The 144,179-nt window shown below is 39.3% G+C and overlaps 1 protein-coding gene across 1 annotated transcript; it reads right to left on the reverse strand.

The window, feature by feature from the left end:
• Positions 1-22,336: 22,336 nt before the first annotated feature.
• LOC148027471 (uncharacterized) lies at positions 22,337-114,732 on the reverse strand. Its single transcript, XM_087689184.1, has 9 exons — positions 114,250-114,732; positions 113,627-113,831; positions 113,458-113,548; positions 113,090-113,226; positions 112,744-112,987; positions 112,548-112,652; positions 112,077-112,259; positions 68,900-69,107; positions 22,337-22,974 (listed from the first exon to the last, which is right to left on the reverse strand). The coding sequence occupies exons 1-9, from the start codon at positions 114,320-114,322 to the stop codon at positions 22,496-22,498; spliced, it is 1,725 nt and encodes a 574-aa protein (XP_087545310.1). The 5' UTR covers positions 114,323-114,732; the 3' UTR covers positions 22,337-22,495.
• Between the last annotated feature and the right edge of the window lie 29,447 nt (positions 114,733-144,179).

A 144,179-nucleotide genomic window follows, 5' to 3' on the forward strand; every position in this document is an offset into this window, starting at 1 on the left:
GTTATTCAATGTCTGGGAGTCTCCTCCTACTAGTGGGTTTGTTCAGCTTATCTTATCTTGGTGGGTGAGTTCCTAGTTATTTAAAACAATCCTCAATGTTATGGGCACTCAAATGCTAGTGGTGTGCTCCTCAAAGTGCACTGTGTGAAATCAAGCTATCAACTTATCTATGCACATCAAGTGTTTAATTGATGTAGTATGTGAATCCAATGAAAACAATACAATGCAACATACACTTTTCTTAATTCTTTTGTGTGCTTAATGACCACTCTAGCTGGTAGATTTTGGTCTCTACAACATCTTAGACGTGTGGTCTGAGGAGTACTATATTTGGTCAATGAGTTAAGTCTAAACACAGGGTTGAGGATCAATGCCGCAATCATTTTCAGGGCTGTTAGATTGTGATTTGTGAGTCTAGTGGTCCTATGAGCCATTCTACACATTTAGAGGCCTACGGGGGTGTCGTCTAGATTAGGCTTAGCCTTTGCATGCCCTGGGGTGGGTCTAATTTGCTAGAATCAGGGTTCTACACAACTCATCTAAGTGATACTGTGTCTGAGTTGGAGCATTGAAGTTTTAGAATCGGACATTTGAGCGAGGTATCCGTCTAAGTTTGAGTGGTCCTATCAGAGTCCAAATGGACTATCTGAGTGTCTATGTTCAAGTTTCCTAGCTCAGACTATTTGAGTCCAAGTGGTCCTAATGAATGGGCACTCGGCCATCCGAGATCGAATTAGGTCCAGGGTCTGAGTCCAAGTCTGGGACTTGGATGATTTTTGGTTGTCCAAGTGGACTTGTGATTCAGAATTTTCGAGTGGTAATGGGACTCGGATGACTATGGAATCCATCTAAGTGTGGTGGTCGGGGTCCAGAATGATGAAAAATCACTTCAATACTCCTAATACCTGCTTGGGGATGCAAGAATGTGAATTGATGAACGAATCTATGCTCTTGCCTTGTAGCTCTCTATAGGGGCGAGATCATGCTCAACCGCTAAGACCCACAGACCGCTTATTGTTCAAGCATTTCAAGGGAGCACTAATGGCTACCTCTCATATAGCTGATGCACTATCCCTCTCTAAGAGTGTAGTGAGCTTACCTTGATGCCCGATTGAGTTTCTTCCTCTCTCAAGTGTTGAGAAATGTGCAATCACATCCACCATACTCTTTGTTTGGAACAAACAAGGTAAAGAAACAGATTGCAAATAAAGCCTTAGACTAGGTCATGAATGCATGGTTTATTAAAACCATGGTTGGTGATTACCATGGTCCCTTTCCACTTTTCTCCACCTACCAATACCACCTACTATAAGCCTATAAAAGGCACTCCTCCCTACACTCATTCAGTCAGTCATTCTCGTCAATTGCACTTGCACTATGCTTGAATAATATCAGTTGTTCTTCTTTGTCAATGCTTATGATTCATTATGATTGTCTATCTGCTCTTCAGTGATCCTCCATAGCATGCATTCTCAATATTTTAACATCAAGCACTCTAATAGCTCCACGATTCATGATGCAAGCTCAAGCATCTTCAAGCCTCTTCCTCCAAGCTCCGTCCTCCATAGCCATGAGCAAGACGAGAGAAGAGAAGAGAAGAAGAAGAAGAGGATGGTGGAGACCTTCACCTCTAAGATTCCTCACTCTCACAATCTCACTCCCTCACACTCCCTCCGTCAAGCACTCACAAGCAAGCAAGAGAAGAGAAGAAGAGAAGAATAAGAAGAATCCACTTTGCCACACACCAAATAATGAGATCTCATTCACCTTTTGAACTTTATATACAAAGCCCTTAATACCTTTTTGGGCGGTCATCCCCTTATCCCCTTTCTTTTGGCTCCTGCCCCTAGCACCATTTCTTGTACTTTTGTGACTAGAAACTGCATCATGGACATGAGTTGAGTAGTGTCCATGGAAGATGCTGGCTCCTGCATGGTGCAGGGTGGTGGTGGTAGTCTGAGGTGTGAGACTCAGAGGGAGGGGATGAAACGGGGCCTTGCCCTTCCCTGTGACAATTGGGGCTACTTCAGCGATGTTGCTTGGTTTTCCTTCATGTTGTGGGCTCAAGGTGGCCATTTCTCTAGAGCCATGTGTCCCCTCTATAGACCTATGCATGGCCTCTGCCATGTCTTCATCTTCCTTTATCCTTAGCTCTTCTACCTCTTTCTAGGCTCTTCTCTTTCTCTCATCTTCAACCTTCTTGGACTTTTTTTGGGCCTTCCTCAACTTGGCCCATTCCTCCCTTGTCATTGTTTCTTTTGTCTCCTTTTGTAGCTTTGATGGGGTTCTCTTCGTTTGCACCTTTGGCTCTCCTTGGCTAGACTGTGTCTGTTGCTCTTCCTTATAACTTATAGTCCTTTCACTTGACCGCACGTATTCGTGGTGAGGCAATCGGTCAAGGGTTTCCCCTACTCCCTCTCCACCTTCCTTTGTGTCCTTCAAGGCCTCCTGGATGATGGCCGTTAGGATCACCGGATGGTGGATGCCTTGGAGGAGGACTTCTTTACAGTTGATCTTGTTGTGGAGGCTGGGGATTCCCCTCCTGCCATTGCTCTACCGGTAGTCAAAGCTTTTGCTGAGATTTCAATAGTTTTTCACACGAAGGTGTTCCAATCTATTTCATCTGGGGATCTTGCTATGATGTTCTCCAACAACGGCACCCCGATTTTGTTCATAAGGGGATTATACCTTTGACTAGAAAAGAGAGCATGGACCATCTTTGCATGTAGCTTGATCTCAGGATTTGGGATATTTGCTAAGCTTATCCCATCCACTGTGCATATGGCAAACTTGTGCATCCCTCTTTGGGCGTCACTCTGTTCTACTAGTCAAACCTAGGGCCTTCTCCACCATTGCAGGGTTCAATTCCACCTCCACTTGGTGGGCTTCTTCCCCTTTCTTGATTGTCACCATGCCACAATTCCTTTTGGCATTGAAGCTCCTCAAAAATTTTGCGCAGTTTTCATAGTTGATCGCCTGCCTACGACCTTTTCTACGTACTTCTATAGGCTGCACTAGTCCATGATTTGTTTTATGGGCAACTCTTCCATGATGGCATCTTCTAGGTTTATTGCATGCTTGAATGTGAACTGCTATTGCCATTTTAGGTTCCTGTCATATATCATGGTTCACCACCGTTAGTATTCTTAAGACATTTTCTTGCTAGAAGATAAACAGGGATTGATCATGCTTTTATGGAAAGAAGAACATGCTTTAAGCATTAAAAGAGAATTTTTCTTCAAGCATTTCTATTCATTTCTAGGATTTTATGACATTTTTCCTTGATTTCACCTTTCTTGCTTCACCTTACCCCCTTCCCCCTTCCCCCTTGGGAATGAGAAGAATCCTTCCTAGGATTAGACATTTGAGCACAATATGGTGCTATCTACTTTGGCAGAAGCCAATGGTAGAAATCAGGGTTGTATTCCAAGTGGGCATGATGATCGAGATTACAAGGACTAATGCATACTTGGGTAATGTAAGCTAGGATATCGGTTAGAAAATCACCCGAGTTGATGTGGCTAGCCACATGTAGCTCCTCTTCCATAAGGATGCAATCAATGTACGGATGGGCCAAGACCTGGTCGTCTAGGTGTTTGTGTCGAGTGATGGCCAAGACCCTAAACGACGTTGGTGCTACGTAAGTCAGGTGTCATACTTGGTTGTTTTGATGGCATGTCATTGCTCAAAATTAGTCATTATTTGGCAACCCCATTTCTCCCATTGGAGACATAAGTCATACCATTTTTTTAGGAACAAGGAGTCAGAGTCAGTGAGGTGAGTGAGCTCCTCAAGCTCAACAGTTGATGCAAGTCGTTGGGGCTTGTGGTATGATGTTATTAGTTGTCTAATGAACGTGTGCTCTTTGGATATTTCACCATTATCGATCAACTCCCTTGAGACTTTGGGGGATGTTACGATCATAAACTTCTTAGCAAGTTCACAATTAGTGAGCACGTGTACATACAATTTGGTACTTTCATATTAGTCTTTTATCATATTGTAGACTTAATTCTTGTGCAACCAAGAAAAAGAAAGAATAAGAAGAAGAAGATATTAGCCTTCTCTCTCTATATGCTCGAGTCTTCATTGTTGTGTATGTGCTCTTGGTTTCTTCACCTCTCTCCTCTCTTGTCTATTTTTAGAACTAATGTCTAACCACTTCTTGCCAAGCCAAATTTTCACTAGGCCATCCTACCTTCACCTTTGAGTTGCACCATGCACTGTGCCCTAAATGCCTTACAAGAGTCTGTTTTGAGACTTGAATCTCCATTTTAAGTCACAAATCTTGAAAAATTACTCTCACATCCCACAAAATTTATCTTTATATTCCCCTCTCATTGGCTACTAGGAATAGGGTGACTTAGCTTGTTAAATCCACACACTTATCCTACCAAAAAAAGATTGCACATGAAAGCATACAATAGAAATAGAAACCAATCACTATAACTATAAAAGATGAAACACTTAGCCCCATATACATGGATCCAAACTAAAACCAATACTAAGAATAAGAGTCACCCAAGTGAATAGCACTCAATAACTATCTTCATTGTCATCTAAAGTTAAGTCAACCTAGAGGACATTTGGAACTATTCGAGTACCTAGGAGTCATCCTACCCCCACATAAGGCATAGTAATACCAAGAGGAACCCCAAGCTAGCTCCCTATATCACCACTGAGGATCCTCTAGTGTAAAAGCTGATTTTTTTTTTAAACTTTGATTTTTCTTTTTTTTTCTATCATCATTTATTTTCTCTTTTATTTGGTAGGGGTGGCTCATCAGCCATTTTATTTTCTACCATACCCCAAAAGATACCAAGGCATCAGCCCCAAGCTTATCTTGCTCCCAATAACGTACTAGAATCTCCCAAAGGGACATATATATAAATATATTTTCTTCTTTTTTCCCATTTCTAGGTCTCTTACCAAAGAGGACAAGGTGTAGGCACTCAAACCCAGAAAGCTACCAAGCCCTTGCAAGGAGACAAGGATCTTCTAGCTTTATACTTGCTTCTTTTTATTTTCTTCATTATGGAGCTTATAAGTAATTTAGGACATAGAAATTCACTCAAAAACCAGCCCCTCACCTACCATGGGACTTTATCATGACATGGACCTTACATGAGAAATTCATACCTATTGACCATAAAGACTAGCTAAAATGAATCTCATCGTTAACTTACAAACACCCTCTAGAAAGGGGAAAGAAATAGATGCGTCTGTCTCAAGGAGACCACTCAATCCCTAATCTAAATCTTGGTAATAGATCCATGTAATACAACACAAAAAGTCCCTATCACTTACCTTAAATTACCAAAACAATAAATACAAGGGAAGGTGATAGAGACACTTGATATCCAAAAGAATCCACATCATAGCAATTGGATCCCTCCTTAACTGTGACCCAAAAACCTTGCAAAAGTGCACCCAAGAAGGGAAATGGAACAGACCTCTTGGCCCAATGAGATATATCTAAAATGCACAACATGAAGCAACACAATGTAAAAAACATTTTCTCAATCCCTATAAATCTACACATTTCTTAGACCAAGGGATGGGGCCACTTAGGCCCCTATGATAAATGCATAAAATTATTAGCCAATTCCCCTGCATAAATAGCAAAGTGTATCCAATGAATATAACATTATGAATGATTCTATGCGTCCACGATAGAATCAAAGCATGGTCTACAACCACCTGACTCACCATCCACACTAACCATTGGTGAGTAAAGAAGGATATTTCAATGAGTAATACCTAAAGAATACTTGGGCTAATATCATTAAATAATTGCAAAAGATCCTTTGGGACCACAATTAGAGGGTACATATTCAATGTAACCATAATTTTCCAAGGAATTTGAAAAATGATACCACTAACATAAAATTAACTCATAGGTTACCAACTCAAATGTCATGAGTATATCTAGAGAAACATGATAGTACATACATAAAATGAAATCACATACACTATAAGTCCCGTTCAACTAATTGATTACTAACTACAAGTCACCTTTCACTACCAAATGATAGATGCCTTTATTCTTCCCAAGATTTAGTCCCATCACTAAGGCCTTGTATTCTTACTTATTGTTAGTAAAATTGACACCTAGATAAACACCCATCTTCATAATGACTCAACAATGGGGCTCTTTTATGAAAACTCCAACATTTACATGTCTAGCTAGCCCTCAAGAAGCTCCATCAAAGTATAGAGTGTAAAGCCTCATCAATATGTCATGCCATGTAGATCAAGCTACTCATACTTATGGTAGTGAAAATCTAAATAGGAAAGGGGAGTCATTGTGAAATCAAGCTACTTATACTTATAGTAATGAAAATATAAATAGGAAAGGGGATACATCATTAACAAAATGCCTCCTTCCTCAATGAACTCAATAGGGATGCTAAGATGAACCCTTTGACCATGGTGACAATAGACCTTGATATCCTATATGACAAAACCATATAGTGACTTTATGACATAATAACCTTTGCTCCCCTAGATGACTCTTTCTTGGTGGTGACATCACTATAAGTATAGATGCTCAAGATACAAACCTTGGTTCTCTTTGGAATTAGGTCATAACATTAGATATCTATAAGCATAGATGCTTAAGATAGAGATCTTGGTACTCTTTGCAAGTTTAAGTTCTAACATTAGATCCCTATAAAGGTAGTATCACTCTAAGTATAGATGCTCAAGATACAAACCTTGGTATTGTTCACAAGTTTAGGTTATAACATTAGATATGTATAAAAGGTACCAAGTTTCAATTCCATCCCCTTGTCATGAATCATTTGGTTGAGGGACTTGCTTGAGCTATGACATTGAACACATGCAACACACACAAGAGGAGCTCACTCAAGGACCCAAGGAGTGAGATGGAGGAAAAAAATTATTCTTACTAGTTTTTCTTCCTTTTTCCTCTCACATTAGAACACACACAAAGTATATGTAAAATAAAGCATAAAGGAAAATGGCCTACTAAGTCAAACAATGCATAACTGACTATACTAATTGATTAGTATCAAAATTATGCTAGCAGATATTGTAGGTAGGTGTAATTAACCAAAATTAATAAGTGGTAAGTTGGTATCCAACCACCAATGTGCTAAGTGTAGATGTGTGGACCCATCTAACCATGCATTCTATCATCAATGTCTATATATATTGAGCTTACTATCTCAACACTCCCCCTCAAGCTCAACTACATCTTTGTAATTCCAAGTAAGCTTCAAAATCCTTGAAGCTTCTCTACACCCAATGCCTTTGTGAAAATGTTACCTATATGATCCCATGTGCTAACATATACCAAGGCAATCTCACCTACAAGTACCTTCTCTCTTGCAAAATAGCAATGCGCCTCAATGTGTTTTGTCTTAGCATAGAACACTAGGCTCCTACCAACTATATGCCACTCATGTTGTCATAGTGAATGGAAATTAGACAATCTTCCTACACATTTGAATCACCCAATAACTTTTACAGCCATACCAGCTCACATATTGCCATAGTAGCGCCTTTGCACTTAACCTCTATAATCCATAAAGCAACCACTGGTTATTGTTTATTGCTCCAAGTAACTATTGTACTCCAAGAGAGAACAAGAATCCATTGGTAGATCTTCTATCTTATATCCTACTAGGCCAATCTACATCTATGTATCCAAACACCTATACATTCTTACTTACCTCATAAAAAAGTCCATAACGCAAGGTGGACTTCATATATCTCAATATACATTTGATTGTATCCAAATGAGGCTTAATATTTGCATAAAGTAACTCACAAGTCCAACAACATAGCTCATCTAGGCTTATCATTTTCATATAGATTAAACTCCTTACTATCCTCCTAAACTTAGTAGGGTCTTTTATCTCATCCCCAACATCAGTACCCAATTTTACATTTTGTACCAATGGAACTAAAAGAGGCTTACATATTGTCATACCATACTAGGATAATACACACAAGCCATAATGACTTTGGGATAGCCACATACCATAAAGCACATCTGATTACCTCAATACTAAGAAAGCATATCAACTACACATATGATTACCTCAATACCATAAAGCAAATTTGATTACTTCAATACCAAGAAAATATCTCAAATCACACAGATCCATCAACTCAAACTTTTGTTTCAAAAGGCCCTTGATAAAAGGTAGAGTCCGAGTGGAAGCACACAAGCGGAAGCAAGATAAGGTAAGAGCTATGGTGGATGGAGCAAGAGAGCAAAGATAGAGATACACCATATGTGGAAGCTCCAATAGTCACAATGTGTGCTTCTCTTATTCAATAGTCATAGAAATAATAACGAATAAAGTAACAATGATGAGCATCCACTACCTAGAGTATATAGGTGTGTGGATATAGTATAGGTGAGTAAATGTGGGCAGCTAGGTATAGGTGCCTTTACCTCCAACAACCTTCCAATTAAAGGCAAATGTTTCTCAAGTGAGGAGTGAAAGAAAAAGAAAATAGTAAAAATGTACATAAAGTACAGCAAGATGAGGATAGATGTCATCTCATATTACACCTATCAACCTCTTTTAGGAAGGAAAAATGTTCCATTAAGAGACTTTTAGTGAGTAGATCTATAGGATTCTCATTAGTCAAAATAAGATCTTGACAAGCTCAACAGACTTGTCATCTATGACCTCTCTAATGAAGTGATAGCAAATGCACATATTTGCATTGTCTTTAAGATATACCATGATATTATTTAGGACATCCCAATATTGCATGCCAAGTGTAGCCATATAACTACCACAACTCCCACTGCAAATACTATGTTAGGGTGAGTGGCTATTGTGGCATACATCCCACTCTCGATGCAAATGGAACCTTGGCCATCTTGGCCCTCTCATTATCTAACCAGATAAAATGAACTTGACTAACCTTTACATAAGAAGGTAAAGGAAAACCAATAGTCTTATCATCTTGCATATGGAATCTCTCAAGTACTCTATGAATATACTCCTTCTGGCACAAGTAGAGAAGTCCCTTATAGTGATTTTGTGTAATGTGTATACTAATTATTGTGTGAGACATATCCCATGTCCTTTATCTCAAAGCTCTTCTTGAGTTGAGTCTTTAAAGCATCCATCTTAATATGAGCACTCTTAGCTTAAGTATATCATCTCAAATAAAGCACTAAGATAATAAGGCTATTATCGTGGGCCTTCTTCTTGTATAAAGCATCCATCTTATTATGAGCACTCTTAGCTATAAGTATATCATCTCAATATAAAGCACTAAGATAATAAGGCTATTATTGTGGGCCTTCTTCTTGTATAAACACAAATACATATCACTATGAGAATATCCCTATGAATACATAAAAGCATCAAACTCATCGTACCACTCCCTAGGTGTATGCTTAAGCCCATAAAGGCCCTTCTTGAATTTGCATAGTAGATGTTCCCTACCTTGCTCTCCAAAGCCCTTAGGCTACTGCATATAAATCTCATCATGCATGTCCTCATGTAAGAAATCCATCTTAAAATCCATTTAATAAATATCCAAATCTAGCTAAGCAACTAAGGCCAATGCCAAGTGTAGGGTAGTTATCTTGATGAGAGGAGAAAAGACTTCATTATTAAAATCAACACTATGCTCCTAATTAAAATCCTTTGCAATCAATCTAGCCTTATATGCTAGCTTAGGTCCAAAAAGGCTACTCTTTAGCTTACTTCAAAGTAATACACATTTTCCATTAAGCAAGGAAACTAAGTCCCATGTGCAGTTCTTCTACAATGAACATTCATCATATGCTGCATGACAAACAAATGCTCATTTTTATCATCATTATATCTTGATGACTATGTATAATTTCATTGTTGCAATTTTTCACTACTAATGTTATCCTTCTTATCAAAACAATAGCCTATAATATGACTTGTTCTTTTACAATAATGGCAGATAACACCAAAATTGCTAGGACCTCTATCCTACCATCTAGTGCTTCCTCTAGAATCACCATGATCTTTTGAAATATGTATATCACCAAACCATTGATTTAACCTATTTTATTAATTACCACTAGGATGACCCATACCATGGTCTCTTAAGGAGAATCTAACATATCTTCTTCTTGAACTTGGGTAAAATTATTGGACCTATGATATTATTTAGGACATCCCAATATTGCATGCCAAGTGTAGCCATATAACTACCACAATTCCCACTGCAAATACTATGCTAGGGTGAGTGGCTATTGTGGCATACATCAAATTATCCACTCTCGATGCAAATGGAACCTTGGCCATCTTGGCCCTTTCATTATCTAACTATATAAAATGAACTTGACTAACATTTACATAAGAAGGTAAAGGAAAACCAATAGTTGTATTATCTTGCATATGGAATCTCTCAAGTACTCTATGAATATACTCCTTCTGGCACAAGTAGAGAAGTCCCTTATAGTGATTATGTGTAATGTATATACTAAGTATTGTGTGAGACCTATCCCATGTCCTTTATCTCAAATCTCTTCTTGAGTTGAGTCTTTAAAGCATCCATCTTAATATGAGCACTCATAGCTATAAGTATATCATCTCAATATAAAGCACCAAGATAATAATGCTACCATCATGGGCCTTCTTCTTATATAAACACAAATCCATATCACTATGAGAATATCCCTATGAATAGATAAAAGCATCAAACTCATGGTACCACTCCCTAGGTACATGCTTAAGCCCATAAAGACTCTTCTTGAATTTGCACACTAGGTATTCCCTACCTTGCTCTACAAGGCCCTTAGGCTACTGCATATAAATCTCATCATGCAGGTCCTCATGTAAGAAATCCATCTTAACATCCATTTAATAAATATCCAAATCTAGCTAAGCAAATAAGGCCAATACCAAGTGTAGGGTAGTCATCTTAACGAGAGGAGAAAAGACTTCATTATTAAAATCAACACCATGCTCCTAATTAAAATCTTTTGCAATCAATCTAGCCTTATGTGCTAGCTTAGGTCCAAAAAGGCTACTCTTTAGCTTACTTCATACCAATACACGTTTTCCATTAAGCAAGGAAACTAAGTCCCATGTATAGTTCTTCTACAACGAACATTCATCATATGCTACATGACAAACAAATACTCATTTTATCATCATTATAAATTGATGACTATGTATAATTTTATTGCCGCAATTTTCAGAACAATGGGTCTGTGCTACATCAAAAAACAAGCTTCTCGTCTTTTAGTTTTTCTGTAAAGAAAAGGTTTTTCCATGCTACAGGTACACGGTTGCATGTGAGTGGGGCCAACTATCCTCGTGTTAGAAATATCTTGTCAATACTTTTGAGTTATATGGAGCATCCAAGCATAAAAACTCTTTCTTTATGTAAGGTATAAATGGCATGGGAAAAAGGGGCTAGGACCTCTATCCTACCATCCAATGCTTCCTCTAGAGCTCCCCCTTCCTCTAGAATCACCATGATCTTTTGAAATAGGTATATCACCAAACTATTGATTTAACCTATTTTATTAATTACCACTAGGATGACCCATACCATGGTCTCTTAAGGAGAGTCTAACATATCTCCTTCTTGAACTTGGGTAAAATTATTGGACCTTTTCACCACTTTTTTCATATGCTTCACCCTACAAGATCTCTTCAGTAATCATATGATGCCAGGAGGCATATTCCACGGTGGATTCCGTGAGGTTTTATGGTGGATTCCGTAAACTTAGATGACCGGGGCTCATACGCAAAGAGGATTCTTTGTGCGAGAAGTTGATGGGGACGCCTGTCCTTTTCGGGCGTTTCATTAATTTAGTGTGTACATGGGTGATTCCATAGCGGGTGATTCCGCAAAATGCATATTAAATTAATAAACGTTTATGAGTTTCGAGTGCGCACTCGTAATAAATTAAGGTTAGGATTTATTTCTAACCAGTTGATTTATTTATGTAGCTGAAGATTGCTAGGTATTCACTTTTGTCGGTTTAATTGTATTATTTTACTAATGATTGTGAATTCTTCAGTTGATGTGTAGAGATAGCAGCAGTGGCGGAGGAAAGCATTGGAGTCTAGCGGGTTTTCGACTTTTGGACTATATTTTGATAGGCGCCACGCCTATATTTTGTTATGTCTATTGAGACATCGATTATTTATTATTATTTTGTATGCGCTTATGCGCCCGGATATGTTATTTCTATTTGGACATTGAGATTGGGCGTGCCAGATACTATGGGCACCGTCCACTAGCTTTATTTTTCTATTTTTGTTGAAAGCAAACTCAAAAGCTAAAAGCTTGTCATATTTTTTTAATTGGGCTATTATTGAGCATGAAGATTGGAAATATACATTAAATACATGCTTTGTGAAGCGCTCACACAAGGCATGGGGGAGATTGAACCCAATTTGTCTCTTGCCTCTTGTCGTGCATGCTTTTACATGGTTTTTTGTGCAAAAAGGTAGAGTTCTTTGTTCTTGGGGACCTTCCGGGATTCACCACGTGAGCTATCTGCGACCGATCTGCGCACCAGTGGTATCAGAGCGGAGCAGAGATCAAGAGCTTCCAATCACTACCAATCTTGGGCGAAGGTGGAGCTCCAGGAACAAACGGGCTCTACAGTCAATCTTATCGCGAACCGTCGATACAGGCAGACTTCTGGCGATCAAGAACCCCTGTTTCCACTGTCAGATCGCGAAGGACCAAGCTCTGCAGGCGAAGGACCACGCAATCACCTCCTTCATCAAGTCGTTGAAAACCAGTGAGAAAGCTCTTAATCCTCTTCATTAAAAGCTTAATTACAAAGCTTTAAAAGCTTAAAAGAAGCTTAAGCTTCTTCAAAATCACCTCGGCGTCTCAGTAGATGGATCCGAAATTTCCGCGTCATCAAAAAACGGCCCCCTCCCCACGAAAAAAAACGGCGGCCTGTTTAGTCCACCATTAAGCTACTAAGCTTAATTACCAAGTCAAATTAAGCTAAGTCACACAACTCTCTACAAGTTACACTGGGCAGACAAGTTCAATAACTCCAGGTCCTGCGCTGTCAAAGTCAAGTTCCGTAAGTCGACAGTAATCAAGTTCTGCAAGTTCTGCAAGTCGGCCTAAGTCCAGCAAGTCAACAACTCTGCAAGTCTGCTAAGTCTGCAACTCTGCAAGTCAGACTAAATCAGAACTGACTAGTGCTCAAAACTCCTAGAAGACTTGTTCGTATGCAAAAACTCTGAACTGGAAAGTTGTTCGCAGCAAGCTGTTCTACCTATCTGCAAGTTCATTGAAGTACTTTCAGCAAACGGAGACAGAAATATTGTAGAATTTCTGAAAATTGAAGAAGAAAATACCCAAAAATACATAGCCTTGTAACCCCAAATTTGAGCTACGCTCATCCCGCTAACTGATTTTGAGTGAGAAAGGTTTGTTGAGTTTTACAGGATGACTACCCCACATATGGATGAACCTATGGCTGAAGACGACCTACCCGAGCCTACTATGGAACAAAAGTTGGATCTAATCATGCTACAATTGGAAGAAGAGCGAAGAGCTAGGCAAGCCTTGTAAGCGCAATTGACAAAGCTACAAGGAGCGTCCACTGATAAAGAAGAACCTCAAGCTGAAGATTTGATTCGCCATACCATCGACGCCACTCTTGAAGCACAGACCATTCGCAAGGAATCCAAGATAAGTAAACGAAGTTTCAAGTTTCGCACTTTCAATGGCATAAGAGAAGGAAAGACTGTTTTATCATTCATTAGCCAGTTTGATGACTATTTCCATGAGGAAACTTATCCTGAAAAAGATAAAATCAAGTGTGTTACTAATCATCTGATAGACAGAGTATCACTTTGGTGGACTGTAGTCCGCAAGAGCATAGAATGTCCTGCTACATGGGAAGATTTCAAGAAGAAGTTCATGCAAAATTTCCTTCCACCGCAATTTCATGAGAAGGCTATCAAGCAATGGGATTTACTTCAACAGCGCGATCATGAGCCTATTCCACAGTATACAGAGCGTTTTTGGAATGCACTCCTACAGCTATGCATGCTTGAAGACGTACCAGAGACGACACATAAGCGGAAGTATATGTCTGGACTTCTTGGACATTACTACGCTGAAGTGAACATGTTCAAGCCTGCTACCCTTGAAGACGCCATCTCCTTAGCTCACGACACTGAAGATAAGTTACGCGGAAGAGATCGACGACCACAGCAATTCCAAGCAAACGGTAATTATGGATCTAAACAATTCAATTCCAATTTCAGAAGGTTTAATCCAGGTCGTTTCTCATCACCATCTTTTCGCAAGAATTGGCCTAAACCACCTGCATTACCATCCACTGCCAATCCAAATCCAAAGCCTATTCCACAAGCAACTCCAAATATACCCAGACTCCCAGCCATTGCAAATAATGTGACCAAAGCCAAGCCCATCGTATGCTACAAGTGTCACCAGCCAGGGCATCTCACAGCAAATTGTCATTCAAAGAAGCCATCAGCACATATCAACTACCTTGGAGCTATGGACGAAGACGAGCATGAGGATATGCCGGATTTCACTGAAGAAGAAGATGATATTACTACTACTTCCGACACTCTACCAGGTATGCCTACTCCACATTCATTGTTGACTATGAAATGTATGGTGCATGGAAAAGAAAGAACTATATTGCATGATGACGGTAGTACCCATGACTTTATTTCAGCAAAATTGGTAAAGGAATTGAAATTGCATACAGTACCTACGCACTATCGCATAAAAGCTGCATTTTTAGGCACTAGGTACAATGGCACACAAGAAGTTCAAGATTTAGAAATTCAAATTGGTCCATATATTGAAAGAAGAAATTTCTTAGTTGTCCCATTATAGTCAAGCGACATTATCCTAGGAATGCCATGGAGACACCAACATAATCCCAATATAGATTATTCCACACACACAATGAATATTAATTTTCAAGGAAAATCTATTACACTATTTGGTATGCATGCATCTCATATTTTTCCACTGCTTTCGCATACTCAAGCAAAACGTGCACTACGCAAGAATACTAAATCATATCTCATTTGGGTGAATGAATTGCACGCAAAGGAAAATCATATGCACCCTAGGCATAAGGAATTTCTTGCATATTTTAAGGACTGTTTTGCAGAAGACCTACCACCAGGTTTACCTCCATCACGTCCAGAAGACCATAAGGTTGATCTAATACCTGGCACACAACCCCCTTGCAAAGCCCCATATAGGCACAATCAAATAGAGCAAAAAGAAATCCAGAATCAAGTTGAAGAATTACTAAATAGAGGCCTAATTCGACCTAGCAGTTCTCCATTCGGTGCACCTGTGCTCTTAGTCAAGAAAAAGAATAATACTTATCGTATGTGTATTGACTACCGAGCATTAAATAAGATCACTGTAAAGAATAGGTATCCTATACCTAGAGTTGATGACCTTATGGACAAACTGCAAGGATCTTCTATATTTAGTAAAATTGACCTTAAGTCTGGATATCATCAGGTGAGGTTAGATAAATCCGACATATTTAAGACTGCATTCAGGACACAGTTTGGCCATTACGAATTCTTAGTCATGCCATTCGGATTAACTAATGCACCTGCTACTTTCAGTAGAATGATGAACCGTATTTTTCTGAAATATCAATATTGTGTGATTGTTTTCTTTGATGATATTTTAGTGTTCAGTCAAAGTGAAAAAGAGCATTATGAGCATTTATCATTAGTTTTTCAATTACTGAAAGAAAATCAATTGTTTGCAAATCCTGAAAAGAGTGAATTCTTTAAGACAGAAATAGAATATCTAGGTCATATTGTATCAAAAGAAGGAATAAAAGTTGATCCTAAGAAAATTGACGCAATATTGCATTGGCCTGTTCCTAAAAATATACATGAAATACGCTCATTCCTTGGTCTTGCTAGTTTCTATAGGAAGTTTGTACGTAATTTCTCATTACTTGCTTTACCATTGACCAAACTTCTTAAGAAAGGAATTGTTTATCAATGGACTGAAAATCAGCAGAAATCCTTTGACTTACTCAAACGTGCATTAACCAATGCCCCTGTTCTCCAATTGCCTGACTTTAATAGACCATTCTTTCTAGTTGTGACCGATGCTAGCGGATCAGGAATAGGAGCCGTATTAATGCAAGACAACCATCCAATAGCATATTCTAGTTCTAAGCTGAAACCCTCTGAGCTCAAATATTCCACTTATGACAAGGAACTCTTAGCAGTTGTACAAGCATTAAAACAATGGAAGCATTATTTAATGGGTTCAGAATTCATGATAAAGACTGACCAGCAAAGCATTAGACATCTACTTAGCCAACCCCAAATTTCTGATCGTCATATCAAATGGGCATCATTCATTCAAAGTTTCCATCCTATCATTCAATACCAACCTGGAAAAGAAAAATGTAGTTGCTGATGCATTGAGTAGAAGACCTACAATTCATAATATTTCTATCATATCTTTTGATTCTTTGATTGCTATGAAAGACACATATCACCAGGATATTACTTTTCATTCTGATTGGCAAAAATTAGTTCAAAATAATTTCATTCCTCTTGATTCATTGTCATATAATGATGGATTTATGTTTTTTGAAAAGAGACTGTGTGTTACTATTCCATTCCGATCTTTTGTTTTGAATGAAATTCATTGTCCCCCATATCAAGGTCATAGAGGTATCATTTCTACATTACGCATGTTAACTGAAGATTTTTATTGGCCGCATATGGATGCAGATGTATCTAATTTCGTTTCTGAATGTTTGATTTGTCAAAGAATAAAGAGACATCATGGTAAACAGTATGGGTTATTAATGCCTTTATCTATTCCATCTAAACCTTGGGAACATATATATATCTATGGATTTCATTACTGGTTTACCAAATACTAAATCTAATCATGACATGATTTGGACAATTGTAGATAGATTTAGTAAGCAAGCATATTTCATTGCATGTAAGAAAACTTTAACAGCATCACAAGCAGCACGGTTATTTTTTAAAACTGTTTTTACTAACCATGGATTGCCGAAAGTGATTATTTCAGATAGAGATTCTAGATTTTGTAATAATTTTTGGATTACACTGTTTGCAAATCTAGGCACAAAGATTGATTTCTCATCTGCATTTCATCCAGAAACAAATGGACAAACAGAAGCCACAAATAGCACTATTTTAGATTTTTTACGTGCATACACTATCTCTAAACCTCAGACATGGGATACTCATTTACATTTATTACAGTTTGCATACAACAATACACCGCACACATCTACAAAGAAAGCACCTTTTGAAGTTATTTATGGATATAGATTATCTACACCTGTTGCATCTTTTTCTAATAGAATACAAAGTGCCGATGATATTGCTGTTATGCATAATAGTATTTTTGATGAGGTAAAGGATATGATTGCTAAAGCCCAACAATCATATACCAAACAAGCCAACAAGAAAAGACAAGCTATGAATTTCAAAGTTGATGATTATGTTTGGCTTAGAATAGAAAAGCGTAGACTGCAAAGTGTAGATAGACATCCAGTTGTTAAATTAGCTCCTAGATTCTATGGACCATTTAGAATTATTCATAAGATTAATGACAATGCATTCAAGTTAGAATTGCCATCTCATTGGAAAATTCATAATACATTTCATATTAGTTTATTGAGACCATTTAGAGGCCAATTACCTATCCACCCTGTCTATGAAAACCCACCTTTATTAGAAGAAGAGACTGAAATACTTGAACCAGAAGCCATCATAGATACTGACTACATGACCACTAGAACTGGCCGAAGGTATTCTAGATATCTAGTGAAATTTAAGAACCATCCTGTAGAGGAAGCACAATGGATGCACGCTAGAGACTTAAATGCTTTCCCCACTCTGTTAGCTCCACATTGAGCTAATAGCAATTGAGGTCAATTGCTATCCTACCCCGGGGGTATGATGCCAGGAGGCATATTCCACGGTGGATTCCGTGAGGTTTTACGGTGGATTCCGTAAACTTAGATGACCGGGGCTCATACGCAAAGAGGATTCTTTGTGCGAGAAGTTGATGGGGACGCCTGTCCTTTTCGGGCGTTTCATTAATTTAGTGTGTACATGGGTGATTCCATAGCGGGTGATTCCGCAAAATGCATATTAAATTAATAAACGTTTATGAGTTTCGAGTGCGCACTCGTAATAAATTAAGGTTAGGATTTATTTCTAACCAGTTGATTTATTTATGTAGCTGAAGACTGTTAGGTATTCACTTTTGTCGGTTTAATTGTATTATTTTACTAATGATTGTGAATGCTTCAGTTGATGTGTAGAGATAGCAGCAGTGGCGGAGGAAAGCATTGGAGTCTAGCGGGTTTTCGACTTTTGGACTATATTTTGATAGGCGCCACGCCTATATTTTGTTATGTCTATTGAGACATCGATTATTTATTATTATTTTGTATGCGCTTATGCGCCCGGATATGTTATTTCTATTTGGACATTGAGATTGGGCATGCCAGATACTATGGGCACCATCCACTAGCTTTATTTTTCTATTTTTGTTGAAAGCAAACTCAAAAGCTAAAAGCTTGTCATATTTTTGTAATTGGGCTATTATTGAGCATGAAGATTGGAAATATACATTAAATACATGCTTTGTGAAGCGCTCACACAAGGCATGGGGGAGATTGAACCCAATTTGTCTCTTGCCTCTTGTCGTGCATGCTTTTACATGGTTTTTTGTGCAAAAAGGTAGAGTTCTTTGTTCTTGGGGACCTTCCGGGATTCACCACGTGAGCTATCTGCGACCGATCTGCGCACCATCATAAGAGAGACCAACTCATCAAGATTTGGAAATATATCTTGTATATACATAGAGGTAACAAAAGATTTTCAAGCCTTTTAAGTGTTAATGCTACCCACAAAGTAGACAAAACTAAATCATTATAATTTGGCATTACATAAATAGCTACTAAGGTATGTGCAATGCTCCTCACCTTCAAAACATACTCATTTACAAACATCTTTCCTTTCTTCGAAGTATCCAACTTTTTCTTGAGTTGAATCTTTTGTACCTTTATATTTACTAAAAATATATTCTTGAAGGTTGTCCAAGCTACATGTGAATTTTTTTGCATTTTTTATATGACCGAGCATATGTTGAGATATCGAGCTCCACTCGTGATATGCCAGGGTGACCATTGTGCATTTATGTCACCGACGTGTCAGTTGCAGATGCGGTTGGTACACCGCCTATGAATAATAGCTAGATGACAGCTATCCTTATCTACTCTAGTTCGTGGCTCAGTTAGTATGCCACCTTAGTTATTTGAGTTTGGTTTGAGACCCATATATAGGGTTCTTCTATTTCTTTGTATAAGAGTTCTTTTTGGCTTACACAACTAAGAAGACGAAAACTGTTTTCAGCCTCCACCTTTGTGTGTATTCCCCCATTGTGCAAGCAAGAAAGCTATAAGTGAGACTCCTTCCTTTTCTCCCACAATCTTGACAGCATAGTGTTATCAATGATCACAAACAACCAATACAGTACATTTTTGTCTTTTGCATTCCATTCTTTCCATACCTTTAATACTTTTGCAATCATCACAGGATCACTTAGCTTTTCTTCACATGAAATGAACTCATAGAAGCCTTTTTCACTGAGGACGTTCATCACACATAACTTTGATGATGGGTAATTTTTCTTGTCTAACTTTTCGATGATATGATTTCCACTGTTCTTAGCCATTATGACAAAAATAAGTACTAGATAGCATGCAAGTCTTCTAGGACCTTTCATAGGATGTGTAAAATAACATAGTAGGTAGCCTTTTTCAATAATATATATAATCTATAACCTATTTGTAGATAAACCTTGTGTTTTCTTCTTGATAAAACACCTCAAAACTTACAACCTTAAAACTTGTAACCTATACACATGAGAATGAATGACATAGCTGAAATTATAGTATACCTTGAAATTGCTATCTGCAACCCCACAGAGCTAAAACAAGGCTTGAAATGACCTTAGATGTCTAAAAATATAGTTGGAAAATCCTATATGTGTAGAATATACACCATTTTTTTTATCACCAAATCTCACAACAATCTAAGATTTTTGCTCCACCATGTTGTAGTGCATTCTTATCCATTTCTTACATGATTAAATCCTTGCTACTTCCCCTTCACTTTAGCCTTCAAAACTAGCCTCTTTTAGGGGTGCCATTCTAATATCATGTCACAAATCATGTGGTGGAAAACTTGCTTGAAGTACTACACCAAATACACACACAATACATAAAAGAGGAAGCTTACTCAAGGACCCAAGAAGAGTGATGGAGACCACATTAAGTCAAAAAGTGCATAATTGACTATACTAATTAACTAGCACTACAACTATGCTAGTTGTAGGTAGTAGGTGTAGCTAACTAAACATAATATTTGGTAAGTTAGTGACCATGTAAGGATCATAATAACTACCAACATGCTAAGTGAGATGTGTGGACCCATCTAACCAAGTGGTCCATCATCAATGGCCGTGTATGTTGAGCTTGCTACCTCAACATCCTTATACATAGTAGGTCTTAATTTTATTGAAATTTTCTTTGTTTTGAAACTCTATCCCTTGCAAAACTACTAGAAGGGATATAGAGCACCATTCTTTCTTATATGTGCTACTTTGTAAGGCTCTCATCCCACTCAGGCTCTCTAGTTTCCCTAGAACAATTCATGGCATGTATCATAATAATGAACCAATTGTCCTTTTCGAATTTACACTAAAGAAGTTTGCCATTCTTGTAACACCTCCTCTTAATGTAAATAATGATTCAATGTGAATCTCACCACAGGCAACTCAATTTCAAAGGGCAAGACACATTCCTTTCTATATACTAATTTAAATGAGGTATGGCATATCACTCTGATACGCTTCATCCACACTCATCTTGTATAAGATACTTGCTATCAAGTAAAAGTAAAGTGCTTGCTACATAATCTTTCTCTATTCTAACCCAGATAAATCTTCCATTAGTTTGCTTATAGATAAATAATGCTTGCTATAGGCATACCATGATGGGATTGAGGTTGCATCAAACTTGCACAAATCCTCACAACCATTGAGATCAACACATTTTTCTTTAGGCTCACTAAAGTTCACTAAACATTGAGCAATCCCATATAACTTCAATGGCTTACCCCAAATCTCATAATCAAATTCTTTAGAAATCAACCATTTGGCCAACTTATCAAGGGGCCAAAGCTTGTTTAACATCAATCTTAACCCCTTATCCTTTGTTAAAAATACCAGTTTCTCATACAAAATATAATTTCTAAAATAGTTAGGCCTCCCAAATTTGGGATATGTAACAACTAATACTATGCATTATTGCAACCATAAAAATATAGAAAAATTCACCTCTTTTAGGAGCCTTTAAAACTAATATTTTGGATCATTCTAGCTTTATGTCCTCAAATGCCACTTTTTAGGGTTTTGTCCACTCGAAGATGTGACTATGTGACAAGGATTGTGGATCTGACATTCATATTATGCATACACATGACCCATATGCTTTCATCTCACCCATCCCTTCTCTTATATGAAATCTATTTTTATGGTTATGGAGGAAAGAGAAAAAAAGCAAAAAAGGAGAGAGAAAATTTAAAATTTTAGAGATTGAAATCTTGCATTTCAGCCCATCAAGATTGCTATCAATGCAAAGCTCTTGCCAAGTAGTATCCATTTCTATTATTATTTTCTTGTGAAGTGAAGTGCTTGAGGAGTATAAAATTAAACAATCATCAACAATGTGGCATGTTTTTTCAATATTATTACCCCCTATTTCACATTATTTTCTTTAGTTTCATGCCATCACACCCTTGAGTTATTGGCCAATCCCCTTAAAATTGGTCCACCTCTTCAAATCTTGGTAACATTAACCAATTTTCACGCTCATAGTACATTTTTGCACATATTAGGGTCTTTTGTTGTGCATTTTGGCTCCAAGTACACTACTTTGATGTGGAGTTCAAGTCTAACTAGTTCTCCACTTCCTACCAAGCTAACTTTGCACTCTATCTTAACTTCATCTTTGTGTGTTTCTCCAACATCCTACAAAAATGATGTTTAAATTCCCCTCTCATTAAGTTAGATACAAATTGTGTAGCTTTGTTTAGATATTTGCACAAGCCACAACTTGGATGACTAATCTGGTTCAAAAAGCTTACATGGGATTTCCTATAGACAACAGTTCGAAATCCCATGTCATATTCTGTATAAAGTAACTCTTCAAAATAAAAGAAATGATTGGCACACATATTATTTGTGAAAACAAGAAAATGTATGTTGACAAGTGTGCATATATTTGACTTCAGTAAGCACATAACAAACATATACATCATGATATGAACATATCAAACATGTGATGAAGTTATGTTAAAAGTAACTTAGTAAAGGTCATAACAACTTGGCATTTAGATTGTCACCCCAACTAGGAGAATTGGGTCCCATGTTTATTCTATCCAATATTCATAGAAAGGCCAAAACCAAATGGGAAAAGAGGATCATAGTTGGGATCACCGACATTCATTGGTAGTTGCTCAACATTTTTGAACCAAGTTCGTGAAAGTTTACCTTGGAAATCATAATCACCAAATACAACATCTGTAATACCCTTGCCTTCAATACCAGGAAGCCAAGCTGCTATAAAAACATCTATCATTGGTAAATAAGGTTCAATGACCAATGGTCTTCCTGATATTAGCACTACGATGCATGTCATGGAATTACATACATTTTGTATGACATCCACACCACCAAGTGGTATAGTCAAATTTGTGTTGTCTCCATAGTACTCGGCATAAGGAGGCTCCCCCACCACAACCAATGCATAATCAAACTCTGTATCTTGTAATGTTCTTGCACTTGGGATTGTTTCATGTATTACTTGAGTAGATGAACCCACAGTTTGATACACTGCTTCTAGGATGGTGTCACCTATATTCAATTTTCAAACAATCAGTTTTTGATTAACTAAAATTTCCATATGTAATAATACTCTTGTTACAATATTAGAGGAAAAAAATTCAAACAAGAATTCAAATTATCATTTTCCATTCCCCTAAAAAAGTTGTGAAGGTTTATACTACAATGTATGGACTTAATCACAAGGAAAGGTAAATGTCATGTCAATGTGCACATTCAATTTGCATTTGTTCTTTTTGAGTTATAGTTTGAAGTTAATGGTAATCACAAGGAAAGGTAAAGGTCATGTCAATGTGCACATTCAATTTGCATTTGTTCTTTTTGAGTCATAGTTTGAAGTTGATGGTGATACAACAAGTTTAAGAAATGCACATGCCATTAAATTAATTTGATAGTGTTAAAATGTGTATTTGAGACAATATATAACTTAATACATGCCATACACTGAAAAATCTTGTTGAAGAGAGGAATTTACAATCATATGATCCAAGATAACATGGGCATTTCCAATCACATGTGTACCTTCATAGTTAATAAGTATTGTGTGTAATGTTGTACACAATCATGTATATTGTGGGCCTCATGGGAGCTCAATAAAACGGTGAGATTAATAGAGATCTTATTCCCTAAAGAGCCTCCACTCTCTTTAGCTCAAGCTACTGCTCCAAACCAACCATGCTCTCTCCACTCAATCCCATGAATGCAATAAGGCAAAGAAATATTTAAGAACAAGTATAGTAAGCTCATCACATTCTAACTCTTTGGTACTATCCCAATCCAATAACATTTCATCGGTGCTACTATTATTCAAGCTACCATCCTCAATCAAATCTAGCCTTCATCTACTATAAAAGTCCTATTGAGAAGAAGAAGAAGAAGAAGAAGAATGGGAGCAAGAATGGATAACATACACTTTTCCTTGTGTGTGTGTGTGTGTGTGTGTGTGTGTGTGTGTGTGTGTGTGTGTGTGTGTGTGTGTGTGTGTGTGTGTGTGTGTGTGTGTGTGTGTGTGTGTGTGTGTGTGTGTGTGTGTGTGTGTGTGCGTGCGTGCGTGCGTGTGTGTGTGTGTGTGTGTGTGCGTGTGTGCGTGCGTGCGTGCGTGCGTGCGTGTGTGTGTGTGTGTGTACTTGAGCCTATGAATGCAAGAAATAAAAGAAAGGTTTAATAATAGGCCTTAGTAGGATCACCATATTCTACCTCTCTCATTGTAGCCCAATCAATCAAGAGGAGCTCCAATAATCTCATAATTCAAGTGATGCTCTCTTGATATTATTCAAGCCATCCTCCTCAATTACATCTACCCTCCATCCCCTCTATAGAAGCCCTGTTGAGAAGAAATGGAAAAAGAAGGAGCTTCTCATCTAATTATGGTTGCCTTAAGCTCTCCATGTAGGTATGGGCATGAGGGGAAGAAAAGGAGGAAGTAAGTAAGAGAACGAGAAGAGAGCTTATCCCGTGGTTCCTCACCCTCTCAAAATTTGGCCATGATGAAAACAAGATTTGCTCCCTCACCCTCTCCAGATTTGGATCCTCACCCTCTAGCCATGTTGAAAACAAGAAGGAAAGAAGAAAGAATCAATATCTCTCAAGATTGCACACAAAAAATGAGCTCTCCACTCCCTTTCAAATACATTGGGTTTCTTTTTTGGTGGGCACCTTCAACCTATTCGTCAAGTTCTCTTGTCCATTTCACTCTTCAAAGTAAACCTTTGTGGCTTGCCATCAAGACATTGAAATGCATGTATAAGATTCCTCTATTTGTCCTATGATATGTTTTAATGTACACAAGATTAATGGACCTTTAGTTCTTACTTGCAAATCTATATAATTTGTATGGGAGTAAGCCTAGTTATTGAATTTTATGATGAATATCATCCACATATATCAAATATTTTTTGGACACTTCATCTAAATTCCTATGGACCACTCATTAGATTAGAGAATGTATTTAAAGAGATATTGGGCCTTAAGTAGATTCTCTAAAAATTAATCTATTATTTTTTTGGCTATTGCCCTAGTCTCTAATTTCTATGACCAACTATTGATCACTTATTATTTTTGTGTTGTTGTTAATGAAATCTTGTAAAAATGGTACTTCTAATGAATACTATTACCCTTGGTATCTATCACTATTTTAACCTTTTTTAAAATAAAAACCTTTCACAATAGGTTTTAGTGTATCCAATCCCTAAGGTGTGATATGTGTGCATTTTCTAATATATCCCCCTCACTTCTAGTCATGTTAGAACTACTAAAAGGATATTTGGATTAAAAATGTCATCCATTCTCACTTAGCTAGTGTTATCTTTAGAAGATATAATAGATTTGGAGAAAAATTCAAAATACATCTCCTCCTTTGATTTAAAGATATGGAACTTAGAGGAAACATCTTGCTAGAGCACTATGCTAATATGATTACTTGGTCATTCTTCGATTAGAAGGGACTCTATTACCCTTTGATGACAATAAATTGCTACATTTTTTAAATCGATTAGTAGTCTTTCTTTAGAAAATATATAGTTTTCTAAGGTTTCTAGTTGATGGTCTCACATATAAAGCTTTTCTAAGTTAGTTTATTCTGGAGCTTTTAAATAAGCACATTCTTTTTCTGCACAAAAGGCTAAATCTCTCTTTTTCACCTTTGCTAGAGTAAAAATTCATTATTATGACTTTCAGTTATGTTACCCATTTGCAACACAATTTAACTATGGTAAGTAAGTGAAGTTATAAGGTTAGTGAAGAGTACTAGTTAAAGAAAAAATCTAAGAAAAACAAACATAGCCACACAAAATTAGAATCTAATGGACCAAATCATGAGTAGATAGTATGTTAAATGTTTTTTTCAAATTTGAGAGAGTAATAAGGTCAAATTAGAAGCTAAAAAACCAAATCATATGAGACTTAATAGTATGTTAAATGTTTTTCAAATTTGAGAGAGTAATACGATCAAATTAGAAGCTAAAGAACCAAATCATGAGCTAATAGTATGTTAGATGTTTTTTCAAATTAGAGAGTAACAAAGTCAAATTATTTGCATGGAGTAAGACAAACTACGAGAGGAGAGTGCAATGGAGTCAAATTAGAGAAACTTAAATGAGACAAAGCTTGGCTGAGAGTGTGAAAACCTCTTGAAGGAGTTTTGTGTAGACCCTCTATTAAGCTTGTATGTGTTAAGAGTTTAGGTTCATTGTTGGGATAATTACAAAATTATATGCATTATAAATTTTAACTATGTCTGAGCTCTAATCACCTATATCAATGCTTGTGCAAGATTTTTTTTATTTTTTAATAGCCAAAAATTTGTTTTCCAAATGGAAGAGTCCAAAAAAGCCTTTAAAATAACACGAAATTTAAAAATCTCATACAAGCAATTTCACATTGAGTGAAATTGATCTAAAAAGTGACTAAGACCATAATACACTTGTTAGCTTGGGTTCATCCCTAAAGGATGTGCTTCATGCTAAGACACTCACGTGTGGGGTATTTGATCTTGCATTGCTTTTAGAAAGGAGAAAAATATATGATCCTTCGTCAATGTGTCTATTTTAATTTGTATCTACATGAGCAACAATGTAGAGACTAAGCACTAAAGTATAGAAAACACACTAGCATAGTATTTAAAGTTTTATTTAGTTTCTAATTGCATAAGAAACCTTCTAGATGTGAAACCAAATAGACTAAGAAAACTTAAGTAATTAAATCATCCCTTCAACAACATTGCATAGGATAGTTTATATAATTGAGGAATACCTTTAGAATACATGGCTAATCTAGAGAAATCAGGCCATTATATGATGTTAAACACCCAAATTGTTAGGATGAAAGCCACCAGTGTCGTGGAATCACTTGCTGTTTACTACAGTAAATAGCCAATTTGCACAGGTTTGTGCTGAATATTTCAAAATCTATGAGGAATTTGAAAAAATTTTATTCTGCAAAGTTGTAGACCACGTTGAAACGGTCAAGAATCTTGGGTCGTTTCTCTAAAATCCATTTTTGTAGCAAGATATAGCTTCTGCAAAAAAATGGGCTGTAGGCACAGTCTCTTTTGATGACGTTTTCTTCAAATCTAATGTCTTGATGTCAAATGGCCACTGCCAAGCCTTCAGGCTTCAAGCGTTCAAGCTCTGATACCATGTTGGAAGAGAGGGAGAGAGACAGAGTGGAGCAAAAGATGAGCCTCAGCTCATTGTTGTTCTTCTTCCATTATTCTTCCATCATACTAACTGAAAGAGACTTACACACATAGATAGTACTAACCAAGACTAACTGTGGTTAAGTCACTAACTACACTGACTTATTGAATGTCACACACGTGTATAATTGTATCCAACCTACTGACGGCGGTCACACACATAAAGATGGACTAACTTAAGAGTAACGGGAGCTTGACATTCTAACATATTTCCCACTGACAGGATTGAATATCTTGGATACATTGTTTCCAGTAATGGAATCTTAGTAGACCCTACCAAAATAAAAGATATTCTAGAATGGCCAATACCTAAGGCAGTAAAAGAAATCCAAGGATTTTTGGGACTGACAGGATGGTACTGAATCTTCAACAAAGATTATTCCCACATTCTTGCACCCTTGACAAATCTTTTGAAGAAAAATACGACCATTGAGCATCAAGAAAGCTTTGATAAGCTTAAAGAAACTGTAACCATTGCACATGTATTAAAACTCCCTGACTTCAATCAACCATTTGAGGTGATCACTGATGCAAGTGGACTTGCAATCGGTGGGGTACTAGTACAAGAAGGAAGACTAGTGGCCTATACTTCCAAAAAATTAAAACCCTGTGAATCCAACTATGTCACTCATGACCTTGAGTTACTTGCAGTAATCCATGCCTTGAAACTATGGAAACACTATCTATTGGGAAGGAAATTCACTTTAATGACAGATCATAAAAGTCTTAAGTGGATCTTCACCCAAGCTAACCTAAACATGAGGCAAAGAAGATGGATAGAGATATTGCAAGAGTTTGATTTTGAAATTAACTATTGTCCAGGGAAGGACAACATTGTTGCAGATGCCTTAAGCCAAAAAGCCTTTCTTAACAACATTGTCAAAGTTTGAAGCTTAAGAACCCTATCCATACCTGATAACCCTGTACTTGAGCTTCCCTTCCATGTAATCTAGATGTGTGGCAAGTGATGTGCTAGACTTCATTTCAAGCTTGAAAAACTCAATCAAGAGACCATACTTTGATGATTTAGATAGTGCACCAAACAAGATGTCAAGTCTCTTCCATGTATCATGTGAAGTCTCATAGTTATCCACATGGTGGATATAGCTGTCGTCTAGCTCCAGTTTGATAATGGCCTAAGCCTTATCATTGTTCTTTTTCCAAGTGACAGCAAGGTCCGCATCACAAGGCTTCTTTTCTTTTCCGGTGGTAATGGCCGAGAGGCCCTTCTTCATCAGGATGAGTTTGATGTGGGTCTGCCAGGTATGAAACCCGACTCCTTTGAAATGGAAAATTGGAGAGTCTTTGCCATGTTAAACTTGCGGGAATAGTAGCAAAACAGCTTCATAATGATCAGATTTAAGCAACAGAAGAGTTGATTGAGATGTGTCAAAAGACACTAGTGTTTAAAGCACTAAAATGAGTGTCAATAGACACTATGTTTCTTCCTCGAGTCTTCCAAATCTGCAAAATCCTTCAATTTCTTTCAGATCCAAATATTTCCCTTTTTGATTTGATGCTGGGACCTTTAGATCTGAGTGACATTGGGTTGTTCCAGGTGGCAGGAGAGAGAAAATGATGAGATTTTTAAGCTTGGTGAAGTTTAGCTATGGAGTCACAGTTAGGGTTTTTGGGGGCATCCTAGTTTTTCTAACATTGCAGGAGCTACACTTGATCATTTTTAAAACTTTTTATATGATGATGAAGCTTACTTCAAGCGCTATCAATACCCTATGGTAATGGTTGGGATTGCACCCTGTAGAGCACACAACAACAGCGCGACCTGATCAGTCACAAATTTTGACAACGGCAGGTAAAATCGACAATGCTGGTCTCATCCTGCATCAATCTTGACAATTTTTGTGATAGGATGGAGTGTCTTGATCTAGGGAAGATCTTTTTAGAAGGAAAATCTTAGAGATGTGCCTTGGTTGAAGAAATCTTAGCCCTCCAAGTCATGTAGGTCATGTAGGATATGGTAGACACACAAGGCAACAACTACGAAGAATCACAATGCTGAAGCTATACTTGCCCAATGTTAGTGATTGAGATGCCAGGAGGAGATCTGGAAGAAGAAAGACACTTCTCTAGAAGGAAGTTTAGAGGGATTTGACCTGTGGAGAGAGATATGAAAGCTTCAATCTAACAGGGTGCTACTGGCTATGGTAGCCATGAAGGCAAGCTTGAAGGTGGAGATGGAGAGTGAGTTCATAGGCTGAGACTAAGCTCAGTAGAGATGGACTAGAGCTGAAGAGTAACTAAATTGAGCTAAGCCATGCTCAGCTGTGCTCTAATACCATGTTAAAATACGCGGGATCTAGAGCATGGCAGATGACGAAGCTATGGAGGTTGAAAGAGGAAGAAGAAACTCATGAAGACATTGACCTTGACATAGACAAATTTTCACACAAGTGAATTAGGTTTCAAGATTGAGACTTGGACTCATAAACACAATCTTGTGTATTGACAGTGACAAGACACTTTACTAGAAATGAACGAGTACTATCATTGCATTTGAAAAAGAGTGAAAGTACAATTCTTTATAGGACTTGAGTGGTTGTACTTTCTCCTATTGTGCATATGGGATTCTGGTCCTGAGCCCTCACTACTCATTTCAAAGGGACTGAAGTAGGTGTGATTGAAAATATCATGATGTACAGAGAGAGGACGAAGCATACAACAGTGAAGGAGGCGCAGTTCTGACAGCAGCGATGAATTTCAATAGTGCCGATGCATAGAGTATGCAATGTCGAGCTGTAATGTGTCAAGATGATGTGCCTTGACCTGGGAAATTATTGTCTTTTTTCTCAACTTCTACCAAGACACTCAACGTAGTTCGTAAGAGCTATCATTGGCCAAGATTGAAAAGGGATGTATTAAATTATGTAACTCAATGCTTGACTTGTCAAAGAGGCAAGGCAAAAAGGAATAAGATTGTTGGAGAGTTACAACCCTTGGACATTCCACAAATGAAATGGGAGTCAATAAGTATGGACTTTGTTATTGGATTACTTACAACTGCTCTCATGAATATGATTCCATCATGGTAGCGGTTGATAGATTGACAAAATTTGCATAGTTTATCCCAGTCAAAATAACCTATAAGTCATATGACATTGCTCGATTCTTTATCAAAGAAGTATTTAGGTTACATGGATTGCCAAAGAGCATAATTAGTGACCAAGACTCCAAGATCACCTCTAGGTTTTGGACTTGCCTATTCCAAGCAATTGGAACACAACTATGCTTCAGTACTGCTTGATAATCCTCAAACTGATAGCCAAACTGAGAGGGTGAACTAGACCATTGAAGATATTCTAAGGTCGTATTGTGGCAAAGAACAAAATGGTGGATTGAACACTTACCTTTGGTGGAGTTTGCTTATAACACTGCCTTTCAACAAATAATCAAGATGTCACCATTTCAAGCCTTGTATGGGCAAGAATGTCGTACACCTCTAAAATTCTCACATCCGACTCTCAAGGTAGAGGTTTCTAAGGCTATGCTTGAAGAGATGGACCAAAAAATTCAATTGATCTAACATGACATTTAAGCTGCTCAAGATCAGCAAAAGTCCTATGTAGATCTTGAAAGATCCATAAGAACATTCAGTGAAGGTGACATAGTGTTTCTAAGGGTAAGGCCTAAACAGAGCTCATTATCCTTGGAGAAATATAAAAAGCTTAGTCCAAGGTACTGTGGACCATATGAAGTAATCAAAGTAATGGGAAGGCAAGACTACAAGCTTAAATTGACACCCCATCTCAAGATTCACAATGTATTTCATGTAAGCCTACTGAAACCTTATGTACCAAACCTCGATCATGTGCTTAATGATGAACAAATAGTCACGCCTGCCCAAGGAGTTCTGGAAATGCAACCAAAGAAGATTCTAGATACAAGGGAGAAACCTCTAAGAAGTCGAATCCTAAGAGAACACCTAGTACAATGGAAGGATTATCCTGAAGAGGATGCCACTTGGGTCGATGAGGCAACCCTTATGAAACAATACCCCCAGTTTCTCTCGAGATGAGGACATTTCAATTTCTCTAAGGAGGGAATAATGTATTGTCCCCATTACTTAGTTTATTTTAATAAATAATGTACATATACATTCTAAAAATTGATTTATGTTGAAAATAGAATTACATATTTTTAAAACTAGCTCTCAATATGAAGATAATTTTTATTATTAATGAGGTATTATATGCCAATTCATGGAAGAAAGACTTGGGACCCTCCCATAATAAGCTTATTAAAAGTATGTTTGTAGTATAGAACAACAAAAAGAACTAGCCTAGTGGATAGTCACTTGATAGATAAGTGCACTTGGGTGACGACACTACTAGGATGGGTAACCTTCCAGGAAGATTTTCCTACAAGCTAGTGGGAGCTTCTCACGTGCAGCCAATGACACCAACGAATCCTTTGTAGCCCGTTGCCAAGTATGCCAATGCCAAGATACCAAGGTCTATGCCTTGGTCGCCACCTTGGAGTGAGCCCGCTCGACGACTTTGTAAATTTTTATCTTCATGCTACAAAAATGGAGCCCCCTCTCTGACGTCATCTCGGTGACGTTAAGATACTAAAAGAAAGTGTTCTTTTTTTATCATCAATGATGTCATAAAAAATGCTAAAAAGCAAGTGTTCTCTCTTTTACCCCCTCCCTCCCATTACTATATAAATAGGGGTAGAGTGTCACATCAAGAACACAATGCCCCGTGTAGAAGTCTCTCTACTTTTGACACAATGAAGCTCTCTCTCTCTCTCTCTCTCTCTCTCTCCATACCTACATGGAAGTGTTACTCAAATCCATCAAGCTTCTTCCATGGCTCCCAAGAGACATCGAGACGCTAAGCAAGGTCATTCTCTAAGAGCTCCCCAACGCGAGGAAGTGACCTGTGCTGAGGGAACTCAACACGAAGCTGAAGTGCAAGTGGAAGTTACCCCCAAATCCATTTATCCCAAAGGATCAATTATTCCACAACAAACCGAGGTTGCGGCCATAACCCATAATCACGTGATGGGGGCCGAACGGAGATAATTAGGTTTAACACATAAGAAAAGGATTATTTTTAAGTGATTAGCTCTACAAATTCAAAGGGATAAGTTAGACCATTACATAGATCACACGTTCAATTAGAACGTACTTAAACTTACAAAAACATGTTAGTATTATCAATTGCTTTTTAGGAAGGAACATCGAAATTGATGGAGGGGATAGATTCTATGCATCGTATACATTGACAAGTGTATTAAAAATATACTATGGTTATGACTGCTTTTGGATTTGTGAATGATGAATCATGGCTCTTATGATTCCATGCTTGCATATGTTGGGGTAAAAGACCCTTGGGCCTGCTCGTGTACAATGACCACCCATATTCTTTATTCATATATATGAGATAATGCAATAAGGTTGTCATATATCATTCTTGACAACACCTACATTGTGTGTGCTCTTCTCTCCCACGTCTTCATCTTCTCCTTCTCCACTGCCATTGCCTCCCCTTCAACTAGTATCAGCTTTCGATCAGAGCTTGATCATGGAGCTTGGCCCGGCTCGGATTGAAGACTGTAACGTGTCCGCTCATCCACTTGTGGGACACGTCTTAGCAGCCCATCGAGAAGAGAGCCTAGAAAGCGCCACCTGGCACTCGCAAGGAATGTCACAGGGTTTGCGATCTAGGTCTTCTCGAGTCTGCCCCGAGCGGAAGTATCCGGATGTTCCCACTTAGGACTAACCTAAAGTCAGGGTTTCTTTCCTATCAGCAAAGTCTCTATGAAGTAGCTAGCGTTGAGCTCCAGATGACCCACTTTGAGTAGGAGCAACAGAGTCGAAGCGGATTTATGCTGCACTTGGTTCGTGGAGAATGGGAAACGAGAGGGATGCGAAGATCAACCTCTCTACCCATAAGGCATAGTCCCATTCCGCTCCCCTAAAATAGCATAAATCGGGATTCTAACTCTATTGACGCTAGGTCTTCACAGTTTTGTTATCACGCAGGATTACTACTCCAAGTTTCGCCCGTAGACTAGTACATGGGCCTCGAGATCCCATCTCAAGTCTGGGATCCGGAGGCAAGGAATTTACAGCCACAGCCTCTCCTAGCACCCAAGCGTCCTCCCACTCCAAGTAGCACCCATGGAGAGACCTCTCGCGGCGGGTTCGGTCCATATACCCAGCGTAGCTAACAACCCCCTTGGGTAGGGCCAGACAGATATTGGAGGTAACTGATCCTGCCTCTCCCTCCAGGCTATTAACCTGAAGCATTAAGTGTATGAGCTATTTACATGATCTATAACCTTCTTGAATGATCTGATCTTTATAACTTTATGTGATCATTGTATGAGTCTAGCTGTACTTTAATATTTTCTGCAATTTATTGCATGTACCTTAGAATCCGTCTTGTGATATGGAGATGCACTTTGCTTCTTTTGATGTCCTTTGAATTGTATTTTGCAGGAACTTGTGCAAGGAGCAATGCACTTTATGCAAGAATTCATGCAAGAATTTTTTGGGTAATTTACGATGCAATTACCTACTCAATTTCACCTATTATGATGTCATCTTACAACGAAATTTATCTTGTTTGTTACAAACATCACAACTAAATTCATACCAAGGCAATTACCCATCAATCACACAATCAATGTGATGCATGTGAATATGATTTTCACCATGATAATTATAATCTATGATTTAATAATAGAGCAACCTGGGTTTGGAGTGATGTCTTGATTCCAGTGGTATTTACGCCTGATGATAGACCATTCGTGGTTGCGGTAGCGTCTTGATTCAAGTCGCCATCCACTCTTGCGGGGTTTTCGTCTATCCTTGTAGATCTATGCTTCGGGGCCATACTCGAAGATGCACGCACGAGAGATAGAATTCTCGCACTCACCTATGCAACTTTAAGTAAACTTTTGCAGCCTCTCCTTGAGTGGAGAAAAGATAATGAAAGAGGGGTGTATTTTCAGAAATATTAGAGGGGGCATATGACCTCTCTTTAAGGAGGGGGGAAGAAGAACCCTCCAAATGCTTCCCTCTCTCTCTCTCTCTCTCTCTCTGGGGGAGGGGGGACATTTTTTGATCATGCGGGGGGGGGGGGGGGGGGGGGGGGGGGGGGGGGGGAGGGGGGGCGGGGCGCTGCTACAGACGAGGAGGGGGTAGGCACTGTCTATCCATGAGGGAGGGGGGGCTCCCATTTTATAGAGGGAGAGACGGCTATTCACGGCCGCCACCCCTCCAGCTAGGGGGGTGCAAGCCCCCTTCTCTCTCTTTACTCCCTCTCTCTCTCCCCGCCATGCAATCGACAGGGGGGAGAGGGAGAGAGTAAAAAAAAATTGAGTTAAATTTAAAAAAAAAATTAAGGGGGGGTTCTTATGGGGAAGGTACGGGGGAGATATTACAAAGACCTAGAGCTTGGAGCTTCAATGCCAGCCATGGCTTCTTTCCCCCGAGGTAAGATTTCATCTCCCGCCTCTCCCCGGCCATCATAGGCTCCTTGCAAGTGTTCCTTGTCATCATTGGGCACCTTGTATGCCCTCATTTGCCCCCTTATCCTTAGGAAAACAAGCATGCTCACAGTAGTAGCTCACGTTTTTTTTGTGCTTGTTCCAAAATCTGCTTAAAAATCCCATTTGTTCTCATATCTCAAGCATTCAAAACCCGATTTAGGCAAGGTAAGAGTCTAACTTGGGATTTTGGCACTCTTCGGATGCAATGGCGATGTCCAATCTGCCGAATTTTGATCACAAAAGGTTTTGCAACAGATTCGAGTTGATTTATAGCAAGAAAATGTCATGCTCTTAGCTTATGTGATGCTCCCGAGGCTTCTATCATCTCAACACTCTCTCTTAAGCTCAACTACATCTTTATAACCCCAAGTAAGCTTTGAAATTTTTGAAGCTTCTCTACACATCCAATTTCTTTGTGAAAATGTCAAATGTCTAATCTTTTATGCTAACATATACCAACTTGATCTCTCTTGCAAGTACCTTCTCTCTCAAAAAATCATAATACACCTCAATGTGTTTTTTCCTAGTATAGAACACTAGGTTCCTAGATAGATGTATACTTCTCATGTTGTCACAACAAATGACAACTAGACTAGCGCCTCACACATCTAAATCATCCAATAACTTTTGCAGTCATACCACTTCACATGCTGCCATAGCAACACCTCTATACTCAGCCTTTATACTAGATAAAGCAATCATTGGTTGCTTTTTTCTACTCCAAGTAATTGTTGCACTACAAAGATAAAACATGAATTTACTGGTAGATCTTTTGTCAGGCTTGTTACTAGCCTAATCTGTATCTATGTACCCAAAAACTTGTACATCCTTATTTGCCTCATAAAAAAGTCCATAATGTAAGTGGACTTCACATACCTCAACATGCATCTGACTAATTAAAATGAGGCTTCTTAGGTACCTATATAAACTAATTCACGAGTCCAACAACATAGCTTAGGTCCGTGGCCTTCACACACCTCAACATGCATCTAACTAATTGAAATGAGGCTTCTTAGGTAACTATATAAACTAACTCACAAGTCCAACAACATAGCTTAGGTCCCTAGCCTTCTAATTGTCATATAGATCAAACTCCGTACTATCTTCCTAAACATAGTAGGGTCTTCTATCTCATCCCCAACATTAGCACTTAACTTTACAATTTACTCCAATGGCATTGAGAGAGGCTTATATGTTATCATACCATAGTTGGATAACATATCCAAGCCATACTACCTTTAGACAGCTATATACCATCTATACATTTGATCACCTTAATACCAAAGTAAGTATCTCAACTCACCCAAATCTTTCATCTCAAACTTTAATTTCAAAAGACCCTTGATATTAGCAATCCCATTGTCATTATCACCTGTAATAATCAAGTCACTCCACATAGATGACTATGACAATCAAACCTACATCATCCTTGCTCACATTAAGTGAGTGATCTGCGTCTAAAACATAAAAGCCAAGGTTGACAAGATACTCTTTGATCTTATTAGAAAATACTTTAGGTGCTTGTTTTAGCCCATAGAGTACATTCTTTAACTTACACACATGTTAGTTACTCGAAATCCTTAAAAACTACTAGTTGCTCCATATATACCTCTTCTTGTAAATCACCATGCAAGAAGACATTCTTCACATCAATTTGATATAAAATCCACCCTTTGGTTGTTACCTGAGTAATTACACATCTGATAGTTGCCATCCTAGCAAATGGACTAAATGTCTCTTCATAATATATCCCATATGTCTATGCATAGCCTTTTGCAACCAACCTAGCCTTATACCTACTACCAGAAACATTTGCATTATGCTTTATCTAATAGATCCAAATACAACCAATAGCTTTCTTGCCCTTGGAAAATGGTATTAGATTCCAAGTCCTATTAGCCTCTAATGCAGCTATCTCCTCATCCATATTTGCATCCCAAAAAACATGACCAATAGCCTCCTCAAAACAAGTGGCCTCAATATCCTCAACTATCTTTATCATATAAACATAATTGTAAGTTGCATAACCCTCAAAACTAAAACTTTTAACAAGATATATCACTTTGTTGGACATGTGTACCGCTTGATCACTCAATGGAGTCTTTACATTACCACGTACTCTTTGTACACCTAGTTTCCAAACTAAAGGAATACCAAGCTCATCATCCAAACTCTTTGAGCCACTAGAATCTCCATCAAGAATTTCATGACTATTAGATGCATTATTACCATCTAATACTTTCTTCTTCCCTTTGTTATTACCTACAACACTAGAAGATGCACTTGAAGATATGAGACTACTCCTTAGTCTTCCAAACTAAGGACTTATAGTAGATCTACTACCAAATGATATCTTATTCTTGCTTTTCTATGACTATCACAATCATTAATACCATCCAATGCATCTCCATTAGATGCATACCAACTACTCATCTCATCAAAGATAACATCCCTACTTACCCAAAACTCACCACTTATATGGTTATAACAACAATAACATTTTTATTCAATAGAATATCTAATGAAAATACATTTTTTAGCCTTTGGGTCTAATTTCTTCCTTAGCTCATTAAGCACATAAACATATGTAATAGAACCAAACACTTTCAAGTGTGGTACATCAACTTTCTTGCCTATAAAACATTCTTTAGGAGTCATACCATGAATTGTGGCTATCAGAGACATATCTATAATGTAAATGGAAATATGAACAGCCTCAAAGAAAAAATGCTTGGGTATTTTCTTTTTTGCCAACCATCAATGCCCATGCAGCTTCTATAATATGCAAGCTTTTCCTTTCAGTAATCCCATTTTGTTCTAGGATATACCCCATTTTGTTGTTGGGTATACATGCATGTTGATTGTTGTTTCATCCCATGAGACCTCAAAAAATCACTAAACTCATTAGAGAGGTGTTCTCCCCCTTCATCTAACCTCAAGTACTTAACTTTTAGGGATGTTTTTGTTTCAACAATAGCCTTGAAAGTTTTGTTCAAAGACTTCACTCTTTTCCTTCATAAAATATACTAAGAGTTTTCTAAAGTAATTATCAATAAAAGTAACAAAACACTTACTGCCACCAAGGGATACATTCTAGGTAGGGCCCCCAAATATCTATATACACAACATCAAGTATATTCTTGCTTATATCTCTATCATATGCAAAAATAGTTGCCTTGCTTGATTTCCAAACTAACATGATTCATAGACTTTATGTAATTCAACAATCTGAATGTGGGTAACCCTATAACCAACCCTTTGAACTACATTAATTTTAGCATGTCCAATATGTTTGTGCTGTATTTTAATGTTTGTAACCACACCTTTGCCTTTAACATATATAGTGGCATTTGTAGCAAGAATTCTAGCATCCAAAGCAAACATGCAACCAGCTATGGTTCCTTTTACAGCCAACATGTACTTATAATTAAAGTCTTCAATAAAATATCCCTTTGCATTAAAGCTAACCAGTAATCCTTAATTTTCCAATAGATACCAAATTCTTTGTGATGGATGGCACATGTAAAAAGTCTAATAAATACTTTATCTCACCATCATGCAAGGGCAAAGGAAAATTTTCAATATGTAAAATCAATTGACACAAATAATCACATGTCTCTACATTACCTCGACTTTTTAGATCATATGTTTCTCCAAAGCATTCAACATGGCTGGTCATATGATTAGATGCACCAAATCAACATACATATAATCACATGCCCCATTTCTTGTAACAGAATTCATTATATGTTGCATGATAAATAAACATTCATTTTTGTCATCATTTTTTCTTGAAGATTATGCATAATTTCTTTGCTCACAACTTGCCTGTGAATATCATCCTTCTTGTCAAGACAATGGGCTGCAATGTGACATATTCTTCCATAATAATGGCAGATAATACCAAAGTTTTGAACCTCAATTGCTATACATCTCTTTCTTTAGAGCTCTTCTTACTAGTAGAATTTTAATGGCCTCTCAAAATCTGTATATCACCAAACTATTAATTTAACATGTTTTGTTGGTTACCACTAGTACCACCCATATCGTGGTCTCTTTTAAGAGGATTTGCCATTTCCCTTTCCTAAACTTGAGTAAAATGCTTGGACTTGTTTAACACTTGTTTCAGATAATTCACCCTATATGTTGATCTCTTCAACGATCATGAGAGAGAGACACCAACTCTCAAGATGGCTTCCCTACATATACAGAAGTAACAAAGGATTTCTTGATCTTCTCATTATTAAGACGACCCAAAGTAGATGAAACAAAATCATCACCATCAGGCATTGCATCAATAGCTACTAGGGCATCTATAATACTTCTCACCTTCAAAACATACTCATCTATAGACACCTTTCCTTTCTTCAAGGTATTTAAATCTTGCTTGAGTTGAATATTCCATTTCGTTATATTTACTAAAAACATATTCTCAAATGTTGTATAAGTTGTATGCGAAGTTTTTAATATACCCCAACATAGTGTTACCAATGACTGCAAATAACTAATACATTATCTTTTAATATTTTTCATTCAATTCTTTTCATACCTTTCATTCTTCTGTAGTTGTAGGATTACTTAGCTTTAGTTCCTTTTCTTCACTTGAGACAAACTTGCAGAGACTTTTTCAATAAGAAATTTCGTCACACGGAACTACTATGATGGGTAATTTTTATTGTCTAGCTTCTTAATGATAGAATTTCCATTGTTCTTAATGACTGAAAAAACTGAGTACTATACAGCAAGCAAGTCTTCTGTAACCTCTCACAAAATATGCATGGCAATAAGTCAAGCAGACTTTTTCTCTAATTGCTCAATCATACATACAAATTGTAACCTACTTTCATATAAACCTTGTGTTTGCTTCTTGACACAGATTTAAAATCTATAACTTGTGCACCAAAGAATAGGTGATATGGTTGATATTAGAGTATGCATTGAAACTATTATCTATAAACCTTGCAGAGCTAAAATGGGGCTTGAAATAGCCTAAGATGCCCAAAAAATTAAGTAGACTCTGTGTGATTGCAACTAAAATTTTTAGCATTGGTGCTCACTTTGACTGCATTTTGGAAGCTATGGAAGGCTACAAATGGATGTATGACAACAAATTCCTGATTGGTTTTGGGTTGGATCAGTCTATGCGCATCGATTGATAGAAGCACAACGGCTGCTTAAGCTTGGGGCTTGCTTAAATTGGGGACTTACTTGTGAAAGAAAAGCATAGGGCCTACTTATCAAAGAAAGTAGGGGGTTTGACACAGACACAAAGAATAGAAAGAGAAGACTTCTCCTTGGTTATAGTCATTTGTGATTAAGCTAAAGCTCATACTTCAATTCCTACGAGATAAGAGGATGTCTTGGTCGAATTCAGTGCCATCCCACAACATGTAAAATGATCGATTGATTTTGTGCCATTGACAAATAGCTGATAGTAGCTTAATTAGCATTCCCTCTAAGAGGCTTTATTAAGCCTTTAGGCCTTAATCCAAAAAAACATTTTCACACTAAGCTAATGTTGAACTGGTTTGTCACTTGGAGTGTTCACACAGGAAGGAGACCATGACCTAGTTATATTGATAACCTTGCTTTCACACTATTACTTCATTGAACTAGTTATCTTCAAGATCTGTGTTCACTTGGAGTGTTCACATTAGAAGGAGACCATGACCTATTTATATTGACAACCTTGCTTTCACACTATTACTTCATTGAATTAATTATCTTCAAGATTTGTGTTCACGCTATAACTAACTTACTAACTAAAGACTAACTAAGGTAAAAACTAACTAACATTAATAATTAAGGATTTTTATTTAATTAAAAATATATGTTAAAAATTTGAGAGTTGTATCCGATATTTTTCTCGGATTGACAAGGACCATAGCCACCCTTCACGTAAGTTACAACATGAACGAGACTTATGAGCTATCTTAATAACTATTATTAATGTGTATAGTTTGGATGGTCCAAAAATATTAGATTTTGGGCAAAACTAGTATATTTTATATATTTTAGATATTATCCTAAAAAGATATGGAGATTTCTAGAACTGGATGTTATTTAAAGAAAATGCAAGTGATGTTTTAGTTAGTTTGGAGATTTTATAAAAAGAAAAAAATAAAGAGAGGATATGCAAAATCGCGCGCGCCGCGATCGCAGTCCACAAATAGAAAATAGCACTTCGAACAGAGAAAAGAAGGAGGAACCAAGAGCTTTCTAACCAAGTATCTTGGTGTTTTGCCCCCCTTTTGGAGCCAATGGAACCATTAGATTTATGATCTGAGCATCAAATCACCAATCTTTCAAGATCCCCCTCCACAAAGAGCTCCACTTCTCAGCACAAGCCCTCTTCTCTAATTCACTATAAATATGAGGCATGGGGAGGCACAAGAGAACACAAGGAGACCCCAAGAGGCTACGAGAGAGAGGTAGAGAGAAGGATATCCCTCCAAGATATTGTGAGGGAGAGATTGAGAGAGAGAAAGAGAGAGAGAGAGAAGAGTCACCCCGAGAGGCTATAAGGAAGAGAGTTAGCTCAATTCCCTCTACTTCGATTCTCGACATAACCATCTTCTCTTACACTCTCCCATCTCGATTCTATTCCGCCTTCTTAATCCCTTGAGTCTACTTGTGGACAATGGCCCCCAAGTGAAGAAAGTCACGTGCGGATGGCAATCCCATAACCAACAATGAAGCTTCGGGTGAAGGTATCACTATCAATCCAACTACGGTTTCGATCATAAGTAGTGTATTTCCAAATTGATAGATGCTTGTTTTGATTCTCGTATGAGATACATTAGGCCCCATACTATGATGCACAAGTATTAGGTCATCGAAAGGGATAAATTTTATCTCACGTATTCAAAAGTTTGAGCTTGCAAAGTGCATGTATTAAGGAAAGTTAGTTGCACCTAGTTGCATATGGCTTGTTCATTGATAGAGCAATTACAAGGAGGAATATGTCAAGGGTTATGAATGGCATAATCATGACATTAAAAATTGTGCATATAAGAGTTAAGTAAATTTTACATAGAATCGCTCTTTGATCCCAAGGGGAAGAACAGATATGCGATGGAAATATTATTGCAACTATTCTTACATTGTTTGGGAATAATACAATTGGTTTTTTTTTTTGTTGAATGATCTAACAACATCCTAAATGCTTTTACACTCAACTGGTTGTTAGTTGTTGTTTGGATGATGTTCCAAGTGCTTGTGATTTATGGTAAATGCATGGCAAGGGTCTGTGATGACAAGTTTCCATGGGAATAAAGGAATGTTTTCTTAGAAATTAATATTAGGGCTGGATGCCTTGTTGTGCTGGAATCCTGAAGGATTTAATTAAGGAAGGATATGTTGCACGGGTGGATCACCTCCATGATCGCACCATGGATTAACCTGAGAGGGCATTGCTCAATTCATAGGCCAAAGGTCGAGTGGTGAAAAGGCCAACCATGGGAATGATGTTTTGCTCCTATAGACAGCTTGCGGGTCAGGTGGAGCTCTGGACACCCCTTGCTAGGTCTAGAATGGAGTTGAAGACCTCTGTGGCCTCCAACATCTGGGCATGTTGGGAGATCCTATTCTAGATAAAGGATTGAATTTGTGGTGCCATGTGATTTGGACCAGTTACTTCTGCAGGGCAGAAGAGATACTTCTATTGGATAGAAGGGTACATAATCTCTCCTATATGGGCGGGAGACAAAGATTAACTTGAAGAAAAGTTAAGGAACTTTTTAAACTTGTTTGTCAATAGATTGCTTTGCTCTGTTTTCATGTCTGTGCTATAAGTTATGCGAACGAACCCTGTTCCCTAAAAGGCTTAATTAATGAAGCTTACTTTAAGTGTCACACATAAATGCGGTAGGACCTAATTAGAAAACTAAAGCTATTAAGGGAAGCGGGTGGGCGGAACCCCCGACGGGTCCGTCCTACGGCAGGGTGGTCCCAGAGAACTGGGAGGCTTCTCACAAGATTTTAACATCATTCGACCTTTAGGTATTGTTAGGTTGAAACCCAATTCATGCCGTTTTAGGGGACCAGAATGGGACTATGCCCTACGGGCAGAGAGGTTGAGCGGCACATCCCTCTCGCTTCCCATTCTCTTTGAACCAAGTGCGGCATGGGTCTACTTCAGCTTGGATATCTTTGCGTAAAGTAGGATGTCCAGGATCTGATGCTAGAATGCTGATAGGAGTCCTTGGCCACTAGGAGCCCAAATTTCAGGTCGATTTTAGTGGGTTCAGCCGTGAACGTTCCATTGCGAGGCTGATTCGGGAAACCCTAAGTGACAAAACTTGAAACATTCCATGGGAGTGTTGGGTAGCAATGCTTAGATTCGTTTCTTGATAGACCGCTAAAAGCGTGCCTAGACAGCGGATGGGGCGGGCACCTTACATGGCTCACTAATTGACATATTCATAGTGCAGAGAGTGAAGTAGCTTGGTTTAAGACTTAAAGGAATTCATTCTTGTCATTAAAAATTATAGAAAAATAGTAGGGATATTGGTCAATTTTAGACCCATATTTTGATGCTTTTTGGGTCATACAAGCATCGTTTGAGCCTCGGTTTCACTGTTTCTTGCTAGATGGCCAATGTTTGACATATGGGCATAATGTCTAGGCATATATGACAGTACTTGGACACATATACGATACTTATTACAATGAAAGTCAATTTATACGCATTTACTTGGGGATTTTGAATGCTTAATGGTCTTGATTTTTGATCGATTGATACTTGGTTTTGTTCACATGCTTGGATACTAATTTGGTACATTACATATAGCTAGTTCTACTAAGTTTGCAGCCATCATAATGTCAAAAAATGCATAGATTATGCAAATTGCAGTGACAAATTGACCAAGGATAACTAAAGTGCATGGTCCTACCATATGGAGAATTTCTTGATGGGAAGAGGTCTTTGGGATCTTATTACAAGTGAAGGTGCATGTCCAAAATTACTTGATGAGCCCATTTAAGATGAAAAGGTATACAAGGATTGGAACGGTGAAAACATGAAAGTATTGCATTGGATAACTATATGTATATCAAAGTCACTAATTATGCATATTAAAAAGGAAAATACTTGCAAAGATTCTTGGAAAATTATTGAAAAGATGTCTGGTATATGCATGGAGGCTAGCAAAATAGAGCTTAAGTAGAGGTTACATCATGCATGGAGAGGAAATAGAAGTATCAACAATTATGTGTCAAAAATAAAGCAAGTTACAGAAGATCTTGCATCAATAAACATCCTAATTGATTATGATGATTTGGTATCTATCACTCTAGACGAACTTGAACCAGCAAGCAAGTCCCTTGATACCTCCATTTTTGTGAGGTGCTCTATGCCTAATTTCAAAGAGTTGATTGCTTTGCTTCTTAGGGAAGATATTAAGTTGGGCCTCAACGCATCTAGTAGTAGAAAGAATGCAAATCACGATAGTGTGTTTTATCATCAGCGAGGCTATGGTAGCTCATTTAGAGCTAGAGGATCATATTAAGGCCATGGAGACACCTTTGCATGAGGTTGTAGTACTTTTGGATGTGCTGCTTTTATGCGTAGAGATGGTTTCTAGATTCATGTGCTACAAACCATATGACTCACCATGTAGAATGGTTCACATGCAAAATAAAGAGTATGTGGCTACAAGAGACAACATATTGCATAATATAACTCATAATGTTTTGATAGAAAGTAGCGCATGCAAACTAAAAAGTATATGGCTATAGGAGATGACACATTACATAAGATAACTTGTATTGGGAGTGTGCCTTTGGTGACTAGAGATGTTACTGAAAACAAGCTTGGGGATATCTTATATGTGCCCACTATCACTAAAAATTTGGCATTAGTTGGTCAAATGGTTGATCAAGGATTCAAGTGAGGTTTAACAAGTATGATTGTTTCATTGAGGAGTTCAAGAATGGAAAGCCTAGCAGACTCATTACTTATGGTCAAAAGAAAGGTAGGTTATGTGCTTTGGATGCAGGAACTCCCATCATTCAAAGCTTTGTGTTGAGACAGGGCATGAACAAGATAAAGATGTAAAACTATGGCATAGAAGAATTGGATATGTGAATTTGCAAATATTTAAACAAATGAAGTCTAGACATGTGGTTTATGGGCTTCCATAGTTTGGATATATGAATTGTGAACATGTATGTGAGGCTTGTTAGTTTGGCAAGTAGTCTAGGCTCCCACTTCCAAAAAGAGGGGGAGAGTGAGCAACTATCCGTTGGAAATAATACATTCTAATATTTGGGGTCCATGTCAAAATGTCTTTTCAGTGCAAAATGCAAGTTCTATATTTAGTTTCATCGATGAATTTAGCAGGATAACGTGGGTGTACTTTTTGCAAGACAAAAGTGAAGCATTTGAAAAGTTTTTGGAGTTTAAGTCTATGGTAGAAAAAAAATTTGGAGGCTACAACAAATGTTTGAGATTGGATGATGGTAGAGAATATATATCAATTGAGTTCTCTTACTATTTGAGAGACCATGGGATCAAAAGATAGGTCACTTGCAGGTATATACCATGGCAAAATGGTGATGTAGAAAGGAAGAATATGATTATTGTGGAAGTAGCAAGGGCAATGATAAATCAAATGCATATGCCCTTGACCTATTTGCCTGAGGTAGTACATACCTGCAGTCCATATCATAAAATAGGACACCTATAGCTTTGGCTCATCATATGTTTCCTTATGAGAATATGTATGGTAGGACACCTACTGTTGTATACCTTAGGGTGTTTGGTTGTGTATATTATGTACATACCCATCATTATTCGAGGAAGAAGATGGAACCAAAAGCTATTAAATACATTTTTCTTGGGTATCTAGATGAGAAGAAGGCCTACAAATATTATGATCCGATCAGTCAAGAGGCTCACATAAGTAGGGATGTGAGATTTAGTGACTATTAGTCTTGGTATCTATTGAAAGCTATAATTAACAAGGATGTCTATGAGAGTGGTGATGATGATGGGTATGTAAAGTAAATTGCAGCACCAAATAATGGTCAAAGAAATTAGCAAGTTGAGGATATGTCTGGAACTCAAGGCCATGAAGAAAGTAGTGGCAATTATAGTCCATGGAGTGACAGGTTGAGGAGTGCACAAAAGACGGTAGAGCTTGCACAAGGGAAGAATCCTATGGGTGAAAGTTCTAAGGATGATTCTATGGATAATGAGTCTAGCATACCACATGTAAGAAATCCAGGGATAAAGAGTGCAGAAAAGTATGTTCCACCACATCCAAGAATGGTTGAGACACCATTTAATGCACCACAATTGAGGAGATAAATAGAGTGAGGAATCTAATGGATAGATTGACATATAATGGGTTCATGAAAATGCATTATGCATACATGGTATCATATATTCATTAAGTTGAGTCCACTTGCTTTGAAGAGATTGTAGGAAACAAATATTGGAAGAATGATATGGATGAAGAGATGGATGCATTGACAAAGAACAAGACATGGAATCTAGTTGAGTTGCCTTATGGCAAGAAGGAAATTGGCTGCAAGTGGATATAAAAAGTCAAGTGCAAATCTAATAGTTCATCGGAGAGAAAAGGCAAGGTTAGTTGCAGAAGGTCATGCTCAAACATATGGTTTGGATTATGAAGAGACATTTAGTCTAGTGGCTAAGATGACTACATTGAGATTGGTCCTTGCATTGGCTTCTTTCTATGGTTGAAAATTATATCAAATGGATGTGGCTAATAATTTCTTGAATAATACATTGGTAAAAGAGGTATACATGGATCAACTAAAAGGATATGCTCACCATAAATATTCATATTATGTGTTCATGATGAGGAAGGCATTGTACGGATTGAAGCAAGCACCAAGAGCTGGGTGTGAGAGGATTAGCAAGTTCCTATGTAGCATGGTATTTCAACAAAGCATGGCTGATTATTCACTTTATGTCACACATATAGAAGAAGAAATGGTTGTGTGGTCATCTATATTTATGATCTCATCATATAGGTACTCTAGAGAAAGCATGGGTTACATAAGGAGTTTGACATTAAGGATCTTGGCTTATTGAGGTACTTTCTTGGCATGGAGGTGATTAATACTCCACATGGAGTTTGGTTAATGTAGAGACAATACTCATTGGAGATGCTAGAGAAGTATGGAATGATAGGATGTAGCCAGTGGATACACCTTTGGATCAAAACATTAAGATGGTGGATGATAGACAATATGTGGAAGATGTCACTAAGTTCAGGAATATGGTTCGTAATCTAATCTGCCTAACCATTACTAGACTTGACTTGAGTTATTGAGTGGGATTCATTAGTAAATTTATGTAGAAACCTTGCAAGTCATGTTTGGATGCAGTTGGATGCAATTAGGAGAGTCTTGAGATATATGAAGAAGACAATTAGCTTTGGCTTGCTCTATGAGAGAGAGATCAAACCTATATTGTTTAGCTACACAGATGTAGACTAGGATGGAACTATCATGGATAGGAGATCCACTAGTGGCTGTGCATTCTTATTTGGTTTAGCCATGGTAAGTTGGAGTAGCAAGAAGCAACCTATAGCTACTCTATCTAGCATAGAAGTAGAGTATAGAGGTATTGCATTAGCACCATATGTGAGTAGAAATGGTTGAGATTGTTACTTTTTGATATGGGGATAGAGATAGCGAGTGGAGTTATCATGTATTGTGATAACATTAGTAGCATCATGTTGGCAAAGAACCTATTCTATCATTCAAGGACAAAGCATATCAAAGTGCACTACCACTTCATCAGAGAGAAGGCTATGGATGGAGAGATAGACTTGGGTACATGTCAAAACCAATGACCAAGTTGTAGACATTTTTACCAAATCATTACATAAAGATAAAGTACTCAATACCACTTTATCAGAGAGAAGGCTATGGATGGAGAGATAAACTTGGGTACATGTCAAAAACAATGACCAAGTTGTAGATGTTTATACCAAATCATTACATGAAGATAAGTTTGAGTACTTTAGGATTGCACTTGGGGTATTACATTTACAAGCTCATTCTCTGAGCTAGAGGGGGGTAGTATTGAGAAATAAAGCATAGGATAAGGAAGGACATGCAGGCTAACCTATCCCATATGCACAATGGTGCCTACTGCAGTTTCCTACTTTCCTATAAAGCATTCTACTTGCTTCCTTTTCTTAATGCAATAATAGTACTCTTTTCTTTTCAGTGAAGTGTCAATGTCATTGTCTACATACACAAGATTGTGTTTATGAGTCCAAGTCTCAATCTTGGAACCTAATTCACTTGTGTAACAAACAGTGTCTTTGTCTTCTCCATCATGAGTCCACACTTCTCCTTCCATCCTCCATAGCTTCCGCCTTTGCCATGCTCTAGATCCCGCATTTCTCACATGGTATCAGAGCCCAGTTGGGGATGGCATTGCTTCTCTAGCCTCTCTTGATTCCTCTCAACCTCAATCTAGCTCAATGTCAGCTCATGACTTCATCTCCCAACTCTACTCTCACTGAAGCTTCCATGGCAGCCATAGCCAGCAGCACCCTGTCAGATTGAGCTGCTTATATCTCACTCCACAGGTCAAATATCTTGGAGCTTCCTTCTAGAAAAGTATTCCCCAAATCACAAAGCTTCCCTGTATCACATCAATCCAGGACATTTGACCATTTGGAGCTCAGCATTGTGAAAATTCCCAGTCACAGCCATAGTCTTCAACTGTGACCTGCAGGACATACCCTCCATGGAGCCTTCATATCTCTCTCTATAGAGCATATCTTCAGAAACTTCCTTCTAGACATATCTTCCTTCACTCAGGGCGCTCCCTCCTGGCACAAGAAACAACCACATTGGTGATCTACAGCCCTGGCATTGCACAAATTCATCATCGCTGTCCTGAACTGCGCCGAATCTGATCGAGCTGCCTGCGCGCGCCATACTGTCTGCAATCTAATCGATTATCATGGGGCTTTGATAGCCCATGAAGTAAGCTTCCTAGGCATGTAAAAATTTTTGAAAATGATCAAGTATAGCTCCTGCAATCTGAGAAAAACCAGGCCCCTGTCTCAGAAACCCTAATTCCACCATAGCCAAAATTTCTCAAGCTTTTTTTTCCTCAGTTTTTTCTCACTCCTGACACTAAACCAAGCTAAAGCCCACTCTAATCCATTAACCCAGCATCAAATCAAGGAGGGGAAGGACCTGAGAAGATTGAAGAACGATCGAACGATCCCGAACAAGAAGAATCAAGCTCAACATCAACACTGACATAGTGTGTTTTCACACTGTCACTAACTGTGTCTCTTGACACACTGCATTCTGCTCTTCTACTGATAAAATCTCAAAATTCTAGTGTTGATTTGCTACTGATCTTGCAACCTCAACATGGGAAAAGACTCTCCAAATGCTCGATTCAAAGGAGTCGGGTTTCACACCTGGCAAACCCGCATCAAGCTCATCTTGATGAAAAAGGGTCTCTGGGCCATCAAATGGCAAAGAGAAGAAACCTCGGGACGCGGACCTTGCAACTACTTGGCAAAAGAATGATGATAGAGCCCAGGCCATTATCAAACTGGAGCTAGACGACAGTTATATCCACCATGTGGATAACTGTGAGACCTCACAGGATACATGGAAAAGACTTGACACCCTGTTCGGTGCACAATCTAAATCATCAAAGTATGGTCTCCTGATTGAGTTCTTCAGGCTTGAAATGAAGTCCAGCACATCACTTGCCACACATCTCAATTACATGGAAGGACTCCTAATCCAACTTGCAGGAATCAACAGTAAAATGGATGAAGATGTTTGCATCGGTGTTCTACTTAAGAGTTTGCCTCCTGAATATAATAATGTATCAACAACTTTAATCAACATGCCAAATCCTGAACTTGTTGATATCCAGGCATCACTGTTAGAAGAGGAAAAGAAGCTAAAAACTAAGGAAGAACCAAGTACCTCTAGAGATGAGCATGCATTATATGTTGGCAACAGGTACAAAGGCAAGAAGGATCAGCTCTTCTGTGACTTCTGCAAAAGGACCGGACACACCGAGAAGTTCTGCCACGCAAGAAAGAGATCCCAAAAGGCCTATCTAGTCGCAGTCAAAGAAGAAGAAGAAAATGGAGCAAAGGAAGAAGAAGATGTGTTAGAATATCAAGCTCATTTTGTGTGTGTTGACCGACATGAGCCGACATGAGCTGGACACAGCCAGTCTAGCCATAGTAGTTAGGTACATTAAATAAGTCGGTGCCTCTGGTGTGAATGGTCTTATGACCTTAGGTTGTACTTTCAATATAGAGTGAGAAATGAATAATGATAAAAGTGAGAGAGGAAGCAAGCTGCTTCACTCTGTCTAACATCTATCTGCTTCTTTGAATTTGAACATGGTATCAGAGCCATGAATTGGCAAAGACTGGATGCCTGGGAGTGTGGCATTGGACTTGCAGGAGCTGAAGTCAGAGAAAAGGTTATTCTTCTTCAAACAGGCTGAAGCCATTGGAAAATGGAAGGTATGCAGTGTATAGTGGTATGCTTAATGATCAATGGCAGTGTCAAAGGCTTGTTTGTAGCCTTGAGAGGGATGTGTTGAGCACCCTGAAGTGCTTCATTGCCATGGGTAATAAAGTCATGAGCTGTGCTGCCCCTTCTACCAGTCTGCGCTGTTGTGCCTGGTTCATATTCATGTCCTCCAGCTACTAAATGAGGCATTAAGCATCTTGTACATGCTCTATGAAGTGTATGCTGACCCTGGGGTGTGACCTTGAAGGTCTGAGATGTCAATGGAAGCTTGGGTGATGAGGCATGGACTGTTATGCAGGTATACAGGTCTGAAATTGAATGTACACTGCTGAATACAGTGATTTACATCACTGCTTTGATCCTGAAGAGCACTTGAAGCTCCCTAATAGGCTGGGAAGATTGCATTGCAGACAACACAAGTCAAGAAGTCATATGTACTTGATGTGAAGTACTTGAGCTGAATTTTCTCAGTAAAATATTTAGATCTGAGAACTGTTTCACTGCTGAAAACTATCATGTACTGTCAGTGACAAGCATTGGATACTACTGATGCAATACAGGTCATTTTTAGAGCTCTACCACCTATGAGAGCTGTCATATACATGCTGGATGTATGGAGGCTTGAAGCATTCAATGAGCATCATTGAAAACTGAAGTCTGGAGCTGAAGTAAATGCAGACATATTGTCTTGGTCAAGTACAAATGGTTCATGAGGTTTTATGCTTTGGTCAGTGAAAACAAGTTGCCTATGTATACCCAGATGCTCATGTATTGACCTTGTCATTACGAAGTAAATGTATGACATGATTGGGAGACAATTTGGGGCTGATTGGAACTTGATATGCTGAACTTTGGTTGATTGTAACCTGCAACTAAGTTCGTTGACACTTGTATGTGTTGGTTATGCACTGCTCTGTGACTCTATGCTCATGTCATGACTACCAAGTGTACTAGCAGCTATCTGGGAGTTTTTGGGACATGTGTGACACGATTACCACTCAGTTTTGGACTTGAAAGTGCTGCTGATTATTTACAGTTTACAGTTTTCAGACTGCATATATGTACCCTAGCAGTGGATCTGCAGGAGTTAAATCTGAACCAAACATCAGGCATATGTATTGGCAGTTGTCTTTATGAGTTGGATCAACCGATTGTGACTTTGTTTGGGCTGATATTTGACTGAAATTTACCGGTTTTTTTTCCTGCAATGAATTGCAGAAAATTGTCATAAACAGTTCCGGGCTGAAGTTGAACTGTTAAGAAGATCTTGGTTTGCAGGTAGCCAGGCAAGGTCTGCAACATGGCAAATGCTGATAGAACTGATAATGTAACCCAGATTGTGGGAGAAAAGCTTGATAGCAACAATTATGCAATATGGAAGTTCCGCATGGAGAACTTTCTGATAGGCAAAGGATACTGGGACTTAGTGACAGGTGTTGAGGCTGAACCTGAAGTTCCAGATAGGAATCCTACAGCTGATCAAAGACGAGCGCATCGAGCTTGGACGGAAAGAGCTCGCAGAGTTTTACATTGGCTGTCATTATGTATCTCGGATGCTATGGTGATGCAGATCATGAACTGTAAATCCCCAGCAGATGCATGGAATATATTGGTCAAATATTATGGCACAACTACAAGTGCAAGGAAGATACAACTGAAGCAGAAATTCAATAACATGGAGAGGAAGAATAGATCCATACAAGATTATGTCACAGAGGTTAAGACCATAGCAGATCAGCTGGCATCTGTTGGCTCACAGGTAGAAGATGAGGATATGGTTGCAGTGACCTTAAATGGCTTGGGTCCGGAGTACAAGTCTTTTGACACTTCAGTATCTGTGCGGGCTGAGATGCCTAATTTTAATGAGCTGATTGCATTATTGATTCATGAAGAGGTGAAGCTTGGCTTAGCTACAAGGTCAAGAAGCTCAAAGAATAAGGATGCAGTTTTTTATTCGAATCAGCGTGGTCGTGGTAGCCGTGGTAGAGGCTATGGATCTGGCAGAGGAGGCCAGCAGAATGCATCCTATAGTAATAGCAATCAGCAGTCATCAAATGCAAGAAGTGGTGGAAACTTTCGAGGCAGGGGGAGATCTAACTCCCGTTGGCAGAGGATCATGGCAGCAGCAGCGTCAGTCAGACAATCCAAATAAAGATAAAGATTGTCACTACTGCGGAAAGTATGGGCATATTGCAAAGGATTGCTGGAAGAAGCAGGGAAATCAGAAGGGCAAGCAGCATGGACATTATGCTACGTCCAGTCAGGCAGATGACTCTGGTGATAGACTGTTTGCCATGCAATATGTCAAAGATAAGGCTGCTGAAAAATCATCTGATGATGCAGTGTGGTACATTGACTCGGGGGCGTCGAATCACATGACCCCTCATGGTGATTGGTTCACAGATATGGTGGCTGAAAAGCATGGCTATGTATGCACAGGTGATGACACGCAGCATAGCATTGAGCATAAAGGCAAAGTGCCTCTGGTTGTACATGATGGCAGGAAGAAGAATCTTCATGATGTTTTGCATGTCCCTTCGATTACGAAGAACCTATTATCTGTGGGCCAGATGACAGAGCAGAACTTGCAGGTTCGCTTCAATAAGCATGGCTGCTTTATTGAAGAGTTTGGCAATGGATGCAAGTTGATCGCGAAAGGCCACAGAAATGGAAGAATGTTCACTCTTGATGCTACACTGCTAGAGCTGAACTCCGCCATGTTTGCCCAGGGTTCTGGCACTATCAGAGACTTAGAGATTTGGCACAAGAGAGTGGGGCATGTCAATTTGCAGAGGCTGCAGACCATGCAGAAGAAGCAGCTGGTAATAGGGTTACCTAGATTCCAATATTCAGATATTGGTCATGTATGCGAGGCTTGCCAGTTTGGTAAGCAGTCACGATTGCCGTTTGTTAGGCATGTAAGACAGAGTACATGACCACTGCAGTTAGTGCACTCTGATGTTTGGGGACCAGCTCATAATGCATCTATGGGGGGTTCCAGATACTATGTATCTTTCATTGATGACTACAGTCGATATACCTGGCTTTACATATTGAAAACAAAAGATGAGGTCTTTGCTGTTTTTCAGAAATTTAAAGCACAGGTTGAGAAGGAATTTGAATGTTACATCTCTTGCTTGAGATCTGATAGCGGTGGGGAGTATGTCTCCAATGAATTTGCTGATTTTTTGGCTGAAAATGGCATTCGTAGGCAGCTAACCTGCAGCTACACTCCGCAGCAAAACGGAGTAGCTGAAAGGAAGAACAGGGTTCTGATGGAAGCTACTAGGGCCATGATGAATGAGAAGCATATGCCGCTTTACTATTGGGCAGAGGCTGTTGTGACAGCCGCATATATTCTGAACAGGACTCCCACTGCAGGCATTCATGATATGACACCGTTTGAGAGGGTGTATGGCTATAAGCCAGATGTAAGTCACATGAAAGTCTTTGGATGTCTTGCTTATGTGCATATTCCAAATGAGAAAAGGAAGAAGTTGGATCCCAAAGCACATAAGTGTGTTTTCATTGGATATTCGCAGGAGAAGAAGGCATACAAATGCTATGATCCCTCTACCAGGGAGACTTTGGTAAGCAGGGATGTTATCTTTGATGAGATGGGTTCTTGGTATGTATCGCCAGTTGCAGTGCCATCTGATATGCCTTCCACTCATGTCTCTACACTTGATTTGCAGCAGAGCACTGCTATGACATGACCTATCAGTCAGACAGTATCCCCATGGACAGGAAGATTGAGGAGCTCACCGTCCACTGACACGGGTATGTCAGTGAGGGGGAGACATGATGTCTTGGACAGCAAAGGAAAAGAGAAAGTTATTGAGGATGCATCTGGTATGATGACACCTGGCAGAATGACTTCGGGCTATGAGTCTAGTGATACTTTAGACAGCGAACTTGGTATTCCGACTGTCTATACGCCTGGTACAAGGCACAACAGGTACATTCCGCCTCATGAGAGAGGTGAATCGAGCAGTGCACCACAGCCTAGACGATCGCAGAGGGTCAGGTACCCTGTTGATAGGTTGACGTACTCTGGTTATTCTGCAAAGCATTATGCCTACATGACAAAAGTGATGGAGATCAAAGAACCAGGTACTTATGCTGAAGCAGCAAAGGATGAAAATTGGTGCATGGCTATGGACGAAGAGATGAAAGCCTTGGCTGAAAATCAGACTTGGGATTTGGTACCACTGCCTGAAGGGAAAAAGCCTGTTGGCTGCAAATGGGTTTATAAAATCAAATGTAAGTCTGATGGCAGTGTGGAGAGGTTTAAGCAAGGCTGGTTGCTAAAGGATATGCTCAGCAGTATGGCTTGGATTATGATGAAACATTCAGCCCGGTTGCAAAAATGGCAACCATACGAACTGTTATTGCCTTGGCTGCTGCAAAAGGCTGGAAATTGCAGCAGATGGATGTTAAGAATGCATTCCTCAACGGTGATTTAGCAGAGAATGTATACATGGTTCAGCCGGAAGGGTATGAGCACCCTGATTTTCAGCATTATGTGTGCAGGCTGAAAAAGGCACTGTATGGGCTGAAGCAGGCTCCGAGAGCCTGGCATGCTAGGATCAGCAGTTACTTGCAGAGTCTTGGATTTGTTGTTGGCAGGGCTGATCACTGCCTATTTACAAAGAAGACTGACAGTGGCTTGGTAGTGCTGGTCATATATGTTGATGACCTGATAATCACTGGAGATGATGACATGGGAATTCAGCATGCTATGAAGATGCTAAAATCTGAATTTGACATGAAAGATCTGGGAGATCTGAAGTATTTCTTGGGTATTGAGGTTGTACCAGCTGAAAATGGCTTATGGCTGATGCAGAAGCACTATGCCATGGAAATGCTTAAGAAGTATGGCATGGCTGAATGCAAACCACTGGATACACCTCTGGACCAGAATGTAAAGCTAGACATGAACACTGGGGCTGAAGTAGAAGATGTGACTATGTACAAGCAGATGGTCGGCAGTCTGATTTACTTGACCATCACTAGGCCTGACTTGAGCTATGCAGTAGGGCTGATAAGCCAGTTTATGCAGAAGCCTAGAAAACCGCACTTGGATGCAGTTAGACACATTATGAGATATGTTAAGTCCACTGTAGAGTATGGGTTGTTCTATGTCAGAGATAAGCCCTTGATATTGACTGGATACACGGATGCAGATTGGGCAGGTTGCTCATATGATCGTAGATCTACGAGTGGATATGCATTTGGATTTGGTAGCAGCATGATTAGCTGGAGCAGCAAGAAGCAACCTACGGTTGCTTTATCGAGTACTGAGGCAGAATACAAGGGTGCTGCACTGGCAGCATGTGAGATTTCATGGCTGCTCAAGCTTATGGCTGATTTGGACATACAGGTAGATGCTCCAGTGAAGTTACTATGTGACAATCTGAGTAGTGTACTCCTGGCTATGAATCCAGTCTATCATGCCAGGACAAAACACATTGAGGTACACTACCATTTCATCAGAGAGATGATTCTTGCAGGAAGAGTTGATCTTATGCATGTGAAGACTGATGAACAGGTAGCAGATATCTTTACCAAGTCCTTGGGTAAAGATAAGTTCTGTGGTTTTAGACAGCTGCTTGGAGTGCATATGATGTCTTGAGCTTGAGGGGGAGTGTTAGAATATCAAGCTCATTTTGTGTGTGTTGACCGACATGAGCTGGACACAGCCAGTCTAGCCATAGTAGTTAGGTACATTAAATAAGTCGGTGCCTCTGGTGTGAATGGTCTTATGACCTTAGGTTGTACTTTCAATATAGAGTGAGAAATGAATAATGATAAAAGTGAGAGAGGAAGCAAGCTGCTTCACTCTGTCTGACATCTATCTGCTTCTTTGAATTTGAACAAGATGAAGATGAAGACCACCAGGATCGGAAGGACAAGACTCATCAGTCCTTCTACTCTCATAACTCTGATAGACTGTTTTTAAAAGCCCCTGTTACAGCCTCTGGATGTCCATCATGTTTTGGTGCCCACACTTAGCCTTTTCTGCAACAGCCTCTAGTGTCTACCATGTTTGTGGTGTGCCCACACTTTGCAGGTGGTTCTCACTACAGCCTCTACACACTTTGTGCCTTTCTAGTTGTGATTGAGGAGGGGTGTTGAGAATCAGCAATCACACTCACTAAACAGCCTCTTTGTATGGAGCTTCACGGTCAAGGACATGCAGGCTAACCTATCCCATATGCACAATGGTGCCTACTGCAGTTTCCTACTTTCCTATAAAGCATTGTACTTGCTTCCTTTTCTTAATGCAATGATAGTACTCTTTTCTTTTCATTGAAGTGTCAATGTCATTGTCTACATACACAAGATTGTGTTTATGAGTCCAAGTCTCAATCTTGGAACCTAATTCACTTGTGTAACAAATAGTGTCTTTGTCTTCTCCATCATGAGTCCACACTTCTCCTTCCATCCTCCATAGCTTCTGCCTTTGCCATGCTCTAGATCCCGCATTTCTCACAATAGCAACTTGATTTTTGAGGTTCCTTATGGATACCCCAAGACTTAAGTAGATGGATAATAAAGTAATCACCAAGGAGGAAATTTCTAAAAGAAGCGTCCCCTCCCATGATGAGACTAGTCCATGTGCAACATACTATTTTAAGTTGGTTAGATTATCTTTACTTGATATAATAGAGCATTTGATAGTAGCTATAAGGAGCCTACCATTAAAAATTTATGCTCAATGAGAATCCCAAGTTAACTACTCAATCCTTACTTAAGAAGAAAGTCAATTGAATGATTAGTAATAGACTATCAATTTGAGCATCAAAGTGAGGCTTAGGTTTGTTTACAAGGTTAAATAACCTTGACCTTGCTTTAGTAATCCATTATTCAATGAGTCCCTTCCCTTGAAAAGGATTGGCAATTACAATAATGCATCCTTAACTAAGATAATCATTCCTTTAACTTATCTAAGCTTATTATAAAGCTTTAAAACAAAGATAATTTAAGAGGAGATTAGGAGCCCACATACTTAGAGAATTTCCTTATAATATCCCTTGCAAAGAATATTTTTCCTATCATGACTTTTGAACAATTCATAAGAACAAACCCTTATAATCTGTGAATGAGGTTATGGCTTTTAAAGGAACCTGAGACCTCAATAAGGTAGTAATTTAAACTTACAAGTGATCGAAGTTACAAGGAAAAGATTAGGCCCAACTAGAGATGCTACAATTATTCTAAGTTTAATTTTTTCCTTTCAAAGAGATATGCCTTGGCCTATGTTAAGTTCATGATAACTTTGATGAATCAGTAGGAACCAATGCTAGAGGGAATCACACTTAAAATATATTCCTATGCATAAGTTGTATCACAATGATTGCTTGATACATTTGGAAGGATTGTTTGACTGATTGTGTATTCTAAGTTATGTTATATCAACACAAGTTGAAATTTTGGAGAACCCTAGACCTCCCCCAAGGTTAACCACTGAGCTCTTCATCATCAAGGAGATGTTTTTTTGCTCCAAATGCTAGGACCATCACTCCACATGAGAAATCTCTCTACCAAGACTAGTAGTTAGGTAAAAGGTGCCAAGAGCTAGAAGCACATGAGAGGTCTCTTTGTAATTTTGGTATTTAGGTAGTATGTTCAAGAGCTAGGGGGCTTGTTGGGGTAAAGGCCAATGGCCTATAGCCAAGGTAGACACTTGTATATGGATACACTATGTAATCATATATTAGTTAAAATAACAAAAAATAAGGGTACTACTCATTTTGTACCTATATAACTTTCTTATATTCTTCTCCCTCTCAACCCTCTTATACTCCATAGCTTCTACCTCACATCCCACCATTTCTTCCCTCTCAAACTAGTATCAGAATGTTGTTCAATATTCATGGGAGCTCATGCTTGGAGTGAGGATCCTGAGGAGTGAATCTTTGTTTGTGAAGGCTAAGGATTCAAGCGTCTTCTTCTATATTGATGCTTATTACTCACATATTGAAAGAGGTACTATTCTCATTAGTAGGATCTAGATTTGAGTCAACAAGTGCTTAAGCCATTGAGGTTTAATTTGGGGCTAGAATAGCCCAATTTGGTAGTGATTTGGTAGCCATTTGTGGCTAGGTTAAAGTAAAAATCATTGGGTTTGGATGCTTGGGAAGAGATATTTATATATGGTTTTGATGTATGCAAGCATAGGGGTTACTTAAGCATAGAGGACATTTTTTTCTAATGAAAGCAAGGGATTTAAGTAAGGGGTCTATTTAGATCTAGCAAGGATCTTGCTTAAGCTCAAGCTTTGTTGATTTTGAAAAGGGGACATGCTCGTTGTTTGCAAGTAGGAGTTTTAAGCATAAGGCTCAAGTTGGGGCCTTAAGCAAAGGTCCTTCTTGTGTTTGTAATAAAGAAAAGGAAAGAGAGAGAGAGAGAGACACTTGATGATTTGTGGAGATCAGGATGTTTATGGACTATGCTAATGATTTGGACACACAAAACCTTGTTTATGCTAATAATGACCTGTATTGATGCACTTTTGTTAGTCAAGCTACTCATACCACTTTTCCACCTTCTTTTATATTCTTGCATAGCCATTATAGGATGTCCATTTTATCATAGAACTCTTTCTATAAGATTCAAATATTTGTCAATCAATGAAACTAGTTCATATGTAGGCTCTTGGATTACTCTCAACTTCAAATTGCATTTTTCATCTTGAAAAATTTTACACAATGGTTATACTCACTATTAGTGATTATGTGGGCTAGATTTAATTTTTTATTGTAGTTTTCATGTACTTAGTCTCTCTTGGCCATTTTATGCTCAAAAGATAGCCATAATGCTTGGGACATTCATATGTATTTGGGATGGTTTGATGTATGAACTATTTCTTGGCTTTAAGGACATTCTATTAGCAGTTTGTTGGTCTATATTGAGTGTATTTTAATGTGAAAGACATGGTAAGTGCATATGGTGTATGGAAGAAACTTGGTGATATGGATGAAAAAGAAAGTGCACCCTTGTGGTTTCATTAGCTAAAAAAACTTGTTGATCTCCACTCAAATGAGGGGGCTTTGATGTATAATCATCTCAATGATTTTAATTTTAGCCAATCAACATCTTAGAATATTTTCTTTCATGATTCAATGAAGGGCATGTATGATCTTGTCAGTCACCTTAACTAAGAGTTGGAATACTTTTAGGACTGCCATTTTAGTAACTCCACACCCAAAGGTGGTCTTATGAGTACTAACATGGAGAGTCATTTACTTATTGAGGAGGTGGAAAAAAAGAGTTATATTGGTTCAAAGAGCTCCAATACACTCATGGTGAGAGAAATGTCAAATGCCAGGGGAAACTCTTGTAAGAGCGCTATGTCAAGAAACAAGTCACGTAGCAACAAGGATGCAGAATGCTTCTTTTGTGATAAAAAGGGACACAATAAAACAAATGGAAGAAGAAGAAAAAAAGGCAAGTGAGAATAACAACAAAAAGAAAAATAAGGTAAAGATTTATCATTTACATGTTTTTAGTGTTAAAGATCACGCTATAGATGTCAATAAACAACCATCTTTTGCTTTATGGCATCATCTTTTGGGGCATATGCTAGTCCCACTAGAATGAAAGCTTTGTGCCATTTGAATTATCTTTCTTGTCTAGTTTTTTAAATCTTTCTTTTTGTGATCATTGTCTCTTTGGAAAGCAAACTAAAATATTGCATAAGAGAGGTAATGGAAGTAGAAGATCAGAATGTCTTGATCTAGCCTATAATAACTCATGTGGGCCAATTCCCATGGTTTCATAAGATGGAGCACCAAAAATTGTCACTTTTATAAATAATGCCATAAGGCTAGTTTAGGCTTGTTCTTTTTGCAAAGAAGAGTGATGTGTTGGATACATTACAAAAATTTCCTAGCAGAGAATCAAGAGCTTCTAATAATAATGGAGAGTACACCTCACATGCCTTTACAAACTTTTATGCAATTTGTGATATTAAGAGAGAAATGAGAACTCTTAATAATCCTACTCAAAATGGTGTGGCCTAAAAGATGAACATGACCATGTAGGAAAGGGTCTATAGTATGCTCTCTAATACTAGTCTCATTAATGGATTTTGGGTTGAAGTTATACAAAAAACATTGCATTTGATCAACAAGTCCCCTAGCAATCCATTGGATGGCAAGATCCTAGAGGAGTTACAAACTAGATATCTAGTTATGATCACTTTCATGTTTTTGTCTTGTGAGACATTTGTGCATATATCTAGGAACAAGTAGAGTAAGCTTAATCGTAAGTCTACGAAATGCATTTTTCTTAGCTATGAAGAATGATATGAAATGAGCTATCACTTGTGGGATCTTGAATCAAAGAAGGTAGTATGCACCCATGATGTCATCTCCTTAATGAGGATAAGATGCTTAAGGATCGTTTCAAAAGGGTTGAGATCTATAGAGTGATATTTGAAGAGGATGAACAACCATCACATGAGCAAATTGTTTGATGTATTCCACATGATGCAAGGCTCGAGGAACCTTCTAATGCTGAGGTGGGGATACCACAACATGGTGGACATGTTGAGAGATAGAAATCCCTATATCAAGTGTGTGTGCATATGAACGTACTCAATAAGATAGAGCTAGGGTTAGGTTTATTTCAAAGGGAGTGTGATATTGATGTGTGGTAGAGTGTGTGTGTTGTACTTGTAGCATAATGTGAGCTATGGATTTAGTGCATCTCTCTGTCCCCCTCCCTCATTTATTTACATGGTATCAAAGCCTCATTCTTGAGGTTGTGAAGCTATGGGTGTAGCTATCAATTTATCTGTTTTAGGATGATGGAGGTCCTCATAGTGGAATGAATCTAGAGTGAGACTTTGTGTCTTTGTTGGGATGTATGAAACGTAGCTTTTGCTTCCATTTTTAATAAAATTTTACCAAGTTCAAAGGGCTATGATAGGACATATTGAATTGGATTTTGAGTAGCCACATTGAATGCCATTGATTAGTTCAATTTAGCTTACATTAATCAAGATGTGGATAGCTATTGGGGGCCCACAAGTCAACTTACTAGGAAATAGTGTTGCTAATTTTGTATGGACAAGATTTTTGTTAGACATTTAAGCCATTTTTGATACCATTGAAGCATATTTGCATGGTTGTGTGACAAATGCGGGATCTAGAGCATGGCAAAGGCGGAAGCTATGGAGGATGGAAGGAGAAGTGTGGACTCATGATGGAAAAGACACTGTTTGTTACACAAGTGAATTAGGTTCCAAGATTGAGACTTGGACTCATAAACACAATCTTGTGTATGTGGACAATGACATTGACACTTCACTGAAAAGAAAAGAGTACTATCATTTGCATTAAGAAAAGGAAGCAAGTACAATGCTTTATAGGAAAGTAGGAAACTGCAGTAGGCACCATTGTGCATATGGGATAGGTTAGCCTGCATATCCTTGACCCTGAAGCTCCATACAAAGAGGCTGTTTAGTGAGTGTGATTGCTGATTCTCAACACCCCTCCTCAATCACAACTAAAAAGGCACAAAGTGTGTAGAGGCTGTAATGAGAACCACCTGCAAAGTGTGGGCACACCACAAACATGGTAGACACCAGAGGTTGTTGCAGAAAAGGCTAAGTGTGGGCACCAAAACATGATGGACATCCAGAGGCTATAACAGGGGCCTCACAAAGTGTACAGGGACTGTAATGCCAAGTTACATAAGGAGTTTACAAAGCTTATGGCAGGAAGCATTAGGGCAAGGAAATACAAGGCTTTTAAAACAGTCTATCAGAGTTATGAGAGTAGAAGGACTGATGAGTCTTGTCCTTCCGATCCTGGTGGTCTTCATCTTCATCTTCTTCTTCCTTTGCTCCATTTTCTTCTTCTTCTTTGACTGCGACTAGATAGGCCTTTTGGGATCCCTTTCTTGCGTGGCAGAACTTCTCGGTGTGTCCGATCCTTTTGCAGAAGTCACAGAAGAGCTGATCCTTCTTGCCTTTGTACCTATTGCCAACATATAATGCATGCTCATCTCTAGAGGTACTTGGTTCTTCCTTAGTTTTTAGCTTCTTTTCCTCTTCTAACAGTGATACCTAGATATCAACAAGTTCAGGATTTGGCATGTTGATTAAAGTTGTTGATACATTATTATATTCAAGAGGCAAACTCTTAAGTAGAACACCGATGCAAACATCTTCATCCATTTTAATGTTGATTCCTGCAAGTTGGGTTAGGAGTCCTTCCATGTAATTGAGATGTGTGGCAAGTGATGTGCTAGACTTCATTTCAAGCCTGAAGAACTCAATCAGGAGACCATACTTTGATGATTTAGATTGTGCACCGAACAGGGTGTCAAGTCTTTTCCATGTATCCTGTGAGGTCTCACAGTTATCCACATGGTGAATATAACTGTCGTCTAGCTCCAGTTTGATAATGGCCTGGGCTCTGTCATCATTCTTTTGCCAAGTAGTTGCAAGCTCCGCGTCCCGAGGTTTCTTCTCTTTGCCATTTGTGATGGCCCAGAGACCCTTTTTCATCAAGATGAGCTTGATGCGGGTTTGCCAGGTGTGAAACCCGACTCCTTTGAATCGAGCATTTGGAGAGTCTTTTCCCGTGTTGAGGTTGCAAGATCAGCAGCAAATCAACACTAGAATTCTGAGATTTTATCAGTAGAAGAGCAGAATTCAGTGTGTCAAGGGACACAGTTAGTGACAGTGTGAAAACACACTATGTCAGTGTTGATGTTGAGCTTGATTCTTCTTGTTCGGGATCGTTCGGTCGTTCTTAAATCTTCTCAAGTCCTTTCCCTCCTTGATTTGATGCTGGGTTAATGGATTAGAGTGACAGAGGCTTGGGTTGAGTGTCAGGAGTGAGAAAAAACTGAGGAAAAAAAAGCTTGAGAAATTTTGGCTATGGTGGAATTAGGGTTTCTGAGACACGGGCCTGGTTTTTCTCAGATTGCAGGAGCTATACTTGATCATTTTCAAAAAATTTTACATGCCTAGGAAGCTGACTTCATGGTCTATCAAAACCCTATGAAAATCGTCAAGATCGTGGACTGTATGAAGCACGCAGGGCACTCGATCAGATTCGGCGCAGTTCAGGACAGGTTTCCGTGATTTCCGTAATGCCGAGGTCAGGGCACAGCAATGTGATCAATTTTTGTACCAGGATGAAGCGCCTTGAGTAGAAGAACAACCCCCTAGAAGGAATCAAGAGCTGAAATGGCATGGTTGAGAAGTTATTGAAGCTCCAAGTGAGGTAGGTCCTGTCTAGCTATGGCAGACACAGAGCAGAGATTGAGAATTTTCACAATGCTGAGCTTCAGATAGCCAAATTTCATGGATTGATGTGACACAGGGAAGCTTTGTGAGTTGGAGAATACTTTTCCAGAAGGAAGCTCCAAGAGATTTGACCTGTGGAGTGAGATATAAGCAGCTCAATCTGACAGGGTGCTACTGGCTATGGCTGCCATGGAAGCTTCAGTGAGAGTAGAGTTGGGAGATGAAGTCATGAGCTAACATTAAGCTAGATTGAGGTTGAGAGGAATCAAGAGAGGCTGGAGAAGCAATGCCATGCCCAACTGAGCTCTGATACCATGTGACAAATGCGGGATCTAGAGCATGGCAAAGGCGGAAGCTATGGAGGATGGAAGGAGAAGTGTGGACTCATGATGGAAAAGACACTGTTTGTTACACAAGTGAATTAGGTTCCAAGATTGAGACTTGGACTCATAAACAAAATCTTGTGTATGTGGACAATGACATTGACACTTCACTGAAAAGAAAAGAGTACTATCATTTGCATTAAGAAAAGGAAGCAAGTACAATGCTTTATAGGAAAGTAGGAAACTGCAATAGGCACCATTGTGCATATGGGATAGGTTAGCCTGCATATCCTTGACCCTAAAGCTCCATACAAAGAGGCTGTTTAGTGAGTGTGATTTCTGATTCTCAATAGGTTGTTGGTTGGAAGTCATTGGAGGGTTGAATAAGAGAAACATTTTTCTATAGTCAATGTTTTGAACTAAGCATTAGACCTCATGTTTTGAGGTAGTCTATGTACATATTCAGTACTTTTGGGGTAGCAAAGAAACCTAATTCTCCTAATGGCTATTGAAAGAGTAGGACCACTTTTTGTATTTAGTACTTTTGGGGTAGCAAAGAAACCTAATTCTCCTAATGGCTATTGAAAGAGTAGGACCTCATGTTTTGAGGTAGTCTATGTACATATTCAGTACTTTTGGGGTAGCAAAGAAACCTACTTCTCCTAATGGCTATTGAAAGAGTAGGACCACTTTTGAGAAGGCCCTAAGATTTCACTATCCTAAGAGAGGTAGCTTGTATTGCAAAAAAGGTGTAGATACATACATTTTCATGAGAAAGAAGTTTGGTATTATCAATAGATGGTTACAAGCCACCACCATCAGGAGGATGGAGAGAGGTGCTAGTTCTCTTAGAAGTAATACTATGAATACTAATGGATATGATAAAAGCTAAGCTCTACAAGGGGGGATCATTGGATGGCTACATGGTGGATTCACAAATAGGTATCAGTAAGAAGAAAAGAAGAAACAAGGCATGATCTCTAGTTGGACATGGACAAAGACCCTTAAATGGTATTGGTAGCCATTTAGATTTTAATTTGTGTTGACACAAAGTCTTCCAAGAGAGTGCCTTAGTAGTAGTAATCTATTATATGTAGAGTAGTATTTGGACATGAAGCAATAGTAGTAGCAAGAGTTTCAAAAGTAGATGCAATTGAACATTAGAAGCGTGAGGAGTTTCAACAACATATCTCCAGCCATTGGAGTTGAATGGCATGTGAAAACACTTGCAGACCAAGCGCATGTCTAGTGCTTGCACGTTAAGAAGGAGAATGGTACTCCTCACTATCATGATAGCATGCAAGCCTGCTCGACTTGATGAAGACAAAGCAACCGCAATATGTAGTAGTGAAATAGATGCAATAGTTTAGTTTGTTGAGATTAATCTCAACACAAGGGCACGATTTTTATGTAGTAGTGAAATATATGTAGTAGTCTATCTCGATATGAATCTCAAAAGGGCACCATTTTTATGTAGTAGGGGAGAAATCAAACATAGCAAGAAATCTCATCATACATAACAACATAGAGTTTGCAGCACAACCTAAGGTTGAAGGTCTCTCTATGATTTAAGTGTGTACTACAATAGGAGATATCAACAAAGCGATAAGAGAATAAAGAAAAAACTCCTCCTTGTCTACTTGCCAAAGGAGAAGAATATATTAAAGAGAGTAAAGAAAAAAGAAGTAGGTGCAACAAAAGTGAACAGAGAAGAAAGAAGAAGCCTAGCAAAAAAAGCATCAACAAGAACTGCAGTATAAAAAATGAACCCTATCCCTAAATTTTAGAGTCAATTCAAACTAATGCATGATAAAAATGTTTACACTAGTGCACATAATAATTTTTTGTCTTATAAAAGCATGGGATTTGATATGTTTGATGATGTGGATGTATTTAGGTTAGATCAAGATACCAATTTGGATGATGATGGTCATTTTATGATGGCCCTTACTGGCTTGATGATGATGTTGACACCTTGGTCTAGATTATGCAACCAAGAAAGAAATCTTGGAATTTAAACTACAAAATTTGGTTGAGTGTTGAAGGAAATGGGTGCACCTATTGATTGGGTGGTCACAAAAAATGGTGAGATAGAACTCACCAAGGGACATGATTTTTTGTATGGTGATGCCTGAATACTTGACATGGATGTATGCAATGGTGAAATTGAACAAAAGTGAAAATGTCTCTATGGATGTTTTGGATGCAAATATGAATGTGAAAATTAATGATGAAAAGACAAAGCACAAATGGAGATTCACAAGTAGGAGGAAGAGTTAGCAATTCTCTTAATTTCTTGGCTTGAAGCAAGTTCAAGCCAACATTTGGTGAGAGCGGAGTTGAGTACATCAAACCTGAGCAAATACCTTGGCTTGGACAGGTGGGAGATGCAAAGGCTACTCTTGTCAAACCAATTTTATGTAGGTCTACGAGGGTTTCTAGACTACCAATTAGATACACTCTATTCGATAACGAGTAGCTGTCATGTAAGTTACCTAAGAGCTTATACGGTATGAAACAGGCTCCCAAGGAATGATATCATAAGTTATACATTTATAGCACTTATTCTTTTATTTCTCCAAAGTGTATAAAGAAGCTAGGAGTAGAGATTGCACCAAGTCCAAGCTTTTAATGGAACTAGCTAATGGAAAGAAGTTATATCTTCATAGCAAACCATGGTAGAACTTAGAGGCGAATTTTAGCCCAAATGTTATTGTTTGAAGGTTTTCTTGGTCACCAAGCTAAAATTTTAGGCTTGAAAACTCAAGCGATAGTCCATATATACAAAAAAAGTACATATTTTGGCCTAAATTTTGCCAAAAATAGCTCAAAAATAGGGTTTTCTCTTACTATTTTCCTAATATAATAAAATATTCACCATTGATCAATAAAAAGTTTACCCACCTATCAATGGCAAAGTAAAAATATTGGGGTTTGCTTAGTTTTTGCCATGTAGTAGACTAGGAAAGTGGAAGTTTTGTCTTCTTTGATGACATCCTAACCTACCCTAAAGAAGAAAATAACATAAAGAAAAACTCCAAATTGTACTCAAATAACTAAGGATGCACAAGCTCTATTGTAAGAAAGGAAAGTGTGCATTCATCGAGAGGTAGATAATATCTAATTCATAGCATTTCAAAAAGGAACCAACCAAGGTCAAAGATGTGCAGGAATGGCCACCTCCAATTTTGGTCAAGGAAGAGTGAGGCTTTTAGGTTTGACTTGATAATATTGAGTCTTTATCAAAGATTATGCCTTGATTGCCACACTCTCATCAAGTTGCGCAAGAGAAAAACTGCTTTTCCCAATCTAAACCAAGAATTTGAGGCCATGACTAATGCAAGTTCTCTTGCACTAGGCTGCATACTCATGTAGGGGGCATATTCCACCTTCCAATTGTAGTTCAAGTCGAAATAGCTTGCTACAACACTTGAATCCACTCCTTAGCCTTAATATTTTACTGCTCTAATGCATGGTAGTGCTCAACCATCATCTATCACTTGCAATGCATCAACTTAGTGTTAGCAGAGAAGTCAAAGAAGCCCGAAGTCAGTGGTTTTGAAGCATCCTCCTCGATCTTGGGACTGGCAAGCCCCTCCATGGAAATTTGCTTCCCTTTTCTATGGGTAGGGGAGGCTTTGCTGCGGTTTCTTGCTCCTTAGGCAACCAATCTATGAGGATCTAGAGTGTGGAAAATCTACAACGATGAGTTTGAACTTGACTACCAAGCTCAATGCAAAGTGGAAGTTCAATGGGGCAAAGCCGATAGGACTACTCTCACCTTGCTAATGGGGAATGGGCAGGGTTATAGTGGACTCACGTTGGGGGCAAGAGGGGTGGATGTAGCCTCAAAGTCCAGTTCATCCTACTTTTCAGGAAGAGGTAGGATCTTGGAGCAAGAGTCTATTAGGGCGGCCAAGAGTTCACATTTTAGCTTTTTCCATCTATCTATCCACTCCTGCTTGTAGTCACGTTGGAGTTCTTCAATGATCTTTGGATAGAGTGGAGTCACGCCATCCATATTCTCCACTCTAGCTACATATGCTTAGAGAAAGACATTCTCCCTCTCTAGCTACTACGCTTGGCTCCGAACATCATCTGCAAAGGCTAACTAGACCTACCAGCATACCTCCAGTCTTTGTTGATATTTTTAGAGCACAACATCCTTCTACTAGAGCTACTTGGAGAGGGCAATGTTGGCCTACTTGAGGATTCATCTCATGCACGATTGAGTTCATGAGTATGCCTCTCTTATTTACGTGTCTATGATGATGTGGGTGATTAATTTCGATGGACTCATTTTTATGCATGCAACTATTGAAATGTTGTTCTTCTCGTCCCTCAACCTTTATTATCTTGAGCTATGGCCTATAGATTTGTATTTTATTCCTATATGTACATACTACTAAGAAGATTCATCAGATCAAGGGTTTCTCTATGCCTTTATAACATGATGCTTAATAGGGAAGAAATCAAGTAGTTGATATCATTTCAAGAGTATAGTATTCAAGTTATGAAGGGAACTTTTAACTTCACAAGGTAATCCCATTTCTAAGCCTTTTAGGGGCACTATTTAGGCTACTTTCAACATATCATAGAGCCTCTAAAAAAATCCTTACTTATGCTAAACTTCATCTCAATCTCTAACATCTCTCTCACACTTACACTAAGTTTCATCTTCTTACTTTCATCTTGATCTCCCTCTTATCCAATTGTGTATCTTATGATAAGGCACCATCTCTAAAGGCAAATTTAAGAAATACATGACTCATGTCTTTGACAAACACTTTTTATCTATTTTGGAAAACATGGCCACTTTTATTGAGTGCCCATGGGCTTGAGACTATCTAGATATTATTAGCATTTTTTTCTATGGAAATTAATCACTAGCTTGTTAACTAAATACTATAAATGCCATGCTATTTGGATGTCTATTTAATTCATTATGATGATTTTGTCATATAAAAAATGAAAAAATAAAATCATTTTATGCATGTAAACTAATGTGAATATTTGTGATTCTATGTTGAATGCTTTTCATATTTGTACATAAGAATGCCTTAAACCTTCTATTATGTCTTTAAATATTTGTGTAAGTGGAAAAAGTATTACCAATGTTTGTGATATTATTTCCTCCATAGCCTTGCCAAGTTGCAGTCCATCCACCACATTGAAAACCTAGATTATTGGCATGGCTTCCTGTCACAAGTATCTTTGGACTATCTTTCTTCAAAGGCAACACAGGTGTTTCAGGAGACTTTCCATTCTTTAGAAGAACCAAGGATTTTCTCACAGCTTCTCTAGCCAAGTCTCTATGTGACTACATTAGCCCAATACGATTTCAATCAAAACATTTTCAGAACAAAAAAGAATAATTATAATCAAGATAAACATCTTTAAATTTTGTTATTGAAACTTTGATGAGTTTACTCAAACATCGATTCTTATGGGATAAAAATGATCAATATCAACTTGCTACACACTCAATAGTCCTTGTCACATCCTCTTATATTATATCACAACAACCCAAAATTAGCGTACACTCTTTACTATTGTAACAAGTTAGGACTTGAGGTTTGCAACCCTTTTCTATTACTATTGTCAAGAAAATGGCTTAACCAAAATTGAGATTGCTAGGTGTTAAGGTCAAAGGAAAATAAAATTAGGGTGGAAATTTTTTATAGCTTTGTATACTTATTATAATAGAATTTGCCACATTTTGATAACTTTTTACAAAGGAAGAACAAATGATGCTAAACATGGCATGTGTTATGTATATTCTAGAAGATCCCTTCTATTAAATTGCTTTCTTTTTTTACTTTGAAAGTTTAAAAGGTTCTCCCATCAACTTTAGGAACTCAAAAACGTGTATACATGTTAAGTCATCCATGTGCAACATGCATTGCTAATTTTGGTTGAGTCTAGACGTTTGTAAAGTGAACTCATAGAGTTGTATACTCACTTTGCTGTCATTATTTTAGGGCTACAAGAGTTGTAAGTTACTAATGTATAGTGGAAGGCCAATGAAAACATTTCTTATCATCATGCACTATTTTTACCTGGGTTTTTAGGAAGTGTAGGAAATTTCAAGAAATCCTTAGTATAGGTGAGTAAAAAAGTTGTAATTACAAGCTTTCTTAAGTACTTCTAGGAAGAAGCATATTTGGGTGTCCATTTATACATGGAAATGATTTCAAAATGAGTTAACGTCTTATACCATTTATGTGTTAAATGTTGCCGTTACTTCACTATTAGTGTAGCTCATTTCATTATTTATTGCGTGTCTTAGTTTGTCATGATAAAATGACAATGGTGTCATATACATATCCAAAATGTCACTAGATTGAGGAGTCACATTGCTTAAAGGCATCAACTAGGGTAAATAATGTATAAGGTATTTTTTTCCCACTAAAGTTGTAAAACTTTATGACTAGTGAGACTTGCTATTAATATGCTATGACATTCAAAATTTATAAACAATTTTAAAATGACTTAATGGCTTATAACATTTTTATGTTAAAAGATTTCATTATTAGCTAGTCCTTTGATAGTATTGCATGTCTCTATTATGTATTTGTGGACGTGTTACTGATTTGAAATATGATTAATTTGGAAACTAAGATCTTCACCAAGTACTCTTCTTCTTGTGAACTTTAAACACCCCTCTCACTCTTATAGGCTCTTCCACACACAAAAAAAAGTAGAAACCTTTCTCTTCTTCTTCAATTCAAGCCTCAAAAGGCCCTTAGTAGAAATGCACATTTCTCAAAGACATATGTCAATGTAGTATATATGGCATTAAGGCAAGTTCATAAACATTAGTGAATTTGGTAAGGTAAGACATCATAAAATTAGTCATAAACCATGATGTGTTACTAGTTCATTGACCAAAGCAAGAAATTGGTGGGATATTAGCCTTGATAAAGGCTTGATTATAGGCACCACAGAGTGATATGTTATCTAAAGGACAAACTCTAAAAGGGTAATCTTAAAAAGCACATACAACAAAAAAGTTTGCTAAGGTGATCAATGTAAAGCACATGCAATAAAAAAGTTATCTAATGTTCTCGATGTTATTAAAATTGTGTTACATAATGAGTGAAGTTTTGGGTCTTATAATTGAGAAAAACTATGGTTATTGGTCATATACCCGAGGGGTGCACCTATAAGAAATCATCTATATAACGTGCGTTCAAAGGATATTAATAAATACCCTTTCTTTACATGCTATGAGGCCTTTAGAATGTTCCCTTTTACTTTACTAAACTTACAGAATTTCTTCAAATTCTAATTTAAAAATCCCTTATGTAAATACAATCTGGTAAATTTTACCAAATATAATACCCTTTCTTTTGAACTCATGTGGTATCTTACATGTTCTATAAAGTGGACTCCCCGGTGTCATATATATGACTCAAGGCCTATTAGAGGATACATGAATCTATGATTATCACTCCAAAGTTTAATTAGAATTTGTCAACGTATTTAGATTCTTGGTTGAGAACATGCAGTACAACTAGAAATCCACTATCTACAAAATAAGATTTTAAAAAATGTAGTAAAGTCCATGAGAGTAGCAATCAAAACACCACTTGGAGGCTTTTGGAATAGTTGATTGCTTTTATTAAAGTGCTACTATCTTATAAAATGAAAATTTTGACATCTCCATAAACTTCTAGGCTCTCAAGTAACTTATGAATATATGTGTGTATCACGTGAATTCAAAATAAGGTATTTTTAAAATACCATTTTTATACATTTTTTACATATAGAAGGATGTAATATAAAGAGGTTATTTACAAATTGAATAGAAAAGGGTTATGTTTTATTTAGGAAAAATTCATAGATAAGGATATTTATAAATAGGCCTTGAACGCACATGATGTAGAGGATATACATATAGTAACTTCCTTGAGTCTAGGCTTAAGGTGATTTTGTCAAATATCAATAGATTCTAAATGAGAAGAAAACCAAAGTCAATACACATCGTTCATCTATTTCTCTTTTTCTCACAAGGCTTCAATTAGTTGATAGAATCATCTATGCACCAATGGTGAAAGAGCGCGATGAGTTTTTTAAGCTTTATGGTGGAGAACTATGTAATGGCTAGTTTCACAAAAAAAGATCAATCTCATCTCTTGGAATACAAGGGGCCTTTGTTCAAGTTGGTGAATGGTAGCTTGTAAAAAAACTATTTAAAGCCAGGAACCTAGAAATTATGGCCTTACAAGAGGTTATGATAGAGGGGGTAATTTGAGATGAGTTTCTCAAGTATGCATGCTTCCTAGCAATAAAAGAAAGAGGTAGAGGGAGGGAAATCATCTTTATAAAGGATGAAATGAGCCCAATTGTGTGGTGGAAGGAATAAGAGGGATCCACTATCATAGTTGAAATTCGAATGGGAGGAGTACAATTATAAATTTGGTCCATATGTGCTCCTACATCTTCAATGAGAAGAGCATGAATTTGGGGGGCTTTAGCTACATAAATTAGGAGTGTGCCATACTAGTAGGAGATTGGAACATTACAAGCTATCAATTTGATAGGTTGCATGCATGTTGCTACCATGAACATTACTCAAAGAGATGCATGGGAGGAGCTTCAATGGCACCATGACTTGGTGGATGTAGCTCACATGATTAACAAGGAAGAAGGCTTGGATGTTTACATGGGATAATAGGCATTGAGATGACACTTGGATGTTTATATGGGATAATAGGCATTGAGATGACACTTAGTGCATGGCTAGAACAGATTGAGTATATATTTATCCTACAATATCTCAACATTGCAAATGTTTAATTTGGGCCCACCATTTTTCATGTTTAACAACTCTTTCTAAAAGAATTTAAAGGAGTTGTAAGGAGAATGGAGATTTCACATACATACATACAAACATACATACATACATACATACATACATACATACATACATACATATATATATATATATATATATATATATATATATATTTTATATATATATATATAGAGAGAGAGAGAGAACACAATGTTTATGGTGCCTCCAAATAGGTCTTTTGTGAGCATCACCTTATTACCTTATCACTCTAAGCATAAAAATTGAGTGTGTGTATGTATAGTTAGGGTTGGTTGGCTTTTGAGGGGTCTTCCTTTTATACCTTAGGAAGGTAGTCTAGTTGGCTTGTCCAACCATATTATGAAACTTTTTGAGTCAGTTAATGAATATTTTATTCCCTTCACCAACTAGGAAGCTTTCACACCCTACAACTTGATACAATGTGCATATAGTTACTACTAGATTAAGGCTAGCTACAAGAAGTTCAACTGGGTGAAAGGTAGATTGATGATGGTTGTGGAGGGGTCTTCTTGTTATATCTCAAAAGGGTACTAATTGGCTTGTTTGACCATATTATGGACCTTTTCTAGTTAACTAGGGAATATTCTATTCCCTTTACCGACTAGGAAACTTCCACACCCTATAAAACTGAATGACTCTATCTAATCCAAAGGCTAGATATTCAAAGGTCACCTTTCTTCCATCAAATCGCATAGACCTTATAAGTCAAGACCTAACTAGTTCACACATGGCTTCTCCTCATAATGGGTATAAGAAGCTGGAAAGACATGTTTTAGTGAGAGATTTATTAATAAAACCTTGTCAAACTACAAAAGGTATAAAAGGTGTGAGACATGTAATTTTTAATAAATTTTATTGTAATACAATTACTATCTCTCATCCCACCTACTTGTACTCAACTTTCATGACTTCTCTCTCTTCTTTCCTATCTTTCTAGTATTTCTCTCTCCTCTTATCTCTCTTTTCTACTCTTCTTTCTCTCACCTCTCATCCCTCTCCTTGACAAGTGGTATTAGAGCATTGGTCTTTTATCCATTTGATTTAATCTTTTTTTTAATTTCTTCCACATGCTTGTTATATTCTAGTTATTCAGGGATTGAGTGTCAGATTGCAAATGGACAAGTGCAACTTACCAATGATAACTACTTAGAGCTAACCAAAGTACTTGAAGACAAAGTTTGAGGCATCTTGGACAAAATGGTAGGTTGTACATCTGTAATAGGACATCTTGGAGGTAAAATGGTTAAAGACATGGAGAATAGATTTAGTTTTGGTTAAAATTCTAGTTACTTTTCAAGGCATGCTTTCTCTTTTCTCTCTCTTTCAAGCTTTTGGCTGAAGCTTTCATGGTGGCCACCAAGAAATATCATCTCTTGCCTCCCAATGATCTTATCCTTCCTCATGAGCATGGTGCATTGATTCCTTGCCATCGTGATCATTATCATTACCAATCTTGAAGCATAACACTTAGGAAGCAACAGATCTAGGTTCCAAATTTGCACCATGAATTGTTCTGATTCCTTGGTTCTCTTCTCTAGCTCATGGTAATCATTGATCTCTTCTCTTCTGCTTGCTCACTCCCTCGACAAGTACTCTATATTAATATCAGTAGGCCTTTAAGCCTTTGATCTTCATTTCCTTTGCCGAAAACCCTAATACATAGTAGGGCAGCCATGGCCATTGATTTGGAAGCTTCAATTTCTTCAATATTTGATTCTTTATGACCTCCAAGCCTTCTCTACTACCATTTGGGAGAAAGACTAGCTTTGAGATTAAAGACATTTCAAAGATTTCAGCACATTGAGCTTCTTGAAGCTCATAATGGAGTTATATTTTGGGACTTTTGTTCAAAGAGCTTGAATCTTTGATATTCAAGTTCTCTACTACCATTTGGGAGCAAGATTGGCTTCAAGATTAAAGACATTTCAAAGATTTCAGCACATTGAGCCTCTTGAAGCTCATAATGGAGTTATATTTTGGAACTTTTGTTCAAAGAGCTTGAATCTTTGATATTCAAGTGTTCAAGCAAGCTTGAGGCATTGATTCTTCACAAATTTAATCTTCTTAAAGCATATATGGGCTGAATTCCATGGATTATTGTAGCTTTATGATGGATTATGGAAATTTATTCAATCAATGGACTAAAGTTTGATCCCAAGTGAATCAATCATCTCCTTCAAGCTTCATCAAGGTATTTTACTTTCTTAATCTTTGAAATCTCTCAATATCCACTTGTTTAAAGCTTGTCCACTTGTTGATGGGAGAGTCTTGATCAATTAATTCTTTGAATTAATCAATAGATCATAGATTAGTATTCTTTTAATTGATCACAATCTTTTCATTGAAATTCAACATTCATTTCATTCATATTTCATCATGAATATTATTTACATTATCTTGATGCATAACCTTGATTTGATTGTATAATTCTCTTTGCCCAAGAAAGAAACTGTGTAAAGGGTAAGTACTTGCAATCAACGAGTCACTAAATTGCATTGGTAAGACCCTTAGCCAACCCCTATTTCTTGATTAAAAATTTTCATCAATCAAATATTGCATATCATTGAAGGCTAAAATAAATTTTCAGTTATGCATCTCATCCAAGTTTGCTTAATTAGAATGCTCCTACCATGTTGATATTTCCACTGAGGAAAACAAGGATGCTAGGGGAGATAGTGGGACAATAGTGAGGTGCCCATCCCCCACTATTAAAGATTTCGAAGGGGTGCAACCAAGTGAACTATATTATATATGGGGCACCATAGCATTGGGAGATCTTATCTTGGACTTGGGAAGGTGGATACACTAAAACAATGTTTTTACAGGGTGGATGACTATTTTAGATAGTACTAAATTAATATTGCAATAATACTCTCTTTTGATTTTGAAATTGAGTGTTATAGCTCATCCTAAAGAGCTATTTGTTGGATTTTTTTTCATTAAAAAGTTCTTAATTCTGATATCGGAGCCAAAAGTTATAGCCATTTTTTGTATCAGGGGGTCTACTAAGACTGCACTATATGAGTGAGTAAGAATGGTTGGAAATAAGGGAAAGAAACAAACCTAATGATGATGTTTAGTAAAACATTAATGAGGCACATGAGATAATACCTAAGGCACATAATGATGATGAATATTCTCAAGAACATGGTGCATATAGTACTCTTAATACCACTCTTTGTAACCATAAGATTAGGCATCTCGTAAGACACATGGAATTAGTTTCTAAATTGGATCAAGTGGTTGAATAGTTGGTTCAATCCAATTTACAAACCAAGAAAGTTATGGAGTACATGGCCCAATCTACTAAGGATTCCTTAGAGAAGTTTGCTTCTTCCACTAGAGATGTTTGGACAAACTTAGTGCTCAAATCTATGTGCTTGTGTGGCAGCACAAATGGGTGATCAAGAAAGTAGAGATAAACAGTCTTTTCAGCAATCAAATAATAATCCTCAACCAGGTATCATTGGGAAGAAGGGGATATCATACAACACTTATGAGATTGGGAAGACTTCTTTTAGGTTTGATGAGCCTATTTTGAGCATTCATGGATCAAATCCTCCTCAAACCACTAGAAGGCAGCTACCTATTCCTCCAGACATGTTTCAAGCCAACTACCATAGGAGGGTCTCTATTCTTTTAAACCCCAATGGGAGTTACATGCATATGCAGTAAAGCTTTGTTGAGAGGGAAATCTATGATAAGATTATGTTAACCAAATATAATGTCCATTCATTATCACCGGTTGATTTAGAGGAGTGGACCTCAAAATTGGAGTCCTACTTTGACATTTTCCCTAGGTCAATTGAAGCATTGAACCCAAGTAGTCTGCAAGACTCTAACTATAGCATCCAAGGATAAGAATGACAATCAATGTCAATGAATCCAAGCTCCAATCTCAGCTTAAGATCATGTCATATAATTGAGCCAACTGTGTACTCAAATCATCTCAAAAGCATAACCATACCATTCGAGTCCCAAAATAGCATCCCCGAAGCATCAAACATTTTTTTTCTATGTGAAACAAAGATCTGGAAAATGACACAAAATCAACTTTATGAGATTGATATTTGTAGATCTCATCGCATTCTTTTTTTCTAGCTATAGAACGCCTAAATCCAATATTGTATGCAAAGTTATGGCCAAAATACAATAGTGATGTCAAGTTGCCATAGCTATCCATGAATTTTACAACATGCTCTAAATCCACTCAAAATAAATAAAATGGCAGCTTCTCAGCTCAATAAGCACTCAACAAGGCTCAGCTAGGCTTGGAAATCTCCTCAACAAGCGCATAGCAAGCTAAAACAAAAAGGAAGAAGGAAAGAATCAATGCATACCTTGAGAGAAAGAAATAATGGCTGCCATGAAACCTTGAGTTGAAGCTTTGAATTCGGGTTCAAGCAAAGGATGAAGAAGCTCCTCGAATGGTCCAATTGAAGGGAGTGAACCCAGAGTGAAAGTATACTGGTGGAAGCAAGAGCTATGGTGGAAGGAGCAAGAGCAAGAGAGAGACACACACAATATGTAAAAGCTCCAACAGTCACAATGTGTGACTGGCCTTCCCTTTTTCAAATGTCAATGAAAGAATATTGAATGATATGATAGTGATGGATGTGTGCCACCTATAGTGTACAAGTGTGTGGGTATTGTTAGTGTAGTAATACACAGGAGGCTAGACATTCGGGCTCTACCTTTCAATTGGTATCTAAGTAGGCATTTGAGGAGCTTCTTCATCCTTTACTTCAGCATGGATTCAAAGCTTCATCTCAAGGTTTCATGGTATCCATTGTTTCTTCCTTCAGAGGTATGGATTGAGTCTTCCCTTCTCCCAACCTATTCCAATGACTTGTTGAGGAGCTTCCTATGGCTTAGTTGAGTCTTGTTGAGTACTTATTGAGCTAAGACATAGCCATTCTATCCACTTTAATTGGATATAGAGTATGCTATAGAAGTTGGGGATAATTATGGTAACTTAATAGCACTTTTTTATTTTTGGTCATAACTTTTGCATATAATATCAGATTCAGATATTCTATAGCTAGAAACAAAGAGTGTAACAAGAGCTACATAGTTAAACACTTAGAAAGTTAATTTTGTGTAATTTTTAGTTCTTTATTTTAAATATAAGAGAATAATTCTAGTTTGGATAGCAAGAATTTGATTGGTTTATGCTCTACTAATGCTTATGGGAAATGCTTGCACCGCTCGAATGATGCATTAATGCTTTGAAAAGGCTTTCGGGCTAATGAGAGCTTGATTGGCTCAATCATTGAAGTTTTTATTACTATAATAACAATTTGGAGAGCAAGGATATAATAGTGAGCTTCATGTTTTGAATGCCTATTATGTCTACATGGTATTTCTGGTATACTACATGTCTATGGTGATGTCCAATATTGATGTATGAGCTTGAATATGGTTATGACATGCTTTGGTGCTTGGATTGTAGCTACATTTAATGTCCTTGGGTTTTGGTCACTTACTTTGGACTTCCATGCTTACTCCCTTACAGGTACCAAAGCTTCATTGGGCACTTATGCTCTCGAATGTAGTTGTGATATGGTTGGGCTTCCCCAATACTTGGATGTATATGTCTTCAGCTTTGCTTGCTCAATTTACATTCTAGATTTACTTCTAGTGGGAGATTCTTGTACTTACTTGTGGAAATGCTTGGTTCTTTGAAATAGTGGGACTCTTAAATATTATATATAATCTCATGTATGTTATTGGATGCAGTTACTCCTGCTTGTTAGCTAATTTGAGTACTTTGAGTTTATGACAGTCTTTGGTGCCAATTATCTATAATGTTTAGTCACTGCTAGTTGCATTCTTTGTATCTCTATTGCTACTTGGATATCTCTAGCAGTGGGAGATTTCGTTCTTGGATATTTGCCCATAGATGGATTGGCATATATTATTGCTCTTTATTTTAGCATTATTGTAATTATATTTTCAGTATTGTCTTGGAGAGTGGACATTGTACTTTGGCAATCTATATTAGATAGTGGTATACTTTGGTATTCCCTCCTATTTTTGCCCTTGTTTTAGTTGAGTTTTGGGGACTCATTTGTAGTCATTTATACCAACCATTCTCTTGGATTTTGCATTGGTGTAGTGTCATTATGGTTGCTTCTTTAAATAATAAAATGTTATTTCCAATAGTAAGAAGCTTGATGGTACAAATTTCCTCAATTGAAAGATACGGATATAGTGGGTCCTGGTTCAAAAGAAGTAGGTTAGGCAATTAAAAACCAAGAGCATAAAGTCTAAAGGTATGGATTGAGATGATTAGGATGAGTTAGATGAGCTACGTAAATCCACCCTTACACTATCATTGTCCAAACATGCGGCACAGTATTCGTAGGCCAAATATATCATTATGGCCACAGACTACCTAACGAAATGGGTAGAATAAAGAGCGACACGAAAGAATGACGCTAGAATGACTGCAAGTTCTTATGGGAGCAGGTGATCTCACGATTCGGGTGCCCCATCGAACTAGTCAGTGACCAGGGCACGCACTTCATCAATGAAGTGATAGTGCATCTTCTATCCACCTTTCTAATTATCCATCAAAAATCCTCTCCATACTACCCTTAGGCAAACGGGCAGGCAGAATACATAAATAAGATCCTTGTAAACATCCTGACCAAAGTAGTCTGTGCTTTGCACAGCGACTGGGATAACAAGCTGATGGTAGCCTTGTGGGCTTACCGTACAGCTTATAAAATGGATGTCGGCCAGACTCCCTTTAGGTTGACCTATGGGACTGAGGCAATTCTACCAGTAGAGTTCTTTGTTCCTAGCTTGAGAATAGCGCTTCAAGAATGATGGGAAGGGAAGGAAGCATGGACGTAATGCCTAGTTGAACTTGAATGCCTCTCAAAAACTTGCCTTCTAGCCAATCATGCACTCATATGCGAGAAGGCACGATGCAAGAGCTGGTTTGACAAGCATGTCAGGCAGCCCGCGACTTTGGACAGGGCAACTTAGTGCTCCTATACTCAGTTAAAGAACACAAGCAAAAAATGAAGTTTAGAGGTATTGAGCCTTTCAAAGTTCGTGCAATCAGTCGAACTGGCAACATTGAGCTCGAGAATCTAGATGGTGAGGGCATAGGCTTCTTCAATGGCAATAGCATTAAGAAGTATTACCCTCCCATGCATCCGCTGCATGAGCCACCTATGTTAGAACCCCCTGTCAAAGTACGAGTTGCCTATTGTGATTCAGAGAGACAAAGACAGAGTGAAGAGGAAGTGTGCTCTCTTCTTCTTTCATTCATTATCTCATAGACCACACACATAACATAAGTATATACAATAGTACTAAGGTCCATAGGACCATTCACACTGGGTCTAAGACTACCGACTTATTTAATGTCCCACACTTGCTAATACAGCTGGACATAGCTAATGTTGGTCATACATACTAATAGGAGAATAATATGAGCTTGATATTCTAACACTCCCCCTCAAGCTCAAATCATCTGATAAACTCCAAGTAGCTGTCTAAAACTACTAAACTTATCTTTACCCAAAGACTTGGTAAAGATATCTGCAACCTATTCATCAGTCTTCACATGTGTAAGATCTACTCTCCCTACAAGAACCATCTCTCTGATAAAATGGTAGTGTACCTCTATGTGTTTTGTCCTGGCATGGTATACTGGATTTGTTGCCAGGAGTACACTACTGAGATTGTCACATAATAAGGTCACTGGAGTATCCACCTGAATATCCAAATCAGCCATAAGCTTGAGCAGCCATGAAATCTTGCATGCTGCCAATGCAGCACCTCTGTACTCTGCCTCAGTACTAGACAATGCAACCGTTGGTTCCTTCTTACTGCTCCAGCTGATCATGCCACTTCCAAAGCCAAAAGCATAACCACTCGTAGATTTGCGATCATATGAGCATCTTTCCCAATCCGCATCTTTGTATCCAACCAGTTTCAAGGGCTTATCTCTCATATAGAACAGCCCATAATCTACGGTAGATGTAACATATCTCATAATCCGCCTAATAGCATCCAAATGTGGCTTCCTGGGCTTCTGCATAAACTGACTTATGAGCCCAACTGCATAACTCAAATCTGGCCTAGTGATGGTCAAATAGATCAGACTTCCAACCATCTACCTGTACATAGTCACATCCTAAATTTTAGCTCCAGTGCTAATGTCCAACTTGACATTCTGATCAAGGGGTGTATCCAATGGTTTGCATTTAGCCATGCCATACTTTTTCAGCATTTCCATGGCATAATGTTTCTGCATCAGTCATAAACCATTTTCAACCTTGATTACCTCAATACCCAAAAAGTACTTCAATTCACCTAGATCTTTCATGTCAAATTCAGATTTCAGCATCTTCATTACATGTTGTATGCCCAAGTCATCATTACCAGTGATTATCAAATCATCAACATATATGACCAGCACTACCAAGCCACTATCAGTCTTCTTTGTAAATAGGCTGTGATCAACCCTACCAATAGTAAATCCCAACCTCTGCAAGTAGTTACTGATCCTAGCATACCAAGCTCTCGGAGCCTGCTTCAGCGTACAATGCCTTTTTTAGCTTGCATACATAATGCTGAAAATCAGGGTGAACATACCCTTCTGGCTGAACCATATAGACATCCTCTACTAAGTCACCATTAAGAAAGGCATTCTTCACGTCCATCTATTGTAATTTCCAACCTCTAGCAGAGCAACCAAAGCAATCACAATGCGTATGGTTGCTATCTTGGCAATAGGGCTAAATGTTTCCTCATAATCAAGTCCATACTGTTGGGCATACCCCTTAGCAACCAGCCTGGATTTGTACGTTTCCACACTACCATCCGATTTGCATTTGATTTTGTAGACCCATTTGTAGCCAATGGTATTTTTTGTTTTGCAGTGGCACAAGATCCCATGTCTTATTTTCAGCCAAGGCATTTATTTCTTCATCCATAGCTACACACCAGTTCTCATCTTCCACTGCTTCAGCATATGTACCTGGTTCTTTGATCTCCATCACTTTTGTCATGTAAGCATAATGCTTTGCAGTGTAGCCACTATATGTCAACCTGTCAATAGGGTATCTGACCCTCTGTGAGCATCTAGGCTGTGGTGCACTACTCGATTCCCCTCTCTTATGAGGCGGAATGTACCTGCTAAGTGTATATACAGTCGAAATACCAAGTTCACTATCTAAAGTGTCAGCTGACTCATATCCAGAAGTCATTCTACCCGGTGTCATCATACCAGATACATCCTCAGTAACTTTCTCTTTTCCTTTGTTGTCCACGACATCATATCTCCCCCTCACTGACATACTGGTGTCAGTGGATGGTGAGCTCCTCAATCTCCTGTCCATGGGGATACTGTCTGACTACTAGGTCCTATCAAAGTAGTGCTCTGCTACAAATCAACTTTAGATACATGAGTGGAAGGCATATCCGATGGCACTATAGCTAGTGATACATACCAAGAACCCATCTCATCAAAAATAACACCCCTGCTCACCAAGGTCTCCCTGGTAGAGGGATCATAGCATTTGTATGCCTTCTTCTCCTGCGAATATCCAATGAAAACACACTTATGCGCTTTTGGATCCAGCTTCTTCCTTTTTTCATTTGGAATATGCACATAAGCAAGACAGCCAAAGACTTTCATGTGACTTACATCCGGCTTATAGCCATACAGCTTCTCAAACGGTGTCATCTCATGAATACTTACAGTGGGAGTCTGATTCAAGATATACATGGCTGTCATAACATCCTTAGCCCAATAATAGAGCATCATCTTCTTCTCATTCATCATGGCACGAGTAGCTTCCATCAAGACCATGTTCCTTCTTTTAGCTACCCCATTCTGCTGAGGAGTGTAGATACAGATAAGCTGCCTGCGTATGCCATTTTCAGCCAAAAAGTTGTCAAACTCATTTGACACATACTCCCCACCACTATCAGATCTCAAGCAAGAGATATAGTAGTCAAATTCCTTTTCAACCTGCTCTTTAAACCGCTGAAAAACAACAAACACCTCATCCTTTGTCTTCAGAATGTAAACCCAAGTATAGCGACTGTAATCATCAATGAATGTCACATAATACTTCGAGCCTCCCATGGATGCATTATGGGATGGCCCCCAAACATCAGAGTGCACTAACTGCAATGGACGTGTACTCTACCTTACATGCCTGACAAATGGCAACCTTGACTTCTTGCCAAACTGGCAAGCATCACATACATGACCAATATCTGAATATTGGAACTTGGGTAAACCTGTAACAAGCTGTTTTTTCTGCATAATTTGCAGCCTTTGCAAATTCACATACCCCACTCTCTTATGCTAAATTTTCAAATCTCTGATAGTGCCAGAACCATAGGCAAACATAGCTAAATTCAGCTCTGGCAAGGTAGCATCAAGAGTAAACATTCTGCCATTCCTGTGGCCACGAGCTATCAACTTGCATCCATTGCCAAACTCTTCAATAAAGCAACCATGCTTGTTGAATCTAACCTGCAAGTTCTGCTCCGTCATCTAACCGACAGACAATAAGTTCTTCGTGATCGAAGGAACATGCAATACATCATGGAAATTTTTCTTTCTGCCATCATGAACCACAAGAGGCACTTTGCCTTTATGCTCAATGCTATGCTGCGTGTCATCACCTGTACAGGCATACCCATGTTTTTCAGCCACCATATCAGTGAACTAATCATCATGAGGAGTCATGTGGTTCGATACCCCTGAATCAATGTACCAAACTGCATCATCAGTGCATTTTTCAACAACTCTGTCTTTTACATACTGCATGGCAAACAATCTATCTCTTGAAGTATCATCTGCCTGACTAGACGTAGCAAAATGTCCATGTTGTTTGCCTTTCTGATTGCCCTACTTCTTCCAGCAGTCCTTGGAAATATGCCCATACTTCCCACAATAATGACAATCCTTATCCTTGTTCGGATTGTCAGATGGACACTGCTGTTGCCAGGAGCCTCTACCTCTAGGGCTAGATCTCCCCCTGCCTCTAAAGTTTCCACCACCTCTTGCATTCGATACCTGCTGGTTGTTATTGCCATAGGATGCATTTTGCTGGCCTCCTCTGCCAGATCCATAGCCTCTACCATGGTTTCCACGGCCGTGTTGATTGGAATAGAAAATTGCATCCTTGTTTTTAGAACTACTAGATCCTGTAGCCAAGCGAAGCTTAGCCTCTTCATGGATAAGCAATGCAACCAGCTCATTGAAATCAGGCATTTCAGCCCGCACAGACACAGAAGTGTCAAAAGACTTATACTCAGGCCCCAAGCCATTCAAAGTCACAGCAACCATGTCTTCATCTTCAACCTGTGAACCAACAGATGCCAACTGATCCGCAATGGTCTTAACCTCCGTGACATAGTCCTGTATAGATCTGCTCTTCCTCTCTATGTTGTTGAACTTCTGCTTCAACTGTATCTTCTTGGTACTTGTGGTTGTGCCATAATACTTGACCAAAATGTCCCATGCATTCTTAGGAGAGTTGCAGCTCATTATCTGCACTACCATGGCATCTGAGATACATAAAGAGAGCCAGTGCAAGACTCTACGAGCTCTTTTTGTCCAAGCTTGGTGTAATCATCTCTGATCAGTCGTAGGTCAATCTGGGAGCTCAGGTTCAGCTTCCGCTCCAGTCACCAACTCCCAATAGCCTTTCCCTATTAAGAAGTTCTCCATGTGGAACTTCCATATGGCATAATTGTTACTGTCAAGCCTTTCCCCCACTATCTGGGTTATTTGTCAGTCCTCTCTGCATTAGCCATGTCATATGCTCTGTCTGACTACCTACAAGCCAAAATCTTGCTGACAATTCAGTTTCAGCCTGCAACTGTTTATGACAGTTTTCAGCACTGTATGTGCTCAGACAGTCAACATTTCAACATGAAAGCAGTGGTACATACACCTCTTGACACTTGGCAATCACCTAGGTATTGTAGCCTGCATGTACGGACTGCATTCAATGCAAAACCAGCATGTATTTGGGAAACCTGTTCATGTATAGACAAGCAGTCTATAGGCTGAAAATGACAGTAACCAGCAGCTCTTCTTTGAGCTCAACACAGAGGATACATGCCCCAAGAACACTATCATGTACTACAAGTACAAGAGCAAGGTACACTTGCTGTAAATTCCAGCCAAGCAAAACAATCAATGACAATATATTTCACTCCACCAAACCCCTCAAAATGTCACAGACATATGCCACCATACATGGGAACCAATATATGAGCCTGACAACTTCCAAGATTGTCCCGTCATCAAGACACAATAGCAAACAAGACATTCACAGTTCATCCATAGTTCATTGACATTCAAAACCATGTCAAGCCACTTTCTTTAGCTCCAAACATTTGCATCCAACTCCCTTCTCAATGCTCAAAACATTTGACACATATATGTCAAGTCACTCCTCTCACCACAAGAGTCAGCCAAAGACATGTAATGCTTCAAGAAGGACCAATGCTTGCTGCCCACACTTTTTGACAGTTTTTCAGCCTACTTTAGGCTTGCCGATCTGTGTATTTTGAGTTAGAAATTTCAGCTTCAATGCATAACATCTATTTTATATGTCTTCTTTACATGTATCCATGCTCCAGTGGTTGTTCTGGACATGTTTGAGAGCTCCAAACTCATGTTAACCATGCATTCATGCTGTATGTACCCTGTATATAGTAAACAGTGAAAAATCCCAAACCTTCAATCAGTGATTTCAGCTCTCATATGAGCTCACAGCAAACAAGAATGGTTCTAGGCCTTCAATCACCCTTCAAAGGGTTCACACAATCTCTTTACCAATCAGATGACTGATCACGATCATGATTTGCAAGCATTTGAGTCCACATTCTAGACTGGCATAGTTCACGCAGATCTACTGATGTATTCAGCAGCCTATATTGATGATAATGATGGTAATGAGCACTTTAGTCATGCTCAATAGAGCTCCCCATAGGCTCCATACAGGCCTCAAGTACTTATATCAATCATAGAACTCACAATGAGTAGATGCATACCTCTACAAGAGCAGGAGCAGTTAGCCCTTCTTCTCAAGAAACTTAAAGCTTCAATTTTCTAGCCTTCTTCACAAATGCTTTCCACAGAGCCCAATGATGGGTGCTCTGATACCATGTTGTGATTTAGAGAGACAGAGACAGAGTGAAGAGCAAGTGTGCTCTCTTCTTCTTTCATTCATTATCTCATAGACCACACACATAACATAAGTGTATACAATAGTACTAAGGTCTGTAGGACCATTCACACTGGGTCTAAGACCACCGACTTATTTAATGTCCCACACTTTGCTGATACAGCTGGACATAGCTAATGTCGGTCATACATACTAATAATATGAGCTTGATATTCTAACATTGCCACAATCACGAAAATTGATGATGAGGATGAGGAAGCCATAGAACCCGCATACCTCCACATCACGGTCACTGCCAAGCAAACATGCACCTTCAATGCCTTGATCAACAAGGGAGCAGACTTCAATGTCTTAACTCACAATCATTGGACCCAACTTGGTAAACCACCACTATAGCCCACTAATGCCAAATTAAGCCCATATGGGGGCCTCTCATACGCACTTCTCAGCAAGTGCAGGGCCGCTATTGCTATTGAGTCTGAGACTGTACCAATGATCTTTTATGTGTTGCCAAACACTAAAGATGCAGGCACGAAGTCGTTGATAGGGCAAACCTTCAAGAAGCAAACTCACTGCAATGTCGATTATGAGTCACAGCACATCCACCTTGCCATAGGCAACGTCAGCATTGTTACAACCTTCAGTAAGGGCTGCGCGACCTCATCAAAGTCTGCAAGGCCACCGGTAGAAATACTCGCAGCCAAGTCTACGAAGGGGTGTAGTGCTCGGCCACCATCCACCGATCTCACGAGCCGTCACTCATAGTAGCAAAAGCTAAGGCCCAATAGCCTAAGTTTCAATGGAGGCCTAAACAACAGCAACTGCCGCCTAGGAGTAGATGGTCATGTCCTTGTAACACAAGAAACTCTAAACCTAGGAGGATGAGACGCAGTTACAGAAATCGAAGCATGATCAAGCCAAGATGGGTTCCTAAAGCCCTCTTGCACGTGCAAGGCTATTATGAGGAAAATGCCTGGATATGGATCCCTAAGGCCCAAATGGCCCAAGGCACTACTCACATGCTACCCTCAAGCTTGATCACCCCGAGCCCCATAGAACCTCAGAACCAGAAGCTGCACCACTTCTAGGACTCGCCTCCTACAAGCTCACCCACACATAAGCCCAGAAGAGTTGAGCAAGCCTATCGGCCCAAACCACAAACACCTTTACACACTTCAACCCCTGCTAGTGCCAATAAGACTTGCCAATCCCAATCCGAGTGTAGCAGCCCATCCGTAGCAGCTACTGCTCCGACGCTCATCCACGAGGCTCAACCACTGCTTCATGGGCAACTGCAACCTTCTGCTGCCAAGCCTTCTAGCCCCATCAAACCCCAGCCACATGCATGCCTTAAACCCTCCTATGAGTGGAAATCATTTTAACTCTAGTCGTCGCAGACCTAGCCGAAGACACAGGGGATGACATCATTTCTTGTCTTAGATACTTAGATGCCACGTTCATGTTGCTGGCTCTAAGTTATGACCACTTGGACTTAGGCCTATTGCAGAGCCTTTAGCAACTGAAGTTCGCACGATGCCTTGTTCCTGGGAAACATTCAAATTCGCATTTGTCAAAACACTTCAGTCAGCTGCCAAGTTGCTACGCACTAAGATATGAAGAGAACAAGCCATCAAACAGTGCCTCATTACGTCCTATGATAAGCGCGTGACTTCTTCCATCATTAACAAAGAAGTCGCAGAGTTGAAAGCGTTAGTTGACAACGACTCCCCATTTTTACGAAACTAGTACACTCTGCGATTGTAGTGGGAACTCGAAGGATATCAAATCATGACCAATGTTGAGCAGCGCCACGCAATCAAGACATCGGAGTATGACCCAACCTATGTCGCACCCACCTCATATAGAGTGTTAACCACTCTTTGTGGCCAACCCATGGAAGAGCATGTCAAAGGACACCCATATCTTGATTGTCTCCTGACCAAAGAAGAGCTACACATTGCTAGCCGTATCGATTCTGGAGATTTCCTAATAGATGTCCTCACTTACATCACACATGTAAGTACCCGACCCTTCGATGTAGACCGCAAGGCTCAGCTGGAGTGTAACCCAGAATTCTATACTTGGCTCATGTGCAAGTAACCCTTATATCTGAATACTGAATGCCCTTCACCTTTTAACCTTCAATCCTAGGAAGGATTCTTCTCAATTTGGAAGGGGAGAGGGTAAGGCGAATCAAATTAAAACCAAACAAGATCAAGAAAACACATCAACACACAAGAAACTGGTAATATAGGAGGAATGCCACAAAATATTTGAAATAAAAGGTAAAAATTCTCAAGGGAAGAATCTATGTTGAATCTTAATGCTTTCATTCAACAAACATAAAGTCTTTCTTTTAAGCAAATTTTTATTTTTAAAAAGCACTAATGGGAATTATGGTTCATGACAGGAATGAAAGATGTCACAACAAGACTGTGCCCACCGACTTCCCTTCACGGAAGAGGAGAGGACCTAGTACGACATCTCCTTGGCAAGCCGTACCTACAACCAACTAAAACATTGAACCATCCATAACTTTGAGGAAGTAGTGGCCAAGGAGGAAGTAGCCAAGAGGGTCGTAGAGTAGTGCAACCTTGCTAAGTACCTCGAGAAGTTCGCGAAGAGTCTGACCACGCAAAGTGTGTGGAATTCCTCAAAACTTATAAACCAGATTAGGAATGTGGAACTGTAACAGTGGGAAGGGGGGAGAAGGCCAAACACGTACAGGTACCCTTGAACCCAGCCTTGGTGGAGAAGGCACTGGGGTTAGAGCCTAAGGTGGAGAAGAAGCAAAAAAGAGACATCTATGCCATGCTTAAGATGAAGAGGGAAGAGGTGCTGACCAACGATGGCATCAACATCCAGGATATCCTTGATGCTGAAGCCCGCATGCAAGTAAAACTGGTGCACTCACTGTTCTCCAGTCAGTGCTACAATTCCCTCATGCACTATACGAGCATGCCTATGCTAGAGAACATGGCAGCTCGCACCTTGGATGAGGTTGACTTGAATGGCTATGTATGCAAGACCATAGACCAGGCAGCAAAAGCACTAGCCTTGGGAGCAAGCCAGCAGGCGAGGAGTCCTCAGCCTCCAAAAGTACTGAGAGGAAGAAAGCCTCATTCATCGCCTATGGAAGTGTTTTGACTGCCCTCATCCAGGAGGCAGTAAAAGAGGCACAGGATGCAGAGGAAGGAGAAGGAGAAACACCCGATAGATCGCCCCCTCACAAGGACCAAGAGTTGTCTAGCGAAAGGACCGAAAGTGACAAAGAATGGGGAGAACAAAAGGAACAGTCAAGCAAAAAGCAAGCAAAGAAACCTAAGAAGAGGAGGACACAAAAGAAGAAGCAGGACGAAGGCCGCAAAAAGGAAATCCCTCAAAGAGGCAGAAGAGAGGAGGAAGAAGAAGAAACAGGAAGTAGAAAAGTCGAAGGAAGAAGCCAAGAAAGCCAAGAAGGTGTCAAAACAGGAGACCAAAGAGAGGAAGAAGAAAGAAAAAGAAGAAGCAAATAAATTGGAGGAAGAATATAGGAAAGCAGAAGAAGAGAGGGAGAGAAGGGCTAGAGAGGAAGAGGAGGAGTTGAGAAGGAAGGAGGAGGAAGACATGGCCGAAGCCACACATCAGTCTATAGAGCAACAAATCAGGGCAGATGACCTAGGAGCTCTGAGCCCCTGCCCCTGAAGCAGCCACCCTCATCCCAAGCATCCCCACTAGTGACGACGTCTCAAACTTTGTGGCCTGGATGCAATATTTCATCAATAAAGAATTAGCCCAATGGAAAAGCATGGAAACCATGGCTACGGGGCAGAAGAGGCTAGCCACAAACGCCGAATCTAGACAAGATCCAAAACACCAAAAAGTGGAGGCCTCAACCACTCCGATCCACACGACGATGACGCCACAGCTAACTATGAAGAATACATTGTTGAATTGCTCTCTCAACTAAAGAAAGCTAAAGAGGAGAGGAAGATAGCTATGGCCGAGTTAGCTGCAAAAAAAAAGTCGGTAGCTGCTTTTCAGCTTGAAAAGACTTGACACATAGCAGTGCAACAAAAGGAGATTTTTGATCTCAAACAGGAGTTGAAGGCTAAGGATGACAGGGAGGAAAGATGGAGGTAGCGGCTGGAAGATGAGAATCAGGAGTTGGTAAAAATGCAGAGGAAGTATAAACTCTTGATCATGCAACATGAAGAGCTAGTCGCAAAGACTAATCAAATCAAACAAGGCATGCAGGAGTTTGCCAAAGAAGAGGAAAGGAAGCAAGAGGAAGAACAACATCACAAGGAGATGGAGACCATGACTAAGAAGCTGAACTTGGAAAGAAAAAAGCAGGGGAGAATGAGCAAAGAATTGAAAGACCAAGAGAAAAGACTCATAGCTTTGGTGCAAAGGCAGGGGGAAGGCATGGAGGAAATGAAGAAGAGGTGGATAAGGATACTGGGAAGCTGCAAAGTCTCCATGAGAAAGCTTATCCTGGAGGACCAGAAGAGGAAGTTGTTGCCATGATGCTATATCTTAAGAAGAAAGTTGTGAATTCCAAGAGGATTGAATGTGATTTAAGTTGATTCATGCTGTAATCTAAGGCTCGTTGCATAAGGCAGTTTCCTTGTATTGAAGCTTCTCATCACTACAGCTGTAAAATTCACTCTCTTTTTTAATATATTTTAATGCTTCGTACAAAAAAAGGAGGAAAAACATTTGGGTGTAATATTGAAGAATATCAAGAAAACAATAGGGAGATTGTAAGCTTGTACTACATGCTCCGTCTAGTGTCTTAGACTATATCAATACCTCTTGCTTTCTATGCCTCCACAAATTTATACCCAAAAAAATATCAAAAAATTATTTATTTTGAAAATATTTAAATATAAGATAAAAGACTTGGAAATTTGAAAATCCTGTTTTACCATATTGGTAGCTCTCCCTTTATCGGTGAGAGGCTTTCTCTCTCTAAAACTAAAATGCCTAAACTTGAGTCCACATTTTTCCTAATGAAGCATCTATGATGCTAATATTTTTTTAAATATTGAATTTTCTTAAAGCTATTATTAAAATTTATTGATGAATGCCAAACAATCTATGGCAAATTAATTTGTGTATGATGGAAGTTGCCAGGTTATATGAGGATTGGAGAAGCAACATAAATTAGCCTTGATGTGAAATTACAAATTGTATAGATTGGCTAAAGTTAAGAACCAAATTTTATTATCTTGACCCCCCTTTAAACTATCCACATAAAAACTCTCAAATACCTAATTCTACCTCCATAATAGTCAAAACAATTAGTTTGATCAAATTTGCCACAATCACAGGTCATATGCAACCACTAAAATCAATGTCAAGGTAACTTTTTAAATTTTATATATTAGTTGGAGTTAAAAACTAAATTTTTACTATCTTATTTCTTTTGTATCTCATTGACATCTCTAAACATTCAGTTATGTTTCTTGACTAGTTTTTGTAGTCTTACTTAATGTGGGGCATGGGTAAATAAGAACATCAATCTAAAGGTAAAATTATTTAAATTTACCACTTGATTGGTAGCAATTTCTTTTAAAAATCTATTGGCTCCTTCCAAGTCTCTACATATTGTTCCATGCACATTATTTGGATCTTGTGGGCTGTGTTTCAACTTTAATTATCTATTTGCCCAATGGTAGTAGCACAAGAAATGTGTGTGAATAATTGTGACTAAAATCAATTTAGATTTTATTTATACTTATAAGGACATGTTGATATATCTAACTTGATTCAAAGATCTCAAGTATCAAATTATCAACCGAATGGACAATCCCTTCAATTGTCACCTACATACTCTTGATCTTAAAGCCAATACACATTTTGTTGAGACAACAAGCTCAACATGTGCAGACATTGATGATGGATTGCCTAGTTAGATGGGTTCACACATCTGCATTTAGCATGTCGATGGTCATTATGATCCTCACATGGACACTAACTTATCACTTATTATATTTGGTTTGTTGTACCCACCTACAACTGCCATAATTATAGAGCTAGTCGATTAGTATAGTCAATTACACATTGTTTAGCTTAGTAGGCCACTTTTCTTTATTTTACATCTTATATATACTTTGTATACATTGTATTGTGTCTAAAAGACTAAAAAGAAACTAGCAAGCAAATGTATTGTTCTTCATCTCTCTTCTTGTGTTCTTGAGTGAGCTTCCTCTTGTATGTATGGTGTATGTTTGATGCAACAACTCAAGCAAGTACCTCCACCATATGCGATTTGTGACATGGTATCAGAGTGGTGCCACTGAGAGAGGTTGGTTTTGAAGGCTGAAGTGAAGGAAAAAAAGCAATGATTCGAGCAAGAAAGCAATAGGTAAGAAGCTCTCCCATTCCCTCTTTCTCTTGGATAATACTTTGTGGAGGCACCAAAAGTAGGGAAAAACAAAAATCTTAAATTGTTATGAGATTTGGTGTACGAGGAGAGCACTATATAGTTTACAAGATGGGGCCATCTTGCATTGCTTTTTTGGCCATTTGAGATCGGTTCATGCCCCATTTTAGACCCTCAAGATTGTGGACAATAGTTTCAGGGTATACTCCAATTTCGATTATCGGTTAAAAGTAGATGCAAAGCAATTAGTGAAAGCGACTACTTGGTGTATTGTTAAGCACTTATTGTAAATAGGTTACAGAAGACTTGCTTGCTATTTTTTTTTACTAATTTTGTGAAAACGATAGAGAATAATAATAGAATCCCCATCATTGAGAAGCTAGAAAAAAACAATTACCCATCATGAAAGTTTCATGTGACGAGCTTCCTTATTGAAAAATACCTTTATGAGTTTATTTCAAGTGAAGAAAAGGAGCCAAAGCTAAGTAATCTTACAATTCTAAAAGAATTAAAGGCATGGAAAGAATAGAATGAAAATGACAAAAAGGTAATGTTGAGAGCACCTGGGAGTGAACCTACTTTGCACAGGTCTACTAGAGCTAGGTATCATGTGGATAGGCTGAAATATGATGGATTTATAGCCATTCACTATGCCTATATGGTCAAAGTGATACACGAGCCAGAACCCACTTTTTTTGAGCAAGTCATGGGAAAAGAAAAATGGGAGAAAGCCATGGATGAAGAAATGGATGCCTTGGAAGCAAATGCTATATGGGAATTGGTACCTTTGCCTAAAGATAAGAATACAATTGGTTGTAAGTGGGTTTATAAGGTGAAACACAATGCAGATGGTTCTGTGAATAGATACAAGGCAAGATTAGTAGTCAAGGGGTATGCACAAACATATGGCATTGATTATGAAGAAACATTCAGTCCAGTTGCAAGGATGGCAACCGTAAGAGCAGTCATTGCTATGGCTGTATCAAAGGGATGGTCTTTACATCAGATGGATGTAAAGAATGCCTTCTTGCATGGTGATTTGCAAGAAGAGATCTATATGGAGCAGCCACCAGGCTATGTGCATGCTGTTCATCCTGAGTTTGTTTGCAGGTTGAAGAAAGCCTTGTATGGCTTGAAGCAAGCACCTAGAGCATGGTCGTATCTTGTCACTATTGGCTTTCACATTTCCAAGGCAGATTTCTCACTTTATGTGAGAAAAACAGATAAAGGTATTATGCTACTTGTCACTTATGTTGATGATTTGATTATGACAGGTGATAGTGATGAAGATATCCTTCATGTGAAAATGCTATTGAAGCAGAAGTTTGAGATGAAGGATTTGGGAGAGCTGCATTATTTCTTGGGCATTGAGGTGATTAGATCACCAAGTGGGATACGACTCTTACAGAGGCAGTATGGATTGGACATGCTGTCCAAATATGGGATGACAAGCTGAAAGCCTATTTCAGTTCCTTTGGAGCAGAATGTGAAGCTGAGCGCAGATGCAGGTGAGCTTCTGGAAGACCCTACTATGTATAGACACATAGTAGGAAGTTTGATTTATATGACTATTACCAGGCCAGATTTGAGCTATGCTGTTGGATTGGTAAGTAGTTTATGCAGGCTCCAAGGAAACCGCATTTGGATGCGGCTAGACGCATACTCAGGTATGTGAAGTCCACATTGCAGTATGGACTATTTTATGAGACTGGGGTTCAGATACAGTTGCATGGATACACTGATGCTGATTGGGCTGGTAGTATTTCTGATAGACGATCTACTAGTGGATATGTGTTCTCTTTTGGGAGTGCTGGAGTCACTTGGAGCAGCAAGAAACAGCCTACAGTTGCCTTGTCGAGCACAGAGGCTGAGTACACGGGTGCAGCAATGGCTACATGTGAGGTAGCTTGGTTGCATAAGCTACTTTATGATATGCATCAGCCTACAGATGGGCCAGTTGTCATTTATTGTGACAACATGAGCAATATACACTTGGCAAATAACCCAATCTATCATGCTAGAACAAAGCACATTGAGGTGTATTATCACTATGTGCGGGAGAGGGTTTTACTGTCAAGATTGTGGGAGAGAAGGAAGGAGTCTCACTTGTAGCTTTCTTGCTTGCACAATGGGGGAAGACACACAAGGGTGGAGGCTGAAAACTGTTTTTCTCTTCTTAGTTGTGTAAGCCAAAAGAACTCTAGTACAAAGAAATAGAAGAACCCTATATATGGGTCTCAAACCAAACTCAACTAACTAAGGTGGCATACTAACTGAGCCACGAACTAGAATAGATAAGGATAGCTATCATGTAGCTATTATTCATGGGCTGTGTACCAACCGCGTCTGCAACTGACAAGTCGGTGACATAAATACACAACGGTCACCCTGGCGTATCACGAGTGGAGCTCGATATCTCAACACTCCCCCTCGAGCTCAATCCCAATTCCTGCACACCAAGCAGGTCTCTGAACTTGCGCAGCTTCTCTGCGCCCAATGCCTTCGTAAATATGTCAGCTACCTGATCCTCTGTGCTGACATAAACTAGATCAATAAGACCTAGTAAAACCCTCTCCCGCACATAGTGATAATGCCTCAATGTGCTTTGTTCTAGCATGATAGACTGGGTTATTTGCCAAGTGTATACTACTCATGTTGTCACAATAAATGACAACTGGCCCATCTGTAGACTGATGCATATCATAAAGTAGCTTATGCAACCAAGCTACCTCACATGCAGCCATTGCTGCACCCCTGTACTCAGCCTCTATGCTCGACAAGGCAACTGTAGGCTGTTTCTTGCTGCTCCAAGTGACTGCAGCACTCCCAAAAGAGAACACATATCCACTGGTAGATCGTCTATCAGAAATACTACCAGCATCAGCATCAATGTATCCATGCAGCTGTATCTAAACCCCAGTCTCATAAAATAGTCCATACTGCAATGTGGACTTCACATACCTGAGTATGCGTCTAGCCGCATCCAAATGCGATTTCCTTGGAGCCTGCATAAACTGACTTACCAATCCAACAGCATAGCTCAAATCTGGCCTGGTAATAGTCATATAAATCAAGCTTCCTACTATGCGTCTGTACATAGTAGGGTCTTCCAGAAGCTCACCTGCATCTGCGCTCAGCTTCACATTCTGCTCCAAAGGAACTGAAATAGGCTTACAGCCTGTCATCCCATATTTGGACAGCATGTCCAATCCATACTGCCTCTGCAAGAGCTGTATCCCACTTGGTGATCTAATCACCTCAATGCCCAAGAAATAACACAGCTCTTCCAAATCCTTCATCTCAAACTTCTGCTTCAATAGTATTTTCACATGAAGGATATCTTCATCACTGTCACCTGTCATAATCAAATCATCAACATAAATGACAAGCAGCATAATACCTTTCTCTGTTTTTCTCACATAAAGTGAGAAATCTACCTTGGAAATCTGAAAGCCAATAGTGACAAGATACTGTCCTATCTTGTCAGACCATGCTCTAGGTGCTTGCTTCAAGCCATACAAAGCTTTCTTCAACCTGCAAACAAACTCAGGATGAACAGCATGCACATAACCTGGTGGCTGCTCCATATAGACCTCTTCTTGCAAATCACCATGCAAGAAGGCATTCTTTACATCCATCTGATGTAAAGACCATCCCTTTGATGCAGCCATAGCAATGACTGCTCTTACGGTTGCCATCCTTGCAACCGGACTGAATGTTTCTTCATAGTCAATGCCATATGTTTGTGCATACCCCTTGACTACTAATCTTGCCTTGTATCTATTCACAGAACCATCTGCATTGTGCTTCACCTTATAAACCCACTTACAGCCAATTGCATTCTTACCTTTAGGCAAAGGTACCAATTCCCATGTAGCATTTGCTTCCAAGGCATCCATTTCTTCATCCATGGCTTTCTCCCATTTTTCTTTTCCCATGGCTTCTTCAAAAGAAGTAGGTTCTGGTTCATGTATCACTTTAACCATATATGCATAATGAATGGCTGTAAATCCATCATATTTCAACCTATCCACAGGATACCTAGCTCTGGTAGACCTGCGCAAAGTAGGTTCACTCCCAGGTGCTCTCAAAACATCCCTGGTCTTCCTTACTCCAGGTATAACAATAGAAGGAATACCCAACTCATCATCAATGCTCTGTTCTGAGCCACTGGATTCACCATCCACATAAGAGTGACCTGCATTCACATCAAACATGGGCTGATCAACCTTCTCTTTTCCTTTTCGTGATACCTGCATACCACTATCTGCATTGCTTTGAGAAGATTCTCCTGATCTCAATCTGCCTGTCCATGGCGAAGAATGTGAACCACTGCTAGAGGACGCTCCAGGTCCACTAATGTTTTGTGACTGCTGCTGTGAATTCTGTGCAGCATTACCATTTTGTGCATCTATATCATCAATCACATTTAGTGGTTTATACCAGCTACTCATCTCATCAAAAACAACATCTCTGCTCACTGTAAACTTACGAGTAGAAGGGTTATAGCATCTATACCCTTTTTGCTGCAGAGAGTAACCAATAAAGATGCACTTCTCAGCTTTTGGATCCAACTTGGATCTCAGCTCATCTGGCACATGTACATAGGCAATGCAACCAAAAATTTTCAAATGAGAAATATCTGGTTTCCTACCAGTATACCTCTCCTCTGGAGTCATCCCATGTATTGCTGCAGTGGGAGTCCTGTTCATTATGTAGACTGCTGTAGCAACTGCTTCAGCCCAATAAAAATCTGGCAGGTCTTTTTCATTGAGCATGGCACGAGACACCTCTCCAATATGTCTGTTTTTTCTTTCTGCAATTCTATTTTGCTGTGGGGTATGACTGCATGAATATTGCTGCTTTATGCCATGCTCCTGCAAGAACCTTGCAAACTCATTTGAGAGGTACTCTCCCCCTCCATCTGACCTTAGGCATTTTATTTGCAGGCCTATTTCTTTTTCAACCAGCGCTTTAAGAGTTTTGAAATGCCCAAAAACTTCACTTTTCTTTTTCATAAAATACACCCAAACTTTTCTACTATAGTCATCAATAAAAGTAACAAAATAATGACAGCCTCTAAGAGATGTAGCTTTAGTAGTCCACACATCAGAGTGGATTAATTCCAATGGCTTCTTACTCTCTTGAACATGTCTAGGAAATGGTTTCCTTGCCTATTTTCCAAACTGACAGGCTTCATATACCTTATGCATTTCTGCAACCTTGAATCTAGGCAATCCTGCAACAATATTTTGGGCCTGCATTGATTTAAGTCACGGTACATTAACATGACCAATGCGTTTATGCCAGATATCAATATCTGCAACTACACCGGTCCCATGTGCAAACATTGCTGCACTCAATTCAGACATGTCTGCATCCAACGTAAACATTCTGCCCTTCTTTTTTCCTTTTGCTATCAAGCGACCTTTATTTTTCATATCCTCAACAAAGCATCCATGAGGATTAAATCTGACCTGCAAGCCCTGTTCAACCATTTGACCAACAGAAACCAGATTCTTGGTGATATTCGGGACATGAAATACATCGGACAGGTATTTCTTTTTCCCATCCTGCATAAACAAAGGAATTTTTCCAATCTGCACAATCGGATGTGCAGTATCATCACCAGTCTCCACAAATCCTGGTTTTTCCATTTTCCTTGCATCCTCCATCCATTCTGCATGACCTGTCATGTGGTTTGATGCACCTGAGTCAACATACCATACATCATTGCTTTCTTCTGCACTTGTCACAGAATTGTTCATGTGCTGCACCATAAACAAATGCTCATTTCGGTCATCACCCTGTCTACTAGAAGATGCATAGTTCCCTTGTTGCAGTTTTCCATTCATGATGTCATTCTGCTTTTTATAGCAGTCTTTAGCCATATAACCCATTTTACCACAGTAATAGCATTCAACATTACTGTTTGTATTTTGGCCTCTTTGCCATCCACCACGACCTCTTTGGCTCCCCCTGCCTCTAGAGTTACCACGTCCTCCTCCATAGGACTGGTTTTCTTGAGTTTGCTGCATATTCTGATTTCTGCCACGGCCTCCAAATCGGCCTCCTCTACCTCTGCCTCTACCTCTTCCAGCATTTGAGTAGAAGACAGCTTCTTTTGAAGTTCCTCCTGAAGAAGATGCACCACCATTTCTCTGCTCCTCAGAAATTAGAAGAGCAATCCTCCTCAAAATCAGGAAATCTTTCACGAACTGAAATGGATGTCCGAAACTGTGCATAATCCTTTCCTAGACCATTCAAGGTCACAGAAACTAAATCATCATCTTCCACTGGCGACCCAATGGAAGCAAGTGCATCTGCAATCTTCTTCACCTTCATGTGGTAGTCGTTGATGCTCATATTTTCTCTTTGCACATTATGCAACTCTTGCTTGAGCTGCATTTTCCTGGCTTGAGTATTTGTGCTGTACATTTTTGACAAAGTATCCCATGCCTCCTTTGGCGTACTTGCATCCTGAATATGCACAATCATAGAGTCTGAAATACTGATAGACAGCCAGTACATAACTTTCCTGGCTCTCTCATGCCATGCTTTGAATGCCTGCATTTGCTGTTGATTGGGAACATCGGGAAGAACTGGTTCTTCTTCATTTCCTGCAACAAATTCCCAATATCCTTTTCCCATAAGGAAATTCGTCATTCTAAACTTCCATGCTTGGAAGTTGTTCTTGTCAAGCTTTTCAGTTACAATCTGTGAAAGAGAATCAGACGCCATTAAAGAATACTGCAAAAAATTCTGTCACTGCAAAAAACGCAGCTTCACCCTCACAAGGGCAAATCTGCAAAACTGGCGAAAGTGGTATTTGACCACAAAGTCACTTCCTAGTGACGATTTTGCATAAACAGGAACCAAGGATGATTCTGTAACTCCCAATGTCTCTGCACACGAGCATACGATGCAATATCTGTGGTTACTTTTCACCGACCTGTAGAACAGTGGTCGCACAGCATAAAACAGGGCTTTTTCCTGAGTGCGTGCAAAAAACTTCCGCCTCCAAAACAGGCCCCGAAATGACCTCAAATCAAAAAAACAGGGTCGCCTAGAGCTAAAGCTCTATCCCGCACCATATACTGCCCTCTTGCTTCACCGCGAAGGGCGTCTCAACCTGAGACAATGCACTCTTGCAATTTCCGGCTGTGCTACCTGCAGAGATCTGCTCCCAAAACAGAAAAATGAAAGCAACACTGCTCCTCTTACCAGAACACCGCGAGCTTGGCTTGCTTTCTTGAGCTCCTTACCACGAACAAGGCTCTGATACCATGTCAAGATTGTGGGAGAGAAGGAAGGAGTCTCACTTGTAGCTTTCTTGCTTACACAATGGGGGAAGACACACAAGGGTGGAGGCTGAAAACTGTTTTTCTCTTCTTAGTTGTGTAAGCCAAAAGAACTCTAGTACAAAGAAATAGAAGAACCCTATATATGGGTCTCAAACCAAACTCAACTAACTAAGGTGGCATACTAACTGAGCCACGAACTAGAATAGATAAGGATAGCTATCATGTAGCTATTATTCATGGGCGGTGTACCAACCGCGTCTGCACAGACAAGTCGGTGACATAAATACACAACGGTCATCCTGGCGTATCACGAGTGGAGCTCGATATCTCAACATTTACTAGGTCTTATTGATCTAGTTTATGTCAGAACAGAGGATCAGGTAGCTGACATATTCACGAAGGCATTGGGCGCAGAGAAGCTGCGCAAGTTCAGAGACTTGCTTGGTGTGCAGGAATTGGGATTGAGCTCGAGGGGGAGTGTTGAGATATCGAGCTCCACTCGTGATATGCCAGGGTGACCGTTGTGCATTTATATCACCGACTTGTTAGCTGTAGATGCGGTTGGTACACCGCCCATGAATAATAGCTAGATGATAGCTATCCTTATCTACTCTAGTTCGTGGCTCAGTTAGTATGCCACCTTAGTTAGTTGAGTTTGGTTTGAGACCCATATATAGGGTTCTTCTATTTCTTTGTACTTGAGTTCTTTTGGCTTACACAACTAAGAAGAGGAAAACTGTTTTCAGCCTCCACCTGTGTGTGTATTCCCCCATTGTGCAAGCAAGAATGCTACAAGTGAGACTCCTTCCTTCTCTCCCACAATCTTGACACTTACATGGTTGCCTGTTAGAGTTGTAGAATTTCATAAAGTGTGTGAAGCATGTCAGTTTGGTAAGCAAGTAAGACAATCTTTTCCATGTCATGATAGAGATATGAACAGAAATATACTTGATGTTATATATAAATGTTTAATGGCTTACATAAAATATATCACTTAGTGGCAATAAATATTTTGTTACGTTTATGGATTATTGTTTAAGAAAGTTGTGGGTGAATTTCATGAAGGAAAAGAGTGATACGTTTGAGCACTTCAAAACTTTCAAGGCTAATGTTGAAATAGAAACATGCTTAAAAGCTAAGTGCTTGAGGTCAGAGAGTATCTCTCCAATGAGTTCACTGACTTCTTGATGTCTCATGGGATAAAGAGACAGTTTACTTGCAAGTATATTGCATAGCAAACTGGGTTTATAGAAAGGAAAAATAGGCATATTGCAAAAATTTCATAGGCATTGTGGCTAACAAGAACTTTTCAAAACATTTTTGGTATGAAGCTATTCATACTATTGTCTATATTGTGAATAGAATCCCCACATGTGCAATTCACAATATTAACAAGAACTTTTCAAAAAAAAAATGATATGAAGCTATTCATACTATTGTCTATATTGTGAATAGAATCTCCACATGTGCAATTCTATTCATACTATTGTGAATAGAATCCCCACATGTGCAATTCACGGAATGATCCTTGAAGAATGCTTTACATGCAAGAAGCTTGATGTGTCATACTTAAAAGTGTTTAGGTGTGTTGCATATATTCATGTGCTATATAAGCTATAAAATAAGCTTAATCCAAATGCTAAAAAATGTATTTTCATTGGATACTCTTTGTAGCAAAAAGGGTATTGCTATTATAACCTTATCATAGGTGAGTTTAGTTAGAGTGAGCAGGGGTGTTATTTTTTATGAGATGAGGAGTTGTTATGCATCTAGTAGTGATGCATTGAAAGATAATGATGATCATGATAGTTATGTGCATTAAAAAAAGTAAGAAATATGTAGCCCTGATGGACCAGAAACATCATATGGTACTACATCTATAATTAGCCCTGGGTCTATGAGACTAAGGAGTATCCCCACACCTTTAGGTGCATCTAAAAGTGTTGTAGATAAAGACAAAGAAAAGAAAAAAAGTGTCAGATGGTAATGATGTATCTATTTGTCATTTGGGATTTGATGAAGATTCCAATGGTTTAGAGAGTTTGATATTCCTTCACTTCAGTCTTAGGACAGTAAATGTACAAAGAGCACATAGTAATATAAAGGATCCATTAAGTGATCTAGGGGTACGCAAGTCTAGTAGGGTTAGATACCCTATTAAAATATTTGGTTTTGAAGGTTATGTAACTCACCATTATACTTATATGGTAAAGATGGTTGAGAATATTGAGTCCCAATTGTTTTGAGGATGATGTTGGGCATGCTCATTGGGATACAACAATGGATGGAGGGGATGGCTACATTAGAGACCAATAATACTTGGAATCTAGTACCATTGCCTAAGGGAAAGAAAGTTATTAGTGGGTGTAAATGGATCTACAAAATTAAGAAAATTGTAGATAGTTTTATTAGTAGGTAGAAGGCTAGGATGGTTGCAAAAGGCTATACTCAAACATATGGCATAGATTATGAAGAGACATTCAATCCAATTGCTAGGATGATGGCAAGTGTCAGATATGTGATTGTGTTGGGAATAGCCAAAGGTTGGAGTTTACAGCAAATGGATGTAAAGAATGCCTTTTTTCATGGGTGAATTGCAAGAAGAGATGTAAATGGAGCAAAAATCAGGTTATGAGGATTTAGAGCATTCCACATATGTGTGTATGTTAAATAAGATACTCTATGGATTGAAGCAATCATCTAGAGAATGGTTTGATAAGATAGAAGAGTATCCTGTTAACATTGGCTTTTATGTTTATGATATTGAACACTCACTTTATTTGAGAAAGGGAGATTTAGGTTTGGTCATCATAGCCATCTATGTGGAGGACTTGATTATTATAGGTGACAGTGATAGTGGAATTGCTGAAGTTAAGGACCTTTTGAAAAAGAAGTTTGAGATGAAGGATTTGGGTGAGCTAAGGTACTTTCTTGGTATTGAGGTGATCAAATGTAATGATGGTATATGGCTATCATAAAGGCAATATGGGTTGGATATGTTATCCAAGTATGGTATGACAATATGCAAGCCTCTTTCAGTGCCATTGAAGCAAAATGTAAAGTTGAGTGCTAATGTTGGGGGTAATATAAAAGACCCTACTATGTTCAGAGAAGAATAATAGGGATTTTGATTTACATGAATATCACAAGGCCAGACTTGACTTATGATATTGGTCTTGTCAATGTGTTTATACAAATACTTAGAAAGTCTCATTTAGATGTAGTTGAGGTATGTGAAGTCCAGTTTGCATTATAGGCTTTTTCCCTTTGCTAAGTGTGGAGAGAGAGTATAGAGGTGCTACTACGACAGCATGGAGGTGGTATGGCTGAAAAGTTATTGAGTGATTTAGATGTGTAGGGAGATGGTCCAATTGTCATTCACTATAACAACACGAGTAGCATATAGCTAGCTAGAAACCCAATGTTTCATGCTAGAATAAAACACATTGAGGTGCATTACCACTTTATGAGAGAAAAGGTACTTGTAGGAGATATTGACTTGGTATATGTTAGCATATAGAATCAGATAATTGACATTCTCATAAAGGCATTGGGTGTAGAGAAGCTTGAGAAATTTCAAAGCTTACTTTAAGTTGTAGAGATAAAATTAAGCTTGAAGGTGAGTGTTGAGATGGCAAGCTCAATATATGCAGATATTCATGATAGACCACCTAGTTAGATGGGTCCGCATATCTACAATTAGCACGTCAGTGGTCATTATGATCCTTACATGGCCATTGACTTATCACTTTATTATATTTGGTTTGTTATACCTGCTTACAACTGGCATAGTTATAACGCCAATCAATTAGTATAGTTAGTTATGCACTATTTGACTTAGTAGGTCACTTTCCTTCATGTTGTCTTATCTATACTTTGTGTACATTGTATTATGTGTGAAAGAAGAAGAAACTAGCAAGAAAAAATCTTACCCTCCATCTCTCTTCTTGTGTTCTTGAGCTTCTTTTTATGACTATGGTGTGTTTTTAGAGCAGCAACTCAAGCGATTCGTGACACATTCAAGTTATGTAGATGCTTTAAATGATGTTACTAATTATGCTAGATGTATGAAATTTATTGGAATTTTCTTTAATAAAAGAAGATGATGAGAAGTTACAATGAATGTTCTTGATGGACTAACCAAGAATGTTGTTGCTATTCATGGACATTTCAACATGACATAAGGCTGCGTTTTTAGTGTTCAAGGGCGAGCATGAGGGCTGCACATCAGAACAAGGCTGAGGCAAGTGTGGCCGTGTGAGAAAGAAGCAGAGTTGCTGAAGCTACAACTAATTTTTGCTATTTGAGAAGGGAAGAAGGTTGCGTTTTGGGCCTTCAAGTGCAGATTTTACCTTTTCATCACCTTCGGCCCAGGTGAAGAAGGACTGGGACAAGCAGAGAAGGGCCCTAGCAGGCTGCATTCACACAGTTAGGGGGTGCTACTTTTTGTGTTTTATGCAAGTATTTTAGGTGAAGATGTCTTCTAAGGCCGAGATAGAGTTTCAGGTGATCATGGACTAGAAGGTGCCTGTGTTACCAGCTTTTCCATCAAATCAAAAGCTCGATGACGAAAACTACCGCATCTAGAAGGTTATGATGCTTACCATCTTGGAGTCCTATGATTTGGCAGACCTTGTTAGGAAGATTATCCATCGTTCTTCTTCGCGAGATGAGTCAATACTCTCTACAAGTGATAAGTTGGAGTTGGCAAAGGCTCAGGCATATTGGGACAAACTAAATGCTTGCATCCGCTCGTTTTAATTTCTCTCATGCACTACAGCTATGATCTCTCATATAGAGCATTTGACGATGGCCTAGGAGATATGGATAGAGCTTGATCAGATGTATAATTGCATGACCATAATGAAACAAGTTTCTTTGGAAGTGCGGATAAGGACCATGAGTGTTAACAAGTCATCTTCTATACAGGAGCATATTAACAAGCTAAGGCAGCTTCAGATGTAGGTACAAAACGCAGGGAAGGTGATCACTTTTGAAGACACGGCGATAAATCCTCTTTCATAGCTACTGCCCCATTTTAGTGGTTTTTATTATTCCTTGATTGCCTCAGGGCGGTCAGAGACTCTTCGTGAAGGAGAAGGACCAAAAGGAGGAGGAAGAGGACAAATCAAAGAAGGATAAGGAAAAGAAGTCCACTTGTCACATCTGTGGTAAGACATGTCACTAGAAGGAGGATTGCCATGACAAGGAGAAGAAGGAAAAGGAGAAGGAGAAATCTTCAAGGATTCTGGAGTGGTGGGACTGGTCCCTTGTTAGCTACTTTTCTCCACTTGGAGGTGGTTGAGGCATCAACCCTGAAGGCCTCTGATACTATGTTGATGGACCCAAACACTTGGAAGTAGATTATTGACAATGGTGCCTCATGGTACATGACTCCTTCTTCAACAGGTGTTGCTCATTTGTAGTCTTTGCATGGTCAAATTCTCATTAGTGATAGTTCTTCTATCCCTATTCAGGGCCAGGGTAACATTCATCTTATTCTAGATGGGCAAGGTGGTGCCCATATATCCGAGGTGCTTTATGTGCGGTCTTGGGATACCATTTACCTTCGCTGCACAGGATTTGTGCCCTTGGCCTCTTGGTCGAGTTTGATGTGGATTCCTATCGGATTCTTGATCGTGGATCGATACATGTCCTTGCTTCAGGTTATGAGGAGAATGGAGTCTATAAGTTGTGGTCTTCTTCTGCCTTGACTTCTCTTCTTCTTACCTCTCAAACACAGCTGGAGCTTTGGCATGCTCGGTTTGGCCACCTCAATTATGATTATCTATGGAAGGTGTCTAAGGGATAGCTTGTTCAACATTTGCCGAATATTGTGGTGAGCTGGTAGCCTTGTGTATCTTGCATTCATGGGAAGCAAACTTGTGATGCTATTCCTGGCAAGGCTTCAAGGTGGTTTTCAACACCCTTGGAGCTTGTTTCTACCCATCTTTGTGGACCGATGACGATGGATTCCCTTAAAGAGAGCTTGTATTTCATGCTAATTGTGGATGATTACAGCAGGATGACATGGGCTTATTTCTTGAAGTTGAAGTTCAAGGCTTTCTTCAATTTCACGGATTGGTTGCTCTTTGAGAAGAACCAACCGGGCGGGAAACTAAAGACCTTACGATCAAATAAGGGTGGAGAATTTTTCCTAATGAGCTTGCTCTTTTTTGTGTAGATCATGGTATCCACCAGGAGTTTGCCAACTCAAACACCCCTCAAGAGAATGGCATATTGGAGCATAAGAATTGCAGTGTGATCGAGATGGCATGTACCATGATGGAGCATTGATAGACACCTCAATGTCTATAGGCTGAGGTTGTGGCTCTTGCAATCCATATTCTTAATCGATCCCCTATTTTTGCTATTGTTTGTATGACCCCTTATGAGGGGTATTTTGGTCTAAGCCATATGTTTCTTATTTTAAGGTTTTTAGATGTGATGCTTGTGTTCACATCCCAAAAACACAACATGACAAATTTGAAGTGGATTCCAAAAGACAAGTGTTTGTGGGCTATAGCTCTCGCAGTCTCAAGGTTATCGATTGTTTAATCCCGTTAAGTGGGATGTCTATACAAGCCGTGATGTTCGATTTGTGGAAGTTCCAACCACAGAGGGGGGTGAGGAACACCCCGTTCTTGGAGATCTCGCAGTGATAGTTGGGCATGAATCCTCTTGAAGATTCTTCTTTGAATAAGGAGCTTGTTGAGATATTTGCAATCACACCTATTGTAGCCTCTTTGTATGAGGCAGTTCTAGGCTTAGACATGCAGGCAGACTGAATCCCATATGCACAGAGAGGAAAACTGTAGCCATCCAAGAACTATAAAGCATTGTACTTGACTACCACTTTTGATAGATGAATGAATACATGATGATGCTTTTGTTTATCAGTTAGTGTCAGTCTTGTACTTGTCAGTCCTACACAAGATTGTGTTTATGAGTCCAAGCTTCCATCTTGGAACCTAATTCACTTGTGTAACAGTTGTGGTCTTCCGTGAATGTCATCATGAGTTTAGTCTATGGTTACAAGCCGCCATAGCCATGCTCTAGATCCCGCATATTTTAACATGGTATCAGAGCTCAACTGAGTATGGCCCAACTCTCCTTTCACTCCTCTAATCTCCTTTCCATCTCTTCTCAGCTCAATTTGAGTAATGGACCCTATCTCCAACTTCATTTGCATTCCTACCTTCAATGAAGCTTCCATGGCAGCCATAGCCAGCGGCAACCTGTCAGCTTGAAGCTTTCATGTCTCTCTCCACAGGTCAAATCTCTCTAAACTTCCTTCTGGAGAAGTGTTTCTCTACTTATAGATCTCCTCCTTGGCACCTCAATCATTGAGATTGGGCAACTATAGCTTTAGCATTACCTCTTTTCAGAGTCGCTGCCATAATTGTGTCTATGGACAACACCTACCCTCAGTTGGAGCAGCCATATCTCATCAACCATGCCATATCTCTTTAAGCTTTCTTCTCGAGAGTTGTTCTTCAGGTCAAGATGCAACTTGTTGGCACAAAAATCAAGGATTTTGATGCATATCATGCCCAACATTTGCATTTTTCCAAATCTGGGCGTAGTTTTGATAGTGACCACTTTCAAGGCTTAGATCTCCCAACTCGGGCAAAATGAGTAGAAACCCTCTTAGGGCGAGTTAGATCCATTAGTGAGGGTCTTCCATCTTAAAGGGTTTGAGCAGATTCGACCTGTGGAGCTCGTGGGAGCTCATTTACCAGTCGTTGGTCCCTCTTTTGACAGGACAGCCATAGCCACTTACCTTCAAGCTCATTTTTTCTTCATTTTCTCTCTCCTGCCACTTAAACCAATCCAAGGTCACTCTAATCTGAAGTTTTCAGCAAGTATTCAACCATCAAATCAGCAAGGAGGGGAAGATATGAAGAGTTTTTGAAGATCATCAAGTCAAACTCAAGCAACAAACATCAAATTTCAAACTAGTATCTTTTGATACTTCACTACCACTACTTGTGTCTTTTAACACATACAAAGATCAATTCATTGTTGGTTATTCTCAGTCATTTGAAGCTGATTTCCATCATGGGAATGACCAAAATCAAGTCTTTTATGAAGATCCTTCTCATGAAGAGTAACATTACTCTTGTTGCTCAATTCAACTACATGGAAGACTTGTTTATTTTGCTTGCATGTATGGATGGATTTACTTGTTTTGAAGAGAAATCGATGAATTTATTTGAAGATTTTGAAGACATTTCTTCCGCCTCAAAGACAATGATACCTTTGCTTGAGGGGGACATGGACATAAAGACTAATGTAACTATTGCAAGAAAAGTCAATGAAGAAGCAGATCAAGAGGACCAAAAGAACAAGAATAAGAATAAGAAGCAAAAAAATCATGAAGACCTTGAAGTGGCAAACAAAGTGAAGTACAAGTACACGAAGCTAGACAAGAAGAATTGCAATGAATCGAAGATCTATGTCAAAAGAAATGCTAAAAACCCCAAGGGCCTCACGGTCCTTGATCCTATTTTTTACTGACTTTTTTAGCCTTGTAATGTCTAGCCCAAATGTCTTTATCATAAGCTTGTAAAACTCCTCATGTAGCCTTGTACTACAGCCTTTGTAAGGCCCCTGCTACAGCCTCTAGATGACCATCATGTTTGTGCTGCCCACACTTAGCCTTTTCTGCGACAGCCTCTGGTGTTTTGCCATGTTTATGGTGTGCCCACACTTTGCAGGTGTTACTTTCACTAAAGCCTCTACACACTTTGTACTTTCTAGTTGTGATTGAGGAGGGTTGTTGAGATATTTGCAATCACACCTATTGTAGCCTCTTTGTATGAGGCAGTTCTGGGCTTAGGACATGCAGGTAGACTGAATCCCATATGCATAGAGAGGAAAACTGTAGCCATCCAACAACTATAAAGCATTGTACTTGACTAACACTTTTGATAGATGAATGAATACATGATGATGCTTTTCTTTATCAGTTAGTGTCAGTCTTGTACTTGTGTCCTACACAAGATTGTGTTTATGAGTCCAAGCTTCCATCTTGGAACCTAATTCACTGTTGTAACAGTTGTGGTCTTCAGTCAATGTCATAATGAGTTTAGTCTATGCTTACAAGCCACCATAGCCATGCTCTAGATCTTGCATATTTTAACATAGCTTAGTTCTCAACCATCAAACTCACTAATTGAGCCCTAGGACCTTCTAGACACTTCAGCAGATGGAGAGCGACGAGGAGAGATTCGGCCTTCTCCTCATTGGACTAGTGACACTATTCGTGATGTAGGGATTGAGGGGGTCCCTAAGGAGTGGGAGTCACAGGATGGCCCGAGGCGTTTTTAGAGAAACCGGGCACATCACACCAGGCTTGTGTACACTAATTACTCTCTGATGAATCCTGCCATGCAAGATCGAGAGCCCACCTTTTCACAAGAGGCTTTACAACATGATCATTGGCGGAGAGCGATGGTGGAAAAGTTAGAGTCAATTGAGAGGAATGGCAGTTGGTACCTTGTGCTGCCTAAGCCTTCTCATAAGAAGGTCATTGGAGTCAAATGGGTCTTCAAAACCAAGTATCACAGTGATGGCACGTTGGACAACAAGCACAAGGCCCGCCTTGTTGGTAAAGGTTTTACACAGTACCCATGCATTGATTTCCATGATACTTTTGGCTCTATAGCTCAGATGACTATTGTTTGTGCCATTTTGCCTTGGCTAGCCAAAGGTGGGCTAGTCTATCAATTGGATATGATGTCTGCCTCCTTGAATGGGGAGTTGAAGGAGGAGATCTATGTTGAGTAGCCTCCAAGCTTCAATTTTTCTAATGGTAAGGTGTACCGGTTGAGGAAGGCCCTTTATGGCCTTAAGCAGGCTCCTTGTGCTTGGAATGAGAAGATTGACTCGTTTTTCCAAGAGAGATTGGGGTATCGGCATTCCAATGCCAACCCCTAGCTTTATGTTCACACCTCAAGTGGAGGTCGTGTGTTGTTTGTCCTTTATGTGGATGACTTGATTGTGATAGGTGACCATTTCCAGACGGTCGAGCAGATAAAAGGCAGCACTTCATGAGAAGTTTGAGATTACAAATGTGGGACTGCTTCATTTCTTTTTAGGTCATGAGATCTATCAGACTCCGAGGGGGATCTTTATTTCCCAGCAACGGTATGTATAGGAGCTCTTGACTACATGTGAGATCGAGGGTTGCAAGTCTATTATGACTCCTATGGATTGGAATTGGAAGGCTATAGCTGATTTCGATTCTCCTTTGGCAGATGCTACCCGTTACGGCCAAATGGTTGGCTCCTTGATCTGGCTTCTCAATACTTGTATTGACTTATGTTATGATGTAGGTGTGTTGGCCGGGTTCATGAGTGAACCTAAGAGTTGCATTGCCTTGGTCCGGAACCTTGTGTTCCATGCTAGGACAAAGCATATTGAGATCCAGTACAATTTCATTCGGGAGAAGATTCTAGATGAGATTATTGACCTGGTCTCTTGTATGACAAAGGAAAATCTTGCAGACTTGTTTACGAAAGTGCTTCCTTAGGCCTTACTTCAACAACACTCCAGATCCCTAGTCTTCTGCCCTATCTAGGATTTGAGAGGGGGTGTTAGAGATTGTCACCTCCTAGACAAGCATTTCTTGTCATTTGTGTGTGCTGGCACTTCAGTATAGTCCACAGGTGTGCCATGTCAGTAGGAAGGAGTGCCACGTGGTAGCACAGAGCTGATCGCCACATCAACTGGTCCAAGGAGATAGTAGCATGCCGTTGGATAGTATAGTCGGCTACATTAAGCATAATTTTTCCATTTTTTCATAGGCCATTTATTGCTTTGTCTTTAGCACATACTTTCATAGTTTCTGATCTCAAGTTTCCAGATTTCTTATCGTGGACATTGCCTTGGGGTTCACAGATTGTGAGATCTTCGAGGTGGAGACATACACTTTGCACCCATGTACATATTTGCTTCCTTATGTAGCATTCTTCATTGCATATTTTATGTGTTCCACTATCTCTTTCTCTCTCTCTCTTCTCTCTTTGTTCATTCTCTGTCTTGGTCATATGCTTCTGCATTGCTTCACTCTTAACACTTTTGTGCTCTATCTTATTTGGAGAGCAAAGAATCCTGACAATGATAGGGAGGTGAGTAAGGGTTGGATGGATGTAGTTGAATGTGTTTCAAACTATGATATAAGTGCTCAAGGGGAGTTATATGATGAACTGGATAAGTATAAGTCTGAGTCAGGTGCATTTGTGTGTCCTATTGCCAAGGATGAGAAGAGGATGCATCAAGGTGTGAAGTAGTGGGAAACTTTTGGAGCACAGACACCAAATTCATACTTGGCACTTAGGATATTGTCTCAAGGCACTTGTGCTTCACCATGTGAGAGAAATTGGAGCACTTTTTCTCTCATTCATACAAAGAAAAGGAACAAGTTTAAGCCAAAGAATACATAGAAGCTTGTTTTTATACACACCAATTTGCATCTCATAAGCAAGTTGAAAGAAAGGATTTGAGAAGATAGAAGTGACCTTGGAAATGCTAAACAAGGAAAAGGATGATGAAAGGCTGCTTGCTTTGCAGGAAATTAGAGAGGAAGATGATGAGAATTCAACTCCTATGATAGTAGGTCCATCAAGTGCTAGTACGTCTAGTGTGCCATAGGATATGGAGGGTGAGGGTGAGGATGCTGGAGATGAAAATGACTCATGTGTCAACTTGAGCAGCACATGCCAGAGCAAGTCTACAATTTGGAGTCTTGACCCTTGTGTCTTCAGTCTCTTGAGTGGCCTCTATAGAGTCTAGAGTACTATGATGTACTATGAGTCGTGACATTTTGTGATCTTTGTGGGCCGATTATAATCTCAAAATTCATAGTACCCTTGTGAAATTTCAATGACTTTTATGCTTGTTTTTCAAAGTGGAAGATTTTTTTGAAATGTCCGCAGTTCATATTAAGGTTCAACTTATCAGTCTTATATTTTTCTAGTCTTTCAAGAGAAAAATTAGGGCAATGTATGATTCAGCCTAGGGGTCTGAATCATACTTTCATGCCCATACATGTATAATGGAAGTATGAGATGTATGTTATCAACTATATATTGTTGGGAGATGTATGTTATCAACTATATATATGTATGAGATGTATGTTATCAACTATATATTGTTGGGAGATGCTTGGAGATGCCCCTTACTTGTTTTGGTATTGACTCTGATCTGAAGCTTAAACACAAAAGAGAGGATCATCATCACCCGCATTGAGGATGCTATGGGTAATCTCTTCAATACATTGCAGGCAAAACTGACTGCAGACAGATGTCTTCCCCACAGATAGTGCGCCAAACCTCACAAGCATGCCCTAAAACTTACTATACCTATATTTGTGACTTGTCTCTATTTTGTCTCACAAGAACTCACACACGCTTTAGAACTTACTGTACCCTGTATAATTTGTGCCTAGGTCTGGAGAGAAATCACAAGAACAAACTCACATGCTTTAACAACTTACTGTACCTGTAGTAACAACTTTACCATGCCCTATGCTCACAGTTCATCAACTTCATCTAGTAGATTTCAAACCAGACCCAATATTTGCATTTACCTGGGAACCCACTGTATCCGACAAGGATCTGTTTGCAAATGGATAATCAAAGAGGCCAGCAATGAATTTCACCCTTAATATCCTTGTCACTGCATCATCTATTCGATCCATGGATATTGTGCCTGCTTGGATCTCGTTTGTAATGGTATTGACAAATGTGTCAAGCTCATAAGGCAACATAAACTGCAAACAAAAGCAACATTCCAACGTAAGGCTAGCCTCTCTGTATCCCTTGAATAGAAAAGAAATCAGTGCCATTATGAGGCTTTTTGCTGATGCAGAAAATGGCTGATCATGAGGACTGGCAATAATGACAGCTAAACTGAGACTCAAGCGCAGGATAACAGGTTGGTTAATGTATGTTTATAAGAGCATATCAATTTACTCAATATAGATCTTAAACGTAATTGTTGTGAATCAGGTCTTTGTGGCTCAAGGTTGCATCAATGATGTGGTTTTGAAGGACATTACCATATCAATTCCAGCATTTACGCTTTCATTCACTGACAGATAATAGTTGGATCCTGGTGGATTTGTGATTCCATCGATACCTTGCCAGTCAGAAATAACAAATCCCTGCATCGACAAATTTTGACAATAGGAAGTTTGCCTGCTAGTCTGAAATGCACTCTTATTCATAAAGGGGTAATTACATGCTCATGTTTACCTGGAAGTTCAATTGCTGTTTCAGAATTTCAGAGATTAGGAAATGGTTGGCATGCATTTTGACTCCATTCCAGCTGGAGAAAGAGATCATGACACTAGATACTCCTTTTGCAATGGCATCAAGGTACGCCACCATGTGAATTTCATAAAGCTCCTGGTAGCTACAAACTGTATTGTTTTGATCTATACCATCAACAGTGCCACCATCACCAACCCAGTGCTTGGCAGTTGCCACTATATTTTCTCTGCAAAACTGCCCAAGGTAAGTGATTACAAAAATCAACGTGAATGCAGGTTCTGATGTTTCTCTTATGGATGCTTGCTCGCAGGTATGGCTGTATACTCACTGTGAAACTACTGTGGGATAAGAAGGTGTTGTAGTTTCCCCTTGTAGTCCAACAATGATATCGGTCATATTTCTGACAAGATCAGGGTCTTCACTGTAGCTCTCATAGCATCTTCCCCAAAATGGATGTCTACATACCTTCAGAACAGAAAATTATCAGATATCTCTTAGTAGAGTCTTTAGGATGAAAGTAATTGACATGTCCAATCTTTCTAAGATTTGTTGGGAGGACGTTGTCTGATTATTCCTGCACCTCGATCACATGAAAAATATTACGAGATGCAGGGATGATCAGATAACACCCATCTTTAACCTCTTGAATGTGGATGTTTCAACTGCTCTGAAAAGTGTGGACACAAACACACTTACAGCTAGGCATGGAGCAAACGTATATTGTATACCGGTTGCCCGCACCTCAAGGGCAGTTGCTTGGCCAATCCTTCTAACTAAATCAGGTTCTCTGATAAAAATTAATCATCAATGTACATCAGAAGAGTATTCTGCACCAGAAGAATCATGTCTAAACCTGAGAATTTACCCTGTGCAGCCCAGGCCAATATTGTGGGGGAAGATTGTGGCACCATACAGGCTATTGTGTCCATGGACGGCATCTATTCCATAGATCAGTGGTATAGCCAACCGAGTACTCAAGGCTGACTGTTGGAATCCATCTATCATGTCAGCCCAGTCACTGGGCGAAGCTTGAGGTTTTGGTACACTACCACCTCCACTTAAGACACTTCCTGAAACAGAATAGACTAATAATGTTACTGGTTGCACTGATAGTTTCAGTTTTTCCAAATCTCAAGGATGCCTCATGATTTTTGACAGTTGAAAGCTGATAGCATCATTCATTTTTCTGGTGATGCAGACCAATGCACAGGTTACTTGGAGTACATGATCCTCTGAACAGATGTCTTATAAGATAGATTGTTGGTGGAGGCACATTATGGTCAATTTATTTATTTATTAGATCTGCATCACTGTTTCAAGTATTGATCTCTTCAGAGTTTGTATTTGATCATTGGAGAGACAATTTGAAAGTGCAACGAACAACAATGGTGCAAGATTTCCTGTATTAGATGAGAAGACCATGTTTCTTACAGATATATTTCTAGGTATACAGGCCAAAATTCACAATGGAGTTACTGATCTTCTTACCAATTAATGGTTGGGGTGAATCAAGAATAGAGTTTATGGGTCCTGGCCAAAAAGCAAAGCTGGCAGACTGCATAGATTTCAACTCTTGGATGTTTACACGACCGATGTATTATGCCACATGTCCAAATCTGCAATTGATCAACTAAACCATGTACAAACATAGTAGCTTTTGCAGCTTGCACATTAATGTCAGATGTAAACAACCTAGCAATTGTATTGCCCTTCGTGATTAAGCTATGTATTTTTCCACTCAAACACCATCAGGATTGAACCTCACTTGCAACTCTTGAGCCTTGGTCAATAGATAGGTGTCTAGTTCTTTTGATACTTGGCATATGAGTTCATCTAACGACTGTGTTATTTCACCATGTTTCATACATAGAGAACAGTTCTAGGAAATGCATTAAAATGATGGGAGTCATCACCTATCTCTACATAATGGTTTTGAGAAGAACTAAATCTCAATCAAAGGAAATGGCTTCACTTGCATCATGTACATTCTTCGAAGGTGCCTATTTAAAGATTGCTTCCTTCTTGTGCTTAGCTTCTTCGTTACTTATTGCTACTTACCTTTATCTTCTAGAATATTGTTTGCTTGTAAGTAAAGCTCTAATAACATAATAAGTATGTGGGAAGCATTGGAAGATGAAGAAGAAAAGAGATGAGACAATGAACAAAGGGAGCTGTGATGTCAACTATAGTGCTTTTGTGTTTTTTCCTTCTTCACACACACAAAGTGGATAACAAAGAATTGGTGGAAATAATATTTTTAAATGTGAACATAAGGAAAAGTGAGTATGCTAAAAGCTATAACTATTCCAAAAGTGTAGGCATAACTAGTGACTAATCATAATAGAGCTTTAGACATATCAATCATGATGCTTGATACAATTATATAAATCTCACAACTAGGGGATAGTAATCTTGGTGGACCCTTCATTGAAACTTCTTAATGTTTTGTGCCAAGGTAATGGAACGTTAGGCATACTGAAGCCTGTCAACTATGCTTCACACAAGAAAACCATGTGTTTGATAAATGATGGGCCTATGTTAAAATATTTTAGTTACCTTCTTTACGTTGTAAGAAACTTACAAAGTACAAAAGAAACGGTCTTAAAAACACAGTTGAGAAACCAAATTGCAACTTGCAAATTCGGAATTAATCCATTATTGTGAAACTAGGGCAAGAGTAATATATGAAGCCATTAGGCCTATGCTATAGAAATTATTATTGCATATGCGATTTCCTCTAAATTAATGTACAATCAATACAAAAAATGTATACATGTCTAAGGATTTGGCTTGTACGACACATCAATGCTTGCTTAGACCCTTGAGAAACAAGCATAATTTCCAAGCCCTTATCCAGATTGACAAAGGATTTGATTGCCAACCTCCTAAACTATGAAACATGGCAAAGATTGATACTCTGACTCTCATGACATGGATAGCATGCAATAATCCCTATGTAAAGAAGAGGCTTAATGATAGGATTGTGCAAACTTTTGGTGCATGTAGTTGCTCATACCCATGCAAGTAGCACACTTTATATTCTCAAATTGACTACCTTATGAGACGCTATCATCTATTGGAGAATGTGGAAACTTCTTACTATACAAGTGTCAATTACTACCAATCCCAATTGAATCTTTCAAGGCATCTCAAAGTATATCCATGTTTATCTTGATTTGACTACTAGTCCACCTAGAAGTCTGTAAGTTGTAGTCCCTCATAAAACAACATACTTTGCGAGTGTGGCATTTCATTTGACAATAAAGACAAAATCTTTCTGGTCCATAAATCACATCTTTCAATGAACTAGTGGTAAGCAAGGCCACTCAAGAATGTGAATCACAAGGGACATGCAATATACATGTAAGCACCAATGCAAATCAACTTGTTGGAAAATTACAACAATTTAGCAGTCAAAACTCTATCCAAGGCTTAAGGATGCTATAAGAGTAACAAATGTATATGCATATCCAAGGCAAAAAAAAATTGTGAAGTGTTGGTTTCATTGTTCCATACTACTAGCAAAATTTTCCCTATGCAATGATATAAAACCCCATTGAGTCCACCTAAAGTAAGATTCTTGCAAACTATTTTGGGCAAAATGCAAGTCCACCCAGTGCAAGTCCCTAGACAATGTGTAAAGAATTGAGAGAGAGAGAGAGAGAGAGAGAGAGAGAGAGATCTTGCCGATGAAGTATTGTGTGATGATTGAAGGAGTGGCGATAGAACGCTCGATTTGTATCATTTGTCCGATCTTCTCATTCAGGGTCATTTGGCTGAGAAGGTCCTTGACTCTTGCCTCGATGGGCTGAGAGGGGTCTTTGTATAGTATTGGCAGGGGGTCGCCCTCCCCATGAGCCAGTACTGCAGCTGCTGCTGATGCAGGAGGATTGATTAATGACAAAGATGATGATGATAATCCAGCGATAATCAGAGCACAGAAGTACATCGATGTGGCCATACAAGGGCTAGAGCACTCCATACTGCAGCTCATCTGCGAGAGTAAGATGGCATGGCGCTATTAATGCCGATGGTGGGCACGCTGCAATAAACTAATTCATCTCGCAGTGTTACATGGATCAGTTCATGAGACGTCGACAAGCCAGTTAACCGACGGATTTGTATAATCAATCTGAATGAATACCCCCATGTTTCCAGGCTGCAGCTTCGATCCCAACGATCCCCCCTCCGACGTACATTTCCATGCAATCACTCCACGTTTCTCGCCCACCATTCACTCCTTGGCGGGTGCCATGCGCCAATGACTGCAAATAAATGACATGGTCCTAATTAAGCTAATAAAACAAGTGATAAAGCCTTCACATAAGCCCCGCCCCCACTTCTCATTAATATTAAAAATGGTTTATGTGATTAAAGAACATTAGCTAAACATGCTTACCTCACAAAGAATATGTTGATAGCAACCAAAAAGGTAGAACCTATCACTTCAAATTGAATGAGAACAATCGCCAAAACTTCTTCTCAAACTTTAATTATGACTTTGTAGAAAATTGGAGTTTCAAAAAGGGATAACAAACATATTACTAAAATTCTGCATGCATCATGGACTGAGTCGAAGGAAACGCGTGATATTATAGCCAGTCATGGATGACACTTGATAGAAAGTTTATGGGTAGAAAACCTGCTTTTTAACATTTAAAGTGCTGAGATGTTTAACATATGTGCATTTACTAGTTGAGCTAAGGAAAGGACCAAGATGTGTTTTCATCGGCTTGTCTCTTTAGCAGAAAGGGTTTAGTCATTTTACCCCTTCTACATGTGAGATTAGAGTGAGCAAAAATGTCTTTTTTTTTTTTTAATGAGATGTGTAATTGTTATGGTGAAAAGAAAAGTGTGACTCTTGATGTAGAAAAAGAGGATGTTGCTACAAAAGAAATGTAGCATGAGTTGTGTACACTAAGTGGGGTTGGTGAAATTTGTCATGGTCCTATTAATAAGTAAACCCATGGTCGATTAAGTTAAGGACAAACAATGGTTCACCAAATGGCTCATTCGGAAGTGTTAAAAGTGCCCCTCAAGGGATTCACTCTTTCTTGAGTCAAGTCTTGTGAGCGTTGAATTTTGGAAAACCCCTTATTTATGACTCCTACAATAGTAACATGACTACTTTGCTACCTATATGGTGTACATTGAAAAGTTATATTGTGCCCATTTCTCACTTGTAGTATTTAGAAGGAGTACTAAAATGTCATTGCTCTTCTTACATTGCTTGGTAACTTTACACAAGTCGGTGTATACTTTTAGGTGTTGTATAAGATTGTATATATCCCTAGATTTCACAACTAAATTAAGGTAACATAAATGATTGCACTAAAGCTCTACATCCATTACTAGAAAATCCAAAAAAGTTGGGATGTAGATACTGAGCTTAGTGCAAGCATTAAATACTTACATTAAATCTTGGTATCCCTTAGTGGTGATGAACCTATAAGACTTGAGGCATAGATAATAAGCTTAGTGTAAGCATATGGTATTTGCATTCAATCTTGTTGTCCCTTTGTGCAAAGGTGGACTTGGGACATAGACACTAAGCTCAAAGCAATCCATTTCAAGATATTATATTTTGCAAATTGTATATGTTGGTTTGAGTAGTTGAAGCAAAAGTAAAACTCGGCACCAAACTCATCATCCAAGTCACACAGTCATAAGCCTTGAAGTAGAAAATTCAAACTTCCATTTTAGGGCCATTACAATCGCCAATTTGGACTCTAAGGATGAGCTAATAATTCCACTTGCATACCTTCAAGTTATATTGAGAATGACAAGAGAGATTAGTACTAATGCTCTCATAGATGAAAGGTCCAAATATAAAACACTACCATACTACCTTTAGAAAAAGTTAGCTAGCCACAACTAGTGCCCACTAATAGAAAAAGCATATTCACTTGACATTTCCAACAACTAGAGTGATTAGTGTATTTAATTCAAGGGAACTAGATGAAGGGAAAAGGAAATACAACATCCCAATCCTGGCACCCTATAACTTTGACTAGTAAGAGAGAAGGGGGGGAGGGGGGGGGGGGGGGGGGGGTCGATTAGAACTTGTTGCAAAAATTACTTGATGTGCATAACTAAACAACTACAATTGGTCAACAAGTCAAAGCCTACTTGATGGGGGGGTGAAAGCATGGTTTGGTAGTAAAACATGGATAGTCAAGGGCATTACCTAATTTTGGTGGAGCACACCTCAAATTTGATTTCTTGTTTGGTGTTATATGGGATCTCTTTTTCCTTCTTGTTTAAAAAAACATTTGGTTGTAACAGCCTATTCCGACCTTCCCATGATGATTTCCACACACACACACACACACACACACACACTCTCTCTCTCTCTCTCTCTCTCTCTCTCTCTCTCTCTCTCTCTCTCTCTCTCTCTCTCTCTCTCTCTCTCTCTCTCTCTCTCTCTCTCTCTCTCTCTCTCTCTCTCTCTCTCTCTCTCTCTCTCTCTCTCTCTCTCTCTCTCTCTCTATATATATATATATATATATATATATATATATATATATATATATATCTGTGTGTGTGTGTGTGTGTGCGCGCGCGCGCATGCATGCGTGCGTGCACGCACGCATGCCATCCCCTTCCATAGTCGATATTGACATAGCAAGTGCTCTTCCTCTCTCTCATATGGTGTCACCTTCCATAGTTGATTCTATAGTGCGCGCGCGCACATGCACACGCACAAGCGTCTTTACCTTCCATTTCTTATTTGATAGCTCTTTCCCTTTCTATATTTCCACATATTAATTCAACATGGACAATCTGCATGATAGCTTTCCATTCCACATAAATTGGCCAAGTGAGAATATGGAAGGTGTTTCGAGCATTGATATTGTCCAAGGCATTGAATCCATGGATTGGACTATAGAGAGAAATTCAAATATCCCTAGGATGAAGCATTGTCTCACCAAGATGGATTATATGTGTGAAATTGGATTGCTAAGAAAAGAGAAGAGAGATGGAAAGAAAAAGAAAGTAGCAAGTTAAAAGATCCACCTTCAATTTATGAAGCAAAGCAAAGAAAGTATATATGTTTAGCTATGGTAAAGTTTTGGCGCAAGCGAACACTAAGGCTTACAAGAATTTCCCAAAAAGAGTTATTCAAATAACTCCTACTTCATTTGATTTTTCAAGTCTTACAATCATCAATAGGTAATGTTGAGAGCACTCTTATATCCAATATCTGTAATACGCTTAGCTAGCTCACTCCACACATGATCTCTTCTTAAAGAGATCATTTTTTACAATGGTGTTGAATAATGCTATTGTCACAACGCAAATGAACCATACAAGAATAGTAGGTATTTTGGGTGTTCATCAGAGAAACATTGTTGTAGCCAATTCTCATCTTGGGATTAAAGATGATGAGGAAGTTTTGCCATTGAGTGCTTGTCAAAGACAATTGCCTCAATGCAATGTCATCATAGCTAAAGTAAGAGATCTAGTGCATGCCTTTTGGAGCATGGAGACTTGATTTTCACCCAAAAAAAATGATATATCTCGAAAGTATATTGGATGAAAAAGTGTTGTGAAGCTTCCTATGCATCTTCTTGATGATCCCTATTATCTTTACTTCCTATGTTTTGTGTTAGGTGTGCTATAGTCTACATGTATTATATGTCATTATGCATGTTACATTCCATGTAGCAAACTTATAGCACATCATCTATTTTCTGTTAGAAACATTTGGTGTAGGAGAGCCTATATTGATATGAAGGCGTTCGAATTCTACCTTGCACCACCCATGCCTTCCATGCTAGGCACTCAATATCACTTTTCATCTAATCAGAGCATTGTGTGTAATAATCTCCAAGGTCCATTTGCTCTTTACTTTCATATAAGGGACATCCTTAGAGCATTCCATTTGGTTTGGGTACTAACACATTGCTAGTGTTGTACCAATTTGGTACTTGGTTAGTACAATCATGATACTATACTTTGCAAAATGGGGTGACAAAATGGCTCCACCAGTGTATTGTATCTCATAGTATAATACTAAAAGTCTTTCTGTAAAGTTCCAAATTTGTGATGCATAGTACCAAATGGATCTAGTACTCTAGTATATTCCTTGGTATATGTAATATTTCCACGCAATAAAAGTTAGTTGGTTAGTTCGAAAGTTAGTTAGTCAAATAATAAGTTAGTAAGATTACTAACTAAATACTAACTAAGATAAAAACTAACTAATATTAATAATTAAATATTTTTATTTAATTAAAAATAAATGTTAAAAAAATCGAGAGTCGTAAATCTGATATTTTTCTCGGATTGACAACAAGGACCGTAGCCACCCTACACGTAAATTACAACGTGAACGAGACTTATGAGTTATATTAATCACTAGGTTAATGCGTATAGTTTGGATGGTCTAAAAATATTAGATTTTTGGACAAGATTAATATATTTTAGATATTTTAGATATTATCCTAAAAAGATATGGAGATTTTTAGAACTGAATGTTATTTAAAAAGAAAAGACAAGTGATGTTTTAGTTAGTTTGGAGATTTTATAAAAAGAAAAAAATAAAGAGAGGATTTGTGAAATCACGCACGCCGCGATCGCAGTCTACAGGCAGTAGACAGCACTTCGAACAAAGAAAGGAAGGAGAAGTGAACTGAGAGCTTTCTAAACAAGTGTTTTGGGGTTCTACCCCCCTTTTGGTGTCAATGGAACCATCAGATTTATGATCTGAGTATCAGATCACTGATCTTTCCAAGATCCCCCTCCATAAAGAGCTCCACTTCTCAGCCACGAGCTCTCTTCTCTAATTCACTATAAATATGGGGCATGGGCAGGCACAACAAGAGAGCATAAGGAGACCCCGAGAGGCTGCGAGAGAGAAGTAGAGAGAAGGATACCCCTCCAAGAGATTGTGAGAGAGAGCTTGAAAGAGAGAGAGAGAGAGAGAGAGAGAGAAGAGTCACCCCGAGAGACTGCAAGGGAAAGAGTTAGCTCAATTCTCTCTATCTCGATCCTTGACTTAACCATCTTCTCTTACACTCTCCCATCTCGAATCTATTTCACCTTCTCAATCTCTTGAGTCCACTTGCGGATGATGACCCCCAAGCAAAGAATGTCACATGCGGATGGCAAACCCACAACCAGCAAAGAAGCTTCGGGCAAAGGCATCACTATCAATCCAACTATGGTTATGGTCGTAAGTAATGTATTTTCAAATTGATAGATGCTTGTTTTGATTCTCGTATGAGATATGTTAGGCCCCATACTATGATGCACGAGAATAGGTCATCCGAAGGGATAAATTGTATCTCACGTATTCAAAAGATCGAGCTTGCAAAGTGCATGTATTAAGGAAAGTTAATTGCACCTAGTTGCATGTGGCTTATTCATTGATATAGCAATTACAAGGAAGAATTGGTCAAGGGTTATGAATGGCATAATCATGACATTAAAAATTGTGCATACAAGAGTTAAGTAAATTTTACATAGAATCGCTCTTTAATCCCAAAGGGAAGAGCAAATATGCAATGGAAATATTATCGCAACTATTCTTGCATTGTTTGTGAAGAATACAATTGGTTTTTTCAATTGGTTGATCGAACAACATCCTAAATGCTTTTACATTCAACTGGTTGTTAGTTGTTGTTTGGATGATTATTCCAAGTTGTGATTTATGCTAAATGCATGGCAAGGGTCTATGATAACAATTTGCCATGGGGATAAAGAAATGTTTTCTTGAAAAATGATATTAGGGTTGAATGCCTTGTTTGTGCTTGATTCTTAAAGGATTTAATTAAGGAAGGATATTTTACACGGGTGGATCACCTCCATGATTGCACCGCGGATTAACCCAAAGAGGGCACTGCTCCATTCATGGGCCGAAAGTCGAGTGGTGAAAAGGCCAACCATGGGAATGATGTTTCACTCCTAGACAGCTTGTGGGTCATGGACACCCCTTTCTAGGTCTAGAATGGAGTTGAAGACCTCCGTGGCCCCCAATGTCTGGGCATGTTGGGAGATCCTATTCTAGATAAAGGATTGAATTTGTGGTGCCATGTGATTTGGACCAGTTACTTCTGCAGGGCAAAAGGGATACTTCTGTTGGACAGAAGGGATACATAATTTCTCCTGTATGGGCGGGAAACAAATATTAACTTGAAGATAAGTTAAGGAACTTGTTTGAACTTGTTTGTCAATATATTGTTTTACTCTGTTTTTGTGTCTGTGCTATAAGTTATGTGAACGAACCCTGTTCCCTAAAAAGCTTAATTAATAACTCGATGCATAGCACCTGTTTTCTATTATGATGACCTATGCATGAGCGTGTGTGATGACCTAAGTTTTAGACTAGTCGGTCAATTTTTGGGAATTGTTTGGTAAGGACGTATGGTATCTCCCGGAATACGTTCAAAATGAAAGAGTGGAGCTTGTCTCGTGTGTACTTTATGTTGGAGCAACGCATCTTGTGGGAGCTTTCACTCAGGAGCTTTCACTCAACCGCCAAGACCCACGGACCGCTTATTGTTTCAAGCGTTCCAAGCCGAGCAATAATGGCTACCTCTCACATAACCAACATGCCATCCATATCTACAGGTGTAGTGAGCTTACCTCCATGCCGTTCGAGTTACCTCCTCTCTTGCACACTCCGGTGGCTCCACGATCCAAGTGCAAACTTCAAGCAAGCTCAATCCTCCCGCTCCAAGCTCCAAGCTCCATTGCCGCGAGCAAGACAAGAGAAGAGAAGAAAAGAGAAGGAGAGAGGAGAAGATGGAGAGCTTCTCCTCCTCGGTCCCTCACCCTCACACACTCACTCCCTCCCACTCTCACACTCCCTCTCTCAAGCACAAGCTCAAGCAAGCAAGAAGAAGAAGAAGAAGAAAAAGAAGAAGAAGGGGAGAGCTACTTTTGGCCATACACAAGAATGAGCTTCTCATTCACTTTTCAACTTTATATACAAAACCCTAAATCCCTTTTGGGCGGTCATCCCCTTTTCCCCTTTTTTACATGGCTGGCCGTAGCCTAGGCCCTTTTTCCCATTGTCCTTCTATCTTCCTAGCTTCCTTTCCACCGCCCGTCTACATTTACAAATTGCACGGGTGAGAGCCCGGCGCTCCTTGAATTAAACCATGATGCGCTTGCGCTCTTTTACAATAGTTTGACTTGCGCTTTTCCTCGTGCGCCTTTGTCTTCCGTTTCTCTTTGCCTTGGCCTTTGTCTTTATCTTCTGTTTTGGCTTTCTGGATTTTCCACCGCCTGGCACTCTTTTACAAGATCTCAGGGAGTGCCTTTGTATTTTAAAATGCACCTTTCCCCTTTTGCATTTGCCTTGGACTTTTAAGGTTGCCCTTGTGCTTCTGGTCTTTTCTCCTCTTCTTTCTTTAGTTGAGCTACCTTTTTTCTGCCTTTGCCCTACATCTTTTTTATTTCCTTTTGCTTTCTTCGTGTTGGGGTTAATATTACCCCCCTCCTAGACGAGTACCAGTCCCATGGCACTCACCGTCGTAGGTAGCAAGCGTTTAGCATGCACCAAAGACGTGGGTGGCAAGGACGTATGTGGTTGCCATGGCGGAGTGTTGGTAGTGGTGGGGAGGAAGGTCATTGGGGCAACATTGGTGGGTTGAGTGGTAGGTGGTAGGGCAATGGGAGTTGGTGGTAGGGCTGTTCTTTGGGGGGTTGCACTGATGGAGTACAAGTGGCAGTGTGTTGGGGATTCTGTACATGCTAATTCTTGGCAGGCTTACAGGGTGATAAGGATAGGAATTCATAGTTGAGTGTTGATGAAGAGCGAACGACACCTTCGTTGGAGTCTTCAATACCTACAATTGAAAACCTCTCATGTGGTCTCTCCCTAAGGGGTAGTGCTAGTCTTCTTATATTGCACAAGACATATTTTGATTATTTTGAGAGACAGGTCAAACTCTAAGCAAGCTGAGAGTATTGTCCTGCACTTGATGACCCAAGCTGTGTAGATACTTTGGTGCAGATATTATGTGAGTGCTCGTGCATACTTAGATATTACGTAGTTAGAAGACCACAGCTAGTTTCTCGTAACAATGTGTGGATGAAGCAAAGTTGTCCATGTTGAGAAGTACACGTGAAGGTATATGAGACATCCTTTGCATTGTGACTGCACGAAGGAGCATAGCTGAATACAGGGACACCGCACTTTTGGTAGTTGTAAGCTATTAGACTTGCTTGATAAGGACGGTGTACTTTTCATGGCCAATCGTGCAGTGCTTACCACCACTGATTGCAATGGTACTAAGGCAAAGTGCAAGAGAGAATTGTGCAAGTGGGTCAGGGTGACAGGTCTAACCATAGGCGAGACAAGCTCCCTAGGTATGTCCTGCCCTTGATGTGCCCTGAACAATTGTGGGTGATGCTAAAGGGCTAGGGGACTAGGGACGAAGCCAGTCGACCAAGGTCACTGGACGTACCTAATTTGAGGACCCCTAGGTGTTGTGCTGTGATTATGTGTGCTTCTTTTCGTTCATTTATTTTCCTTTTTTTTCCTTTTTTCTCTTTTTTCTCTTTTTTTTGTTTTCTTTTTCTTGTGCTTTTTTCTTGCTTTCTTTCTTTCTTTCTCTTCTCCTTTTTTTTTTTTGACTTGCCTAAGTACAATCATTGCAATATGTTGAGGCTATCAGCCTTTCAGTGGATTTGAAAATGTCAAGCTTCGAAGGCTCAGGAAATGGATATTACAATGATGATTGTGCCCTAGCCTCATTGTTAGAGGAGCAGTTGTTGAGATGGGGAGATACACTTGAGATATTGCAAACCTCCTTGTGACACACGCGATGTTGGTACAATTGAGGTAACGACTGCCGTGAGCCAACTATAGAGCTTGACCCAAAAAGAGAGCGTAGCCCATGAATATGCTTTGGGCCATGCAATGTGGGTGGTCGGCAAGGGTGATTTTTGCTTTCGGCAGCGTGGCTTTGCCGCAGCTCTTTGTGGGGTCGATGGTCTTGCGGTGATCGGGCATTGAACACTTATGCACAAAGACCTGTATCACCCTGCATCCACTTGTCACTTCATGAGAGTAGATGCATGGTATATGCCGCAACTATAATACACCACTGCAACGCAAGGAGACATCACTTATCTGAATTCTATGGTGTTGACTTAGATATTTATCACATGCGCTTGATTAGCTTTTTCTTTTGCTAAAGACGTGAAAGACATTAAACGCAGATATGAAAAGTTCGTACAATTGGGGAACATGTCAACACTTAACCATTTGAAGACAAAGAGTCCTGGCCAGGTAGCTTTTAATAAGCCTTTATACAACATGGGGCTACTCTATTTGTACGAGGCGGGGCGAGTCTGGGTGGTCAGGCGATTAGGGCTCTGCTGGTGCAGGGCTCCCGTGGGGTTGGGCAGGGAACATGTCGACTAGGACATGAATGGTGTAGTCCCGAGCCACGACCATTTCCAAAATGTCTTTAAATAGTTCATTAAATTCTTCCATGTCCCAGGCCGCCTATTCTGCCCTTGAGCATCTGGTGCCCGAGCGTATGTTGGGGGTTTGTGCCATTGGTGTTGCCACATTGTGTGCGCCTCCTTGAGCGATCGCTCCCCTGGCTCGTGGATTCTTAGGCCTTCATCCGGGGCTGTGTCGCTTTGGGCCGCATTTCTTGGTGTACCTTTTAAGAGTGGGCACGTAGCGCACTGGCGGAGGGCCGTGTGTTGCATGTTCCCATCGGCTGTTGCGAAGAGCGTCCTTGCAAGCTAGTTGCCCTTGGTTCTCCATGCTTTCCTCGCAGGGGGACCTGTAAGATGCGAATCAAGGATTAGGATTTGTTACATGATAAGAGCATTCATATGTAAGGGATTATAGTGCGGGTTATCAAGTGCATAGGACGAAAAGGGGAGGGGTAGGGCATGCAGTGCTTGTTGTAGAGGGATGGCCCTCGTGATGTATATTTAGCCTCTTACCATTAGTGGATCTTGGTTCACGCCGAGTTACGTCAGCTGGCGGTCATGGATTTAGGTAGGGCTCCTCCTCGGAAGGATAGACCAGAAAGGGGGAAAGGTGTATAGAAAGGGACGGTACCCCATCTACACCATCAGAGTCGTTGGTCAAGGCTTCCTATGGTGGTAATGAGGGTTGCATGCCCTTCACTTGGAGGTGGGAATGGTCACACGACTTTTAAAAGTGTGATGAGAGGAGGATCTGAGGAGCTTAGCCTGTCAAACCCAACTCTTCTCCCTGTGCTTGACTATCATTGCTTGTGTGTGTTGATAGTATCTATACAGGGTGACATAAAAATCATTGTTTATATATACATCTATACATATACGAATCCATGTCACCTCACGAGGATAGAAACCAATTGTAGAACTCAGGATTGTACTAGAGCGTGGCACACGCATCTAGTATTCGTGGTAGCTTACTCAATACTGATAGATATTTTGCCACATGGAGTAGCATGGAACCTTGTCCGAGTCTACTGGCAATATGTAACTCCTCCTCAGTGAGAACCTTATCAAACAAAGCATTCTCTTGGCTAGTTCCAGCTAAGTCCGTACCCCGAATGGCAGTCAGCACTCAAAGGGAAGTTGGTGCCACATAGGTTGGGTCTCTTTAAGACCGCCATTTGGCCAATTGCTCCTCAGAGACTGTCATGATCTGAGCCCCTAGTTCGGCCATTACAACGCAGCTTTCGCACCAACGCTGCTCAAATTAACTCTGGCCTGCTGACAGTCGCTTTAGTCACTCTATGTCTACGAGATTCGGTCGGCAGAGCACTTCATTGAACGTGATGGTTAAGCGCAGCTCGTCAGCCTCCTCGTCAGAGATGAGTCGCATGCATTCACGTAAGAGCTTGTTATAGTGCTCTTCAAGATGTTCTTGCTCTTCCCAAGATAAGGGGAATGGCAAGTAATCTCCAAGCTGATCCTTGGGGATTGTGCCCACATCCGCAAGGACGTAGACACGTGCGAACACTTTGAGCTTAGCATCCAACTCAGTTAACCATTCCGTGACACTTCTATGTTCAACGAGGGCTTGCTCGGTTGCTATCTCATGCAAAGTTCTAAGAGTTTCCTTAGGCTCTAGCATAGCTGGGGGCTCAGGCCTAGATGAGCAAGATTGGTCAACGCTAGGATTTCTTATGCTCTTGGGGTTCTCATGTTTCTCCTGAGGTTTTGCTGCTATTTTGTCATGGTTCTTCTCGGATGTGACTGGTATAGATTTGTCACCCTGTTGTGACGACGTTGTATCCACTCTTGATTGGTCGATGTGAGTTCTATTGTCGGTGGATTGAGTGTTGAAAGCAACTGTTGATGGCGACGGCTGCTTTGATTTTTCAGAGCACACGGATGTGACTGAGGTTTCACCACTATTAGGAGAGACATCAATGGGTTCATTGGTGGATGGACTTGATGCTTTTTTCCCCAGCTCTCCATCGCTCTTGGTCTCAATGCTCTTGGGGTCCACAACCACCTATGATTGCTACTGTCTTCGCTGTTTTCTCCTTTGTTTCTTGGTCCGTGAAGGTGCATCTCTCGTCGATTCAGGATTCTGGACTGGGCCAATTGATGATGTGCTTTGTTGGGCCTCAGCATTTCCCTTCTCTAGTGTGTCCTCATGGGACACAATCGTGGCCTGCTGAATACCCTTACCAAGCTGTGAGGGCACAACTGCCTTCCTTTTCGGGGAGTCGAGCTCTTTAGCCAACTCCCTTGTGTTTAACTCCTCCAACCTAGGCTTTAGACACTTTGAAAGTGCTGGAGTTGTCGAGGGATTTGGTTGCGACACCTCCTCCACAGGTAAACTACTAAGGACACATTCCACAAGGGGTATTGTCACAACCAAGGGCTGTGACTGCTGTGGTCCCTGATTGGAAGTAGTGGTGGCTAGTTCAGTGGACTGGCTACCATTGGTAGACTGCGGTGTCAAGTCCTTAGGCAGATCAGAAGTGGTCGTGCCTTTCGTTGCCCTCAGAGCATTCACTTGTGTAGATCGAGTATCCGTTGATCTAGCCACGGTGGATTGCACAGGCACATCCTTAGGTTGAGAGCTAAGGGTGGTGTCGTGTCCTACCTCTTGGACATTTGGAAGCTTTGATATAGGTCGAGATTGGGATTGAGTAGCCGCACTTGACGAGCGTTGTGCTTCCTGTGTCCGTTTAGGGGAAGAGGGTGTAGGAGACTTGGGACTCCTAAGTGGCTTTGACACTGGCTTGGAGATTTGCTCCTTCAGTCGACAAAGGAGGTTTAACAGGGGGTTTTGGTACCCAAATCCATCGGTTGCCTACATAATACCCTTGAGCATGTAGCAACGCTTTGGATATCCATCGCAGCGTTGCATTGACTCTCCATCAATACCTATGTCTATAAGCCTTGGGCTTCTTTTGGGGTCTTATATGATATTTGTAAGTCCAGAGCCCGTCCTTGGCATTGTCTCTTGACCTTCTTTTTTCAGCCTTGGCCTCACTCACTGGTTCTCGTTGTTCGACCTGTGCTTGTATCAGTTTTTCCAACAAGTCCTTGCTCTTGTTAGTAGGCTTGACTATTACGTCAGCACCTTCCTTGCCTTTCCCTTGAGGTTTGATGAGGTCACCCTTGCTAAAGGTTGTGACTATCCTCACACCCGGTAGTGTCAGGTGTATCCTCTATGCTACATAGTCGCTTGGTCGCCCTTTTGAAGGGTCTTCCTAGGAGGGTTTCTTGCCTGCAACTAGCACTATTTGGAGGAACATGAAATAGGATAGGAAAGCTTTCCCTTTCAATTGTCGCAAGGATTCTGCACTTCCCTATGAGTGCTTGTGGGTGTCCCCCGTAAGGGTTAAGAGTTGCACTAGTCGGTGTGAGCTCTGGTTGGCCTAGTAGGGTCCATGATTCATAGGTCAAGATGTTAAAATCTGCTCCTTCATCAACAGAGCATCGATAGTATGCTCTCTTTTCGTGGTGAGTTTGACCCTAAGATAAGGAGGTGGTACTATGTCTTCATCTTCTGGGTCCTGGCTTGTAAATTTAAGCCTTCTGACAGATGCCCTTGAGTTCTCAACTGCACGACTAGATGTGGATTCTCCACTGATGTCTTGGATCGTCAGTGCAGTGCTATTCAAGGCACATCTCTCGTCAAGAGTGTCATGTCTAGTCATCTTCGCATTTGTAGCTTGCTGATGTTGCATTTTGCTCTGACTAGACCTGGTATGAACACAATGTCTTTGTGTTCTCATGGCGTGGCCTTTTTGCCCTTGATGGCTAGTTTGGCCCATTGAGGTTCTAGGGTCTCTGTTTCTCTATGTTTGGGTATGGGCTTTTGGTTGCTCTTTTGGAAGTGAGGATACATGCTCGTATAGAGCCATTACTATACTAGGGTTCAATTTGGAGGACCTGTCACAGCGCGCATTTTCTCTCTTACGGTAAACACCATACGCAATTCGGAGGACCGTTTATAGCCAAATTTTGAACTTTTTGCTCTAAAATTTAGCCCAGTGATGGATCTGTGATGTGCCTTAGGCTCTACGTAGCCTTTGGGGTCAATCTCGGGGTTTAGATGCGTTAAAATTTGTGTTCTAGGTACCTGTCCGATTTTGACTGTTTTTTGTCCGATTCTCAAATGTCCGATTTTCAGGAGTCCGATTATCAGAATCGGACGTCCGATTTTGGGTTGGTCCGATCGGCCCAGTGGTCCGATTTTGGTCACATTCGATTCTGGGACTCCGATCGAAAAAGTGATCTGATTTTCAAAGTGGTCCGATTCTGGGAATCGGATCGGATAGGGTGTGGTCCGATTCTGGACTGGTCCTATTCTGACTGGTCCAATTTTGACTGGTCCTATTCTGGGTGGTCCGAGCGTCCGAGTCCGAGTGGTCCGATTTCCAAAATCGGATGGGTTGGTCCGAGTGGTCCAATCGGTCCGAGTGGTCCGATCGGATAGGATGGTCCGAGCATCTGAGTCCGAGCGTCCGATTATGGACTGGTCCGATTTTGGATGGATCCGATTCTGGGACTCGGATGAGCTGGTTCGCCGACTACACGGCCGATGGCCCGCGACTTGCACGCGATGCCTCTAGACTGACGTCTACTACATCGAATCGTCCAGCGCCTTCCAGATAGGTGCAAGACACTACAAGGAAATGCCAGACATGCCTGGAACCACTGTGGTGCTCGAATCAAATGGCACTCCAAGGATCTGTGCCCCTATTTCCATGTTTTAGCTTGTTATACAGCAACAGAGAACCCTACTGTTTGTTTCTTTTTCTTTGTTTTTTTCCTATCCTAAATGCATCCAAATCACAAGGTAAATACCTAACTACTCCATTCCACAACATAAATCTCAAGAAAGCAAAAAACCTACTTGCCAAGGAGATTGAATACCATCTTCAACCCCCTCGCTTCCTACCTATCTACCTCAAGCACCGGTTCGGGGAAAACCCTACTCCAATGCTCGATTCGAAGCACACAAGCGCTCAAGGCTTGAATCCATTGGTCCCGGCAAACAGAACCAAAATGTGGGAGCTTTCACTCAACCGCCAAGACCCACGGACCGCTTATTGTTTCAAGCATTCCAAGCCGAGCACTAATGGCTACCTCTCACATAACCGACGCGCCATCCATATCTACGAGTGTAGTGAGCTTACCTCCGTGCCGTTCGAGTTACTTCCTCTCCCGCACACTCCGATGGCTCCATGATCCAAGTGCAAGCTTCAAGCAAGCTCAATCCTCCCGCTCCAAGCTCCAAGCTCCATTGCTGCGAGCAAGACAAGAGAAGAGAAGAGAAGAGAAGAAGAGAGGAGAAGATTGAGAGCTTCTCCTCCTCGGTCCCTCACCCTCACACACTCACTCCCTCCCACTCTCACACTTCCTCTCTCAAGCACAAGCTCAAGCAAGCAAGCAAGAAGAAGAAGAAGAAGAAGAAGAAGAAGTAGAAGAAGAAGAGGAGAGCTACTTTTGGCCACACACAAGAATGAGCTTCTCATTCACTTTTCAACTTTATATACAAAACCCTAAATCCCTTTTGGGCGGTCATCCCCTTTTCCCCTTTTTTACATGGCTGGCCGTAGCCTAGGCCCTTTTTCCCATTGTCCTTCTATCTTCCTAGCTTCCTTTCCACCGCCCGTCTACATTTACAAATTGCACCGGGTGAGAGCCCGGCACTCCTTGAATTAAACCATGATGCCCTTGCGCTCTTTTACAATAGTTTGACTTGCGCTTTTCCTCGTGCGCCTTTGTCTTCCGTTTCTCTTTGCCTTGGCCTTTGTCTTTATCTTCTATTTTGGCTTTTTGGATTTTCCACCGCCTGGCACTCTTTTACAAGATCTCAGGGAGCGCCTTTGTATTTTAAAATGCACCTTTCTCCTTTTGCATTTGCATTGGACTTTTAAGGTTGCCCTTGCGCTTCTGGCCTTTTCTCCTCTTCTTTCTTTAGTCGAGCTACCTTTTTTCTGCCTTTGCCCTACGTCTTTTTTATTTCCTTTTGCTTTCTTCATGTTGGGGTTAACACATCTTGGGGCCAATCCCCGAGGTGTAGGAGCTGACTTTAAGTGTCACACATAAATGTGGTAGGACCTAATTAGAAAACTAAAGCTATTAAGGGAAGCAGGTGGGCAGAACCCCCGACGGATCCATCCTACAGTAGGGTGGTCCCAGAGAACTGGGAGGCTTCTCACAAGATTTTAATGTCGTTCGACCTTTAGGTATTGTTAGGTTAGAACCCGATTCGTGCCGTTTTAGGGGACCGGAATGGGACTATGCCCTATGGGTAGAGAGGTTGAGCGGCACATCCATCTCATTTCCCATTCTCTTTGAACCAAATGTGACATGGGTCTGCTTCAGCTTAGATATCTCTACGTAAAGTAGGACATCCAAAATCTGACACTAGAATGCTTATAGGAGGCCTTGGCCACTAGGAGTCCAAATTTTAGGTCAATCCTAGTGGATTCAACCATGAACATTCCATTGCGAGGCGGACTCAGAAAACCCTGGGCGACAAAACTCGGAACATTCCATGGGAGTGCCAGGTAGCGACACTTAGATTCGTTTCTCGATAGACCACTAAAAGTATACCTGAACCACTAACAGCCGATGGGACAGGCACCTCACAGTTGTATCAGAGCCAAACTTCGTAATGATGTGTGATTGATTAATGTATAGTTCATAGACATATCCCAAACAAAATAATCTAAATGGTATGGCTTGATTGTTAGGCACCTCCTGCACCCACAAATGTTGACATGGAAGAGATGAAATTTTTTCTCAAGCAAATTAAGGCACCCAAGTTTGATGGAGAAGGAATAGACGTCGCAGCAGCTGAGGTGGAGATATGGATTGAGTCAATGGACGATTATTTTACTGCTTCGCAAACTGCTTCTATCAATCAAGTAATGATAGCCAAACTTAAGCTAGTTGGCCGAGCTTGGTTATGGTGGAAGCAATGGTGCAAAGATCAAGGTGTTTCTAAAGCCACTGTCACTTGGGCTCAGCTGTGAAAGATGATGTACACAGACGATACCTTCCACGAACCTATCAGAATTTGAGGATGAATGAATTTTTCAAGCTCAAGAAGCTGGAATTAACCCTAGAATCTTACTACTCAAAGTTTGTAACCCTACTAAAATATGCGCCACCTATGGATATTGCACAACAAGTATCCAAGTTTTTCCATGGCCTAAACACTCCTTTGAACCACCATCTTGAAGCAATGCGTCCAACGGACTTGCAAGATGCATTACTCCGAGCCAATCCAATTGTCCAAGAACTTAAATCGATCATTTGTAACAAAGATGACTCTCGAAATCGGGGTAAGAGATGCCATACATGTGGAGAGACAGTGCACATCTGTAGAAGATGTCCCTATCGTCAATGCTTCCATTGCAAAGAGCTAGGGCATGTCCAAGCAGATTGCCCTGACTTAAGTGTCTAGAAGACATTGAGCCTCCAAGAAAACAAAGCTACATAGGTGTAGTCTATGGATATATAGAGGAATGTGATGAAGACGAAGACCTAGAAATGACAACACCTCTTCAGGATGACTAGAAATTCTAGAAATTTTGTCCACATGAAATACAACTTGTATTGGAATAAACTTTACTCTTGTAACTACAATTAACCTCAGTAATATGAGTTGCATCTATTTTAAGCCTAGAACTTGTAAATGATTAGAGATACATTGGCAAGGAATGACAGTTATAAATTGCAATGAATTTTTATTTAGTCATTCCTTCTCAACTTATATAGATTGGGTCTTACCAAAATGTTGAAGCTTGGAAGAATTCTTTAGTATTACAAACAAAGCCAATTGTCCAAGGAGCTCAGTCCCGATCTAAGAAGAGGACAATCTTGGAACATAGTTTCCAAGATAAAGGACCACTCCAATCTACTCAAAGGATCCTAGGACAATTTGGTCTAAAGAAGAAAATCCTACCAAGGACAACTAAGAATCTTGTGACCACAAGTAATAAAGTTTCGCGATGTTTCTATTGCAAGTAGTTAGGTCATTTCAAAAGGGAATGTCCTAAGCATCCTAAACACCGATGCTCCAAGTGCCACAACATTGGACATAGCTACATCAATTGTCCCAACAGAACTCGAAGAGAACTTGAGCTTACAAGAAATGAAGTTGTACAAGCTCTAGTGATCCAAAATATACAAGGTGCTTGGGAAAAACCTAGAAGATATCCATGAGACATAACTACAATAAATTTTCTCTTGTAATCAAGACTCGGATATATCAAATACAATAGGTTGTTGTTTCAAAAAACCGCATGCCTGTGAATGATCAGAGTAGCACAGCAAAATCATGGTGGGCCCATAACCCATAGGTTCCATAATCATACCCCACAGGAGTGAACTGATCAGAGTAGTGCAGCGAAAGCATGGTGGGCCCATAACCCACAGGTTCCATAATATTTTAGATATTTTAGATATTATCCTAAAAAGATATGGAGATTTCTAGAACTAAATGTTATTTAAAAAGAAAAGACAAGTGATGTTTTAGTTAGTTTGGAGATTTTATAAAAAGAAAAAAATAAAGAGAGGATTTGTGAAATCGTGCACGCCGCAATCGCAGTCTACATGCAATAGATAGCACTTCGAACAGAGAAAAGAAGGAGTGAGCTGAGAGCTTTCTAAACAACTGTCTTGGAGTTTTACCCCCCTTTCGAAGCCAATGGAACCATTAGATTTATGATCTGAGCATCAGATCATTGATCTTTCCAATATCCCCCTCCACAAAGAGCTCCACTTCTCAGCCACAAGCCCTCTTCTCTAATTCACTATAAATATGAGGCATGGGGAGGCACAAGAGAGCATAAGGAAATCATGAGAGGCTGTGAGAGAGAGGTAGAGAGAAGGATACCCCTCCAAGAGATTGTGAGAGAGAGCTTGAAATAGAGATAGAGAGAGAGAGAGAGAGAGAGAGAGAGAGAGAGAGAGAGAGAGAGAGAGAGAGAGAGAGAGAGAGAGAGAAGAGTCACCCCGAGAGGCTACAAGGGAAAGAGTTAGCTCAATTCCCTCTATCTCGATCCTGGACTTAACCATCTTCTCTTACACTCTCCCATCTCGAATCTATTTCACCTTCTTAATCTCTTGAGTCTACTTGCCGAAGAATGTCACATGTGGATGGCAATCCCACAACCAACAACGAAGCTTTGGGCAAAGGCATCACTGTCAATCCAATTGCAGTTATGGTTGTAAGTAGTGTGTTTTCAAATTGATAGATGCTTTTTCCGATTCTCGTATGAGATATGTTAGGCCCCATACTATGATGCACGAGAATAGGTCATCCGAAGGGATCAATTTTATCTCATGTATTCAAAAGATCGAGCTTGCAAAGTGCATGTATTAAGGAAAGTTAATTGCACCTAGTTGCATGTGGCTTATTCATCGATAGAGCAATTACAAGGAAGAATTGGTCAAGGTTTATGAATGGCATAATCATGACATTAAAATTTGTGCATACAAGAGTTAAGTAAATTTTACATAGAATTTCTCTTTGATCCCAAGGGGAAGAGCAGATATACAATGGAAATATTATTGCAACTGTTCTTATATTGTTTGTGAAGAACACAATTGGTTTTTTTAATTGGTTGATCGAACAACATCCTAAATGATTTTACATTCAACTGGTTGTTAGTTGTTGTTTGGATGATTATTCCAAGTGCTTGTGATTTATGCTATATGCATGGCAAGGGTCTGTGATGACAAGTTGCCATGGGGATAAAGGAATGTTTTCTTGGAAAATGATATTAGGGCTGAATGCCTTGTTTGTGCTTGATTCTTAAAGGATTTAATTAAGAAAGGATATTTTGCACGGGTGGATCACCTCCATGATTGCACCGTAGATTAACCCAAAGAGGGCACTGCTCCATTCATGGGCCGAAGGTCGAGTAGTGAAAAGGCCAACCACGGGAATGATGTTTCGCTCCTAGACAACTTGTGGGTCAAGTGGAGCTCTGGACACCCCTTGCTAGGTCTAGAATGGAGTTGAAGACCTCCGTGGCCCCCAACGTCTGGGCGTGTTGGGAGATCCTATTCTAGATAAATGATTGAATTTGTGGTGCCATGTGATTTGTACCAGTTACTTCTGCAGGGCATAAGGGATACTTCTGTTGGGCAGAAGGGATACATAATTTCTCATGTATGGACGAGAGACAAAGATTAACTTGAAGATAAGTTAAGGAACTTGTTTGAACTTGTTTGTCAATAGATTGCTTTACTTTGTTTTCGTGTTTGTGCTATAAGTTACGCAAACAAACCTTGTTTCCTAAAAGGCTTAATTAATGAAGTTGACTTTAAGTGTCACACATAAATGTGGTAGGACCTAATTAGAAAACTAAATTTATTAAGGGAAGCGGGTGGGCGGAACCCCCGACGGGTCTGTTGGTGATCCCAGAGAACTGGGAGGCTTCTCACAAGATTTTACCATCGTTTGACCTTTAGGTATTGTTAGGTTAGAACCCAATTCATGCCATTTTAGGGGACGGGAATGGGGCTATGCCCTACGGGCAGAGAGGTTTAGCGGCGGATCCCTCTCATTTCCCATTCTCTTTGAACCAACTGCGGCATGGGTCTGCTTCGGCTTGGATATCTCTGTGTAAAGTAGAATGTCCAGGATCCGATACTAGAATGCTAATAGGAGACCTTGGCCACTAGGAGCCCAAATTTCAGGTCGATCCTAATGGGTTCTGTCTAAACATTCCGTTGCGAGGTAGATTCGGGAAACCCTAGGCGACAAAACTTAGAACATTCCATGGGAGTGCCGGGCAGCGATGCTTAGATTTGTTTCTTGATAGACTGCTAAAAGCGTGCCTGGACAGCCGATGGGGCGGGCACCTTTCAATATAGTACGAAAAGGGCACCTTGAAGTACCAAATGCTTTTTTGAAATACCAAATTGAAAATGTGCAATACCAAATGAATGTGTTATTCTAGTACATTCCATGGTATAGTACCAAAAGGGTACTATAAAATACCAAATGCTTATGTGAAGTACCAAATTGCTATTGTATATTATAAAAAAGATCTAGTACTCTAGTACATGAATAGTACCAAAGGCTACTATAAATATTCAAATTGGTTTCATGGTACAAAATGGAGGTATCAAAGGGCTCCAATACTCTCATATTTCCTATAATAGTACCAAACACCTCTGTGAGGTCCAAAATTGGTACTTTGTAGTACCAAAATTTGTGTTGTAAAGTACCATATTGATTATGTATAGTATCAAATTGGATTTGTGTAAAACCAAAGGCGTACTAACTATACCAAAAACATTTATGTGAAGTAGCAAATCGGTTCTATATATCACCAAACTAACTTTGTATAGAATCAAAAGGTGTTATTAAACATGTTTAGTACAGTGTCATATTTCCTAACACAGTACCAAAATTTTGATGGAAAGTCTTAGATTGGTACTATAGAATACCAAATTGATATAATGGACTTCTTAATCTATATTGAGAAGAGTACCACAGAAGGGTACCAAGATGTTCTAGCATAGTACCAATTATTATTTTAAATGTAAAACTAATCTCATGAGTTTGATTTCTTAATGTCATAGGTTGAGTTGTACCAAAGATTGAAAAGGGCCCATCCAGAAGTACAAATATCTCTTAGATTCTTTGAGACATTAAAGCCTTACTTTGTCTGAAAATTGAAGGAGGGGTATATGTTGTTGTGTATATCATGTCCAAATTATATATTTTAAGGAGGCATTTAATTTGATGAGAAAAAATAAGTTTGGGCACTATGGAAAGGATCATGCATACATATATTTTGTCTATTGCAGAAATGAAAATCCAAGTTGGTGTATGGTAAACCAATCAATCATCATAGCATCACCAATATGTGGGAATCACTTATGTGTCCAAAGCCTTGTGATTCAAAATACCATGCAAAAAAGTGCTTATTTGGGGATTGTGGTAGATGTGGAGTTAAGATGTTGATAATGTGTCCTTAATGCGACTTTAGTGGATACCACGGACCAACTGTGAATATCTTTACCGATGTCTCAACAAGACAAGTGGATACATATGGGGTTGAGAAGAAAAGAGAGGACTTAGTAATGCAATGAATAAGAAGCTCTCCTTGTATTGACATGTCTCCTCTCGTCCTACATGCTTCATCAAAATCAAACTATATTTTCCAATAGTAGCCACAATAGTTTAAAGAGTGTTTGATGAACTTTCCATCTAATGTTGTTGTTTCAGTTATTGGCTTTGCAAAGGATTGCTCATTTAAGATGCAAAATGAGATATAATCCATTCACTGGTGGTCTACTCAAGTTACGATATTTGTTCACATAAATTATGTCAAGAACCTTAGAGATGCTATAGAAAAGACACTTCAATTTTACACATCTAACGATAAGTTGTGTGATACTCTCATTATACAACATTGTTTTCTTCTCCATGACAAGTGATTGAAATAGAAAGGCCATTCTTTATAGCATTAGTGGGTATGGTCGGTGTGTAGCCTCTCAATTCAAAGGTCGAAGACCTTTTTACTTTTTACAACATTGTTTTCTTCTCCATGATAAGTGATTGAAATAGAAAGATCATTCTTTATAGCATTAGTGGGTATGGTCAAATGGTGTAGCCTCTCAATTCAAGGCTTGAAGACCTTTTTTACTTTGTGACTATGTATTACCACTTGATAGGTTTGCATATGATGCATAACTTCTCGACATCGGGACATGGAAAAGGGGAGCATGATGGAGCTAGGGTAGTCATAAAGGGAACCCTCACTCATGAGGAGTTGAAACCAAATGGTTGGCCTATGAAGAGTGCAATCGATGTAGTCAACTATTTAAGCAAGGCATTTCATCCTACACATAAGGTTCATAAATATAGTACACAATTAATTTGTTGGCTAGTTAGGACGATGTGCAATGCAATGAGCAATGTGATTGTGAGCGTGTTGCAGGCTCACACTCATTTCATTGCATTGATGGATATTCAAAGGATGATTCATGTGCTTTACATTATTGAACACTCATTTTTTTGTGATCCATGTATCTATAGACAATGACGAAGACACAAGAATTGACAGCACATAGAAGAATGGAACTATCTCATCATCTAGTCTATCCCATAATCAAATGATGCTTGCAACAATGAGGAGAACAACGATGTTGGACACATGGACAATTCTAGTTTTAATTTTCCAATGCAAAATGACTTGGATTTGCCCATTTATGAAGTGAACCATGATCATTTGTGTGAGATGTTGTCAATTGGAGACACTTTGCCATCAAGGTAGCTAAGAAAGATGAGGATTTCTATTTGGTCAAATGCATTAGAACTATGTATTAGAAAATAAAAGCACAAAAGGATGCATGGCACAACAAAATTGTTACGTGGTAAAAGTAATTGAAGGCTTATACTATGGCCAAGTTGAATGCAGGATTGGCACATACAACATTCTAGACCACACATCTCTAGTTATGATCTACTCACACATTGTAAGAGCAATCATGTTTCCTATGAGGCCTATCCTAAGATGTCAAAATAGATTCAAGTTATCTATTAAGGTTTTTGAAAGTATATACAACAGTAGCATGCCATATGATGATGATCTTGATTATTAGGATGCAATAATCCTAGAACAGGTAGCACCAAATAGTGGCCGAAAGTACTAATAAATATCTATGATAGCTTCTTTGAGCACTACAAATCCAACCATGTAGATTTTTTGATTGAAGAGGATTGTTTTTTGTCCCTCTCTTGAGATTATGTTTTCATAGTAACCACCAAAGTCTTAGAATGCTGAATTTGCAACTAAACATATACCTACTATCTATCAGTACCAAATTTCCATAGTACCCACTATCTAACAATATTGATTTTGGATCTCTAGAGTACCAAATTTGGTAATATCAATACTACCAATTTTGGGACTCTACACTACCTGAAGTTTAAAGACCTTTGTTGGTTCTTTATTACAAGGTCCAATTTGGCCTTTGCTATATCAAATGTTTGAAGGCTTTTGGTATTGGTACTTTAATACAATTCCAAACTTGGAAATACACAATACAAATTCTTAAATTATATTGTTATTGACTTTAATTCACTCCCTAGTTTGGTTTTGTGCAGTACAAAATTTGATACTATGTAGTACCAAAAGTTTCAAGTCATTTGTTTGCATCTTCTCTACATGTAGCACCAAAGATTAAAGTTTGTTGTTCTAAGTACTTAAACAAAGTATCAAACATGAATTTTCATAACATCAAATGCTTAAAGTATTTTTTTCTCACCACTTTGATATCGTGCCAAGTTTCAATAGTACAAAAATTTGATATTTTAGAGTACCAAGCTTTTGCTACCGATATTAGCAGCGAGCAACAAAGGTATGACAATCTCACCACCACTGACATTTTTAAAGGCCCTAAGATGACCACATAGTAACATCTACAACCTTATAATCAACTAGATCCTAATGACTCCAATAGTTCTTTAGAGTACCAAAGCAAACAAAATAGCATAACATGTAAAAAAATTGTAAATTTGAAAGGGTTAGAAGTACCAAGAAGTACCCCAAAAAGACTCTATGATATATTAAAATTTTGATACTACAAATCAGTACACATTATGGTAGGTAGGAGTGATTGTGAATAGCAAGGCCATCACATAACTTCTCAACATTGGGGTTGAATTACAAAGTGCATAGAATTTTACATGCTAGTTAGGACACTTCATATATTTGGGGATTAAGACTAATATGAACAGCCTCCATTTGGATAAAATAATTAGGCACCTGGGGGAACAAGTTATCTTTGACATCAAACATTGGATGTTGCTAATAGTAGGCCAGTGGATAGGGATCTTTAATCCATCGTTGAAGCCAAGGCTCAACTATTCAGTAATGAGGGACCGTCTCAAGGATCAACTTCTAGCATATAGGAATGGGTTGCCATTTTCATTTTCATTCTTTAAAGACTTGTAGCAGGTGTCTTCCAAAATTTTTATGTTAGTGGCATTGAACTGAGGGTGTCTTGTCCATGCTTTCTGCAAGTTTTTTAAAAACACATGATTCAAACAATATTCAGTAGTAACATAAGGAATGTCGTGAAAAATCCCCAACTATGATTCACACTCTTCTTGAGAAAATATATATGTTCATACAGAGACAATAACATAAGACAATCAATAAGACTATAGATCACATAAATACCAATGGCCTATAAATAGCTTTACATGTCAGAATATTTGGGTTTTTCAAAGCATACAAGAAGCATGTAGACAAATTTTGCATTAGTTTTGGCCTCTTGCAATAGCTTCATATCATGAAATTTGCTCAAGTTCCCAGTTCCAGTAGAAAATTTTTGGCTTTTGGTGTCACCATGGAGTAACATTTTCTATTAACTCGAATTGGTTTTGACCTGTCTAGCCAATCCTATTTACATGTATCTTTTGAATCCTTTAAGAGCATCCCATTAACATCCACAACTATCAATCTACCTTTTCTTGCAAGAATATCATTTGGAATCTTACTTTCTACGGCATTATGCTCATCGAGCCACCAAGGTCTTGTGGCTATAAAAGAAATTTACAAATGAGCTATGTGCAAGAGACAAAACAAATAGTTGAACTCAAAATTAGAATAAAAATGACAGATGCGAGAGACAAAACAAATAGTTGAATTCAAAAAACACTAGAAATTAGGTGTCATAGAATATTTATAATAAAAGGCTAAGTTACGAGGCCATGTAGTGCTTGCAGATACACTACATTTTGCATGCATGCATCTTAGGCATACATGCGCACATGAGAGAACTTTGTCCCTTTTACACAAAAAATATATGCTAGAGGAGCATCATCTTTACTTGGCTACTCCTCATTTTTTACAAGTCCTACAACTTGCTCTTGCTCTCCTCCAAACCTCCCTTCTGCTCTTCATAGACAATATACTCAATGGTGTCCTTATCTTTCTCTCATTCCCCCTTTCGTACATCACAAAAAATAAGCTTAATGGGTTCCTTCTCTTTCTCCAAGTGCACCTCACAATTAATAAGTTCTTCATTGTGGTCCTTGACTCCATCCATCCTAGACTTTAGCTCCACATCATGCATACTCTATTTCCTTTTTGCATATGTATTGACCATCACCTCATCACAAGACTTAGTAACCGGGGGGTCATTTACACCCATCATCTCCTCATGCACATCAAAAACTACCTAGGAGTGGGAGTTGCTATGGCATTGATGTGTATCTTCATCAAGTCTCGTAGCGAGGCCCTTGTCTCCCTCTAAAATGTCCTTTTGTAGATCATCTAGCATGATAAAATTTATTCTCTAATGGTGTCATGCATTTCCGTGTCACCCAAGTTTTTGTGAGGGTCATCAACCCCTTTCAGCTCTTCGGTGTTCTCATCAAATTCATCTCTATAGCAATGAGTCCTTATCTATAGCATGGTTGTCTACGTACTCCATATTTTCCTCATAAACTACAAAGTTCAACAAGATGGACCATTTAAAATAAGGGAAATAAGAATAAGGGAAACATTATAAAAAATAAGTTTACTTACTCTTTTGAAGACATCCCCTGTGAACCCAACTCTTGGCCACTTCAAGGATTGGCTAATTGCATCCAATGTTCGCACAAGTATCATTTGACATCATGAGAGTAGCAATGAAATAGAGGGGGTGGTATTGGTGCCTGCAAAGTCAATATGAAAGAACTAACCACATAGGTAGAGTCTAAGTACTCCCCACAAGCAAACAAGATCCCAAATCATGGATTGCATCGCCTTCATCCACATTTTGGGGTCTAGGAAATAATGTGAATCTTCTACCTTTTTTTAGTTCTACAAGAAACACTTTAACAAATCCACTTTGGACATGAGCCTCTTGGCACTCGTCCTCGAGCAAATCACATTTCACCTATAGAGAAAACATGAAAATGGCATGCCATTAAATAATAGTAGGTAATGCCCTATAGGAATGTAAATAGTAATAAACAATAAAAAGTGCTAGGTGGCATTGAAGGAATCAATCAATACCAGCAAAAAAGTAACAAAGCTTGAGATTGGTAATAAAAAGAACCCAAATTTGGTACTCAAGATATGTATGCATGTGATAATCCTACCAAAGTGTACCAATATATTAAAAGATGCATTTTAAGAGTGAGATAAAACCACCAAAAAGTACCAAAAACAAATATTAAGTCTATTAAATTCACATCAAAACACAATGCCGCAGATTTTCAAAGATGAAGTTTAAAAACTTGGCACACAAAGAATATAACCTGATACAAAAAAAGTAGCAAGGATTTTAAACATATATGAGCTACAAAAAGGTACCAAATACTACCAAACACTACAAAAAAGTATAGACATGTCCTAAACTATACAAAAAGTACCAATCAATATAACTCCCCAGAGGTTTACTGCAAAAAGGACCAAGAGAGTAAGATAGAATGTATCAAAATGCTATAAAATGCACTAAAATGTACCAAACATTAACAAACGGTACAAATGGGTCCCAAACAATACAAAAGATACAAAACATTACAACATCCCAAAGGTTTGCTACCAAAATATGGATGAAAAGACAAATGCCACAATGTCCCAAAATGTACCAAGAGAAAGCAAGATAAAATGTACCAAAATGTAGCGAGATGTACCCAACTATACCAAAATGTTTCCAAATGTATCAAAATTTGCCAAGATATAATGTAGCAAAATGCATCCAAATGTCCCCAAAGATATAGATACCCAAATGTACCAAGATGATATTCATACTAACATGTGCAACAATATACCAAACACTACAAAAAGTTCACTAATAGTATAAAAAGGTGTTTAACAATATACCCAATTATAATCAACATTTGGTAGAATTTAAAAAACCAATTTATATGGCTTTAGGATATATAAATTCCTAAAGGTCTACCACAAAAAGTAAAAATAGACATAAGATCATGGTACCAAAATCTACTAGAAGGTACCAAAGGTTCTAAAAGGTCCATGACAAATACACCATAA

The sequence above is a fragment of the Lygodium microphyllum genome, chromosome 12, assembly GCF_053477565.2.
Source record: "Lygodium microphyllum isolate KBCC chromosome 12, Lygodium_microphyllum_v1.1.10, whole genome shotgun sequence".
NCBI lineage: Eukaryota > Viridiplantae > Streptophyta > Polypodiopsida > Schizaeales > Lygodiaceae > Lygodium > Lygodium microphyllum.

Bases quoted from the DNA above. Each gene is read 5' to 3' on its own strand.
- LOC148027471 (XM_087689184.1), bottom strand. From the start codon at position 114,322: ATGCAGTCTGCCAGCTTTGCTTTTTGGCCAGGACCCATAAACTCTATT. The intron at 113,227-113,457 runs GTAAGTGTGTTT...TCTGTTCTGAAG, and splicing joins CGTTTGCTCCATGCCTAGCT to GTATGTAGACATCCATTTTG. The intron at 22,975-68,899 runs GTAATACTTTTT...AATTGAATATAG, and splicing joins AAATAATATCACAAACATTG to GTGACACCATCCTAGAAGCA.